Genomic DNA, 144179 nt, shown 5'->3' on the forward strand with positions numbered 1-144179 from the left:
ACAGTATCCAGCACTGGACAAACTTTGCTCACCCCTTAATTCTGGGCTATTTCTCTTTGTGCTTAGGCAGTAGAGAACACAGATAGAGTGCCATAAAACACCATACGAAAGATGGCAAATGAATTCATTTTGTATTAAAAAAAAGTCAAAATATTTTTACATAAAATTTGTAGCCGCATTATGCTTCCACATTAACGCCTTAAAGAACAAGACGTGCTGGGGTCTTCTAGAGAGTGCCCTTTGTGGAGACCGGAGGGGGGGGGTGCACAAGGAGACCTCCACATAGATCATAGTAACTAGGCTCCACAGGGAAGACTGCCTATGGAGAAACTGCAGCCACGGGTGGTTTGGTCTCAGTCAGGAGCATCAAACAGCTATCAGGTCGGACTCAGAAGACAGGAAGATGATTATTTTTTTCGCCATCTATGTACACAGAGAAAGACCCCCCTGAGAGCTCCTGCCGGTGACTCAGCTTCAGTGGTAGGCAGCTGTCAACCTCCCAGCTACAGACATCCGTTAAATACCCGGGTCTCTGTCCCCTGCAGGTTCTCTGTTCCCGCAGCTGAAACCATCAGAGGGCGTCTTCAAGGTCATCTTCTGGCTGGGCTACTTCAACAGCTGTGTGAATCCGCTCATCTACCCCTGCTCCAGTCGCGAGTTCAAGCGCGCCTTCCTCCGCCTCTTGCGCTGCCAATGTCGCCGCCGCCGCCGCCGCCTCTGGCGCGTCTACGGCCACCACTGGCGAGCCTCAACAGGCGATCAGCATCCCGACTATGTCCCCAGCCCGCGAGTCGCGCCCCCGGGAGCTCCCCTGGCCCTCACTGCACACCCAGGCCCAGGCTCCGCAGACACGTCCGAGGCGCAGGTTCCGGTCTCCGGGCGTCGAAAGCCAGCCTCCGCCCTCCGGGAGTGGAAGCTGCTCGGGCCACTGCAGAGACCCACGACTCAGCTGCGCGCGAAGGTGTCCAGCCTGTCCCACAAGATCCGCTCTGGAGGCGCACGGCGCGCGGAGGCTCCGTGCGCCCTGCGCTCGGAGGTAGAGGCAGTGTCTCTAAGCGTTCCCCAAGATGGGGTAGAGGCTGTCATCTGCCCTGCCTATGAGCCAGTCGACTATAGCAATCTCCGGGAAACTGACATTTAAGGACCGAGACCCAGGCTGGGGGGTGGGGGGAAGGGGATGTGCTGGAGACAGGGGTGAGGTGCTTTGAGGGATGCCTTTGGATCCAGAGCTCTGGCCAGGGACCGCATCACTTCGTAGGTGATGGGTTATGGCGCCCCCTACTGGACATAGGTGCCCAGAGCTCTTCTGGAAGTGAGACTGCTGGATTCACTCTTCTCAGCCAGTTGGAGAAACTGCTTAGTCAGCTGGTCTTGAAGTCTAGGTGTGGTCACTCGCCTTGGGGAAGAAGAGGTACAGATCCGTGCTCTGCTGCTTCCAGGAAGAAGATCAGTAGACAGTTTCTACTCCTCCTGCCACCCGGAGGAAGTCAGTGGACCCTACCGTAGGACCTGCCATACTGCGAGCTTTGGTGGCCTATTGGATGCCCGCCGTACAAATCTGTTGTTTTTCGTCCTAGGCCCACGGCCTCCTCCCCACGTTCCTAACCTGTATGCACCCTTCACCTGGCTGAGCCCTCACTATTTCCCCCAGGGGCCTTACTGTTTACACTCTGTACATAATTCATTGTGCCTGTCTGTGCCCATCACTTCTCACTGGGATTCCAGGCTGCCGACAGGGGAGAGCCAGCCTTATTTATCATTTTGAAACCTATTTATTGGTAAGAGTACTTCTATTTTGTTCAGACTGTGCAAACTGTCCATCTTTGGCCTGTGATTCATATAGAGCCTCCCTCTTCTGAAACCCTTAGACCCCCGCAAGATCGTCTATGCTCACCTTGCTGGTTTTATCATAGCTGCCTGTCTGACGGTTGCTGCCCTTTGGGGTTTGAGGGGAGGGTAGAGGTCAGAAACATATTTTGGGAGTTGGTTCTCTTCTTCATCCATGGGGGTCACTGTCCTTTGGATCTTTTAGGAGACTAAAGGACTTTGGAGCTTTGTTGGCTTTTAAAAGTCACATGAGCACAAACTTTCTTTTTGTCAGCCTCCCTAGATATATCCGTGATGCTCCAAGGGCCTCGGGAAACCTATCGGCTACCAGTGCAACTGGTAAGACAATGCATGAAAGGATGTACACCCAAGCAGACAGGTCTGTGGATGTGGAGAAAGCCCACACCTAGGAGTCATATTCCTTAGCTCTGAATAAGGCATACATCCCACGATCATAAGCAATTCAGTCTCTCAAAAGAAAATATCAACCACATTTATCCAACCTGTGTGGGTGTGATAACTGTGACCAATGGGCCCCATAGAGGACAGCTATCTAAACAAAGCCCCAAACTGGAAGAGCGGGTTACTGGTGCCAACAAGTACAGGAAGGCAGCTGTCCTCTGCTAAGGGGGCAGCCTGCCTGAAGCAGCACCATAGCACTAAGCCTTTCATGATACTCTGACAAGGTTAGAAAGGAAATGGTAGCAGGGCTTAGAAAGAAGTGGTTTACAAAGTGAGCTGGGATCTGGGTTTTCAGAACCGGCCTCCCCTAGGCACCCAGATACAGAGGAGCAGTTATAGCAGGTACTGGGAATATGCTACATACCCCCATAAAAGAAAGGCCCCCTTTGTACCTACTGACCTCCTTAAAGTTAGGGGACAGGCTTTGCTATCTTCTCACAGAGGTGGGATCCATGGGTCAAGTCAGAAATGATTAGGCAGCCCCCAGTCTCAAGTACTTGAGCATCGACCTCTTGGGTAGGGGTGAGCCAGGTTTGCTTCAAAAACTAGCTTAGGTTTGGGGGGACTCAATCGGTAGGAGTGGAGGTGATAGGATTGACAACCCACTCAGTGTTTGCACCAAGCGTGAAAATCAGCTAATGACCAGACCCTATGCCCTGGGCACATAGCTGCTCCCTACAGCAGGAATGGAGTGTGAGTGGCTGTGGAAGGTAGCAGAGCCCAGAGAGACATCTCTTCATCAGAGGCCTCCGGGGATCTTGTTCTCATAGCCAGTAAAGCACGGCCGCTGACCTCACTCCCGGGACATGACAGGATCATGACAGAGAGGCATGGATAGAATAGTAATGGGCTGGGGAAGGGATGGGGGCAGACAGCAAGTGATGTCAGGAAAACTTGGGAGAATGCACAATTCCTTGGGTCCTTGGATGCTTCTGTCCTTCAGCCCATCCTACACATCTGACTATAAACTGTCTCTGAAGTGCATGCAAGACTTGAGGCGAGGCCCTTGTCCTCCTATGACCTTAGAGGATAAGGTCTGAAGGCATCCAAGGTGGGGAGGGGATGATCCTATGAGAGGTAACAAAGACCAAAGCAAACTTTAAAGAACACTGCTGTTTGTCCAGGTCCTCACACCCTTAGCCTCCTTCCTGCTTCCTACCCCAGGGGCCTAGCTGCCATGTAACCATTCACCTCCCCTTACTTCCTACACCCATACCCATGCTCAGTCCCATGTTAACGGCATCTGCTCTGGTGCCACGTTTCCCTGATGTGCAATCTGCTGGAACTAACTCCTGTTCATTCCTGCTTCCCTTCTCCTTTCCTCCTACCAAGACTCCCCCTCCGCCCTTAAACAGTCCCCAGGGTTGTATTTCTCTTCTCAGCTCTCCACATAATCTCATCCACTCCACATCTCAATGACCACTTACATAGAAATGGCCCCCAGGGACTGTCTTGAGCTCCAGATGTGTGGTCAACCTCCCAAGCACCCCACAAGGCCATTTGCTTCCTGCAGATCCCATGAGCATGCCACGCTGCATCCACTCTCCAACTTCTCGGCTTTGCATCTTCCCAAGATCTCCCTCACAGATTCCCAGCTCTGAGCAAGCCCCAAGCCTCCTGCAGCCTCCCAGGTCACTCACACCCAGCCTGTGTCCAGTGCACTGAGAGTCCTTATGTCCCCAAGAGCAGATTGCCCTGCACATCTATGGTAACATACTCCACCTGCCTTCCAGCTGACCAACCCCTCCCCCTTCAGGACCCTATCATCAACCAGTCCCTGGGTTCCTCCTGTCCAGTTGCTGACAGGTCATGGGGAAGTGTCTGAGACCTTCATCAACCTTCCTTGTATCACAGTTTCAACTCCTCAGAGCCCTCTTGACCTTGATTCTATTCCCATCCTGTTATATCCTCAGGGGACTCACTACATGGTCACTGGCTGTCCACTCGGAAGGAATTTTTTGTAGTTTTCCCCCTCCCCCCACCTCGCTTCTTGTGGCTCCAGAGAAGCACAAATCCAGATGCTCAAAAAGGCTAAATCAGTTCTCGGCCTCTCTGCTTGGAATAGCTCACAGTGAGCCACATGGGCGCAGGTGGCACTGGGAGCGGGTAGGAGGCGCTGAGTGCTGTTCTCCAGTAGTCTGGGCTTCCTATCTCCCCTTTCCCCATCCAGACCTGCACCCCAAGAACAAAAAAACTAAGAGAATGCTGACCAGAGCAGAGACCTCCACTCTAAAAAGACTCTGACCTACAGGACCTACAGGAAAACTGCAGGGTGCATGTGAAACAGTGAAATGGCAGCAGTGCAGAATGCTTGCCTCTCGTGCACAAGGCCCTAGGTCCAATCCCCGATATCAGGGGTAGCATGTATCAATAGGGAGTCCAGGAAATGGAGCCAGGCAAACTGGGCTTTCAAAGAAAGGGGCCTGAAGTAAACACACCGGAAGCACCGCCAGCACTTGGGCTGCTGTTTGCACAGTTTTCTTTCACCACGAAATGGCTCCACCAGGGTGCTTATATTCACTCCCTTCTAGCCTGCCAGGATCCAGAGAAAGAGTCCTAGCTCCTTTTCTGTTCTTTTCATAACATACCTCTACCAAATGAATTTTTGGGGTTTGTGTGTGTGTGTGTGTGTGTGTGTGTGTGTGTGTTATGTGTAGTGTGGGGTGTGTGTGTGTGTGTGTGTGGTATGTGTAGTGTGGTGTGTGTGTGTGTGTGTGTTTGTGTGTGTGTGTGTGTGGTATGTGTAGTGTGGTGTGTTTGTGTGTGTGTGTGTGTGTGTGTGTGGTATGTGTAGTGTGGGGGGTGTGTGTGTGTGTGTGTCTGTTCAGAGGATAACTTTATGGAGTTAAAATCAGATCCCAAGGCTCGTGCACCACATTTTCCCCCAGAAACATTGTGTCATCCGTTAGTTCCTGCAAATGAATCAGATCTGTCCTTCTCATCTTTTGAGACAAGCTAAAGAGATCGTGGGTCACTGGCCAGCTCACAGATTGGCTAATATGGGGTCAAATCTAAAAACAGGTGAGGCAGACGGGAGAAGAATGGTCACAGAGAACAAATACCATTTGCGTCCCAGCGTGGGAGAAGGGAGGTGCTCAGAAAGTAGGAGGAGAGGGCGGATAATATTGGTAATATTGACTACTCTTACTACACTGGGTCACCTAAGGTGATGGTAAACATTTAAGACACTGGTCACTACCTGTGTAATACAAGGCATTATTTTTCTCACCTGACAAGTGTAGACGGATGTTTCCTGTCCTAATCGCCTAGTCCCAGAGAGACAACTCAGAGAGTGAATATGAATTATAAATGCTCGACCAATGGCTCAGACTTATTACTAGCTAACTCTTACACTTAACCCATATTTCTATTTATGCTTTGCCATGTGGCTCATGGATTGCTACCTCATTTTTTTGCACATCTTGCTTGATCAGTGGTTGGCTGGCATCTCCTCTGCCTCTACTCTTCTCCCCATCATTCTAGTTTGCTTGTCCCACCTATAATTTCTGCCTGGCTACTAGCCAATCACTGTTTCAGTAAACCAATTTGAGTGGCAAATCTTTACAGTGTGCAGCAGATAGAGGGTAAATGGGTTGCTAGAACCCCCAAGCTTGTACTATCTACTTCAAGGTCTTCGTTGAGGGCTTGTCCTCTTCGCTGCCCTGTGACTGGCATGCTGTTCAAGGTTGAGAACAAGATGCTCTGAACTGCAGCTGCAGCGAGCTCCTGCCTCCTGCCTTCCAGCATTAACTGGCCCAGAGCCACACCTCCCCTGCGATCTCACACACACCCTTAGTGACCAGACTCTTGCATGAAAGACTGCAAAAGTAGGTGGGATGAGTTTCGGAAAAGAGCCCAAAATTCTGCCAACCAAATTCAGCCTTCCACCTGATTTAGTACTGCCATCTTAGTTAGGGTTTCTATTGCTGAGAAATCATGATCACAGCAACTCTTAGAAAGGAACACATTTAAATGGGGCTGGCATACAGTTCAGAGGTTTAGTCCACTATCATGGCGAGAACCATGGTGGCACACAGGTAGACATGGTGCTGGAGAGGTAGCTGAGAGTTCTACATCTGGATCCGCAGCAGCAGGAAGAGAATGGGAGCCACTGAGTCTGGCTAGAGCTTCTGAAACCTCAAGGCCCATTCCTAGTGACACATTTCCACGCTCCAATAAGGCCACACCTCCTAATAGTGGTACTCCCTGTGAGCCTATGGGGGTCACTTTCACTGAAGCCACCACACACCCACAAACTAAAAAGGGGGGAAGTCAAAAGAATAATGTTTTATGGAAATGTGTGAATATTACCATCTAATATCTTTAACTTTGCCTCTTGGTTCTCAAAACCTAAATTTATTCCCTTGACCTTTACAGGAAAAGCCTACTGATTTAGCCTTAGGATAGCATAAGGGAATCATTGATTGCTTCCTGGTAGAATGACCTGGACCAGAACAGGGTCTGGCAAGCAGATCTGGTGGCCTGGGCTGTCACAGTTCACCACGCTCACTGGGAAGTGACATTTGTAAGCTCCAATCTTCGGAGACTTGCACACGTAAGACTATCTCACAGCTCAGTATCCTAACGACTGTCAATGAACTTGATAGGAAGCCTAAACATTGCCTGAAAACAATTTAGTAAACCTGAAGGCAGAGACGAAGGTTCTGGACCTGGACCAGGGAGCTACCTCCTAGTATATCCTGCCTGCTTCCATGTTACATTCCTCTCCACCTTCTTTGATGCATTCCTGTCTTCCATAATGCATCCTTCTCTATCCCTCTCCAGTCTGAAGATGATGTTAAGTTCTTTCTAAGACTGATTTGTGTATTCTTCCCAACTCTTTCCTCTTGTTCTGTGTCTTTAAGCTCAATGTGTTGATATCCATTTCAGAGTGGAATGTCCCAAAGACAAGATATTTCATTTCTAAGATCTCAGGGAACATCTCATGGTCTCCCTGGTAGACAAGTTTATGTTTTTTGTGAATTCCACCCACACAGGAGGGATCTAGGTGCCTCCTGACACCCTAACGGGTTAGCATTTTCTAACCAGCAGCAAACACCTAAGTGAGGTCACTGAATCATTCACACATTTGATATTTACTGAGCACCTACCACATAGGTGAGAATAAAACAGTTCACAAATGGTGGAGAGTGGCTCAGCTCAGCAGTTAAGAGCACTGGTTGCTCTTCCAGAGGTCTTGAGTTCAAGTCCCAGCAACCACATGGTGGCTCACAACCATCTACAATGGGATCTGCTGCCCTCTTCTGGCATGTAGATACAGCACCCATCCATAAAATAAATCAAGAAAAAATAAAGCAATTTGCAAGAAGAAAATAAAAGCAAAAACTTCAGCCTCCATGGAATTCTTGTTCTACAACATAGAGGGGACATGTAATAAACTAAACCAAACCTTTGGTGGGTTGCATAGAAATAATCAAAGAGAACGTAACAGGAAGCAGTAGGGATGGGGACTCACACCCTAGAACATGGGGAAGTTCTCAGCAGATGGCGATGTGCAAGAAAAGGCCTAGAGACATTAAGGAAGTGAACCAAGGGAGTCACTGAAAAGAGGCATGAGCAGGCAGAGGAGACAGCTGGTGGCAAAAGTCATGACTTGCTAGGATGTCTGGCATGTTCAGAGATCACCAAGGATGCCATATCCTGTGGCATTTGTAACAGTCAAGAAATGAGGGTGGCTCTGCATGACAGTTCAGGCACAAGGAGTGAAGGAATGGCTCTGAGGGTGTCCCAGAGATGAGGCCCACTTTCCAGGTGCCACACATGCCCACAGGTCCCTCCCCAGCTACCTCCCCAGCTCTGTCAGGAGCCGTTTATCCCTTGGGGAAGTTTTTTGTTTGGTTTTCATCAAAGACAACATTTCCATCTTAAAGTAGCATCCTGTGAAGTGCTTTCTAAGACCCTTCCCTTTAAAATACAAAGAATTCAAATGAGGATGAATATTTCAAAACAGATGTGAAAAACAGACTTTCAGTCAAGCATTTGTATGTTGTAGGAACCAACTGGAAGTCTTGTGGGTCCTTGCCAGAATTAGCCCTATACATCAAAGGCACCACTGGCCAGGGGCTTGATGCCTCTCCACTCCATAGGCCTACCACCCTTAACTCCAAGAGTCTGCTTGACCATCAAACCACCTTCCTGCCACCCACAAGTGACTTTCTGAATCACCAGGAAATGAACCAAGATCGATCACTCTCCTGATCCCCTCCAGGGACTTTCTATGTCCACAAGGACGTCATAGTTACTGGGTTAGCAAGTCAGTGTGCAGATTTGGGGTCAGAAGAGGCTTCAAGAACAGAGTAAACTTTTTTCCCACTACTTCATCTGACGGAGAGTGAGTGGATGGATGAAGTTTTAGGACGTTCTTCAAGGGGAGAGTAAAGTGAGGAGGCCAGATGACACCCAGAGGGTGACTATAACCCTGATAAAGAGTCATAGGATCCAGTTTCTGCTTCTCTGAACCTTCTCTTGAATCTATTGACTGTCCAGGGCCTGATTTCTTGGCAGTGGCTTTTGGGCATCCTCTTTATCTAGCCTTTCAACTCAGCCTCCAAGGAAATAACTAGAACCCTGCAACCTCAGCCCTCCTCCAACCCCAGACTCCCTCTCCCTCTTCTGAGGCTGGCCAGGCATGGCTGCCACCATGCCACTGCCTTCTGTTACCACAAAGATGCTTAGTCATAACCAAACACAAGATCTCAGTCCTTCAGAAATGACACTGACTGCTCGCCCTTCTGTAGTCAGTTGGTCGCATTGAGGTGGCTCTTCTGACCTTGGCTAGGTTTTTGTGTCTCGGGGCTGGCTGTTCAGTGACCTAGACCAAGCCTGGCCAGTCTCCAGTGGTACTAGATCGACCTGGCTCTGTTCCAAATGCCTCCCATCCTAACCCAAGCAAGTTGTCATAGTGACTGCGGAAGTGCAAACGTGTAAGTAGAACATGCAAGAACTGTTGGTGCATGTCCATGCCCACTTCATTCTCTTGTCTGAGGTTGCACAGCCAAACACGGGTTCATTTGTGAGGGCCTCCATAAATAAATAAATAAATAGACAGGCTGAGCCAGGTAAACAACAGAAATTGATCCACTTACAATTCACAGGCCAGAACACCAAGCTCAAGATGGGCCATTTTCTTCTAACGACCTCTCTTCTTGGTTTGCAAATAGGCGTTGCTCCTGTCTTCAGCCATCTTTTCTGTTTGTCTGCATCCTCATCTCTGTTGCTAAACTAGGGTCTGTTCTAATGACTTTTGTCTTCATTAGGATTTTTATTGCTGTGAAGGCACACCAGGATCACAGCAACTCTTACAAAGGGAACATTTAATTGTGGTGGCTCACTTACAGTTCAGAGATTTACTCCATCACGGCAGGGAGTAGAGCGGCATGCAGGTAGATGTGGGGCTGGAGAAACAGCTGAATGTCCTATATCGTGCAGGCAACAGGAAGTCGACTGATTGTCACACTGAGTGAAGCTTGAGAAAAGAGACCTCAAAGCCCACCCCTACAGTGACACACTTCCTCCCTCCAACAATGCCACACCTCCTAATAGTGCCACTCCCTTTGTGGGCCATTTTCTTTCAAACCACCACATTCTACTCCCTGTCCTCCAAAGGCTTATCATATACATATCATAATACAAAAATATGCATTCAATCCAACTTCAAAAGTCCCTATAGTCTATAACAGTCTCAAACTTATTTCCAAGTCCCAAGTCTCTTCTGAGGCACATGACAATCTCGTAGCTATAATCACCTGTAAAGATCAAAACCAAAAAGATCATATACATCAGCATATGATGTCACATGATACCTATCACCACTCCAAAACACGGGAGGAAGCATAGCAAAGAAATAGGCTGGACCAAAGCAAGACCAAAAACCAGCAGGGCATACTCCCAGCTTCTCTGATCTACAATAAGCCTTCTCTTCCACCATACCTGGGAGCAAATAGTCCTTCCTTTTTATGTCTTTTTTCATTCACCCACCTGTAGTAAGCTTTCTTGTCGAACTATCTTTGGATCACCAGCCCCCAAATAATAATATGGAGACTTCTTATTAATAATGGAATCTTGGCCTTTAGCATAGACTTGTCCCCAAATAGCTCTTATAACTCAAATTGACCTTCTTCTATTAATCTGCATTCTGTCACGTGGTTTTTACTTTTCCTCAGTATGACACATCTGACTGGCTCTGAGCCTACTGGTGAATTCCCCACACCTAGATTCCTCTGGAGTTTCTCTCTTTCTCTGGAAGTCCCACCGATTCTCTCCTGCCTAGCTATTGACCATTCAGCTCTTTATTAAACCAATCAGAAGGCACCTTAGGCAGAGACACTTCTTTACAGTATACAAAAAGATTATCCCCCAACACCTACCTGGCAGAATTATGTTTTTCCTGATAAGGATGCAGGGGACCTGATGATGGTTGTGACCCTACCTACCCCATGTCATTGGTATGGGGATCAGAACCTGATGAATGATCTGTCCTGGTGAGCCTGAGTAAACATCCCAAATTTCCCGATCTCTAACAGGCCTGGGGTGGTAGTTTGAGTGTAATAGGCCTCAATAGGCTCAGAGAGAGTGGCACTATTAGGAGGTGTGGCTTTATTGGAGTAGGTGTGACCTTGTTAGAGGAAGTGTGTCACTGTGGGGGGGGGGATTTTGAGGTCTCAGACATGCTCAAGCCACACCCATTGTCTCAGACCACTTCCTGTTGCCTGTGAGTCAAGATGTAAGAACCCTCAGCTCAGCCGGGCAGTGATGGTGCATGCCTTCAATCTCAGCACTTGGGAGGCAGAGGCAGGTGGATTTTGTTAGTTCAAGGCCAGCCTGGTCTACAAGAGCTAGTTCCAGGACAGCCTTCAAAGCTACAGAGAAACTCTCTCGAAAAACCAAAAAAAAAAAAAAAAAAAAAAAAAGAACCCTCAGCTCTGCATGCCACCATGCCCACTATAATGGACAATGGACTGAACCTATGAACTGTAGGCAAGTCATCCCAGCTAAATAATGTCTTCCTTTATAAGAGTTGTTGTAGTCATGATGTCTCTTCACAGCAATAAAAACCCTAACTAAGACAGAAATTGTTGCCAGGGATTGGGTATTGCTGATAGAACTCACTATGTGGGGTTTTTCGTTTGTTTGTTTTGTTTTGTGTTTTGGGGTTTTTTGGGTTTTTTGGGTTGTTTTGTTTTGTTTGAGGAATTTAGACTTTGGTACTTTGGGTTAGGAAAACAGTGAATGCTTTAAGCTCTGCTTAATGGGCCATACTAGTAGGAACATGGACAGTAGTGCTGAAGGTGATTGATGAACTGTGGGGGCCTGGTTCAGTAAGTTTCAGAGAAGAAAAAATGTTAGTATTGTCTTGAAGTCATTCTTGTGAGTTTTTGGTGAAGAATGTGGCTGGTTTTGCTCTTTTCTGAAGAGTCTACCTGAGCTTAAAGTGAAGAGTTTTAGATTAATTCCATTAGCAGAGGAAATCTTAAAACAGCATAGTATAGACTCAGTCCTGTGGTTATTAGTGGCCACTCTTACAAAGATTTATAATAAAAAGGAGCAAGCTGAACAATGAAAAATACAAAATGTACAATTTAGGAAAAAGGGGGGCACCAGAAAGTGGAATGGAGCTAAGTCCTGTGTTCAAGAAGATAAACAGATTGAGAAATGGAATAGAGGGAGTGGTGACCACAGGGCAAGATCCCACCCAGCTAAGCTTCCAACTTGTGAAAAGGAATTAAAGAAAAATTTAAAGCAGGGCATGATGATGCACACTTTTAATCCCAGCACTGGGAAGGCAGAGGCAGATGGATCTCTGAATTTGAGGTCAGCCTGGTCTATAGATTCAATTTCAGGACAGCCAAGCTTAGACAGTGAAGGAAACCATCAAAAATAGAAAGTTAGTGGAGGGAGTGAGAATATGAGCAAGGAATTCAAGACCATGAGGGGGTCATCCACTGAGGCAGTTTGCTTGAGCTAATAGTAGCTCACCAACTCCAACTGGACTGGGAGTGAATGAGCATGGGAACAACCAAGTCCCTCTGAAGGGGGTTGACAGCTGGGGCAGACTGAGGGGCCACTGATAGTGGCACTGGGATGTGTCTCTACCTGCATATACTGGCTTCATGGGATCCTATTCTCTTTGGATGTAAACCTTGCTCAACCTAGACGTAGTAGGGAGGGCCTTGAACTTTCCACAGGGTGAGGTGCATGGCACTCCCTTAGGGTTGGAGGGGTGAAGGTGAGGGTCTGTGGAGGGAGAGGGAGGGGACTGGGAGGAGGGAAGGGAGAGGAAATTTGCATTGGTATTTTTTTAAGTAATAAAAAAGGGAAAAAAGAATTAAAAAATAAAAAGTTGGTTAAGATGTAATTGAACAAGGGGGCCATATTCCAGTCCCAGTAAGCAGCAGAACTTGGCAGCTTTGGCTGTGTGGTTCTGGAGTTAAGGACAGAATAAGGGGCTATGGAATTTGCTTCCATGACTTAGGAAAGCTGCTAAGGCCAGGCATGTGTCTGGGGTGTCCCTGAATGGAAAACTAGAGGCCACTGTGAAGGAGAAGGCTGTATTGCTTTGGAGACCCCAAGATGTTGGAGATGCCAGAGCCATGGAATACCTGACAAGGAGAGCTGCTAACAGGGAATAGAACCAACCCAAGAGAAATAACTATGTTGCAGTCAACAAAGCTGAAAGGAGTTAGAGATCTGAAGAGCATTTTGCCATCAGACATGAAGGCGCAGAGTTTGGAGTTTGCCCAGCTGGTTTTCAGTCTTGCTTTGGTACAGTATTCACTATGCTCCCATCCATACATTTTGGAATAGTAATATATATCCTGTGACAGTAGATGTTGGAAGCGTGTAACATGGTTTTTTATTTTGATTTTTATAGGGGATTACAGTTAAGAGATTTCATGAATCTCAGAGGAGACTTTGAACTTATGACTTTAAAACACGGTTGAGACTGTAGTAGAGTATGGGGACTTTTGAAATTGGACTAGATGTATTTTGAATTATGACATCGTTACAAGCTTATCGGGGGGGGCAAAGAGTGGAATGTGGTAGTAGTGGAATGTGAATGCAATTGGCCCCCATAAGCTCAAAGTGAGAGTCACTATTAGGAGGTTTTGCTTTGTTGGAATAGGTATGACCGTGTTGGAGGAAGTGTGTCACTGTGGGGGTGGTCTCATATATGCTCAAGCCACACCCATTCTTTACAACACTCGCAAGCCAGAGCCTCATGTCCTGAAAACTGAGGAAAAGGGATGTTGTTGCTAAAAACCCCTTCCCTGGGAAGATGTAAATAACGTTCTCCATCTAAGGTCCCCAAGACAAACCAGTTCTACCATTCATTCTGGGGAACCACTGAGTTCATTAGGTTTCCAGCGCAATAGATGAAGGGTAATGTGGTCTGGTGTGTGGGTGACCTGAAATCAGCCACCATGACGGTCTGCATCCAGAGTGGAGGATGACTTCCTCATGGCTGCACAAAGTTCCCTCCTTCTCCATCTATTTCCATTTTTACTTACTGAGAGCTCCCCCCCTGACCCCAGCCACAAGGCTGTGTGTGATTAGGGCAGAATTTCCTATAATAGGTTGGGAGGAGCAACAGAATGCTTTTCTCAAAATAGTGACCAATTCAGTGATGGGTCTAATTTGAGGCCAATGCCAGGAGAGGGAGCCCGTTCTGAACATTGCCTGGATGACCAGGAATAAGACACTAGCTAGCACAGAGACCTGTGAAAGAAAAAAATCAATGAGATTATTAATAATGATATCCTTATTCACTCATAAATCAGTGCTTACCTGAATTGCCATCAAAGAGGCTACTGCTGGGGGCTGCTGTGAGCAGAGGAAGAGACCCATAGCCAAACCCTGGGTGGAGAGTAACATTTCCTTAAGTACAGTTGCTACATTTTTCTTTTGTTTTCTTTTTTCCTTCTTTTTTTTTTTGGTTTGTTTTTTGAGACAGGGTTTCTCTGTAGCTTTGGAACCTCCCCCTGGAACTAGCTCTTCTACACCAGACTGGCCTTGAACTCACAGAGACCCACCTGCCTCTGCCTCCCAAGTGCTGAGATTAAAGAGAAGCGCCAGCACCGCCAGGCTCAGTTCCTACATTTTCTTCCCCATTTTGTCATTTAGTCTCAGGATCTCAAACTGCAAATAAAAAAAAGTCCAATGTGAGTCATTCAAAGATGCTCAAGGATACTTTGTGAAAATTAGTGTCAATAATAAGGTTTATATAGCTTCTGAATACCATTCGAGCAAATATCTGTTTACTATTTTTATAATAAATATTAGACACAGCTAGAAGGCAAGTATTCAGGAAATTAAGAAATACTAAGTTTGTATTAAAATCACAGATAATAAAGTTTTTTGTTCCATGTGCCCTTCTTTGGCAATTAAAAATATTGTGTCAAAGGCTGACGAGGTGGCTCTAAATATATTAATTTCCTTTGATAGAAGATAATCAAATATGTTCACTATTTCACATCTATTATGGTCTCATGACCTCTGACTTTGTATTCTGGACATGGACATCCAGAGAAAATATACTTATAGACAGAAGAGAAGTGAGGGTGCATAGTTGAATAAGCAGTCCCACTTCAGTGTTTCGAAGCCTTTGTTACATTATTTATATAATTAAGAATATGAAATATTAATGCAAAAAATTTAATAAATATGCAAGTTGTGCTATATAGTATTTGATATCCAAGAAACATCCAATGATAGTAAATATTTGAAGATATTTAAACATTTGTAATTACTTGTATGCAGGCATGCCTGTTTTCTTGTGGGAAGTATATGTTCATGTTTGTGCAGGTACTTGAATAGGCCAAAAGCGAATGTCAGGTCTCCTGAAGAGAGAGTTACAAGGAGTTTTGAGTCACACAGCATTGTGCTGGGAAATGAACTTTGGTCCTCTTAAAGTGTAGAATATACTCTTAACTGTGGGTCTCTTCAACTTTTGTCATAATATATTTTCAAAGAGGGACACATGAAATAAGCAAGTTTATTATATGTGATATTTAATATAAATGTAGTATTTCTCAATTTCCTGTGAAGGAGAGCGAGTGTAATTACAAAGTAAAACCAATCATATGAATTTATGTTTAAATACCATTATACCAATACTAGGCAAATAGGAGTAAGAATTTCTCTGGAGACTATTAAAGTAGGTGAATGAAACCAGTCTCTGAAAGACAACAGTCACATTTGCTCTAATTTGAGGATCTAAGATTTAATGTAAGTACAAGTAATCATGTAGGTATGTATTACGTGGAATTAGAAGTGAACTTGATTGGAAACCAAAGGAAGTCACAGGAGGGGCCAGAAAGTTTGAAGTGAAGTGTGCATGGGTAATACGTGAGAGAATTTTTAGGTTCAAACATTTCAGATACCTACATTATGTCTTCTAGAACCAGTAACTAAACTTATTTACATATATATGTGCAATGTATATATACATGTATGATATAAAATATATACATATATAGGACTATATTAACTGCGGGTCTCTTCAACATGTATATATTATACATGTATATATGCATATAGTCCTAATATATATTAGGACTATAGTTTGAAACATCCGTTGTCAATTCCGTGGGAACCTTTTAATAAGAATTATATTCAGGAGTGGTTAGTTTCTTCTTTTTCACTTTTCCATATGCTATATTATTACTGTTATATTTGATCTTTACTTTATAATATGGATATACATTCAATAATGTAAAACTATTATGCCACAAATCCCTATTTAAAATTGATTTATGCATATGTTTGGTTGTATATACAAATAATTGAGTTTTGTAACATTTTGTGAATGGTAAAATCAAATATTAAATTATGATCATTTGGTTATCTGTGTAGCATGAAGAGTTATTTTATTGAGTCTGTGATATATTCTTAAACAGGAAACATTAAATGAGAAATTTACTTTTTTATTTACCAATGCCTGTCAGCACAACATATTTTCTCTTCCTCTGGTGACACCTAAAATTCAGTTCTTTTGATAAAAATCCATACATATAGTTAAGATAAACCATTTAACATGATAATTGTTAGAAAAATATACTATCTATAAGCATTGATAGGAAATATCTAAAATGTTGATACTAAAAGTTGTGTTTTAAAATCCTCAATAAAATTTTCACTTAAGCAAAAACACTAAGTTTAAGTCAATTTATAATTTTTAAAATACTTTTAATTATTTCAAATATACCTTAGGCAAAAATTAGAATGCATGAAGTTTATTGCATAAAAACATTTCAAAGATTTTTCTAAAACAAATAACACTCAGAAACAAAATTAGAATAAGCAATAAATGAATCCTTCCTAAACACTACTGCCTTTTTCATAACAAAATAGTAAATTAAATCAAGTCACTAAGCACATTCATTATTAAATTCTTGCTGCCTTGTATACTATAACCTGTGAATTCAGGTTCTTTCTATAACATTTTTCGTCAACTATCCTGACACTTTCCTTCTGAATGTGATGTTTCCATCAAGTACATATTCTTCCTTGTTTTGTGTTTTATTCCCTTAAACAATGTGTTTCCTTGAGGTGCTGTCATTTCTCCTTTAGACTCTTTCACTTCAGTGGTAGTCTGGAAGGGTTTTGAAATTAGATAGTACATGTATTGTAATCTAAATAGTCTATATTTTACTAGATATATACTTAAAATTTTGAGTAAAAAATGTAAAACCTTTGAATTTTAAGGGAGTACATTTTTCAGACCTTTTAAAAACAACTCTGAGATTCCAGCTTACACCTGTAAGAATGGCCAAGGTCAAAAACATTGATAACTTGTGCTGGAGAGGATGTGGGGTAAAGAGAACACTTCTACATTGCTGATGGGAGTGTTAGCTCCTACAGCCCCTTTAAATATGGCAATTTCTCAGAAAATTCGGAAAAAACCTTCCTTAAGATACAGCTTCCCAGTTTACCACGTTTGGGTTGTTGGACCCTAGCGTCCAATCACCGAGGAGGAGGAGTCGCCCCAAGAGACCATCTCTCATATCACAGCTGATGTAAAGGCATGAGGATTTTATTAATTCTGTCATGACAGGGTCTTCCAGCAGTCGGGAGGCTAGAAGACACTGCATGTCTGGTACAGGCTATTTTTAAAGAGAAAAACCACAGAAGGAAGGGGTGTCTGGGGGTTGTTCTTTAACTATTGTGATTGGCTTATTCAAAAAGGCTATTAGCAATAATTGGCTGGAGAGTGGTTGCCAGATCAGATGAGGTAAGGGGAAACTTCTGAGGGTCACTTTGCCCCTTCCCAGGGACTATGTCAAAACATCAGTAACTGAGTTAACACCTAAAGGTTATCTTGCCCCTATTCAGGGAGATGGAAAGTTCCCAACATCTCAGTATGTGCATACATAGCTGTTATATCCTTGGTTCCCAGGGGAGGGGGAGTACTGAGAATTGTCAGAAATGTCTTCAGAATTGTCTTAAAGTTCTACAGGGTATATATCCAAAGAATGCTCAATCATATCACAAGGACACGTTCTCAATTATGTTCATAGTAGCATTGTCACAATCAGAACCTGGAAGCAACCTAAATGCCCCTAGACTGAAGAATGGATAAGGAAAACATGGTACATTTACACAATGAAGTACTACACAATAGAAAAAAATAAAGACATCTTGAAATTTGTAGGCACATGGATGGAGCTAGAAAACATCATATTGAGTGTGGTAACCCAGATCCAGAAAGACAATTATCACATGTACTCACTCATAAGTGGTTTTTAAACGTAAAGCAAAGAAAACAAGCCCACAAATCACAATCTCAGAAAACCTAAACAACAAAGAGGACCCCAAGAGAGACATACATGGATCTAACCGACATGGAAAATAGTAAAAGACAAGATCTCCTGAGTAAATTGAGAGCATGGGGACCATGGGAGAGGGTTGAAGGGGAAGGGAGCAGGGAGGGGAGAAGAGAAAAATGTATAAGTCAATAAAATCAATTAAACAACACAAAGGAATAGAAGAAATTCAGTCTATTTCTTTTTTTATTTTATTACTTAAAAAATACCAATCCAAATTCCCTCCTCCTCCTTTCCTCCTCCTACTGCTTCCACACATCCTCCCACTTCAACCCCTTCAATCCTTACAGAGTGCAAGGCACCCTTCCTGTGGCAAGTCAAAGACCCTCCCTCCTACATCTAGGTTGAGCAAGGTATACATCCAAAGAGAATAGGATCCCCATAAGCCAGTACATGCAGCAGAGACAACTCCCAGTGCCACTGTCAGTGGCCTTCCAATCTGCTCCAGCTGTCAACCACATTCAGAGGGATTAGTCTGATCCCATGCCGTTCACTCCCAGTCCAGTTGGAGTTGGTGAGCTCCCATTAGCTCAGGCAAACTGTCTCAGTGGGTGAATCTCTCATGGTCTTGACCTCCTTGCCCATACTCTCATTCCTTTCACTCTTCAACTGAACCTTGGAGCTCAATCCAGTAGTCCAATGTGGGTCTCCACCTCTATTTCCATCTGTTGTTGGATGAAGGTTCTATGGTGATATTTAAGATAATCATCAGTCTGACTACATGGCAAGGCTATTTCGGGCACCCTCTCCTCTATTGCTTACAGAATTCCCAGGAATTCAGTCTATTTCTACAGTAACTGCAAATTCATGAAGTATTAGGATAGAACTGAATTGTTGCAATAACTTTTGAAATGATTATCTGAGATGTTAGGATTTTATATAGATCAGGAGATGACGAGTATAAAATTTCAACTCATTAGTAAAATGTGGGATTTATTTACTTACTTATTTACTTATTTTTACCAAAGACAGACTACTGATTTCAAGCAGCTTGAAGACACGATCATGGAATATTTAATAAAGCATTTTATTTATAACTGAGTGTGCTATATTGAACATATACAGTTTTGGAAAACATTCCTTAAAATTCTTTTCAATTTTCGGAATATTGGCATGCCTACAATTCTTGCTTTACTCATATACATTTTATTCGTTTATTTATATAAAAATTTCTATAAGCCACATCTAATATATGATAGATAATAATCTCTCAATACTGAAATATAAAGTATAATCAGTAGATAATCCATTTTCTTATCTGCTATAGAAATTCCTTCAATAGTTTCAAATTGTTCATTATTTGTCAATAGAAATACGGTTGGGTGTCAGTTCCTACAAAGATAAAAAACAAAATATTTGTTAGACTCATTCAAACACTTAAATTTAATATTCATTTACACCTAAGTTTCAATATCTTGAGTCCTTATTTTATATACTGTGTACACAGCTCCTTAAAAAATCCCAATTACAAGTCTCTTTCCAAAAAAACATCTTCACCCTACCCAATCTTGTTCTTTTAATCTCCCATTCTCTAATTAATTCACTTTTATCTTGTACCATTGGGTTCAGTTTCTAAATACGTTCTGATCATTTTCTCATTGCAATACATAGAAGAAATCATTCAATCTCTTATTGAAACACCCAAAGAAATCTGTCCTATATTAAGAAATGTTAGAATAAACCTTGTGTATGCCTATTATGTTCATAGAGGCCCACTGAATGTCTTGATTTTAACATTTTACATCAAAACAACCATTTTCCCCAGGATGTTAAATATAGGTTCATGGAGTGAATAGCATTTTGACTAGTCTTTAAGAATCTATAAAATCCTGAAATTCTTTGTGGTTTTGCTACTTTCACTTTAAAACACTAAATATTTGGTCAACAGAAGTAATATTTAGTAGGAAACAAATGGAAAGCAGGAAAGAGAATAATATTAGCAAAATTATTATAGAAAAAATAATAAATCCTAGAACAACCCACAAGGAACAGGCGAAGGGATATTATTTGAAGAAATATGAAATAGAAAACTCCATACATAGAGAAATTTATCAAAATACCCTCAAGCTTGAAGTAGCTTAAGTGTGTGAATAATTACACACTTAATTATAGAATTCAAGATGAAGAGGCATGTGGACATCTGGGTGTTCATGGCCACCCCATTATACCAGAGCAGTCAGGAGCATTCTCCTCAAAAAAGTCCTTTATATAGATATTAAGTATAATAAATGCAGGGTCTAAAACATATTATTCATTTTCAGCATACTAATTCTTTTCATGAAGTAGTCTTATCTTACATATGTAAAGATTCTGGTTCAAAGACAAATGCAAGTGAAGTTTCCTCTAACACATCTGATGATAAAAGCAAGGTAATGTCTAAGTCTTGGGTTATAGTTGGTATTCAAAGGAAAAATTGATACATGGGTTAAAAGCATACTAAATCTGACTTTCTGAATTGCCCTCATATGGCCTGCATTTTGATCCCAATGCTATGGTAAATATACGAAAGAGGAAGGAGAATGGAACATGGAGTCAGATGGGCTCATAGTCAACTCATGTATCTCTTCCTTTCTACTTTGCAGAGAGCAAAAATGTGAGCATATTTCCACCTTGCCTGAAGGTCAAAGAGTTTCAACTTGTTCAAAGTTGTTGACAACAAGTGTGACTACACACCCTGACCTAAGTGTATTCTTTTGACATTATGATGACCCACACAGGTAGATCAATGGTCAGGATATTCAAGCAGACTTCTGCTCCTTCTTTTGAAATAGGAGGTTTGACCTTGGGAGTGGCTGCTTTCAGGATACCTGGTCTTGGGTGGGTTCATTGCTGAACAACTAAACGTTAATGACTTGAAGTCTCTAAGCATTGAAGCAAGCAATTGCTTGAGTTGTTATTTGTATAATGTTAAAGCAGTCATTTGTCTTCTTCCCCCAGTTGTGTTGGGGTGAAAAAGTGTATGGAAAATTAAACATTGGGATTTTAGTATTCACTGGAATGCCCTCCTGGTACTATTAATTTTCCTCGCATATACATGCCCTTTGCTTCTCTTCTAATCTGCATGCCTCTACCCTGGTAAGTGGTAATTTTGTCCAAGCTGGTTTCCATCAATCATTTGTAATGATGGGCTGTTCAGAAAACAAAGGATCATCAAACTCCCCAAATTATTGATTAATGACAACCACTTTAAATAAAAATTCAAAGTGTATTCACATTCACAGTCCTATTCAGCATCAAACAAACAAGACCTTTTCATTCATTTCTTGCCTATTCATATTATGTTAGTGATACTGTTTTAGTCACAGTAAAATTAGCCTAGGTCCATTAAGAAATAGCCTATAGAATCAGTGTGTGTGTGTGTGTGTGTGTGTGTGTGTGTGTGTGTGTGTGTCACAAAAGTCTCATTTGTCAGATATTGGGATAGACAATGATGACTGGCTGCTTCCTGGTCCCATGTGATCAGGGCATTTTTCCATCCTTTTACTTTATCATTAAAGATAAGATGTATTTCATGCAAATAACAAATAGATGGACTTTGTTCCTTGATCCATTAAGTTAGTCCATGTCTTTTGATTAGAGAATTGAGGCTATTAATATTTAAAATTATGATTAGAATTTCTTTGTGTTACTTGCAGGCATTGTGTTGCTGATTTTCAGTGTTGTTTATATTTTATGTAGTACCTTGTATTTAGTGATTATGTCTTTGTGTCTCTTTCCAAAAATTTTGAAAAGTTGTAGAAGAATAATAATGCTGAAGTTGTGAATGTTTACACTAGTTAATATAACAAGATAAAGAGGTCAGTTACTATTTAAAATTTGTTTCATAAGTCTATTAACTTAAATTAAATACATGTATTTTGACAGCATACCTCTATTGCTTCTCCATTTATAATTAAATTGGGACTGTTGCTGCATCTGAAAAAAGTCAGATATTATTTAACCTCTATATTAATTAAAGATTTCTAGTTCATGGGCAGAAAATATTTTTGTAAATACAGACCACATCTTCAGTCCTCAACACCAAATCTGTTCTTTAAGTGATCACAAAATGAACCTAAAAGATCTATCTCCTCATCTCAGTTACATCACTTGTAATTGCAAAATAATAACTTCTAGGAGGGACAAAAGTATACAATGTCTCCTAGTACGTGGGACACAATGTGGAACCTAAAAATAAGATTGAGTAAAATATGTATACTGCCAAGCTTAAAGTTGCTTAAAAAGTAAGCCAAAGCATGTCAATGTAGACCTAGAGTTCTGTGTAGGAATAATCATTTTTATTTATGCACCCATGGTGTGAAAGTCCTTCTGTATATGTTTTGCTTTTATTGGTTAATGAATGAAACTGTTTCAGTCAGTGGTTTAGCAGAATAGAGTCAGGCGGGAAAAATAAACTGAATGCTGGGAGAAAGAAAGCAGAGTCAATGAGAAGTCATGTAGCCCTGCCAGAGACAGATTCAAGGAATGGGACTTTATCTGGTAAGTCACAGACATATGGCAATAGACGAATTAATGGAGGTGGATTAGTTTAGGATATAAGAGTTAGCCAAAAGTACGCTTAAGCTATTGGCCAAACAGTATTACAATTGGAATAGATTTGTGTGTGATTATTTCATGTCTGGGCAGTCAGAAACAAACAAGTAGTTTCTCCCTTCACACCAATCTATGTGTTTATCTGGTGTAGGTCTGTGTCAGGATGTACACATATACATGTCATGGAGCATTTGTCTATGTCAGCTGACAAATACTGAGACAACTTGTTCTCTCCTTTCACATGTGGGTTCTGGAAATTGAACTGAAGTTGTTAGGCTTCACAACAAAACCTTCTAAACACGGAGCCACCTTGTCTGTTCAGGAGTGATCATTTCCTAAAAGGCACTTTGCATTCAGATTTCAAATGAATTTCAAAAGAATAAGTTCATTTACATACTTGTAAAATTTGTAAATGATGTCTCATAAAACTAAGAACACCAGGAACTTTCCAAGTTTATAAAATTTCTGGTTTTGTTTACTCTCTCTTTGCCCATGTAGTGTGTGTGTGTGTGTGTGTGTGTGTGTGTGTGTGTGTGTGTGCGTGTGTTTGATGGGGGTGTACTAATAACGTGTTGGAGAACACACTTATGTTGGGAAAACTTACTTCCAGTATTTTTCTCTCTCTTTTCCACTTTGTGTTTTTGAAACAAGGGTCCACACTGAACCTAGAGCTCACACTTTATTCTTATTCTAGACCAGCCTGACTGAGAACTATGGGATTCCCCTCTTCTCACGCACTCCCCAGCACTACAGTGACAGTCACTATGCCAAGCTTTCAGGTGGATGCTGTGCTTCTGAACTCATGCCCGTGCAATGGCACAGTAGCACAGTTTCCCCGTGGAGGCCTCTCTCTAATCACTCTACTTTGTTTTTTTTTTATCATGTTTCACTCTGACCTTAACCTAGGAATTGTAGACTACAAAGCCTAGTAGTTAACAAAGTTGAAAACTAGAACTACACCAGAACTGTAAAACTGAAAGCATAACCGACCATGCCTAGGCAGGGTTCTAGGCCACTGGTTGATAGCTGAGAGTCTGAGGGCAATGCTGACATGTATTCTCTTGGAAGAAGACTTACTCTGGGTCCTGGGTTGCTATCAAAATAGCCAGCAGAAGAGCACCCGGTGAAAGGCCTTGAGTTTTGCATTTACTGCGGATCTGCTGGGCTGCATTTCCATGTTAAGTTTTGTTCTGCTCATCTCCAAATTCTTGTAACTCCTGCAAAGATTGGAAAGGGTAAAGTCTAAAGCGGTCACTTCCTCCTGAATGTCTAGTAAGTTACTTGCATTTTAACAATACTGCCATGAGAATAAATGAAATTTTCATGGAATGGCACATTAAAAGTGTCTGTGAGTTTTCCAGCTGTATGCGTTTGTGGGCACACAATTTCTCCAAAGGCAGTTCACGTCATTGTAGAGGTATTCCAAATGAAATTAGATTTTTAAAGGAGGAGGGCTAGGTACAGCTATTAGAGGTGTGCAGCTTGACCAATGAAACTACTTCAATTAAGAGTGGACATATTTATAATATTCTTCACGGTGTTATTGGACTATGCAGTAGGCTATATGAATAGTAAAATATGATACATATGATCCTGGATGTTCACTTTCTTGATTAGAGAGATTTATTACATGAAAATTCATTTTAGCATTAGATTGTGATGCTTGATAAGCTAAAATGAAGCATCTAGGAATATGTGGATTTCATTACTGTGGAATTTCTGTCCTCTTGACAAGATATGGCTTTTGTCCTCTAAACTTTTAGACATTGTAATTATCTGCAGAGAATTGTTAAGAACACTGGGCCTCTTATCTTTATATGGAATTGGGACCTCATGGGTCCGTACTTATCCATGAGACATATAGATAACTAATTGTTGCACAAAAGGAAAGAATCTTCTTTTGTGTTTCCTTTAGCTCCCCGTCAGTTCTCCCTGTTTCTAAGTGTTCACCCAAGTTCTTGTAACTTTCACTGATTCCACTCACTGCCATCCAAAGCCAGGATGAGCAGAGTGGTCTGTGTGTCAGCACTGCAAGTGACAATCTTCACGCTTTCCATGAATGAGGTCAGTCATTTGCAGACCAGTTAGTGGATTTTACAAATATCATCTTTTGAAAACATGGGAAAATATTTGCCTTCCCCTTATGTGCCCCTCATGTTAAGACATGAGTATTATAATTAAACATTTTGCATGGGGAATAATACATAACAAACTGTGGGAGAATGTGATAGTGGAACTGTTAATAATAATAATAATAATAATAATAATAATAATAATAATAAAAGACTCAAAGAAGCATAAGACATAGTTACATCACCAAGGCAACACAGGTGGAAATTGTCTATATATTCTCCAAAAACCTTCACATCTAACAATTTTAAACCATTGTTTATAATCTAGGCTTTTCTCCTCATATTAATCTTTTCCTGTAGCACACTATGCATTTATGGAGACCATAGAAACTCAAAAGAATATTTTGTCTTCTGGCTCCCTCTAGTGGTAAGGTCAAAGTTCATAGCAAAGAAAATTGTTTAGCGATTCCCAGACTATGCCTGGGGAAGCAGAGGTGGTGGTACTTTTACCCTTGGCTTTAAGATACACTATCCTAAAGATTCCATATCTATTTTTATGGTAATGCTAACAGAAAGTTTTATGTAAATATTTCTTTCTTAATTAGATTGTTTCAAAACTACATAGCTGAAAATATATTTGATTTGACTAAGTATATCAAATTACCATGTATAATAAAAAGCAGAAAGCATCATAATCTTTTACCACGTAAAATTAACTTTCTGTAATATTATTTCCCAAAATTATATCAGCAAATTCATATTAATCTTATAAGAATTTCACAAATAGTATTTTGCTAAAATTACGTTTTAGACAAATTGCTGAACTATCAGGCTTTCTACATATATGTATGTTTCTTACTCGTTTAGGTAACACTGAAGTGATTTTCTGAAGCTTAATTCTTCTTGATAGAGGTATTTATATCGCTCCAGTTTGAATAAATTTAGTGCTCTGCTAGCTTTCAGTTTAGGGAGCATAGATTTTAGGTATCTAACATTGGCTTCCATCGCATTTATTATTGAAGTTGTGCCGTTCTCTCTTAAGAATTCCGAATATGGTTTAGCTGTTGCTTGTGCCTGAAACATTAAATGCCGATATTAAAACCCTATTTTGTATGTCAAAAATCAATTGTACTCAGCTAATACAAGGTGCTTGATGACTATAGCTTTAAGCTAGTGAGTCAGAGAAAATTCAAACATACTGTAAGGAAGAGATGCTAGAATTCTAAGGACATAAAAATTTTTAAAAAGCTTTGCTTGGTCAGGAGATGGTTAAGACATTGGCTTTAATCTCTTTGCAGCTTCAAGAACTATTTGAAAACAGGAACCTCTGCAAAAGTATAAACCACAAAATGTTCCTAGAAGCTAGCCACCTGTCATCACCCAGCTTTGTGATCTAGACAAGAGCAGAAATAACTGGAGGGGTTGGCGGGGGAGGGGAGCATGCACAGAAACAGAAGTGGTCCATACCCTGTACTCAGCAAAACCAACCTGGCTTGCAGTTTTTGCCTTTATATATCAACCTCAAATGAGGAATGGGAGCTCTCCTTACAGCACTGCATCACATGGGGGAACTCCCAGCTAGCTGGCATAAGAATTAAACCTTGGTTTTGCATTCTGGACTTGACTGGATTCTGGTGGTCTCTCTGGGGGTCTCAACTTAAGAAAAACAGAATCTCAAGTCTTCATCCATATCAGCTGTATAAAATCAGCAAAGTTAGGCGGTGGTGGCGCATGCCATTAATCCCAGACTCAGAAGGCAGAGACAGACGAACTTCTGTGAGTTCGAGGCCAGCATGGTTTAAAGAACTAGTTCAAGGACAGCTAGGGCTGTAATATGGAGAAACCTTATCTCGAACCACCCCCCCCCGCCGAAATCATCACAAAGATGGACTTGTTCAGTTGTTTGTGAGGCACAGGACATCAAACCCAGATCTTGCCATATGCTAGGTACATGCTCTAAGACATGCGCCACATCGTCAGTATTAAAATGTGGTCTGTCCTGTATTTATAAAAGAGACATAAAGGGTACAAAGGCATTATTAGTGGAAACCCATGGACCACAAAGAAACTGAAAATTATAATGGTAATGAAACTTGGAGGAAGAGACTATTGCTACATATTAGGTCAATATTGGATTTACTTGATATATAAGCTAAAAAAAATCTATGAATATCTAGTTTATATACTATCCACATAGAAACTGTCAAAAATGGCAGTGTAAATGACCTCTATCTAATGAGATCAAACGTGGGTGTCACTGTAAATCTACACTCGACAAAGGACCATAGATCCAATTATTCAGAAAATGCTGACCAGTGTCATGGATTTTCTAATGGACCTCAGTGTCTTGACCTTAAAACATGGTCATCGTTGGACTGAATGGGAAGCCAAGATAGTGAGTTCAGCATAAAAGGATTTCTAAAAGTTTCTTTTAGAAAGACATGAATTCCAACACAATTCCGAGGAGATTTAAAGCTCTTAAGAGAAATGTGGCAGTTGCTTGCTCTCTTGGTTGAAGGGAGACCAATACAAGTTTGCATAAATACATACAAACATATAAACACATATTTGTGTATAACAATAGCAGTAAAAAAGATGTTGTCAACTTAAGGAGAAGATAGGAGGGGTTTGAGGTAGGGTTGCTAGGAAGGGAAGAAGGGATAAAAAAAGAGGTGAAGAGTAATGTAATTTATTTCATTTAAGATTATGTTCATTTGCTCAACTGTGTTCATACCAACATTATTCTTAATAGCCAGAACCTAGAAACAACATAGATGCCCATCAACTGAAGAGTGAATAAAGAAAATGCAGTACCTATACACAATGGAGTATTACTCAGCAGTAAAAAACAATGACATGTTGAAATTTGCATGCAAATGGATGGAACTAGAAAAAACCATCCTGAGTGAGGTAACTCAGACCCAGATAGAGAAACATTTTATGTACTCAGTCGTGTGTATTAGATGTATAGCATAACAAGTCTATAGTCCATGATCCCAAAGAAGCTAGGCAACAAGGAGAACCATAAAACAGACACATATGGACATTCCTAAGAAGGAGAAACAGACAGGACCTCCTGAGAAAATTAGGAGGGGGAGAAAAGAAAAGGTGGGCAGAGGGGGGGGAGAGAAGGGAAAGGGGAAGGAAAACATGAGGGAATGGGATGCCGAATAAGGGATAAAGACAGTGAGGGAGAGAAAGGAAAAAGATATCTTGATTGAGAGAGCCATTAAAGGGCTAGAGAGAAACCATAGTACTAAAGAAATTCTCAGGAATTCACAAGGATGACTCTAGCTAGGACTCTAGCAAAGTGGAGAGGACATCTAAATTGGCCTTCCCTTGTAATCAGACTGATGAATACCCTAATTGTCATCATAGAACCTTCAACTAGCAACTAATGGAAGCAGATACAGAAATCTACAGGGAAGCACCTCAGACCAGTCCACGAGAGGGTGGAGTGATAACATGAATAAAGGGGTTAAGACCATAATGGTGATACCCATATAAACTGCTGACCTTAGCTAGTGAGAGCTCACTGACTCTGGACTGATAGTGGGTGAACCTGCATAGGACCAAATTAGGCCCACTGATTATGGGGGACAGTTGTGACAGTTGGGCAGTCTGTGGGGTCACTATCAGTGGGAGCAGGATGTATCCCTAGTGCTTGAACTGGCATCTAGCATCACATTCTCTTTGGATGGATCCCTTGCTTAGCCTAGATACAGGGGTGAGGACCTTAGTCTTTCCTTGAAGTGAAATGTCAGACTTTATTGACCCCTACATGGGAAGCTTTACCCATTCTGAGGAGTGGATAGGAAGGTGGGGTGGGGAAATGTGAAGGAAGCAGCAGGAGGGAAGAGAGTGGGAACTGGGATAGTTATATAAAATAGGAAAAGATTGTATTATAAAATTCTTTATAAAAATTAAAAGAAAAGATTATGTTAAAACAGAGAAAGACAAAAACTGTATTATTCAAAGAGGCACAGAACTTAAGATGTATAGCTAGAAACAGAATGAGAAAATGATTCAATTGCTCAAACACGGCCTATTTCTTAAGGAAAAGGTAGAGGATCTAGGGTATAGCAAAGAGACACAAAGAATGATTTCAGTATTGAGCACTAATTTCTCAGCGTTGTCTTGCAAGTTGCACTGTTCCTTCTTGCTAGCCCCCTCTTACAGCCTCGCACTGTTCACTTTGGAATGGTGGGGAGAACAAGTGAATGAACAGTTGGGCAGGTGAATTGGAAATGGCATCACTTCATATGGAGTCTCTATGAAGGGAAATTATATATGAAGGTGTGAAACTCTAATAACCATGACCTAGGGATCACATATGGTAAGGTGGTTTAAAAATTTACTTTTGCGTTGCATAAGGCAGAGAAATGGTGTCCTTGGGGGCCAGTGAAGGTGTTGGATCTCCTGGAGTTAGAGGTGCAGGTACTGTTGAGTTATTTAAAGTATATTCTTGGAACTGAACTCATGTCTTCTGGAAGATGACTGAGCCAGCTCAGGTTTCTATAAGATCTTAGCATCAGGGCTAGAGAGATGATTCAGCAGTTAATGAGGCTTGTAGCTGTTATTGATTAAAATAATTTAATTTTCAACTGGGAAGACTATGAAACATGACTAGCGGTGTGGGTGGGTGGGTTTTTATTTATTTCTTTATTTATTGTGGTTTGTTGAGACAGGGTTTTTCTGTGTAACAGTTCAGGTTATTTTGGAACTTACTTTGTAGACTGGGCTGGCCTTAAACTCACTGAGGTCCAACTGATTCTGCTGGGTGTTAAAGACTTGTACCACCACTGTGCCTGGCTGTGGGTGTGTGTACTTTTAATTGTCTAATTTTCATTAGATAAGATGATATAATGTAGGCCAAACATCAAAAATGTGACAGTCAATATTAAGACAAAATTTCCATTTCATAGTACCAACTCCTTAAACTCACTGTGTTAGGCTTCCTGAGTCTTCTTATTCCCCCAGCCAATGTTGCTAGGCCTCCTTATTCCCAAGGGAAAGGTCAGTGCACTATTTGCCGATTCTAAAGGCCCACAATGTAGAACAATCAGAGGCGATAGGGAGTCAAGTCAAAGCAGGAACTCAGTTTATTACTGTGAGTGTCAGCGTATATAGGTTAAGTGACACTATGTGGTGTGGGGGTAACTGTATCCAGTGAGAGACAGCCAAACCATCCCTCTGACTGGAGTGGTGTCTCCCTCATTTTTGCTGTCTCAATATCACGCAGACTCGAGCCAGGCTTTTCTCTGTCCTACAGGCCTCAAAGCACAGGTCTTGAACATGAGCCAGGCCGTTTTCTATCCTAAAGGCCTCAAGGTACAGTCCCTGAGCCAAATCAGTGGCTATGTTGTAAGATAACAAGGCATAGAGCCTACACTTTCCAGTAGAGTTGTTTGGTCCCATTGGTTTGGAAGCAACATCTACATACAGGACAGAGCACTGTTCCATTACTCCAAACAATTGCACACCCCCACCCCAGTCTTAAACCTGCCCTACCTGACCAGGAGGGAATTGGAAACAATTTTTCATTTCTAGCCTCTTCTCAACTAAGATATTGAGAAAAGAAAAAATATGTTGTCTATGCAACTAAAGTTAAAACTAAAAAGACAAAGGTTGGAAAGATGGCTTAGGAGTTCAGAGTATTGGCTGCTTTTCCAAAAATCCTGATTTCATTCCTGGTGTCTGCATGGAGTCTCACAACCATCTCTAGTACTCAGACACATATGCAGACAAATCATCCATATACACAAATCAATCAATTTTTTTAAATAGTAAAAACAGACAGATTGGTTTTAATAGGAATTAACAAACACCAAGTCCCACTGTAGAAGGTATTCTCCTTTACAGAGAGTGCACTGTGTAGTAATATCAATTTAATGGTAGCACACGCTGTCTTTGAGAAACAGCAGAAAGCCAGGAGGAGAACACTGGAACTACTATGGAAAAAATTTATGCCCAGTTCCCTTCAGCTGCAATTCCTTATAATAAAGTAAGTTTGCCTCCAGAATAGTATTTATAATTAGTACATGGAAAAGAATGGAAAGCATGATTTGAAGTACTACAGGAGAAAGCAGACAAAAAAACCAAAATCCTGGAAATACTAGATAACAACCAAATTCAGATATCTAGTCTGCTTTTGGCAGTTAATTCAAAGAACGAACTAACTTTGAGTAAGGTTTGATAGATCTAATATTGTAATTTCAACTTCCATTTCTTCATGAGATTTTAAAAAAGACAATTCTGGAATCATTATTAGTCTGCAAAATGGTAAATAAATGTAGTGTGTTTTCATCCTAAATTCATTAAATGCCGATTTTTTTCACTTTGCAAGGTTTTGCTTTGACAGCAGGTGTGGGTTGAGAGGGCACCCAGGCCTGTGTTCCGTTTGACTATGTGAGGAGACCCATGACAGTGCTGGTGGTCCTGGATCCAGAAGAGCTCAGCCAGAACCACTGGCTTCGAGGCTTTGTGCTCATATCGCCTTTGGCCCCTGCTCGATAGGCTTCCCGATGTCCTTCCCCTGGAGCTTGAGGCCGATGGCCTTCAATTTTGCCCAAAGCCTAGTTATTCGCAATGGCCCGTCCACTTTCACAGTCTGAGATGACTTATGGCTTTTCATTGATTTTCATGGCCAGGTCCTTCTGCTTCAGGCCCTTGCTCTGCAGGCCCCACTGAATCACTTTGCCCACCTCCAAGGTCGCCCTGTCTTGATACAGCTCCTATGTCTCCCTGTCTTGCTTGGCTGTGTTCTTAAGTGGTAGAATGCTGCTTGTTCTGGCCTGCAACCCATTTCTTGGATGTCTCTACATCTTCTCCTCGTCTCCTGAGCTGCTAAAATGGCCTGCTTAGACTTGGTCTGTGCGACTGTGGAGCCCTTCTTGCACGGGACCAACACGATGGCCCCATTGATCTCAGCCATGCCCTTTTCTAATTAAAATGATTTTATGCTAGTTCTGGCCAGGCTATGGTGGCACATGCCTTTAAGCCCTAGGGAGCACTAGGGAGGCAGAGGCAGGCAGATCTCTGTAATTTCAAGGTCAGCCTGGTCTATAAGATCTAGTTCCACGACAGGTTCCAAAGCTACAGAGAAACCCTGTCTCAAAAAACAAAACAAAACAAAAAAACCAAAAAATGATATTATGCTAGTTCTTAATGTACATCATTAAACCATAACCCATATTAGCCTGAAATGCTTCACTTATTATGAAAATGTGCTTTGATTCTTTTATTTCAATTGCTGTTTTTTAATCATTTTCTTTCAGAAATTGCTTAAACACTGACAGACTTTTTAAATGGTATCTGGCTGAAATACTTTTTTGTTTGGAGTGATTGAAATATTTATTCTATAAATCCTGAAAAAATATATATATATATATACATGCAATTATATAGATGTTTTAAACTAAAGGGAAATGAAACAGCAGGGAAGTTTCATTTCCAAGGATATACATTTGGTGCGACATAAATGGATAGTTTCAGTGTTATATGCAGGAACAAGACCGAAATGTGAACTCCAAGATCAGTTGTACTTTAACAGGAGAAGCCAGCTTCCGCAGACTAATCTTCCCTTTCCTATCTTGTAAACTATGTACATTTTAATGAGCTAATTAACCACAGCGTACCAGCTTGCAGACTGAATCAGCAGATTCTGTAACAAAGACAAGATGGAAACTGAAGTTCTGGAAGAGGGAGCAAAGACATCAATGAAGAAAAGAGCAATAATAGTTCATCCTTGTAAGTTCAACAGTAAACCATACCTTGATGTCAGCAATGCACAAGCAGGACAGGCTGAGATGGTCACTCTCATCAGCCTGTACTAGACCCTACTGGGGAAACAGCCTGCACTTGCAGCTCCTCAAAAGTTTATGCAGCGTTATCACGACTCAACATTTTACCAGTGGATATTCATCCAAGAGAAAGGAACGCATGTGAATGTGTGCATTCATGTCTACACTGTAAGTGGAAATATCAACTAATGGATCAATAAATAGAATGCATGGTGTAGGAATACAAGACAACATCACCAGCTACAACAGGAATGAACTTTGGAAACCTCATGTTAGGTAAAAGAAGCCGATCTAGAAAGAAGCCATTCATCTGTGATGCCAGAACAGGCAAATCTGAAGAGAAAACAGAGCTTGATGTCTCCCTAAGACTGGGCAGGGGAGGATTATATGATGGATGACAAGTACAGAATTTATTTTGAAACTAAATATGATTATAAAATTATTGTATGATAGAAAGACATACATACATTGAAAACGTCTAATTTTACAATTGAAATGATTGCATTTCATAGATGATAATTGTGTATCAATAAATTAACAAAAAATACCTTTTCGGTCATAACCTAGGCTCACGTATTGCTTGCCTTCAAACTCTGGTGAAGTATCAAGTTACAGAAGAATCAAAGGATATAGTTTCAATAGAAAAAGAAAAATATTTCCTTTGCTATCAAGTCTCTCACACTAACAAATGTATTTATTTCACTGCTCAAAGTACTGAAAGAATTATATTTTTATTTTTTTAAATATTTTCTCCAATTAAATGAATTCTGCTCCCAAAACTTATTAAGCCTTACCGAGAGCTGCGGCAGTGAATCTGCAGTGCTCATGCCGGATACGCAGGCTTCATAATTTCTGCAAATCGCACACTCTTCAATTTTATGTGCCAGAGGTATCTTCTTAAAGGGCTTCCCAATAATGTGACTATGAAATAAATGAATGTGCATTAGCAATAACTGCTTAATAATTGTTAAGGGTAAATACTTATAACACTATGTTTAATCATAAATAAAAATCTATAAATTGTTCTCCTCCTTTTCATTTTTTTCCTCAGATAATTCTAATAAATGATAATCAAATGTACACAGCATGAAAAGAATTAGTGTATTTTGTGATCCATTTAAATAACAGGCATTACTATTTCCATCAGTATGTGTACATAAGACATTAAGTCATTATCATTTGTCATCAGAGGACAGTTAAAAATGTAAAAAGGAAAAGAAAAATTATACAGAAATATTTGTCAAGTAATATGCTCATATATGCAATTTTGACTATAGTAGGCATGTCACCATAGATAATAAAGTAATTAAAATTGATATAAACAGTGAAAAATGTAAGGAGCGTATCACACACTATTGTTTGAAATGAATTTAATCATGACCATGTTCTTTTGAAAATATTTACTTTTTAAAACATACAAATCAATGATCAAACAGATTGATCAAACAGATTTATACAGTTTGTGCACAGGGTAAACTATTCAGTTTACTTAGGAAAATAGAATGAAGAATACTAATACTCATATTTATAAATTATAATATAGGGATAAATATGCTTAAAGAAAAGGTATGAAATTCCCAAAGAATAAAACTTGTTTAAATGTAAAAAAGAAAATAGGATGAGTAGTACACACATACACACAAACAATAATAATAGAAATCAAAGCTATTAATTTGAGAAACCATGGTGAGTATTTCCATGAAAGAGATTTGGAGGGAGGAATGGAAAGGGAAACAACATAATTATATTTTAACTTTAAAAAGTCAGGGATGGTAATGCCTCCAGAAGTTCCTTTATTGTATAAGATTGTTTTGGCTATCCTGGGTTTTTTGTTTTGCCATATAAACTTGATTATTGTTCTCTCAAGGTCTGTGAAGAAGTTTGATGGGATTTTGATGGGAATTGCATTGAATCTATAGATTGCTTTTGGTAGAATTGCCATTTTTACTATGTTGATTCTCCCAATCCAAGAACAGGGGAGGTCTTTCCATTTTCTGGTATCCTCCTCAATTTCTTTCTTCAAGGACATAAAGTTCTTGTCAAATAGGTCTTTCACTTCCTTGGTTAGAGTTACCCCAAGATATTTTATGCTATTTGTGGCTATCATGAAAGGTGATGTTTCTCTGATTTCCCTCTCTGCTTCTTTATCCTTTGTGTATAGGAGGGCAATCGATTTTTTGGAGTTGATCTTGTATCCTGCCACATTACTAAAGGTGTTTATCAGCTGTAGGAGTTCTTTGGTAGAGTTTTTGGGGTCGCTTATGTACACTATCATATCGTCTGTAAATAACGAAAGTTTAACTTCATCCTTTCCCATTTGAATCCCCTTGATCCCCTTATGTTGTCTTATTGCTATTGCTAGTACTTCAAGCACTATATTGAAGAGGTATGGAGAGAGTGGACAGCCTTGTCGTGCTCCTGATTTTAGTGGAATGGCTTTGAGTTTCTCTCTGTTCAATTTGATGTTAGCTGTCGGCTTACTATATATTGCTTTTATTATATTTAGGTATGTTCCTCGTATACACAATCTCTCCAGCACCTTTATCATAAAGAGGTGTTGAATTTTGTCAAATGCTTTTTCAGCATCCAATGAAATGATCATATGGTTTTTTTCTTTCAATTTATTTATATGATGGATTACATTGATAGATTTGCGTATGTTGAACCAGCCCTGCATCTCTGGGATGAAGCCCACTTGATCATAATGGATAATTTTTCTAATGTATTCTTGTATTCGGTTTGCCAGTATTTTATTGAGTATTTTGGCGTCAATGTTCATGAGTGAAATTGGTCTGTAATTCTCTTTCATGGTTGTGTCTTTGTGTGGTTTTAACTTTAAAAATAAGTTTGAAAATAAGAAGAAAAAAATGAAAGTGATGAAATTTATGAACAATATCAAAATAGCTCAGGATTAAACAATAATCATGTGTGGTTACTAGGAAATACAGTTGTCTAAATCATTTCATATTTTTTAGGGACTTGTATAACTATGGAGTTTTGAGCGTTCAAGGGATTCAGGAACTAATTCTCACCATCAAAAATACAGAGCTACACAAACATCTGAATCATCCCATACTCAACAATGGCCATCGCTTTCTTCAAGCAAACTAATATTTTTCTTAAAATATCAATATACAAATATATCCAAATCTTTGCTAACATATGTGCTTTTGCATGTGGGTATTGCCAGCAGTAGGGTGTTCATATCCATCATATATTCCACATGCTTTAAAAGGAAAGTTGCAGAAAGTAAGTAAACTGAATTTAGATGATTGTGAGTGTTAGAAGATAAAGTCTATGTATAATTTTTTTTAATCCTCAAGACAATGAAATACAAAAAAGAAAGAGAAGTCATATAAAAAATAAATATTTGTGACAAAGTAGAATGCAGTTGATGCTTCATGCCAAAGGCAATGCTTCATTTGGTGTCAAAATTCTTGAAGAAAACATAGAATACATTTGTTATTTTGCTGTTCAGAAAAATTGCATTCCTTGTTTAAACACAACACACATACACACACACATGCGCAGACACACACACAGACACACGCACACTAACAACGTATATGGGTACATAGTCAGTGTTTGGCAGGTTGAGGATGAAAGCTCAGAATTTGAAGCCAAGATGGCCTAACAATGCAAAATACTGCCTCAAAAAAAGTTTCTGTATGAGTTTCTTTAGTAAATCTTACAATATTGTCATTCAAATCCTAACAACTAAGTGTAAATTGAATTTTTATTTAGGTATTACAAGAATTAGAGTCAAATCACTGAAATTATCGGAAGGATTAGGAACTTACCCAGGTAGTTCTCCTATATCACTCTTTTGTTTGTTCTGCATCCCCAAACTAAGTTGCATGGGTTTTTTTAAGTCACTGAGTTCCCCGCTTAGTTCTTGCATATCATTTCCAGATTATTAAAAGACAGAATATAATTTTAAAATCCTAGAGACTCAGTCATCTTTCCTGAAATCTTAGTACTCATGTGTTTATGAGGGATGTGGATAGATAGGACTTGGGCTAAATTAGAAACTTGATGGAAACAGTAAAGAACACAAAATCACTTTCTTCAAAGCACTCAAATTGATTTATATGTACATTGTCTATTTTGTTAAATTGCCAACATTAATTTTATAAAGCTGCAAGGTTTTAGTAATAAGCATTACTGAAAATATTAAAGCAAAGTTTACCATTAGGGCGAACACATATCTCATAAGGAAACTATAGGTACTTTTTAACTACTAAGTTTATTATAAGAAACAATTTCTCCAGTTACCTAGAACTTTCATTAAGTAGGCTTTTCTCTGACCCTAATAAATACTTATAATCTAAAGTACTCTAAATATCCTTAACTTGTGAGTTGCAAGTGTTTTGCCAAACATCTGTCTCCAAAAATCATATTTACATTATGATTCATAACAATAGCAAAATTACAGTTCTGACATAGCAACAAAATCATCTTATGGTTGGGGGTAACAAGAACATGAGGAACTTTCCTAAAGGATGTAAAGCACTAGAAAAGTAGAGAAGCATGATAAAACTCTAAGAAAGCTATAAGCCAATGTACATAGATTGAAATGGGTATTTTCTTAACAAGGATATGAGTATGCATTTAAGTTTTACTCAAAAGAAGACTTTGTATAATTTCCCCTGGGAGAAACTATGATAAAACTATAGATAAGTAGTTGATTGTTTCAGTCATCCTTAACTCTTACTTCCTTTCCCTCTGCAAATAATGATTGCTTCCTATGAAGGCTGTCACCGTTAAATGGAATGTTGTTCTTTAGTGTCCACTGTAAATAGGAAAATATGTGTCTTCATATACATCTCCAAGCAGGATTACCCAAACGATATCGCGTTAAGTGCTATTTGAAGCTATTTGTGTCATTTCTGCCTTCGCCATCACGGCACTCAAGGAAGGCACAATAGAGAGGTACATCAAAACATCCACGGAAGACGCAATAGAGAGGTACATCACGGCACTCAAGGAAGGCACAATAGAGAGGTACATCACGGCACCCAAGGAAGGCACAATAGAGAGGTACATCACGGCACTCAAGGAAGGCACAATAGAGAGGTACATCACAACATCCACAGAAGACACAATAGAGAGGTACATCACGGCACTCAAGGAAGGCACAATAGAGAGGTACATCACGGCACCCAAGGAAGGCACAATAGAGAGGTACAAGTGACTTTCATTTTCAAAATTAACATTTTAAAGTTAATGGAGCATTTTAAATATTGCCAGAAGTAGCTATATTTTTGTTTCTTTCACAAGCTTATTTAAATCATATTAAGAGTTCCTTTCAGATGTCATTAAAACTTACATATCCATAAGTGTTTAAATGCCAATCACTCTCTTATAATTTAGGGCAGCACATTTGGGACTCTGAGGAATCCTTTAAGTCCTGTCAGGTGCAGCAGAGACAGAATAACAGAAGTGTTGCCTCAGAGTGACCAAGTGCCACTGGGGCTATATTTACACAATAAGATGTGACATATATGAGGCTTTTGACAAAATGTAAAATGCAATTGTTTTGTATTTATTCATATTTATTCAATGAGGCTAATTTGTGTCTTTTGAAAAATCAGAACTTTAGGGATGCCTTAAAAAAGACAAAATTTCCATTCTAGATCTGCTCCCTTTCTTTCTCACATTAGAAAAGGATAGGCTTCTAAGAGATAAAAAAAAAACACCTTTAATGATATTTTATTTGCATTTGAATAAATAAAGCTAGCCTCAATATCAGAAGGGAAAAGTTGGCTATGAGAGGTCAGGCAGGGGTGGCACATACTTTTAATCCCAGCAGTTGGGAGACAGAGACAGATGGACCTCTGTGAGTTTAAGGCTACTGGGATCTAGGCTTGATCCCAGTACTAGAGAATCCTATTCCTTTAATTTCAGCACTAGAAGGAACATAAAATGAGAGAGGCTTAGTCTGCTTAGTGTGTGGATGCTCAGCCTTGGCAAAGATAAGACTTCTCTAGTAGCTTTGCTTTTCTGTTGAACTCCAATATCTGACTCTGGATTTTTATTATTTGTGCAGCACAAAATAAAATATAAGAATAGACATGAAAATCATCATATCAAAGTTGAACAAGACAGACCAACAGAAAATTAAGAGTCCCAAGAAAAGGCATATGAATAAGATACTCACTTATTTACACATAAAGGAGTCCCATAAAAGTGCTAAACTGAAAGCCATAGTATATATGCAGATACCTGGCACAGACTTGCGCATGAGAGAGGAACTGAGATGACTTGAGGGACAGGAAACTGTATGGGGATTAAATGGCCTTAGAAAAGAGTCTATGAATAATAGAAGGGAAAAATAAAATCCTCCCCAAATGCAAAATTTGCTTTCTCTTATCAAAAATGCATATTATTAGGATCTTACCTTGCATATGTAAATCAAATAGCTTAATTGTGTATTAAGTTAAAAACAAGAAATATATCACAGACAAAAAACTCAAAGTAAAATGATTCTCAAACACACCATGCACGGGGAGCACGCCATGTAGGCATGAGTAGATCCTGAGCTTGAGGACGGCTCCACCAAATTTCGCCCATCTTCCATTTCCATTTGGTGAGGTTTCTCCACACAAGAGCATTTATTAATCAGCCTTGTGTTCACTGAATTTGATACAGAATTGTTTTGTTTAAATGTGATGTGATATTCTGTAAGGAATTCTTCTAGCCAGTCAATAATCCTGTGGAACACAAAGAGATAAATATCGAGTAATTGTAATTTTCCCTGAAAAATTCTAAAATGATTTTCAATAAAAATTCTGCCACAATAATAAATTTTGTTTTGAGAGAATCTTAATATTGAAAAGTATGTCAAATCATACCTCTACTGAATACAATTATATGTTTAGAATTACTCTAAAAGAAGACACACAGTATATGTCTACGGAAATGACTCCACAGGTAAAGAGATTGTAACACCATCATGGCAGCATAAACCCGGGCTTCAAATCCCCTAAATTGTGAAAGTTCTACGTGGGTGTATGGCCCATCTGCAACCACAGTGCTTCAAAGGCAGATAGCAGACTAGCGAATTAGTGAGCTCTCAGTCTGAGTGAGAAACCATGCCCAATATGTAAGAAAAAAAAGAGATTAACTGAAGAAGACATCCAAAATAAGTCTTACCTTCACATGCATGCACACGCATATGTATATGCCTATATGAGCATACACAGGCAAACAGACACACACACACACACACACACAAATGAGGGAAACAGAATACACACACAAACACACATGCATGTTTGGGAGAAAATTCCATATAAAATGAAAAACAGTTATATACAAGACAGCAGCAAAGTACGACTACTTAACTGATAAGCTGGTGCTCAGAGGAATAACAAATATTGAGGTCAAATTAGAAATACTTGAATTCAAAATATAATTATGTGATATGATGAGTATATTAACCATTATGATTTACTACCATATTAACTATATTTAAATTTAGTAAAACATCACATTATACTCTCCAAATATATACAGTTAATAAAACAAAGCTATAAAAAACAATGAACATTGGTACTAGGAAAGAGAGTTAGGAAGTTAAAGGAAGCATCCAAAATGACATTCTCTCAAGCATTTGTTATAATGATTTGTATAGAAAATATCACACTCTTGGTGCCACAGGTCAAATCTGATAGGAGCAACTTTTCAAGTTAGATTTTCTTTTCCAAGGTGTGTGGCATGTTTAGGTTTGTGTCAAGTTGACAAAAGCTATGACACACACTAAGTACTAAGAGAAGCAAGGAACTGGCTGAGTTGATGATAAACAAACAGAAAAACAAATGGAACTTTGAGTCTCTTTGGCCATTTCAGAAGTACTCAGGCATGGGATATTGGACTGGCTTCTTGGCTTGTACACCTGCCCTCTTATTGACAGATGAATTATCTTTGACAATGTTGTGATTTGTATTAACCTCTTTTACTATTATGTTCATTTCTATTCTAGGTGCAAGGAATATAAACATTCTAGAGTGAAGATTTTGCACAAGACACAAGTTAACAGTGGGGAAACAGCTAATTTTCTGTATTTCAATAGAACTAACAGCAGTTTCCTTGGGAGTTTCAGTGGTACTCATTCCAAAACAGCCCAGCATTTTTTTTATAAAAGTTTATTAATTTATAAAAGTTTCCATTTCCGCCCCTCCTCCCAACACCCTCCCACTCCCTACACTCCCTCTCCTCTTCCCTTTCTATCCCTAAGAGCAGTCAGGGTTTCCTGCCCTGTGGGAAGTTCAAGTTCCTCCCCCCTCCCTCCTAGCATTTTTTTAAATTACATTTTTTTTTAAAGTTAAAAATTTAATGTACTTCCCGGCACATGTGGGAAGTAAAAGCAGGCTGACCGAGAACAACCTGGTCTGCATAGTGAGTTTCAAAGATAATCAGAGATATATAGTGATACCCTATTTTAAAACACAACCTCCAAATTAAGCTACAAATTTATTACATTGCTTCCTCTTTATCTGTTCTCCCTCCAACCTCTCCCATGTCCAGCACTCACTCTTTACTGTTACACATATATGTACATAAATATATAATGATAACCTTGTGGCAAGTGGAGGAAGGAAGGCCTGAGTGAGTGAAGTCCTGACTGTATGTGTACTGTTGACATGGGTACAGCCATGTCAAGGTTTCCAGTGTCTCAGTTTCATGTGACTGGTAAACCATTTCCTGGATGAAACTCAGAGGATTGGCAAGGCTTTCTGAATTGGAAACATGTGGAAACATTTGGTGCAAACACTGACAACTGACGCTTCCTCCTCTTCCTGGATGTTGCAGCTTAAGGTGGCTTATCTATAGAGGGTAGACAATGCACCCTTCAACTATGGTGTACATAGTTAATACTTTGAAGTACAGCATCATGAAATAGTAGGTGACGGTCCTTCAGAGTACATATACCCCATCTGATCCCATCTTTATGTCCATGTGTCCATGCGTTGTTCTATTTTATTCTCTAGCTGCCCTTGTCTGATTCCTAGATCCAGATCAGGCAAGAAGTACCACAACCTGCTGACACCATTCTGTGCATGTGTCTTCTTTGTATTTGTTGATGAGCAACTTTATACCTACATGGCTAACTCTAACTAGACACTTTAGAAATATGTGGCTGAAAATTCAGGTGCTTGGATTAACACTATGAGTATTTTAAAGAGCAGAAAACTTCGCATGACTAAAATAGGGAGAGTCATAAAATGTGCCTCAAACAACATTTTATCAGAGACCACCTTCTGATTTAACTTTCCAAGCACATATTGCCAGGTAACTGTCTCACTCCATCAGTCTCCATATCCAACTTTACTAAAATTTACTAGTTAGCAATGACTGAATTAGCTGATTGCATCTTCTGTGACATTTTCTTTCACTCACCTCTTTAGTTCATATAATAACTCGTTCTTATTTCTTCGTTCTTGCAGAAAGTATTGCTTGTAGTTTTCTAGTTCTCTTTGGCTTGACTCTTTGGAAAAATTAAGACTGGAGACTTCAGACTGCAAACTCTTTATTGTGTTTTCCATCTCAGGTATTACTGAAGCGTGTTTCTTACTAATGTTCTCATTTTCCCGAGCAGCTGTCGGTGCCTACCACAAATTGAAATTTATATTTAGAGAAAATATAACTCAAATAATGTTAGTATATCTGACTCTCTTCTTTTTGACATTTCAGTCTTTCAAGGTTGAGAAAATGATTCAGATGACAATTTTTAAATGTGTGAAAAATCTATTCCTGTTTAAAATATTCATTACCAATATAAGCAGTATTAAATCTGAATTGTTAAAACTACTCATTTATATGGTATTGGGAACTCATCTGACACATTGGCACCTTGCTAGGAAAGCACTCTGCCAGCAAGCTATGCTATTCATCCTGAACCGTTGCTTCCCATGGAGTTAGTTGATTCAAAGAGAAATTGATCAAAGATGGAATTGCCTTCTCCATGGAAATAAACCTCAGAGTCTAGCCATTCTCTAGTAGATGGTGTCATAGTCATGTACATACTGGCATCAGTGAGCTAAAACACCACATTAAAAACAATCCAAAATGGACACATAAAAAGTAATGAAAGTGTAAAAGTAATGAGAAAAGAATTAAAGTGAAGGTATTAGAAGGCAGATTAAAACATTCTCTATGCACAAAATTATTTAACATTAAAATATTTTTAGGGAGATATTTCATATGTTTCCTAAAGTATTTCTTTTCATTGTCAGAAAGGGATTAACATGAAACTGACATACCAAACTGGGACTGGGTTCCAGGCCTTGGTGTTTGTCTTGTAGATGTCTCTGCAGATGTTCTATTTCCTCCTTTTGGTTCTTCACTGTAGCCATTAATGAGGTATTTTCTAGTTCTACCCTAAAAGATATTCAACTATATTTTGGAATATTTTTTCACACACCAATTTTAAATGCCACGTTATTTTTACTTTTTAAGTTTTAGATGTCATACATGTCAAACAATATGTTTCATTGCAAGATTTTTACAGAAGTCTATTATTATACTTTATTCTTATTTGCCATTAAAAAACATCTCCTTCCACCCTTTCCCTAATCCTGTGTTAATTCCTTCTTATTTCCCATTATAACTCTCTATTCCTTCTTTCAGTCCCTTTTCTAATTGCTCACACACTCATTCTTACACACACAAACCAACACATAACATTTGTATTCTCATATGAAACAGTGACTTTATAAAAGAAATATATCAAATGTCCACGATGAAGAAATTGTACCACTTTTGAGCTTTTTATAAAAGAATAAACAAGATGTAGGTACATAAAAATTACATATTTTTATGGTTGGTACTATTCTGGAACTAATATTCCACATAGTATATCATGGATGCAGAGCCATGATATACTATTGAGTTACTTCCCAAACTCTGTGTTGTGAATTTTGAGAAACATTTAACAGTTTTACGGTGTTTTTATATTAACTGTAAGTTAATACAAGTTTCATATTATTTATTTTCTATATAAATATATGCCAATTTAAAGTTTACTTGTGTAGGTGATCTTCCATCCTCTGTACATATTCTTTTTCTTTTTGTAGCTGAATGAAAGATAAAAAATAATTTAATTAATACTTTGATACAAATTGAGCCATCAAATACTTTGATATAAACTGAGCTATCATCTATTTATGTGATGAGGCTTTTTATAAAAATAAGGGAAGACCCTTTTATACACATACTTTATGGATGTTTTGATGCTACCACTACAGGTTTAATTTAGTTGCTGCAACAGGATTCTCCCAACCCACAGAGCAGTTCATAAAACTGCTCTGTTTTTATGAACCTCACTGTTCATAAAAATGAACTAATGCTGCTAAAGGACTACAGTTCCTTACATTTCTATTTCAGCTTTAATCAAATATTGAGGCTGACAAAAATGAAAGGGGAAAAGCCCTTGTGGCCTTTGTGATTTTGATTTACAAGGATTACACAGTCATTTTAATTTAAAAAATTGTATATATATCCATATATATACAAATACATACATATGACCAAAGCTATACCAGCAATGGTAAATATTGACATAATATTGTGTAATGCATGGGTGTATTTAGGTGGCAAGATCACAGTTGTAAATGAAGACTATCTGAAGTGTTTTTTGGGAGCTTTGTCTTTTATTTTCTTTATATCAAGTATGGAACTGAAAAAGTAGGTGAGGCTGGTTGGTAAACTCTCAAGAGCAATCTGTTGCTGCCTCTCCAGAGCCGTGATCACAGCAGGCACCATCATGTCTGTTTTTAATGGGTACAGGGGACTGAACATAAGTCTTTCTGCCTGCTTGTAAACATTTTGTGCTGTCTTTCTAGTGCCTGACATGAGATTTCTTTGCAATAATTAGATATTTTATTGAAGGATGTGAGCGAGGTGTTTAAACACTGTTGCCTGAATGTGAATGTGTGATCCTTAATCCCATCTTCAATTACTACAAGATGTTCGTTCTGAAACAAGTTTAGGTCCTGTCTCAGGTTTTATTAATCAGTAAAATGCAAATGGTAACCATATCTACAGCTCTTCAGTATTGAGAAGTTTTACATGCAATACACACATTTTTATTTTTGCGTGATACAGTGATGGAATTCCTCTATCTAAGCAAACTGATTCATTCTTAATACCATTAGAATAGTGAGGAAGATATGTGTCCAGCTCTGCATGCAACTTTCACTAATTCCACTAGCCGATGGAAATTTCATTCCTTTATTTTCTAGTACATGTATCACAACATAGGGATCTAGGTATCAGCTATCCAAAATAAGTTTCCCTTAAAAAAAGCTGCATACTATGTCATTTATTAACTTGTGTGTAGATGGAATGACCTTCAGAGGTAGCTAAAACCACTGATAGGAAAGCATTGCAAGCACACTACAAAACAAGTTTCTCTTGACTCTTTACATGAGAAAAATATGTAACTATCTTAATAATTTACTAGTTTACTTTGCACTCTTATTCTGTCATATCAGTTTTATTTTATCATTTTGTATAATTTCTTTAATACAATATATTTCAATCATATTCTTTCCCCTTCCCCAAATAATCCCATATTACATCCTACTCTACCATTTACCCAACTTCATCTTTTCCTCATTCACTCAAAGCAAAGAACACAAGAAAAACTGCAGACAAAAGAAATGGAACTCAAAACAGATAAAGGAAAATAAAATCAATGTGATGAAAAATACCAAACTAAAACAGAAAGTGAACACACACACACACACACACACACACACACACACACACACACACAGATTCCATTTTGTGTTGGCAACTTTGAACTTTGGCTGGGCATGTAGATTGTTTGATATACTCAGTGACATTCTACAGGAGAGAAATTATTTTCTCTTCCCAACTATGTGTCAATCATTAAAATCTTTTTGACGATGGTGAGAATGTGTGCTTCCATCTCTTAAGTATCGGAATTTTTTTCTGGCTAGAACCTGAGCAGTCTTGTGCATGCAGTTACAGTCTCTGTGAGTTCATATGTGCATAACCTGTGTTCTGTCTGGAAAATATTGTAGTTTATCCACCACCTCATTCTGCCTCCTCTTCTGCATAGGTCCCCAGTGTTGGTGGAGGGGTTTGATGAAGACATCCCATTTATTGTAGCTAGAAGCATTTTCTGTCCCACTGGTTTCCCTGAACTATTATTTTTCTGCTTACCTGTTTCCAAAACCGCTTATGAAATAACCACTGTGAGGTTTATTATTGTTACAATTGTCTGGCCCATGTCTTAGGCTTCTTATTGGCTAGCTTTAACTATTAAATTATCCAGTTTTTGTTAAACTGTGAATTACCATGAAGCTATTGCTTACCTGTGTGGCATGTTACTCCCTCAGCGGCTATATGGAGTCTCTTTCAACCCTGCCTATTCTTTCTCTCTCTGTTCAGATTTCCTATCTGCTTTTCTTCTTCTATGCCATAGACCAAAATATCTTTATTCATTAACCAAATAAAACAACACATATACAGATTGACATCCCACATCAGTTTATGACTGAGTGCCCTAAAACCTCATTCCCTGTACATTTTCCAGTTGAGGCTCTCTGTTAATTACCATGCACTGTGAAAAGAAGCTTCTTTGATGCTCTCCTTATCTTTAGATGCTATACTTCTTATGCACATACCCCCTACACCAAGCCCAATATATATTATTTAGAGGTGTATTCTGTACATTAGAAAGTATTAATGTTTTCTTTGTAATTTGTTTATTTCATTTTACATAATAATAACCAGTTCCGTGCATTTTTCCTTGAAATGGTAGATCCTTGTATTTTACATCTGGATAAAGTTCCTGTGAACACAATACTGTTTTACTTGTCCATTCCTTTGTTGATGGATGTGTTATCTTTGTTCATATCTTGGCAATTGTGAGTAGTACTGAAACAAAGATGGGTGTTCAGGTATTGCTGGGGAGTACTAACTTAGATGTCTTTGGAAATATGTCAAAGCTGAGTCATATTTTTCCCTTGTGGTTCTGGTTTTGAGAACTGAGCTGGATTTTTTTTACTCACTTAGTATTAAAATTCCAAACTTCTTATATTTTCAATAAACTATCTCCCTCTTATATATTTAGTTCACATTTTTTCTAGCTCATTTGTTGTTCCTGTATTCTGCTCCTTTGTGCTAATCCTGTTGTCAATTCTCTCTAACATTTTTTGACCTATTGGAATTGGGGCATTCAAAGCCCAGAGGTTCATATTTGACATTGTGGTGATCGGTCTGTTTAATTGATTCATTTACAGGGAGAGGAAAATGAAGAGATTTTCATTTCCCTTCATGCAGATGTCCACTTTATGCAGACAGAACACTGTGTTTGAAAACATCTGCCATCTCAAAAGCATGGTTGTGGGATCTCTCAGTTAAAACAACAAAAAGTCTAAACAGGTTGTTATAGTAAACACAGGGTTCTGTCTACCAGTTCTCTGTAGACAGAGACAGTTCTTTGTTTCATAGTAAAATACACTAAAGTCATTGCCAAAGCAGTGTTGGAATTAATATAGTTTCTGTGTGACTTTTTTTCTGTCTGGGTGGCTGGAAAATGAATGAGTAATCTCCTTCTACAGTTCCGTGTCTCCTATTTGATTACACTTTTCTACATGCCTTTTTGTATGACAATCACATCATTTTGTTACTATGTCCTTTATTATAATCTAAAACCAGATATATTTTTTCAAGCACTGATATTAATGCTTTGAATAACTTTGGGTATTTTGTGTTTCCATAAGAATTAGGGGATAAACAAACCTAGTAAATGTACTAAACAAAAAAAAATCATTCTGGGTGAAATATCCCAGACCCAGAAGGACAAGTTATTGATGTCTTGCACAGACATCATCTGAGAAGCTTCCTAGTGTGAAAAATGGGAACAAATGCAGAGATCCACAGTCAGACATTATGCAGAGAGTGACAGACATTAGAACAGACAGTCCTGAATGTGGTGTCTCCATCAGTTCTCTCCACTCAAGGTTCAGGAAACCCCATGGAAGAGAAAGAAAAAAATGGTACAAGAGCCAAGAAGATGGAGGAAATAAAGAAAACAAGACCTTGTATATCAACTTGACCAAATCTCATATGAACTCACATAAACTGAGGCAGTATGGGCAAGGCCTGTCCACATCCTCTGGTTATTTAATATGTCTTTCAGTGTTTTTATGAGATTCTTGAGTGTGTGAACAAATTGGTCTCTTGTTGTACGGAGGCCACTTGTTTGTTTCCAAATTCCCAGACCTGAAATAACTACTCAGAATCTATGTTAATTAAATAACTGCTTGGCCAATCACTTAATCTTGTGGCTAACTAGCTCTTATATTTTTAGTTAACCCATTCATATTTTATATTTTATGACAAGGTTCATGGCCTACTGGCAAGGTTCAAACCAATGGCTCACGTCTTTTTCCTCTGGCAGTTACATGGCCTCTCCTTGACTCTGTCTATTCCCTTTATATATATTTCTCTTCCAGCCTGGATATATTCTGTTAAGCCATTGGCAGAAAGCCGCTTTTTTATTCATTAACTAATAAAACCAACACATATACAGAAGAACTTCCCACATCATTTCCCCTTTTCTGTTTAAATAAAATGGAAGGTTTTAACTTCAACAGATTGGCACACCAATGTTATCTGAAAAGTTTGGAGCTGATCCCAGGCACCCACTTTGGGTCTAGATGTGTATGAGCCCACTTGGCACCAGTAGGAAACAAGCTGAAACCATGTCCACAGCTCAGCACTCACCACCTGGGCAGGCAGCAGAATCAGGTTTGCTAGGCATACAAAGGCAAGAGAGTGTAGCAGATTCCCAATGCAATACACAGAGATATTTCCAGGCCATGCTATGTGTTGCGTGGCAGATTTAGCTTTTACTCAGATAAACATGGTTTATATGCTGCACAGTGCTTCCCAGATGTGAGGTGGTGAGAATGGCTCCCACCATACAGTATCAGAGGCATCAAACATGATTCTATTCCCACAGAAGATGAGAACCTGTGGATTCAATCCAAGCTAGTGTGGTTTGATTGACCAAGATCCCCCAAAATGTTTCTGTATACTCCCCCCAAAATTACTTTGCCCAACAAAAAGCAGGAAACAGTTTGAAAAGAACTATGCCCAAATCCCCAAATATTGCTTATAAATGTTTGTTTACATTTAAAGGAGAATGTGTTATACAGATAAATATTTTACATTGGTATGGATCTTGGTTTATTGATACAAATTTTAGGTCAATTTTTATATGTATATTTCTGTTCTTGATTAAGTTATTGATTTGTACAGGTCACTTAATAATGTAATGTATAATTAAGGAATATAGGTTAATAAACATCTATAATAGTCTAGCTTGTAGTCATGTCTAGATATATAGAGATATACTTCAGTTAGATATTCTTCAAACCTTTCAAAGACTACAGAATATTGTAAAATGTTTTAAAAACTCAGACCTTTCATGACAATGAGACACATCTGCTCCTGGCGGCAATCAGTCTACTTTAAGAGGATGATACACACGGAAGGGGCTCCTTATGGCATTGGTTAGCCATTTGGGCAAGAAACTGGTTTTGCCTGGACTGCTTGATATTATGCTGTATAAACTGAACATGCAGGACCAAGAGAAAAATGACTGCTGAACTTGCATAAATGTGAGATGATTCATCGGGGTTCCTGCTTCATGAAAGATTCTGCCAGACATTCTGAAGAACACTGAAGAAAGTGACTGACAAACTGCCAGTATAGGCAGAAGTATGTTTAAAATTTCCTGGTTCATGAAAAAGTCTGCCTGATACTATACGTCAGTACTCTGAAGATAGGGGCTAGCAATGATACAGAAGAACTTTAAGTGACTGTCCAGGTAGCAAGATGTCTCTGTCAATTCTAGAGTTTTGGAAGTTTCTTACAATATATTTTCTGTTAACTTAGGTAATATTCTATCCTTTTGGAATCTTTGATGGAGTTGAATAGATAATTATAGTTTTCCTTAGTTATGAAAAAAGATAAAGTATATGTAAATATTGTAGTTGTCATTCTTGCTTAATACTTGTTTTGTTATATGTAATTTTACTACATTAATGTTAAAACCATTTTTATTTAGACAGAAAAGCAAAGGTGGGATTCCCTTATGTATGTTGAGAATACCACTAGTTAATCAAGAATCTGACTTGTGCCTGAAAGGGCCGAATAGAAGTAGGCAGGGAAAACTAAATTGTATGCTGGGAAAAAGAAGGCAGACTTAGGAGAAGTCATGTAGTCCTGCCACAAACAAATGTCAGATGCAATATGGAACTTTATCCAGTAAGCCACAGCCATGTAGAGATACACAGATTAATGGAATGGGTTAAATTAAGATATAAGAGCTAGCCAGTAAGATTTAGAGCTAATAGACCAAACAGTGATTTTAATAATATAGTTTGTGTGTGGTTATTTTGGGTCTGGGAAGCCAGAAGCAAAGATACCAGCATGGTAGATTTCCCAAGGGTTTCTGTGTATATACTAATTGTTTGCTATAGACGGAGCAGAGGGCTGCATTCCCACCTGGATCCCAGATAGCTTACCCCTAAAATAATTACACAGAAACTGTATTATTTTAAACACTGCCTGGCCCATTACCTCCAGCCTCTAATTGGCTAACTCTCACAGATTAATTAACCCATTTCTAATAATCTGTATATCACCACAAGGTCTTGGTTTACTGGGAAGATCCTAACCCAATTCCGTCTTAGAGAGGAAAGCCATGGCATCTGCCTGACTCTACTTTCTTTCTCCCAGCATTCTGTTCTGTCTACTCTACCTACCTATGTTCTGACCTATCAGGCCAAGCAGTTTTCTTTATTAATTAACTAATGAAAACAACAGATAGATAGAAGACCATCCTACATCAGTTTACATAGTGATGAAACTGACAAAGAAAAATTTTTTTGTTTACATATCTGTTAAAAATTCAAATATTATTAAATCAAGGCATATTAACATATTAGTGGGCAAATGTTGCAATACTATTTTCCTTAAAGATTAATTACCTGCTTTAACACCACATCTCTTGTTTTCTGACATATTTCAAGTTCATGTGTCTCTGTAACTTGTCTGTTGCATTGCTCTCTTCTCTCAGTCATCTCTTCTTCCTCTCTCAGAGCCTCTTCAGACTCATTATAATCACAAATTATTTTGCTTATCAACTTTATTTGCTCTTTTATGAATGATCTGTGGTTAAATAAGCTAATCTTAGAATTACTCTAGTCAGAAAACAAAATGTTCATTTTATAAATTGGATGCTCATAAGTTGCTTATAACATTTCCAAAAGTTTATACACTGAGTTTTCATTTTACTCTATATTCTAAACTTTAAAGAAAAATACACAACCTAATATCTATGAGCATGCTTTTCATGTATCCGTTTTACACAATTTCTACTTACTTTGCTGTTATGTATTTTATGATCAATTTAATAATTCATTTGGGTAATTTTAATAGCAAGTAATGGTGATCATAATAATAAACATCAATATGCTTTTAAAAGAAAATGACTTAAATTACTCTTTTTTCTCTTTAATTGATAGAATTTAATTGGTTAATTTAACCATTACTTGAATACGCCTAAACAGAGAGATGCCTACTACATGTAAGGTACTAAGTTTGATACAAAGCATCACCCAAAATATGTATTAAATTTGTTAACAGATTAAAATAATTACTAGTAATGATGTGAACAAGAATGGGTCCCATAGGCTCATATACTTGAATGCAGTGGAATTGTTTGAGGATTCGAATGCTTAAGGGGTGGCCTTGTTCAAATTGGTTTGGCTTTATTGGAGGAAGTCTGTCACAGAGGGTAGGCTTTGAGGTTTCAAAAGCCCGTGCCAGACCCAGTTTTACTTTCTTTTTTCTGCCCCCATAACAGGAAGTACAGTTCTCAGATACAGCTTTAGCATCTGTTTGTATGACACCATGCTCCCTGCCACCATGTTCCAAGCCATGATGATAATGGACTAAGACTTTGAAATGGTAAGCAAGCTCCTTTGGTCATGGTGTCTCTCATAGCAATAGAAAACCCAGGACACCACTTAATAAGAATTCAGCTGGCGATGGATGGAGATAGAGACAGAGACCCACATTGGAACACTGGACTTAACTCCCTAGGTCCAAACGAGAAGCAGAAGGAAAGAGAACGTGAGCAAAGAAGGCAAGATCAGAGGGAACCTTCACCCGTTGATGGATAGAGATTGAGACAGAGACCCACATTGGAGCACTGGACTGAGCCCCCAAGGTCTAAATGAGGAGCAGAAGGAGGGAGAACATAAACAAGAAAGGCAGGACCGTGAGGAGTGCGTTCACCCACTGATACAAGGGGACTGATCTAATGAGAGTTCACCAAAGCCAGTTGGACTGGGATTGAACGAGCACGTGATCCAACCAGATTCTCTGAATGTGGCTGGCACGGGGTCTTTCTGAGAAGCCATTGACAATGACACTGGGACTTGTTTTCTCTGCATATACTGGATTTTTGGGATCCAGTTTCTTTGGAAGCTCACCTTCCTAGACCTGGAGGGAAGGGGGAGGAACTTGAACTTCCCACAGGGCAGGAAACCCTGACTGCTCTTAGGGATGGAGAGGGAGGAGCAGAGAGAGTGGGGGGAGTGGGAGGGTGTTGGGAAGAGGGGCGGAAATGGAAACTTTTATAAATTAATAAACTTTTATAAATTAAAAAAAAGAATGATCATAATTTTTCAGGAGAAAAATTCAAAAATATTAATCAAAATAATTTTGAGCTTCTAAGTATTTCAACAAATTTCTGCATGGGAAACATTAATTATAAAAAGTTCGAAATAGTGGAAATTATTCACCTCAATTTTGTTTCTTATAGAAAAATTTATGATACATAACAAAATGCCACATAAAATCCTACTTATCTAATACAAATGTGTAATTGTGGTAGGCTGGCTCCATATACATATTGCATTGGTATTTTAAAAGGCGTATATACTCAGTTATCAATGTATGAGACAAAGAAATTAAAAATATTAATGATTATTTAGTGGATTTATTATTTCTAAAAATTTCTTCTGCCCTTTAAAAATAGAAATTTTATGTTGCAAAATGCCAAAGGAAACTAAGAAATTGTCAAAATCCATTTACCATCTCTATTGCAAAATGCCAAAAGGAAACTAAGAAATTTCCAAAATCCTTTGCCAGTCTTCAGTATAAATAGAGTAAGTGTACTACAAAGGACTATAGTGTTATACCTCAAAATACAATTTCTTTCTTTCTCTGCTACAAGATTTTCCTCTAACCGTGAGTTTTCTTTTGCTTTAGATAATTTCTTTTTCAATTTAGCTTTTTTAAAGAGTAGTTGAACATAGGTTTCCTTAAGTTCTTCTAAATATTTATATAAATCAAATGCAGGTGTACTTTTTAAGGAGCTCCCAGGATCTGTATGAAAAAGCAAACATAAAAATAAAATAAATAAGCATATTCTATGATAAAACAGCACTCATTATACTAAGTTCTGGAGAAGAAACAAACTAGATCTCTAACATTACTCAAAGTCTAGCAATAGAGCAGATAAATATCCATTATGACTCCTGATAAGCATTGTAATAAAGCTGAGTTTTCATATCAACTAATAGAATTAATGTGCACTGAGCCCCATCACTAATTCCAGGGGGAAAGAGGGCTGAATATGGAAACAAAAACGAGGGCATAAAAAAAGACACACAGCAAGTAAGACACATCTATGCCAATATAGAGAACATACTGAAGTTTGAGCAATGTATTTCTGACTATGATAGAGAAAAATGGACCATTGCAGGTCAGGGAACAAAGAGAAAGAAATTATGCTCCCTGTCTATAGACTCAGCAATAGGAGGATAAGACTGAAACATTTTCAGTTTTCATTCTTCTGGAACTACATGGCATGGGCATGTCACAAATGAAAAAAAAAAAAACAAACTTCTGGGTTTGTGGTTAAAATTATTGCCAGGGCATTTTCCCAACTCTCCCACAGCCCTGGATACCATACCAAACATTTGCTCAGGCTCCCAGCTCTAAGACAATGAAGCTGATCATACCTTAAAACTAATGAAGTTTTTGCCAAGGGAATTAAACTAACAGAGAAAAGAACAATGCAGAGAAAGAATTCTGCATATTTGCAAAGGGTCCTCAAATATTTAGCACAGAAATGACCACAAGTGTTCCTGGGTCTGAGGTGAAAGCACCTGAAATGTTCACATAAAGCTACAGCCATGTTCACATAGTAGCAGGAAGAATCCTATTTGCTGAGCTAGATAAGTTCATAATTTACAGGATATTTGGCAGATTTTGTAAGTTAGACAAGGATACTGAGGACAGTGAAATTCAAATATAAATTTGAATTGACAGTTATAGCCTGAACTAGGTACAAGCCTCGGACAGACCATTACTGCAATCAGCTGTACTTTCTGATAAATTAGCTATGTTCTGCATGAACATTAATCCTGTAAACCACAGGGGAACCTGTGGTGATCATAATTCAAAAATTAGTTCCATTAAATTCTCGTTGAATGTTATGTTGTAATGTAATGTTTGTGAGACTGTATGGTGCAGCTTCTGATATAACTAGGAGAATCAGTATCACAGCAAACAGCGTAATTATTTGACTCTTAAACCATTTCTGTCCCCTCTTTCTCAATTTTTCTATAGGTGTACCTTTTTGGACTAAGGTCTATAACTCTATATTTTAATTGGATGTGTGCTGAGAGTCATTTCGTTATGAAAGCTGCTATATTAAACCAGCATGTATATTTTAAAAATATCTTGACCTCAAAATTTAAGTCAATAGTTATATTACTTTGGACAAAATGTTTTGCCTTTGTTCCCACAGGGAATGAGAGACTGTGGGTTCTTTCTGTGTTAAGAAAAATATGATTTGATTGAGAATGACTCCCTGAAAAATCTCTGATGGAAACGAATGACACTGATGATCCAATGTTTTAGAGCACCTCTGTTGCATTTTCCTCTGTGTTCTACATGCAGAACAGCTTCAAGACTGCTGGCTGATATGATCTAGATTCACAGAGTACTCCAGTCAGGGCTGGATTAAAATTCTAAATTTTCATGGGGTCCCAAAAAGATTACCAGTGACACCAATAAGCAGAAAATAGTCTCAAAAACTACATCCACATTGCCTAAAATAGGCTATAGATGTTTGTTATTCTTTAAGGGGTTGGTTACAGGTTGTTATTGGAAATTGAAAAAAGCTGAACGGGGTGGTATGGAAATTGTAGAATAAATGGGTAGATTACTGAATCTAATCCGAAACAGCTATTAATCTTAAATATTTTGCATTGATATGGATTTTTACTTATTGATAAAATTTAAAGATAATTTCATTATACTGTATGTATATCACACTCTTGTTTAAAGTTTATGTTTATACATCTCATTTAAAAATGAATATATAATTAAGAAATACAGGTTAATAGTAATCTATAATAGTCAAAATTGTAGTCATGTTAGGCATGTTTGCAAGATCATATAGATATGTTCAGATAGATGGTCTTAAAACATTTCAATGATATACATAATATGACATTTAATATGTTTAACAACTTAAGGATTTCATGACAGTGAGACACCTCTATGTCTGGTAGCACCAATGTACTTCAGAGATAATGAGCATCAAAGAAACTCCATGTGGAGTTTGTTTTCTTTATGGCAAAATATAGCCATATGATCAAAGAAACTGCCTTTACTCTAATTGATGACAGCTATTGTACAAACTGGACAAGCATAACAAAAAAAAGGAACTGCAAAACTTTACCAAGGTAGGATAGCCCTTTAGAATTTACTACTTCGCCCACTGCTGCGGGCCCTTTGTCTCCTGAGTCCTGGGAAGACCAGCTAGCCCTGTTGCCCTGCTGAGCAGTTCTTCCCAGAGAGGTGAGTGGGTGCTAGCCTGGGCAGCCTGCCTGCCTCTCCGGGAAGGGAGCACAGCCCTTCCCCCCTCAGCTTCTGCGGCAGGGTCTTCCGTGTTCCAAGGGACCCCTCCCCTCCCCCCACTACTGCAGGCCCTTTGTCTCCTGGGTCCTGGGAAGACCAGCTAGCCCTGTTGCCCTGCTGAGGAGTTCTTCCCAGAGAGGGCTGAGGAGCTCTATCCAGAGAGTGCTGTGAAGTCCTACCCAGAGAGTGCTGAGGAGTTCTATCCAGAAAGTGCTGAGGAGTTTCATCCAGAGTGGGGGAGATGGGCAGGCGCCAATGCAAGAATTCCTCCAACAACCTGAAAGGCAACATGACATCTCCAGAATCCAGGGAGCTCGAAACTAGAAGAATTGAATACCCTACTCAAGAAGAAATAGAAGAAATCGACTCTAAGCGCTTCTTTATGAAAATAATAGAGGAACTTAAACAGGAGGTGAAAATCTGCCGTAAAGAAATGGAAGATAAGTATAACAAAAAAATTGAGGAAATGAGTAAAGAATTGGAAGAGAAATATACCAAAAAGTTTGAAGAAATGAGTAAATCCGTAAATGAAATTCTGGGAAACCAAGAAAAAACAATCAAACAGGTAATAGAAACAGTCCAAGATTTGAAAACTGAAATGGAGTCAATGAAGAAATCACAAACCGAGGGCCGGCTGGCTATGGAAAATCTGGGTAAACGAACAGAGACTTCAGAAACAAGCTTAACCAATAGAATACAAGAGATAGAAGAGAGAATCTCAGACTCTGAGGACACCATAGAGAAATTAAACACTCTGTCCAAAGAAAACAGCAAATCCAACAAATTCTCATCACAAAACATTCAGGAACTGTGGGACACAATAAAAAAACCAAATCTAAGAATAATAGGAGTAGAAGAAGGAGAAGAATTGCATTTCAAAGGTCCAGAAAATATACTCAACAAAATTATAGAAGAAAACTTTCCCATCCTAAAGAACGATATTCCTATGAAGGTTCAAGAAGCATACAGAACACCGAATAGACTGGATCAGAAAAAAACATCCCCTCGTCATATAATAATCAAAACACAAAGCATTCAGACTAAAGAAAGGATATTGAGAGCTGCAAAGGAAAAAGGTCAAGTAACTTATAAAGGTAAACCTATCAGACTTACACCAGACTTCTCGATGGAAACCATGAAAGCCAGAAGGTCCTGGATAGAGGTACTGCAGAAACTAAGAGACAATGGATGCAAACCCAGACTACTTTACCCAGCCAAGCTATTGTTCACTATCAACGGAGAAAACAAAATATCCCAGGATAAAAACAAATTTAAACAATACGTAGCTACTAATCCAGTCTTACAGAGAATACTAGAAGGAAAATCACAACCCAAGGAATCCAACATTCCCAACACTGCCTACATTAACTCAGACATCTAGCGACCCTTCACAAGCACAACTCAAAGAAGGAAAACACATACACGCTACTACCCAAAAAAATGACCGGATTCATCGATCACTGGTCATTAATATCACTTAATATCAATGGTCTCAACTCACCTATAAAGAGGCACAGACTTAGAGATTGGATACGAAAACAGGATCCAACATTCTGCTGTCTACAAGAAACACACCTCAACCACAAAGACAGACACCTACTCAGAGTAAAGGGTTGGGAAAAGGTTTTCCAAGCAAATGGACCTAAGAAACAAGCGGGTGTGGCCATTCTAATATCTAACAAAATCGACTTCAAACTAAAATCAATCAGAAGAGATGGAGATGGACATTTCATACTCATAACAGGAACAATTCATCAGGAAGAAGTCTCAATCTTGAATATCTATGCCCCTAATATAAAGGCACCCACATATGTAAAAGAAACTCTTCTAGAACTCAAGACAGTCATCAAACCACACACACTAATAGTAGGAGACTTCAACACTCCTCTCTCACCAATGGACAGGTCAAACAGACAGAAACCTAACAGAGAAATAAGAGATTTACTGGAGGTACTGAATCAAATGGACTTAACAGACATCTATGGAACACTCCACCCAAATAGGAAAGAGTATACCTTCTTCTCTGCAGCTCATGGAACCTTCTCGAAAATTGACCACATACTTGGTAACAAAGCAAACTTCCACAGATACAAAAAAATATTAGTGACCACCTGTGTCTTGTCAGATCACCATGGATTAAAATTAGAATTCAACAACAATGGTACCCCCAGGAAGCCAACAAACTCATGGAAGTTGAACAGTCAACTACTAAATCACCCCTGGGTCAAGGAAGAAATAAAGAAAGAAATTAAAGTCTTCCTTGAATATAATGAAAACAAAGACACAACGTATTCAAACCTATGGGACACTATGAAAGCAGTGCTAAGAGGAAAGTTCATAGCACTAAGTGCCCACCTAAAGAAAACAGAGAAAGCACACATTGGAGACTTAACAACACACTTGAAAGCTCTAGAAAAAAAAGAAGCTGATTTACCCAGGAGGAGTAGAAGACTGGAAATAATCAAACTGAGGGCTGAAATCAACAAAATAGAAACACAGAAAACAATTCAAAGAATCAATGAAGCAAAAAGCTGGTTCTTGGAGAAAATTAACAAGATTGACAAACCCCTATCCAAACTAATCAAACGGCAGAGAGAGAACTTGCAAATTAATAGGATCAGAAATGAAAAGGGGGACATAACCACAGACACAGAGGAAATTCAGAGAATCATTAGATCTTACTACGAAAGTTTATATGCCACAAAATTGGAAAATGTAAAAGAAATGGACATTTTTTTAGATAAGTACCATATACCAAAGTTTAACCAAGAACAGGTGAACAATCTAAATAGACCTGTTAGTCGTGAAGAATTAGAAGCTGTTATCAAAAATCTTCCTACCAAAAAAAGCCCAGGACCAGATGGTTTCAATGCAGAATTCTACCAGAACTTTCAGGAAGAGCTAATACCTATACTCCTTAACGTATTCCACAATATAGAAACAGAAGAGTCACTGCCTAACTCCTTTTATGAAGCTACAGTTACCCTAATACCAAAACCACACAAAGACACAACCAAGAAAGAGAATTACAGGCCAATCTCACTCATGAACATCGACGCGAAAATTCTCAATAAAATACTGGCAAACCGAATCCAAGAGCACATTAGAAAAATTATCCATTATGATCAAGTCGGCTTCATTCCAGAGATGCAGGGCTGGTTCAACATACGCAAATCTATCAATGTAATCCATCATATAAATAAACTGAAAGAAAAAAACCATATGATCATCTCACTAGATGCTGAAAAAGCATTTGACAAAATTCAACACCCATTTATGATAAAGGTGTTGGAGAGACTGGGGATACAAGGATCATACCTAAATATAATAAAAGCAATATACAGCAAGCCGACAGCTAACATCAAACTGAATGGAGAGAAACTCAAAGCCTTTCCACTAAAATCAGGAACACGACAAGGCTGTCCACTCTCTCCATACCTCTTCAATATAGTGCTTGAAGTTCTAGCAATAGCAATAAGACAACATAAGGGGATCAAGGGGATTCGAATTGGAAAGGATGAAGTTAAACTTTCGTTATTTGCTGACGATATGATAGTGTACATAAGCGACCCCAAAAACTCTACCAAAGAACTCCTACAGCTGATAAACACCTTTAGTAACGTGGCAGGATACAAGATCAACTCCAAAAAATCAGTGGCCCTCCTATACAAAAAGGATAAAGAAGCAGAGAGGGAAATCAGAGAAGCATCACCCTTCATGATAGCCACAAATAGCATAAAATATCTTGGGGTTACTCTAACCAAGGAAGTGAAAGACCTATTTGACAAAAACTTTATGTCTTTGAAGAAAGAAATTGAGGAGGATACCAGAAAATGGAAAGACCTCCCCTGCTCTTGGATTGGGAGAATCAACATAGTAAAAATGGCAATTCTAACAAAAGCAATCTATAGATTCAATGCAATCCCCATCAAAATCCCATCAAACTTCTTCACAGACCTTGAGAGAACAATAATCAAGTTTATATGGCAAAACAAAAAACCCAGGATAGCCAAAACAATCTTATACAATAAAAGAACTTCTGGAGGCATTACCATCCCTGACTTCAAACTCTATTATAGAGCTACAGTATTGAAAACAGCTTGGTATTGGCATAAGAACAGAGAAGTCGACTTATGGAATCAAATAGAAGACCCAGATATTAACCCACAAACTTATGAACACCTAATTTTCGACAAGGGAGCTAAAGGTATACAATGGAAGAAGGAAAGCATCTTTAACAAATGGTGCTGGCATAACTGGATGTCAACCTGTAAAAAAATGAAAGTAGATCCATATCTATCACCATGCACAAAAATCAAGTCCAAATGGATTAAAGACATCAACATTAATCCGTCCACTTTGAACCTGATAGAAGAGAAAGTGGGAAGTAGTCTACAAGATATAGGCACAGGAGGCCTCTTCCTAAGTAGGACCCCAGCAGCACAGACAATAAGAGAAACAATGAATAAATGGGATCTACTGAAACTGGGAAGCTTCTGTAAAGCAAAGGACACTGTCAGTAGGACAAAAAGGCTGCCTTCTGACTGGGAGAAGATCTTCACCAACCCCTCATCAGACAAAGGTCTGATCTCCAAAATATACAAAGAACTCAAGAAACTAGGCACTAAAACTCTAATTAACCCAATTAAAAAATGGGGTACTCAACTTAACAGAGAATTCACAACAGATGAACTTCGAATGGCCAGAAGACACTTAAGGTCATGCTCAACCTCCCTAGCGATCAGGGAAATGCAAATCAAAACCACTTTGAGATACCATCTTACACCTGTCAGAATAGCTAAAGTCAAAAACACCAACGATAGCCTATGCTGGAGAGGATGTGGGGTGAGGGGAACACTCATCCATTGTTGGTGGGAATGCAAACTCGTGCAGCCACTGTGGAAATCAGTGTGGCGGTTTCTCAGGAAACTGGGAGTCAACCTCCCTCAGGACCCAGCAATACCACTCTTGGGAATATACCCTAAAGATTCCCTAACATACTACAAAAGCATTTGTTCAACTATGTTCATAGCTGCACTATTTGTAATAGCCAGATCATGGAAACAACCTAGGTGCCCCTCAATAGAAGAATGGTTAAAAAAGGTGTGGAACATATATACATTAGAGTTTTACTCGGCGGTAAAAAACAATGACATCTTGAATTTTGCATGCAAATGGATGGAAATAGAAAACGCTTTACTGAGTGAGGTAAGCCAGACCCAAAAAGAGGAATACGGTATGTATTCACTCATAAGTGGATTCTAACCATAATTAAAGGTCTTTGAGCCTATTATTCGTGATCCTAGAGAAGCTAAATAAGAAGATGAACCTGATGAAGATTATTTAGCTATCCGCCAGGAGGTAGGAAATAGACAAGAGTCCCAGGTAACCTCGGGTGCATGGGGGGGTGGGAGGGTCGATGGAGGGGGAGAGGGCTAGAGAGAAGGGAGTAGGGGAGGAACGGGGAAAGCTTGGTGGCCGGGGATGGGGGGGGGGAGGTAGGATGAATATGGGATCAGGGAACAATATATTTCAACTAAGGGAGCCATTTTAGGGTTTACAGGAGACTTGATTATATATGGGATCCCAGGTCCAAGGAGAAATCCCCCAGATTGCTCTCTGGACAGAGGAGAGGGTGCCTGAATCGGCCGTGGCCCATGACCATACTGATGTATATTTTGCTTATCACCATAGATCCTTCGTCTGGCGAAGGACGGCTATGCAGTCGGAGGCCCACATTGGAGCAACGGATTGAGCCCCCCGAGGTCAGGAGGGGGAGCGGAAGGAGGAGGAACATGAAAGACGAAATCAGTACTGCGAGAGATGCTATCACCCACTGATACAAGGGAACGGATCTGATGAGAATTTACCAGGGCCAGTTGGACTGGGACTGAACGAGGACGTGATCTAGCCAGATTCTCGGAATTTGGCCGGATTCTCTGACTGTGGCTGGCCCGGGGTCTTTCTGAAAAGCCATTGACTATGACACTGGGACCTGTTTCCTCTGCATATGCTGGATTTTGGGGATCCAGTCTGTTTGGACGCTCGCCTTCCTGGACCTGGAGGGAGGGGGAGGGAGCTGGAGCTTCCCACAGGGCAGGAAACCCTGACTGCCCTGGGGGACGGAGGGGAAGGAGGGGGGGAGTGGGGGGAGTGGGAGGGTGTTGGGAGGGGGGGCGGAAATGGAAACTTTTATAATTTAATAAAATTTACTAAAAAAAAAAAAAAAGAAAAGAAAAAAATAGAATTTACTACTTCACAGGAAAGTCTGTCAGATATACTAGGCCTGTAGGCCAAAGATACATGACTGAACATTACTGAAGAACTTTGGGTGCTTGTTCAGGTCATGAGATGTCCCTGTTGTTAGGTAAATTTTCACCCTTCTGGGGTCTTTGATGGAGTTGAAGACTAAATAGTTATAATAGTTTTCCCTATTTATAATATAAAGTAACTTAAATTCAAAACTTTAGACTCACTAAGACAATACAGATAATAGAATATTTTCTCTAATTTGCAAAATACAAATATACTGGATACTCTAACTGTAATTCTTACTTGATAACTGTTTTTGTTATATAAAATTTTACTTTGTTAAAGGTAAAAAGTTTAATTAGACAGAAAGGGGCAAGTGCTGTGAAATGATCCTCTTGTACATTATAAAGATTTATCACTCAAATTGGCTTTTAAAAACTCTTGATTTGCCAGTAGGCAGGCAGGAAGTAACCAAACTAAAGATATTGGGGTTAGGGAAGTTGGAGTCAGTAGTCACCAGCCTGGGATGAAGATAGAAGAGTGAAATGTTTCCTAATCTAGCACTTAGAAGTGACAGTTGATTTTTAAATGAGAGACAAGAAAAATCAAATTTCATTCTTTTAAATAAATATATAGTAGTACATAGACATGTGACAGAGATTTCAGAAGATTTGGTAGCAAGAAAGATGGTTCTAGATTTACTGCTGGTCTATGTGGAGATAACAAGATCTCAAAAGTGTGAAGACACAGGGAATAATCAGAGTCAGTAAAGAGGAGGCATTGGTCATGCCCATAGCATCTGACAAAGAGTATACAGTGCTTTCATTTTATGTTAGCTCAAGGATAATTCTTGTATGAAGAGCATGACGACTCAGCAGGGCTCCACAGGCAGTTCCAAGCAGTGTGTGTACATGTATTGCAATACATAAACAACTTTATATTCATGCAATGTTATTGGAAACTCACATTCTGCTGAACAGGATCCATTTATTTGAGTCGAGTCAATAAGATCATGTAAGTCTTTTGCCGACTTTGGGACCTATAAGATAAACAATACTGTCTACAAAGGGGATAATTCATTTTTTTATAATCAGAGAAAAACGTACCTCTTGAAATTACCAATTTGCAAGGCATTTTACAATAGCTACCTTCTTAAACATTCAAATATACTATATTTAAACAACAAAAAAGTTCTACAGATTTTACCCTTCTTTTTCAGACTCTTCTTTTTCTGTCTTTTAGCCTTGCCTGGAACCTATAAATGAGTTCAGGTTAGTCAGGATCTAATGGCAATCCTCCAGCTTTAGTCTCATGACTGCTGAGACTCCAGGTAAGCGCTATTACAATCAGCATTACCTAATTTTTCAATTAAATATTGTTATAATTTTGTAATACATTCCTGTGTTTCATAAATATATTGAACAAATTAATACCTGTTTAAACAGCACCTTAAATTTTTTCTTAGATTTGCTCTTTTTGTCCCTACAATAGAAAACATATTTTTAGATAAAATTAACACATAAAAAACTAATATCTAAAATGATTAGGTATTCATAGAATATGCCTTATAACTGTTTATGCCAATTTGTAACATTTATATATATACATATACACTATCACATAATATCTTCTATAAGTACAATTTAGTAATAAATAGAATAGAAAATGGAAAATAATTTCAGTGTTAATAAAATTTAAAAAAAATAATTTTGATAAATTTTCTGACAGTCAAAACAAAGAAATCATAGTAGTATGTATACTATGGAATATGAATTACCACACCAAGTTTATTTTTATTTTATTTTTAATGATCTTATTTTTGAGTTTACATCTGTACATCATTTAACCCTTCAATATCCTTTCAAATCCTCCCCTATGGCTCTTTTTGTATTGTTACAAATTCATTGCATCTTTTTTGTTATTGTTCATGCATATATAGGCATTTATTTTTAATATATAATTTTTGAAAGATTGCAGGGTATCATGGGAACTACTTATCAATGAGTTCCAGCTCAGAAGCCTCTGTGTCCTGCACCTTGTAGTGCATGGTACCTTCAGCACTAGAAACTTACCTCTGGGCAGCAGCCAAATGCAATAGCACTAGTCATGTTAATATTTAAAAGACTAAGATTCCTTGGACAATTCTGATCAACACCTTAAAAGGGGCTTCTCATGCGTGATCTTGGGGGTTTTGTTAGGAATTCTTTGGCTCATGGAAGGTAATTATCATCTCAGAAGAAAAAAGTTCATTTTAACTCTTTATATATTTATACACAAACTTATGTGTAATATAGTTTTTCAGATATATAGTTAATTCCTTATTATTTTTTTAGAATCCTTACTGTTATTTTACTGCCGCTTTTCTTCTGCTGTATTTCTCTTTCCCTTCCTTAATTAGAGGTCCCCTCTTTCTCATTGTCCTGATCTGATATCTTATATTCCATTATTCTCTTCATTACTACTCCCCAATCCTCCTACACAGCTGACAGTCCTAATTTACTCTCAGGTTTCTGAAGTTACTGTAGGATACATACTCACACCTGAACCCCAGATGGGCGGGAACATACATGGGCCCTTAATCTGGAGACATCTCACCCTTAGGACAAGTATTCAGAAAAAATTTCCTTGTTTCTTGTGCATGCCTCTACACACACATTCAAAGCCTGTATATTAAACATTCTTCAATTATGTTTAATATGTATCACATTTATGTGCATCTTGTCTAATTTACCTATGATATATTATCAGAGTGTTTATGGTTATGCTTAAAAACATTTTTTTCTATTCCAAAAGAGCCCATCCTCAAAGTGAAATTGTTAGATCAAAGTTGTGATATTTTTAAATGAATCATTGTTACCATATTATGGCTTAAAACTGATATATATACTGGTTTCCAAATTTCTTTTGCCTCACATTTGACACCCAGGTTATAATATTTTAAACAAAATTCATCAATGTTAATGGTATACAATATTACCTAATGTTATTTGTCCTGGTTTGCTTGTTGGCTGTCCAAGATTATCCCTAGACAAACCTCAAGTTGGACATGAACATTATCAAGTAGAATTAATGTACAGGGCAGGAACAATACCTCGGTTCAGTTCTTCCTAGCCTTACCCATCATGTTTCTCTGTCTCCTCAACAGCAGGATGAGGTTTTCTATCTTCTACACACTTTACAAACAGAATAAATCTGTTTGTAACAGGAGTACTGGGTACAGGAGAAGGAGCATCGGGAAGATCTGCTACTGCAAGAGATCTAGCTGCAGTAGTTACAGCAGGAGTGCCTGGAAAAACAAAAGCAGCAGTTAGCAGTAGCTGCGGCGGCAGCCGCAGCAGCAACAAGAGACACAGCAGCATGAGTAGCAACCGCAGCAGCAGTAGCTGCAGCAACAGTAGAAGGGGCTGCAGCTTGTGTGATAAAAGGAGGAACAACACAAGGAGCTACAGTAGCAGCAACAGAAACAACGAAGGCAGCTGCTGCAGCAGGACCAGTAGCAACAGCAACAGCAGCAACAGCAGAAGCAACAGGAGCAACAGTGGGAGCATCAGAACCAGCTGCTGCAGTAACAGCAGCAGCAACCACTGCTGCAACAGAAGCAGAATCAATACTAATAGAAGTAGAAGTCACAGAAGTAACAGTGGCAGTGGCAGTGGCAGCGGCAGCAGCAGAGGCAGCAGCAACAGCAGCAGCAACAGCAGCAGCTCCGGTGTCTGGAGCAGCCGGGGCCGACGCAGCAGCAGCAGGAACAGCAGCTACAGTCGCAGTAGCCACAGGAACAGAAGAACTGTCAGGTGCAGCACCAGGAGCAACAGCAGCAAGAGCATTAACATTTGCAGCGGCAGAGGCAGCAGCTGCAACAGCAGGAGCAAGAGCAGCCACAATGGCAGCTACCGCAGCAGAGGCACCAGTGTCTGTGCAGTGGAAGTAGCGGCAGCAACAACTGCGGCAGAAACAGTCGAAGCCACAATAGTAGCACCAGAAACATAGGAGTCGCAAATGCTACTGTACCTTCAGAGGCGTGGACTGCATCTTCTCTTTCACCTCTTGTATGCACCTTCCTGTTGGCTGTAACCTTCAATTGAGAGTTGAATATCAAAGTTAACTATTTTTAATAATACAAAGCTGTTTTCCCCAATGGTCTTTATGAGTTGACTCTTGCATATTAAGAATTTACTTCATAAAATTTTTATGTGCTCAGGTTGTCTTAAGAGGTCATGGAAAGTTTGGAGAATTCTGTTTCATTTATTTCTACATGAAAAGATATTTTTTCTTTTATTTTTTAAATTTTTAAACGGGACACTCTTCATTTTGAGCTTTTTCTTTTATATATGCTTTTCTAACTCATATTTCTAATTTCTATATAGCTGTTATAAAAGAAACACTCTGCTAGTGACATATAGTATTGAAAGTCACTTTTAGAATTATGACTTTTGGTTCTTTTACAACATGGCGAGGGGAGGGGGGCTCCTTATCCGCACTAAGATAATTCTCACACAGCCTTTTGTGATCCTTCCTTTTTCTTGGGCAACTTAAATGTGAAGGTGCTCACAAAAATGAAACCAGGTTTGCCCAAAGAAAGGAACACAGTGGAACTTCAGAGCTCTGAGTAAGGTAACTTGGAATAATTGGAAAATGTAAGACGATTTCCAAATTTCACATTCATCCACCATAAAATTTGGCATCTATAAGAAATGTTATCACACGTCTTCAGATTCACTTATGAAATTCAGCAACGTATCCACTTTATTGAAACAGTGGGGTTGACAAAGTGGATGTCTTTGAGGAAAGCCGTGAACCTAACAAAACTTTACTTTTAGGAGTGTCTCTGAAATCCATAGGCAAAGACCAACTGGAGCTCATGGAATCCCAGAGAAGAGGAGGAGAAAGGACAGTCGGAGCCAGAGGGGTCAAGGACACCACAAGAACAGCCACAGAAGCAACTAACCTGGGATCCCAGGGGTTCAAAGATGGGATCGACCTAGGCACACTGCATATGTTAGGTTGTGTACTTGACCCTCATGTGCAATCTCTAATAGTGGGATTAAGGGCTCTCTCTGACTCTTTTACTGGCTTTTGGGACTCTATTCCTCTGCCCAGCCTAAACACGTGGTGAGGGGGAGGGTGGTGCTTAGTCTTACTGCAACTTGATATGCCATGTTTGTGGATATCAATGGGAGACCTGCCTTTTCCTGAACAGAAACAGGGTAGGAGTGGATTAGGAGATACAGGCAAAAGGAGAGGTAGGGAAGGGAATGGGAGGAGAGAAAGGAGAGAAAACTGTAGCCAAATTGCAAAATTAATTAATTAATTATAAAAAAGAATGCCTCTATATTTTTCACTGGCCTTAATTCAATATGCCTCACAACTCAGTTTTGGACTTATTAATTTATAAACATGATACACAGTAAAAAAAGGTGAATTAAATCTATTTGATAACAATTACATGTTACCTAACTTAAGGTTTGTTGCTTCAAACCTAACATTAATTATAGATCTTCTAGAAGAAAACATTTGTCATTTAAGGGTATTTGTAGTAGAGTATGGGATTATTACCTATTTATTCAATAAAGAAGTTTAAAAATATAATGCTATTAGCTCTATGTACATTTTTTTGCAAATCTTTTTATTATATATACAAAATTCTGACTACATGTATGCTTGGATCCAATGAGAGACCAGATTTCATTACAGATGGTTGTGAGCCACCATGTTGTTGCTGTGAATTGAACTCAGGACCTCTGAAAGAGCAGTCAGTGCTCTTAACCTCTAAGCCATCTCTCCCGCCAGCTAAATTGTTTTTTTAAAAAAATTTGTAATAATAGTATTTACATACCAACGGCTGCTTAGTTTTGTTGTCATCACACTTCTCTTGATGATCTTCCAATACCACTGTTCATCACAAATAAATGTACTTAGTTATACCACAAACATTAAAGAAAAACACAGATTGTATGTATAATGGCCAAAAAATCTACAATAAATACTATTTTTTTCAAATTCCCATTTGAGAATTTTTAATTCAGCTTATTTATCTTTAGCTGGAAACTTTAAGAGGTACTTAAACTTCAATGTAATCCTTTGACAGATAGCAAATATTTTTTAGTTTTTAGGCAAAAGACTTAGAAGGTTTAGTCACAATTGCATTCTGATCCTTAAGACACATACCAGGGCTCAGGTAGCTGATCTGACGCTGGGTATCTTAAAGGCACTCCGAGCCACAGAAACCATGGATGTCAGTCCCCATCCTGGCTGCTCTAGGGCCACGGACCCAGCATTCTGGGCACAAATGAAACCCACATCCCATAGGAGAGCACATGACACCCATATTTCTATGGCTCCTGCTGTGGCATGACTCTCACACTCCAACATAGCCGCAGGCTCCAGTCAAGATCCTGTCCCTCTGTAGAGGCCTTAGTGGCAACCTGGGTCACCAATATCAACACTGACCTCAGCTGAATATAGGTCACACCCTCAGGTAGAAAATCTGCTTGGTCAATATCCTAGATTCAAGTGGTAGTACTGTCCACTCAGATCAGGATGGCCGGCACATTTTGCTGTTGTTGTCTCTGTGTCTTTATGTATTCCTTGTGCTTTGATTCTTCCTTGTTTTGTCCTGTTCATGTTGTTTGTTTTGCTTTTATATTATTTTAATACTATTTAGTTTTCTATATTTTCTAGATGCTTTTTAAATATAGAAAACTGAATAGTAATAAAAAAATACTGGTTTTTCTAACCCTCACCCTAAACTTGGTGCACACCTTTAATCCCAGCTCTCAGGTGGAAAAGGCAGGTGGGTCTCTCTCAGTTCGAGCTCAGTTTGGCCTACAAGCTAGTTTCCAGGACAGGCTCCAGAGCTACAGAGAAACCCTGTCTCAGAAAAAGGGAGAGAGAGAGAGAGAGAGAGAGAGAGAGAGAGAGAGAGAGAGAGAGAATAAGAAAGGATGATAATTTAGCTTTATGGGGAAGTCTGGGAATAGTTGGGGTAAGGATAATCCTAATCAGAATAAATTATTGATAAATCTATTTCAATAAAAAATAAAGAACATGAAGGGATCTTGCTATGCACTTCAGGTTGTCTTCAAACACCTGTAGAGGTCTGTCCTCAGTATAATAAGTGCACAGAAGTAAAAATGTGTGAGATGGTGACCATCTTTTCTATTATCATTTTGAAAGTATGGGAAATACTACGTTTTTTATAATTAACCCCACTATACCTCTGAACAAATGTGAAATTTTTTATGGGAATGTTAGGGTGCAGAAACATAGATGCAGAAATACCTAAAGAACCATTCATTTATTCAACATTTGCACAATATTCTAAATGTTTCTTTAAATTTTGGTAAAACTGTGATATTTTCATTAATTAGGATGAAGCCTTCTGTCACACTGGGTTGAAATGAAGTAAAACCAATAACATCACATCCATTTCAGGCATTTTGAAATGCTTTTTTCTAGAATAATTTGTGAAGTTACCTGACTTGTATATTTGGATTTCTTTACTTTCAAATTTTGTATTTCCTTCATTGTCCGTAATTTCAGTGGCATCCTGGAAGGAATTTGAAACAAAACACTCAGTAATTGATTCATATTTCACAAAATATGATAAAAGTTTTATGGGGGAAATGAAATTACCTACCTCTTTTAGACAATATATCTTGTTAGATCCTAAAACAAATCAAGAAAAAAAAATATAGTAATTTACATGTAAAGACGACTATCCTATATTTATACAAAGAAATTATGTAGGTCATTCATTGTAATTCATTTGTAAATGGTTACTTTAAATTTTGATTTGGGAGGATAATGTTTCTTGTTTGCTTTAGAGAAAATGGTTTTAATGAATAGGCAATATTGATAAATGTAACTGAAATAGAATAGAAACATATACTATCTTGAACTATTGCTTAATAGAGAGAAACATGCTTTGTATAGGATCAAATCATAATCCTGAGACGTGGCTTGACTGTCAATGAATAAACAAACAAACAAAAGGTAAATGTGTATTTCTTTAATGGAACCCTTCACAGAAAATTATCCCATGAAATTATAAAATTGAATCAATCACTTTTGTTCATTTGTAATTTAGGAATTGAAAAGTGATGCCAATATGCTAAAAGAAAAACAATTAGTTATACACAAAGTTTTGTGGATAAATAAACCTCTGCGTACAATTGTAAAAGTTAAGTTTATAAAACATTCACACTTGTGTATGATATTTATGACTACATGTTCCCACATATTCTCATGTATTCTTTTTGATTAACTTGAATGAGAAGGAATATAAACTATAAACTAGGTGTAACATTATCCTCTAGTATTCTTGCAGAGTTATTTAAAGCAAACACAAATTGCATTTCTAATTAAATATTGCCTATTAACTTTCTACAGATTAAGCAGTTCTGCTAGTATTCAAAGAAGATCTTCTATAATAATTTTTAAAATTATTATACATTAGCTTGGAGTAACATTTTTATACTCAAAATCACTTATGATAAGTCTTTTTCCGCACGTAATTTAGTATATCTTCAGTTGTCATTCATGTGCTGATTATGTTTAGGTAGCCACGTTGGTGAGACTCCCACCAATTTTAAAGACCACAAGAGAGAGGTGGTAATGGTACTTAAGTCAGACTGAGCAGGTTTTTATTCTTGCCTCTTTGTGGATGGCTTCCCTTCCTGCGGTGACACCTGCAGGAACCCACTCATCCACCAGTTTACAGAGCTTATGAGTCCCAAGGATGAGATTGGCATGAACATAGTTATCATGGTTCACACAGGCTGTTTGCTGACATTTCAAATTTGTTTAACAATGACTGAATTCACGATGTGAGACCTGCAGGGTGCTGAAGGTGTTTCTGGAGAACGGGATACACAATGTGGCTATCCATAAGGAGCATTCCAAGTACAAGACCTTCACCAGCATGTGCTTGGTTTACAAGCTCAAGTACCAGGGCCACAGTGGGTCTACATTGCCAGTAAGAATTTGTAACAGCCTCAGCTCCTCTCCTTATTCAGCTGTACTTACTATACTTCTTGGAATATAACCTCGTGCTCACCCTTACCATACATTGCAAGCTGAAGTATAAAAACTCCCTGGTGTCTCAATATTTCTGAGTCTCTCCATAACTACACCATGAAATTATTTCCAACTCTGTTATTTTGATGTATATGATGCTATCTTTTGAAATAGCAGACTTTTAAATAACATTTCTATGTGCATGGCCGACTCAATATGCTACCATATGCCTATGGTACAGCACAGCCATGCAAGACCATAATCTCAGTGCTTAGCAAGGCTCCAAAAGAACAATATAAAGAAGAGAGGAAAATTCAGAACAATTTTTTTTAAATCTGCGCTTTAAAACATGATGTATATACTTTGTACATTTATTGCTACCATCATTTTTTCAAGAAAAAGAAGCACTGTTTATTTTCAGCTTTCCATTGTTTATATTTGTCAAACTACCTTTCATGGTCTCCCAGTACCCTCTGTTTTCTTATTCTCCATTTTTCTTTCTTTTTTCTAACTACTTCATTCATTAAATCTTGCAGATAAATACTACTTTGTTACAGAGTTACATTTCAGATCTTATTTCAATCTTATACATTTGGAATGTCGTTGAAACTGTATAACGTACTTAACTTGTTATATTACACACACTATTTTTTTACCATGCATTTGATAGCCATCTCTTGGCTCATAAATATATAGTTCACCCTGATTTTAAAACAAAACAAAAAAAGGAATAAAAGCAAACAAACCATAAAAATTCATTTTTGAAATACTGACAACATGCAACTCTTACTTTTCCCGTGTTTCCTTATAGTATTTCCACGTTTTGGAACTAGTCCCTTCAAAAACTGATATATTCGCCTCGGTGGAAGATGCTTCACACTATCCTAGAAAAAAAAAATACCAAAATGAGTTACACAAGATTTTCTCATTACTTTATAGGAAAAAGTAAACTACTATTTTAAAAACAAGTATTTCAATATTTCTTAGTTAAATGTAAGTATATTATTTCAAAATATATTCAAAAATAATATATGCTATCTACATCAAGTACATGATTAAACTGGTATGTTAAGGGAAATGTAAACATCACATTGATGACAAACATCACATTGATGACAATGCTTGGTCCAAAGATTATTCAGCATCAAAAGAATTACAATTTTTCAGGGAGAACTAAGGCATGGAGCAGCCTATCAGTATAATAGTGTACAGTTACCTGCAAAGTGCAAACTCAAAGTAACTGTATTAGTAAAGATCCAATATATTCCAATGACTTTACAGTATCAGTGGCCACTATTCCCATTATATTTCCTGGCCTTCGAAAGTAAAACAAAAGTTTAAGTTGTCGTTTCTTTACAAAATAACAGAAATATTTCTGTATCACTCTTCATAGTTCAGACATTTTTAATAACATGTTTTCATAGTTTACCTTATATTTTTACAATTGATGAATAAAATAAGGAAGTAAGTGAAAAAATCAGGGAAATAAAGTGAAACTAATACGGGTTTCTGTGCATTCTAAGAGGGTTCAAAATTTCTAACTAAATGTATTTAAAATTGAACTGTAAGTTATGAAATCGTCACCCCAGATATCTACGGATAAAGAGACTGCATGTAGCATATACATGCTTGTTTACTCTAGAAAATAATATTTATTAAATTTAGGAACTAAACTTTTACATACCGATGATTGATTCCTATCGTTGTCGACAATAAGTTTCTTCTTTTTCTTTGATTCCATTTCCAAGTCTACTTCTGTTGAAAGAATTTAGTATTTATTTAATTCCAATAAATTATAAATAAAATCTCTAGGTCCTCAGTAGAGGGGCAAAATCCCAGGCTTCTCCACCACCAGCCAGCCAGGAGCAAGCTTGCTGCAGGTAAGCTGAACCAGCAATCCACCCTGGATTGTACCCTGTAAGCTGCAAGGACCGCACCCGCCCCCAAAGCCTTCTATCCTCTATGACCTCAGTGGATGATCAGCCAGCAGGCAGGACACCCCACTCTCTAGGTCTTCATTATTGAGGAGAAACTCAATAATGTTTGGAAACTCATTGGAATATATTGGCTCTTTACTAAAACAGACACTTTGAGTTTGCACTTTGCAGGTAACTGTACACTATTATACTGATAGGCTGCTTCATGCCTTAGTTCTCCCTGAAAAATTGTAATTCTTTTGATGCTGAATAATCTTTGGACCAAGCATTGTCATCAATGTGATGTTTACATTTCCCTTAACATACCAGTTTAATCATGTACTTGATGTAGATAGCATATATTATTTTTGAATATATTTTGAAATAATATACTTACATTTAACTAAGAAATATTGAAATACTTGTTTTTAAAATAGTAGTTTACTTTTTCCTATAAAGTAATGAGAAAATCTTGTGTAACTTCATATTGAGGAGAGGCCACTCTCCAAACTGCTGCAACTTCACTAGCCAGCCAGCGTGTAAGCTTTCTGTAGGTAGGCTGCTCTAACGCCCTTATTCCCTTCAACTACTCTGTAAGCCTCACGACCTCAGAGGAACTCTGAAGCACAGAGCAGAAAAAGAGAGGGGGACAAGAAAGATCTCAGTGGCTCCCTGAGACACAGACAGCAACTGCAGAGAGCAGACTAAAAGAAACTCTCTGAGACACAGAGAGCAACTGTAAGGATTTGACCAAGAGGCAAAGAAACTTCTGACACAAATTGGAGAAAGAGATGTTAGGTGACAAGGGAAAAATTCATTCAACAACCAAAAAAGAAATATGGTAACACCAGAAGCCAGTAGACATACAACAGAAAGACCTGATGATCCTAACTAAGAAAGAGCATTAAAAAAAATGACCTTAAATATAACTTTATGAAGATGAGAGAGATCATTATAGATGAAATAAGGAAACTCCAACAACGGGAAACACACAAACACTTCCATCAAAATTAACAGGAATTAACAATCACTGGTCATTGATATCTCATGATATCAACAGATTCAATTCACCTATAAAAATACACAGACTAACATTATCAACATGAAAGCAGGATCCATCCTTCTGCTGTATACAAAAAATACACCTCACCCACAAAGGCAGGCATTGCCTCAGAATAAAGGGATGTGAAAAGATTTTCCAATCAAATGGACCCAAGAAACAAGATATTAGCTATCCTAATATCTAACAAAATAGACTTAAAACTAAAATCTATGAGAAGAATTGGAGAAGGATGTTTTATACTTATCACAGAAAAAAAATCTACCAAGATGATGTCTCAATCCTGAATATCTATGCCCCAAGTACGAGAGCACCCACATATGTAAAAGAAACTGCAAAAGTTTAAATCTTAGATCAAGCCCTACACATTAATAGTAGGAGATTTTAACAACCCACTTTTTCCAATGAACAGTTCAATCAGACAGAAAATTAACAGAGAAATGAGAATTAACAGATGTTTGACTCAAATGGACTTAACAGACATCTATAAAACATTTAGCCTCCCCCACCAAAAAGAATATATCTTCTTCTCAGCACCTCATGAAACCTTCTGTAAAACTGACCACATTCTTGGTAACAAAGCAAACCTCAAGAGATTAAAAAAAAATGACATACCTCCCTGTATCTCATATAATCACAATGGTTTAAAGTTAGAATTCAACAACAACATTAATTGCAGAAAGCCTACAAACTTATGCAAGTTGAATAATGCTCAATTAAATCACCCCTGGGTCATGGAAGAAATAAAGACTTCCTAGAATTCAACAAAAATGAAGGAACAATGTACCCAAACCTAGGGGACACTATGAAAGCAATGCTAAGAGGAAAGTTCAGAGTACTAAGTGCCTACATAAAAAGAGTGGAGAATTCTCATCCTACCAACTTAATAGCACACATGAAAGCTATAGAACCAAAAGATACAGACTCACCCCAGAGAAGTAGATGACAGGAAATAATCAAATTAAGGGCTGAAATCAATAAAATAGCAACAAAGAAAGCAATATAAAGAATCAGTGAAACAATGAGCTGTCTTTTTGAGAAAATTAACAAGAAGAACACATCCATATCTATACTAATCAAAAGGCAGAGAGAGAACATTCAAATAAACAAAATCATAAACAAAAAGGGACATAGCAACAGGCACTGAGGAAATCCAGAGAATCATTAGGTCATAGTACAAAATCCTGTCCTCCACAAATTGGAAAATATAAAAGAAATGAGCAATTTTCTGGATAGGTAACACATAACAAAATTAAATCAAGACCAGATGAGCAAATTAAATAAGCCTATAACCTGCAAGGAAATAGAAGCTGTCATCAAAAGACTCCCAACCAAAATGCCTCAGGGCATAATGATTTCAGCACAGAAGTCGACCAGAACTTTATAGAAGAGCTAATACCTATACTCTTCAAATTGTTCCACATGATAGAAACAGAAAGAACATTGCCAAACTCACACAAAGACTCAACCAAGACAAGGAATTACAGACCAATCTTCCTCATGAACACTGTTTTAAAAATAATCAAACACTGGTAAATCATACCAAGAAAACATAGAAAACTCATTCACTGGTGTGGGAGGTCCTTTTGTCTGTGTGTTGTATTTTTGGTTAATGAATAAAGAAACTGCCTTGGCCAGTTGATAGGGCAGAATTACGTAGATGGAGAAGACTCAACTGAATACTGGGAGGAAGAAGGCAGATTGAGAGAGATGTCATGGAGCCAACAGGGTCAGACATGCTGAATCCTTGCCAGTAAACCAGTGCTACGTGACAATATACAGATTAATAGAAATGGGTGAAATTAATATAAGAGTTAGTCAATAAGAAGCAATAGCTAATGTCCGAGCAGTGATTTAATCAATAAATTTTCTGTGTGATTATTTCGGTTCTGGGTAGCTGGGATATACATGCAACTCTCCCTCCCTCCAACAGATTGGCCCCGATGTGGCTAACCAAATCCACATAAAACCTGAGAAGGCTTGAAAAGGAATTCTTGATAAGAAAAATATACAGAGGTTGACATAGCTTCTAGCTGTTTGCTGGCAGCGTGCAGCAGCTCCTTTGAGAAAGGTTTTTCTGACTCAGCAGCAGCCAAAAAAAAATAAATCAGTACTCTTTTGTGATGCACTCTTTGAAGAAAGAAATTGAAGACTATAACAGAAAATAGAAATATCTCCCATGCTCTGGGATACATAGGATCAACACAATAAAAATGACAATCTACAGATTCAATGCAATCTCTGTCAAAATCCCAACACAATTTTTCTGACACCTTGCAAGAACAATACTCAATTTGTTAGGGAAAAACAACAACAACAAGAAAGATGATAGTCAAAACAATCCTGTAAAATAAGGCAAGTTTCAGAGGCATCACCATTCCTGACATCAACAGACCTGCAATAGTAAAGAAAAAACAACAAAACAAAACAAACCTTGGTATTTGCATGAAAACAGACTGGTCGACCAACATAATTGAATGAAAGACCCAGATATTAATCCACACAGCTATGAACACCTGATTTTTGACAAAGGAGCTAATATTATATAATGGAAAGAAAGGAAGCATCTTCAACAAGTGGTACTGGCATAAATAGATGTCACCATGTAGAAGAAGGAAAATAGATACAAACTTATCCCCATGCACAAAACTCAAGTTCAAATGGATTAAAGACCTCAATATACATTCGACCACACTGAACCTGATAGGACAGAAATTGGGAAGTAGCCTTCAATGCATGGGCAAAGGAAACCACTTCCTAAACACATGCCAGTAGTACAGACACTGAGAGCAGCAATAAATAAATGGGACATTCTGAAACTGAGACACGTCTGTAAAGCAAAGAATGCAGAGAATAAGACAAATAGTCAGTCTACTGAATGGGAAAAGACTTGCACCAACCCCACACCAAACATAGGACTGATCTCCAAAATATATAAAGAACTCAATAATTAGATACCAAAATACCAAATAATCCAATTTTAAAAATGGGGTACAGAACTAAATGAGAATTCTCAACAGAAGACACTTAAGGAAATGTTCAACATCCTTAGCTATCAGAAAAATTCAAGTCAAACTAACTCTAAGGTATCAACTTACAACAGTCAGAATGGCTAAGATATAAAACACCAATGATACCTACACTGGAGAAGATGCAGATAAGGGGAATATTCCTCCATTGCTGGCGAGAATAGAAACTTATAAACCACTCTGGAGATCATTTTGGCAGTTTCTCAGAATATTGGGAAGCAACCAGCCACAAAACCCAGCAATGCCACAAAACTTACGTTCAAACAAAGTGTGCTCAACCATATTAGAAGGACATTTGTTCAACTATGTTCATAGCAGCATTATTTGGATAAGCCAGAACCTGCAAACAACCTAGATGCCCCTTAACCAAAGAATGAATAAAGAAAATGTAGTTATATTTATATAATGGAATACTACTCAGCAGTAAAAACAAACAAACAAACAAAATCCATTACTTCTTGAAAGTTGCATGCAACTAGATGGTAATAGAAAAGGCCATCCTGAGTGTGATTACCCAGACCCAGAAAGATGAACATGGTATGGACCACTCATAGGTGACTACTAGCTGTAAAGCAAAGGATAAAGAGCCTTAAATCCATGACCTTAGAGAAGCTAAATAACAGGAGAACTCTAAGAGAATAAAAGATCCCCCTGGGAAGGGAAAATAGATAAGATCTTCTGAAAAATTGGAATTATGTGGCTTGGGGGAGAAGACAAGGCCAAGAGGGAAAAGGAAGGGAGAATGCAGGATGTAATAATCTGTCTCTTTAAGAGACAAGCCATACTCACTCCCTCCCTCATCCACTGAGGAAGACAGGTCTTCCTTCCTGCTTGCAGCCTTAGACTCTCTCTCTTTTCCAGCTTTCTCTTGGAGAGGCAGCTTCAGTCTCTCCTCTCTTTCTCTCCCTTCTCTCTTCTCTCCTCTCTCTCTCTCTCTCTCTCTCTCTCTCTCTCTCTCTCTCTCTCTCTCTCTCTCCTCTTCTCCCCCTTTTCCTTCCCCTCCATAACCCACCTAATAAATATCCAACCTCAGGCTGCATGGCCCGCCATGTGTCTCAATGCCAGGGTCTAGCCACCACTTGGAGACCGGCAGTCATCTCTGCCTGGGACTGGCTCCTCTCAGGGCCCACTGCCTGCCACCATGTGGCCTGCTACCACCAGTAGCGGACCTACAGCATTTCTACTGCCTGCTGCCATCAGGGATCTCACAGCATTTTTAATTTTTCCATTACACTGGTGCAGAGACTCGAGAGGCTCTCCAGTCCTAGTCCCTCACTGGGGGTCAGGATTCTGAGCAAGATATTTGTTTCCACAACAATGTGTTCTATATGCCTGAGCATGATTTCTACAGTGTGATTTCTACTCACACCACTGGCTTCAATTGGTGAGTTTCCTCCATTCTGCTTCTCTTAGCTAAAATTGTGTTTGGATTGACCTGGGATCAGTCCACCCATGATAGTACTGCATACTCTGTGTGGTACATTTCTACTGGGGGCCCAGGATCCCTCAGATTCTTCTTTCTCTCTTTTTTTCTGTTTCTTTTCTTTTCTTCTTTTTCCCCTAACAGTAAAAGGTTGCTTGGAGTGGCCACTGGCCTCTCTGGCTTCTGAGTCATCCCGACCAAATCCAACCAGGCCATAGCACCCCACCTGGGATCAGGGAACACTCGGCCACTGGTCCTGCAGTGTTTGCACTGATTTGTACCTCGCCTATAGGGGGCAATGTCCCATGATAGGCCTTGTAGTGTTTTTTACAATTTCAGCTATGGATAGCAAGCCATCCATGTCTGTCACCACCTGGGATGGAAGCCTTTTAGAGTCCCCAAAACCACAAGCCTTAATAACCTACTTCTTCAGCTCCTACCCTCACTCTGCCAGTGTCCTGTGTCCTGCCAGCTCCACTTTTATGGGAGCTTTCTGACTACTGTCAGCAGGAGCTTTCTAACTACTGTCACTTCACAGGCAAATGGACCCTGCCATGGTTACCGCCACCAAGATTGGTTGAATCCACACTGTGGCCTTTTTCAATTCAAGCCTTTTGCTCCCCTTCATGGCTTGTGGCATGGCGTGGCTTTTTCAGTTCCAGCCTTTTGCTCCCCTCTATGGCTTGTAGTGTGGCATGGCAGCAAGAGGTCAGATCATAACTTTGATCTCTCTTATTATTAACCTGCAGCTCAAAAATTTTGACTTTTCCATACAACAATGACTGCTGCCAGTTTGACTAAGGTCATGTGACCTTACCACCATCTTAGCTGAAGTGACTTCACTACCATCTTAACTGAGTGGCTTTTTTCATGTAGCAAGTGATTGCTGCCATTTCGACTGAGGTCATGTGACCTCACCACACTCTTAACTAATGTCAAGTGACTTCACTGCCATCTTAACTGAGTGACTTCTCCATATAACATGTTACTGTTGCTATTTTGACTGGGGTCAGGTAACTTAGCCGCCATCTTGATTGAGAGCCAGGTCAGGTGACCGAGTTCTGCCATCTTTACTGAGGTATTCCCTGCCTGGTTCCCCAGTGTTAACTTGTTGCATGGGTTACCTTACCGCCATCTTAACAGAGAGCCAGGTCAGGTGACCAAGTTCTCCCATCTTTACTGAAGTATGCCTTGCCTTGTTCCCTGATTTACTTATTTTTTTCACTAAATTCCTCTTGTTGACACTGTTACATGTGTGTTTTGTGCAGTGGCATGCCTTTCGTAGGGCCTTCCAAGAGCATCCACTTTCCTCAATTCCTGTTTCCTCTGTGTGTCTCTGTGTGTGTCTGTTCATACATGTAACTTAAATGCACCTATGCTTAATCTTATAATTGTTCATTGCATCTCATTTCAGACTACAAAAACAATAAAACAGTAAGTCTCTTGTTTTGAACTGGTATGTACTTTTAAGTCTCTTACAAAAATACTTTATATTTAATCCAACCCTCATTTAAAACATATTGAGCTGTTCTCTACTATTGTCAGTTCTGTGTTAACCTCCTATTGCAAGCAGTTTTTTCTTCTTTCTTTTTATCAGTCTAAATATTACCTGGTAAGAGCCAGTACAGTCAAGCTCAGACCCAGCTCCCCAGGCAGATTCTATACTGTAGTTTTACCTGATAGACAGCCCTCAATTGCTCAGAGATCTAGGAATATGGCATTTAAACATTTAATTATTCAAAAATCTTTTTATATAAAAAAAGACAGATTGGCTCCTAGCAGCAGCACTCCATTTCCTCCAAAGAAGACAGAAGACAAATGGGCACAGAACAACATCCACATGCAAATCACTTCAACTGTCAAGTGCTGACCTCACTCTGCATGGTATGCCTGTCCATGTCTCTGTCTCTTGCCTGCCCATACGTGTCCCCTGCCAGGGACCAGCCACTGCTCGGGGACAGGCAGCCATGTCTGCCTGGACTGGGTGCTCTCAGGGCCCCACTGCCTGTCACCACATGGCCTACTACCACCACTTAGGGACCTACAGCATTTCTGCTGCTTGCTGCAACCAGGGATCTCTCAGTATTTTTAATTTTTCCATTATACAGGGGAGGGGAGAATTTGAAAGGATGTGATGGTTGAGCTGAAGGAAGTACAGAGACTGAGAACAATTAAAGAGTTATCTTGATTGAGGGAGCCATTGTTGGGCTAGCAAGAAACCTGGAACTAAAAAATTCTCAGGAAACAAGGATGACACCAGCTAAGACCCTAAGCAATAGTAGAAAGTGTGCCTGAACTGACCTTGCTCTGTAGTCAGATTGATGAGTATCTTTAATGTCATCATAGAACCTACATGCAACAACTGATATAAGCAGCTTTAGAGATACACAACAGAGCACTGGGATGAGTGCCCAAAGTCCATATGAAGAATAGCAGGAGTGAGACTATGAGCAAAGAGGCCAAGACCATGACGTGGATACTCACGGAAACAGCTTACCTGACCTAATTGGAAACTAAGAAGTCTGGCCTGATAGTGAGGGAACCAGCATAGGACCTAACTAGGCCCTCTGAATGTGGGTGATGGTTATCTTGCTGTGAAGACTCTGTGACCACTGGCAATGAGACCAGTATTTATCTGCACTGCTTGATCTGGATTTTGGAAACCATTCTCCTTGGAGGATTACATTGCTCTGTCTAGATATAGTGGGAAGGGCCTTGTTCCTACCTCAAAGCAAAGTGCTAGACTTTGTTGACTCCCACAGGAAGACTTACCTTCTCTGAGGAGTAGATGAGGGGTGCAGTGGGGCGAGAGGTAGAGGGAGCAGCAGGGGAGGAGAGAGTGGGGAACTAGATTAGTCATGTAAACTGAGAAAAGGTAGTTTTTCAAAAAATAAATAAAAATACTGTTTAAAATATTATAGTGAAAATTATTTTTTGTTCACATTTACAGTTTAATTAAATTTATCTTCAACTGCATATAGACTGATGTAGAAAATATACATAGTCAGCAATAATTTTGTACATGATATAAATCACAAAAGGTTCCATGCTCAGACATAAACATATGTTAAATATGCAGCCATATATTCATGCACCTAATGCAAATACACAGATATTTAGAAATAGGAAAACAGGATTCAAATTCTGTCTTATATGTCATAATTGTAAATTAATAAGGATGAAAATCCAAACCCTTTCTTAATTTAATTGTTATCAGCAGCTTACACTTCATCGCTTGGAAATACTATTATATTACTTAAATATAATGTGACTAAATTTATTATCACAAAGATTTCTTCTTTGATAAAGCACAGCATTTGGAACCTTCTTTGATTATCCCTCTTTTTAAAATGTCAATTTTGCTAATTTTTCAGTCTTTTTCCACTTTAAGGGTGAGATTTCCCATTATATACATCATATGCTCATTAGTGGAATTAAGAAAAAAGTTTTTTCATCTTTGTACAAACTGTTGTCTATTCCAGAAAAATAAAGCAACAAAAATCAACCAAAACCAAAAACAACCAAACACCCTGACTAAATTTGTACTGGTTCTAGTAACTGATTTACAATTATGTTGTAGTATTTTTTAATCTCTTAAAGAAATAATTTAGAAATATAGAAGATAGTAAAGATAGAAGTTAAAAATGAATGAGCAAAATAGCAAGGTTAAATAGGAAATATATTAGCTCTAAAACATAGGGGAAAAGAGAGAGCAGGAGGAGATTACTGAATTCAAGTAAAATGGAAAACCAGAAACTAACAATTGAGAATAGTATGATGTCTAGCTCAACATACCACAGAGATATTCTCACATCAAATATTATTCCCATTGCAGTCATTTTGAAATTCCAGAAATAAGAACAGGTAAAGAAATGCGTAATAGAACCACTGTAAAAATTTAGTCTCAATAAAAATAAATCTTTCTTATTTTATATATGGAAAATATAGCAAAATAAATGAAAGTAGAGATTACTCTCCTGATCCAATTAAGCCAGAATTAGACTAAAATTTTTTTAAATCATCTTTTTTTGCTCTTATGTTCATATGTAGATCAAGAGTGTATTTGCCTAGGGAATCCATAAATGTGTATCAAGATATGTATTTGTGTTTGTAATTGGGGGTGGCTTGTATCTGTGTTTTTGTAAGATATGAGTGTAGAAAGGTGATGGCTTTAAGAGAAAAAGACAGGTATGAGAAGAAAAGGAGATGGACGATAATAGAAAATATTATAGGTGTGACAATGCAATCATAAAGAGTAGTTATTTGTCAAGAAGACATGACTAAAACGAGCAGAGGGAAAATCACGGGATGGTGAGTAGGGCAATAAAATAATATAGAGGATGACTTATGTATGGAACTTCCTTAATAACAGAACTACTTTGCATAATACCTAAAATATTATTTAATAGTGTGAACCAATAAGTTAAAATTGTAAAACCTAGCAAGTCATGAATATAATAAAGATTTGTGTGTAACTTTCAAAGCATATACAATACATTGAAATTATTCTTTTTGGAAATAAAAGCTATCTAAATATGAGAGAAGAATGAGTAGTAATGGTATTAATAAAATAGACGTGCTTCCAAAATAGATGTGTGTAACAATGAAGGAAACTGGAATTCATGGAATTTTCAAATGATATATTGAACAAAATTATCAATGAACAGTACAAAAAAATCTATTCAAGGATTAGTATAACTCAATGACTGCATACTATCATTTTAATCTTCACTTCCCATATTATATCCAAATTCTTACTCCTCAAAATTACTCAGACAAAAATAATTTACCATGTAGTTCTTTTTTTTATTTTTATTTTTTGTAAATTTTATTAAATTATAAAAGTTTCCATTTCCGCCCCCCCTCCCAACACCCTCCCACTCCCCCCACTCCCCCCCTCCTTCCCCTCCGTCCCCCAGGGCAGTCAGGGTTTCCTGCCCTGTGGGAAGCTCCAGCTCCCTCCCCCTCCCTCCAGGTCCAGGAAGGCGAGCGTCCAAACAGACTGGATCCCCAAAATCCAGCATATGCAGAGAAAACAGGTCCCAGTGTCATAGTCAATGGCTTTTCAGAAAGACCCCGGGCCAGCCACAGTCAGAGAATCCGGCCAAATTCCGAGAATCTGGCTAGATCACGTCCTCGTTCAGTCCCAGTCCAACTGGCCCTGGTAAATTCTCATCAGATCCGTTCCCTTGTATCAGTGGGTGATAGCATCCCTCGCAGTACTGATTTCGTCTTTCATGTTCCTCCTCCTTCCGCTCCCCCTCCTGACCTCGGGGGGCTCAATCCGTTGCTCCAATGTGGGCCTCCGACTGCATAGCCGTCCTTCGCCAGACGAAGGATCTATGGTGATAAGCAAAATATACATCAGTATGGTCATGGGCCACGGCCGATTCAGGCACCCTCTCCTCTGTCCAGAGAGCAATCTGGGGGATTTCTCCTTGGACCTGGGATCCCATATATAATCAAGTCTCCTGTAAACCCTAAAATGGCTCCCTTAGTTGAAATATATTGTTCCCTGATCCCATATTCATCCTACCTCCCCCCCCCCCATCCCCGGCCACCAAGCTTTCCCCGTTCCTCCCCTACTCCCTTCTCTCTAGCCCTCTCCCCCTCCATCGACCCTCCCACCCCCCCATGCACCCGAGGTTACCTGGGACTCTTGTCTATTTCCTACCTCCTGGCGGATAGCTAAATAATCTTCATCAGGTTCATCTTCTTATTTAGCTTCTCTAGGATCACAAATAATAGGCTCAAAGACCTTTAATTATGGTTAGAATCCACTTATGAGTGAATACATACCGTGTTCCTCTTTTTGGGTCTGGCTTACCTCACTCAGTAAAGCGTTTTCTATTTCCATCCATTTGCATGCAAAATTCAAGATGTCATTGTTTTTAACCGCCGAGTAAAACTCTAATGTATATATGTTCCACACCTTTTTTAACCATTCTTCTATTGAGGGGCACCTAGGTTGTTTCCATGTTCTGGCTATTACAAATAGTGCAGCTATGAACATAGTTGAACAAATGCTTTTGTAGTATGTTAGGGAATCTTTAGGGTATATTCCCAAGAGTGGTATTGCTGGGTCCTGAGGGAGGTTGACTCCCAGTTTCCTGAGAAACCGCCACACTGATTTCCACAGTGGCTGCACAAGTTTGCATTCCCACCAACAATGGATGAGTGTTCCCCTCACCCCACATCCTCTCCAGCATAGGCTATCGTTGGTGTTTTTGACTTTAGCTATTCTGACAGGTGTAAGATGGTATCTCAAAGTGGTTTTGATTTGCATTTCCCTGATCGCTAAGGAGGTTGAGCATGACCTTAAGTGTCTTCTGGCCATTCGAAGTTCATCTGTTGTGAATTCTCTGTTAAGTTGAGTACCCCATTTTTTAATTGGGTTAATTAGAGTTTTAGTGCCTAGTTTCTTGAGTTCTTTGTATATTTTGGAGATCAGACCTTTGTCTGATGAGGGGTTGGTGAAGATCTTCTCCCAGTCAGAAGGCAGCCTTTTTGTCCTACTGACAGTGTCCTTTGCTTTACAGAAGCTTCCCAGTTTCAGTAGATCCCATTTATTCATTGTTTCTCTTATTGTCTGTGCTGCTGGGGTCCTACTTAGGAAGAGGCCTCCTGTGCCTAAATCTTGTAGACTACTTCCCACTTTCTCTTCTATCAGGTTCAAAGTGGACGGATTAATGTTGATGTCTTTAATCCATTTGGACTTGATTTTTGTGCATGGTGATAGATATGGATCTACTTTCATTTTTTTACAGGTTGACATCCAGTTATGCCAGCACCATTTGTTAAAGATGCTTTCCTTCTTCCATTGTATACCTTTAGCTCCCTTGTCGAAAATTAGGTGTTCATAAGTTTGTGGGTTAATATCTGGGTCTTCTATTCGATTCCATAGGTCGACTTCTCTGTTCTTATGCCAATACCAAGCTGTTTTCAATACTGTAGCTCTATAATAGAGTTTGAAGTCAGGGATGGTAATGCCTCCAGAAGTTCTTTTATTGTATAAGATTGTTTTGGCTATCCTGGGTTTTTTGTTTTGCCATATAAACTTGATTATTGTTCTCTCAAGGTCTGTGAAGAAGTTTGATGGGATTTTGATGGGGATTGCATTGAATCTATAGATTGCTTTTGGTAGAATTGCCATTTTTACTATGTTGATTCTCCCAATCCAAGAGCAGGGGAGGTCTTTCCATTTTCTGGTATCCTCCTCAATTTCTTTCTTCAAAGACTTAAAGTTTTTGTCAAATAGGTCTTTCACTTCCTTGGTTAGAGTAACCCCAAGATATTTTATGCTATTTGTGGCTATCATGAAAGGTGATGCTTCTCTGATTTCCCTCTCTGCTTCTTTATCCTTTGTGTATAGGAGGGCCACTGATTTTTTGGAGTTGATCTTGTATCCTGCCACGTTACTAAAGGTGTTTATCAGCTGTAGGAGTTCTTTGGTAGAGTTTTTGGGGTCGCTTATGTACACTATCATATCGTCAGCAAATAACGAAAGTTTAACTTCATCCTTTCCAATTCGAATCCCCGTGATCCCCTTATGTTGTCTTATTGCTATTGCTAGAACTTCAAGCACTATATTGAAGAGGTATGGAGAGAGTGGACAGCCTTGTCGCGTTCCTGATTTTAGTGGAAAGGCTTTGAGTTTCTCTCCATTCAGTTTGATGTTAGCTGTCGGCTTGGTGTATATTGCTTTTATTATATTTAGGTATGATCCTTGTATCCCCAGTCTCTCCAACACCTTTATCATAAATGGGTGTTGAATTTTGTCAAATGCTTTTTCAGCATCTAGTGAGATGATCATATGGTTTTTTTCTTTCAGTTTATTTATATGATGGATTACATTGATAGATTTGTGTATGTTGAACCAGCCCTGCATCTCTGGAATGAAGTCGACTTGATCATAATGGATAATTTTTCTAATGTGCTCTTGGATTCGGTTTGCCAGTATTTTATTGAGAATTTTCGCGTCGATGTTCATGAGTGAGATTGGCCTGTAATTCTCTTTCTTGGTTGTGTCTTTGTGTGGTTTTGGTATTAGGGTAACTGTAGCTTCATAAAAGGAGTTAGGCAGTGACTCTTCTGTTTCTATATTGTGGAATACGTTAAGGAGTATAGGTATTAGCTCTTCCTGGAAGTTCTGGTAGAATTCTGCATTGAAACCATCTGGTCCTGGGCCTTTTTTGGTAGGGAGATTTTTGATAACAGCTTCTAACTCTTCGCGACTAACAGGTCTATTTAGATTGTTCACCTGTTCTTGGTTCAACTTTGGTATATGGTATTTATCTAAAAAAATGTCCATTTCTTTTACATTTTCCAACTTTGTGGCATATAAACTTTCATAGTAAGATCTAATGATTCTCTGAATTTCCTCTGTGTCTGTGGTTATGTCCCCCTTTTCATTTCTGATCTTATTAATTTGCATGTTCTCTCTCTGCCGTTTGATTAACTTGGATAGGGGTTTGTCAATCTTGTTGATTTTCTCCAAGAACCAGCTTTTTGATTCATTGATTCTTTGGATTGTTTTCTCTGTTTCTATTTTGTTGATTTCAGCCCTCAGTTTGATTATTTCCAGTCTTCTAGACCTCCTGGGTGAATCAGCTTCTTTTTTTTCTAGATCTTTCAAGTGTGCTGTTAAGTCTCCAATGTGTGCTTTCTCCGCTTTCTTTAATTGGGCACTTAGTGCTATGAACTTTCCTCTTAGCACTGCTTTCATAGTGTCCCATAGGTTTGAGTATGTTGTGTCTTTGTTTTCATTAAATTCAAGGAAGAGATTAATTTCTTTCTTTATTTCTTCCTTGACCCAGGGGTGATTTAGTAGTTGACTGTTCAGTTTCCATGAGTTTGTTGGCTTCCTGGGGGGAGCATTGTTGTTGAATTCTAATTTTAGTCCATGGTGATCTGACAAGACACAGGTAGTTACTAATATTTTTCTGTATCTGTGGAAGTTTGCTTTGTTACCAAGTATGTGGTCAATTTTCGAGAAGGTTCCATGAGCTGCAGAGAAAAAGGTATATTCTTTCCTATTTGGGTGGAGTGTTCTATAGATGTCTGTTAAGTCCATTTGATTCAATACCTCCAATAGGTCTCTCAATTCTCTGTTTGGTTTCTGTCTGATTGACCTGTCCATTGGTGAGAGAGGAGTGTTGAAGTCTCCTACTATTACTGTGTGTGGTTTGATGACTGCCTTGAGTTCTAGAAGAGTTTCTTTTACATATGTGGGTGCCTTTATATTAGGAGCATAGATATTCAGGATTGAGACTTCCTCCTGATGAATTGTTCCAGTTATGAGTATGAAATGTCCATCTCCATTTCTTCTGATTGATTTTAGTTTGAAGTCGATTTTGTTAGATATTAGAATGGCCACGCCCGCTTGTTTCTTAGGTCCATTTGCTTGGAAAACCTTTTCCCAACCCTTTACTCTGAGTAAGTGTCTGTCTTTGTGGTTGAGGTGTGTTTCTTGTAAACAGCAGAATGTTGGATCCTGTTTTCGTATCCAATCTCTAAGTCTGTGCCTCTTTATAGGTGAATTGAGACCATTGATATTAAGTGATATTAATGACCAGTGGTTGTTGACTCCGGTCATTTTTTTTTTAAGTAGTAGAGTGTATGTGTTTTTCTTCTTTGATTTGTGCTTGTGAATGGTTGCTAGATGTTCGAGTTATTGTAGATCGTGTTGGGAATGTTGGATTCCTTCGGTAGTGATTTTCCTTCTAATATTCTCTGTAAGGCTGGATTAGTAGCTACGTATTGTTTAAATTTGTTTTTATCCTGGAATATTTTGTTTTCTCCGTTGATAGTGAACAATAGCTTGGCTGGGTATAGTAGTCTGGGTTTGCATCCATGGTCTCTTAGTTTCTGCAGTACCTCTATCCAGGATCTTCTGGCTTTCATGGTTTCCATAGAGAAATCCGGTGTAAGCCTGATAGGTTTACCTTTATAAGTTACTTGACCTTTTTCCTTTGCAGCTCTTAAAATTTTTTCTTTAATATTTATGTTTTGTGTTTTGATTATTATATGGCGCGGGGATGTTTTTTTCTGATCCAATCTATTCGGTGTTCTGTATGCTTCTTGAACCTTCATAGGAATATCGTTCTTTAGGTTGGGAAAGTTTTCTTCTATAATTTTGTTGAATATATTTTCTGGGCCTTTGATCTGCAGTTCTTCTCCTTCTTCAATCCCTATTATTCTTAGATTTGGTTTTTTTATTGTGTCCCAGATTTCCTGAATGTTTTGTGAAGAGAATTTGTTGGATTTGCCATTTTCTCTGACCAGAGCATTTATTTTCTCTATGGTATCTTCAGAATCTGAGATTCGTTCTTCTATCTCTTGTATTCTATTGGTTATGCTTGATTCTGCAGTCTCCGCTCGTTTACCTAGGTTTTCCATATCCAGCCGGTTCTCGTTTTGTGTTTTCTTCATTGCCTCCATTTCAGTTTTCAATTCTTGGACTGTTTCCTTTACTTGTTTGATTGTTTTTTCTTGGTTTCTCAGGGTATCACTCACGGATTTACTTATTTCTTCAAACTTTTTGTTATATTTCTCATCCATTTCTATACTCATTTCTTCAAACTTTTTGTTATACTTCTCGACCAGTTCCTTAAGGGAGTTATTCATATCCTGTTTAAGGGACTCTATTGCTTTCATAATGGCACTTTTTTCCACTTCATCTGGGTTAGAGTGTTCAAATCCTTCTGTTGTAGGGTCATTGGGATCTGATATTTTCATGTTGTTTTTCAGATTGTTGGAGGAGGTCTTGCCTTGGCGTCTGCCCATCTCTTCGATCAAATGCTCTCTATTGGAACTTCTGGTATCGGGTCAGGTTCCCTTGTTGGGCAGGGAGTTCACTGATAGAATGCCTACCTTTCCCCAAGCAGGGTATTGAACCACAGGCACTGCCTCTTTCCGGGATGCCCCTATAGAGCAGGCCCAGTGTGCAAGGCAGCTGAGCTGGGGAAATTTTATGGGCTCAGTGGGAGGGGAGAAATATAGAAATTTGTACCTGGATGGAAGCTGGGATGGCAGGTGGGAGAGCCTAGCAGGGTGGAAACAGCACTGCAGGCTGACCTGGGAGTCTATGGGGTCGGGGAGAGTCCTAGCTCCCCCTCGCCGGGCCCCTGTCATGGGCCCGAATCAACTCACCACTCCGAAGGCCCTCTGGATGGAAGCTGGGATGGCTGGCGGGGAAGCTAGCAGGGTGGAGCCAGCAGAGCAGGCTGACCTGGGAGTCTATGGGGTCGGGGAGAGTCCTAGCTCCCCCTCGCTGGGCCCGCGGGGACCCGAATCAACTCACCACTCCGAAGGCCCTCTGGATAGAAGCTGGGATGGCTGGCGGGGAAGCTAGCAGGGTGGAGCCAGCAGAGCAGGCTGACCTGGGAGTCTATGGGGTCGGGGAGAGTCCTAGCTCCCCCTCGCCGGGCCCCTGTCGTGGGCCCGAATCAACTCACCACTCCGAAGGCCCTCTGGATGGAAGCTGGGATGGCTGGCGGGGAAGCTAGCAGGGTGGAGCCAGCAGAGCAGGCTGACCTGGGAGTCTATGGGGTCGGGGAGAGTCCTAGCTCCCCCTCGCTGGGCCCGCGGGGGCCCGAATCAACTCACCACTCCGAAGGCCCTCTGGATGGAAGCTGGGATCAGTTCTTTTTTTTTTAAAGTAATTTTATTAAATTACAAAAGTTTCCATTTCCGTCCCAGTTCTTATGCAGCTCTCATCTTGAAAATCACAACCTAAATGTTACTGAAATTTCATTAGCTATATAGTGCAATACCACTGAATAAATCTTAACCAATGCTACCCAAGATGCAACTGCTGGGGTAGCAAAACATATTGCTCTCCCTGATTTTAATGAACCTTTATTTGAATGACTTACTGATTAAATATAATTCTTACCTTCTTCTCCTTCATTAAGAAGATTTGTGAAACCTGGACTTAATCCCATTGATGAATTTGGAATAGGCCTGGACTGATGATCCATAATATTATCCTGGGAAATTCAATATAAATAGTGAAGTCCATGAATAATCTCCAAGGATTTATCATACCACAAAAAGATTTCCTATTCTTTAAACCAAAAGAAATATGTTTTTCAACCTTAGGTAAATATAGGTATACAAAATGTTACAAAATAAAAATTAGAATAACTGTATGATAAGAACATCATTGTTCATATGTTCATGTCCTCAGTTAAAAATTTCCCAAGAAAGGAAATACATAGGCTAAAGCTTAAATACAAATCTGAGAGGTTCTTAGTTAGGAACTGTCATTCTAGAAAGTTCTAAATTTCTAACAATCTAATATTTTTAAAATAAATTTCAAAATGGACTAGTCAATATAAAGGTATATACTTAAGAAAATTTCAACTTAACTATAGTAAATTGTTTTACAAAAAATACCTAAGAAGTAACTCAAATTTAACATTGACTTACAGATAGTTGATTATTTTATTCCTCTCAAGATAATTTTGATTTTTCACTGATTTCCTTTGTAATTCAGCCCTTGTTGAGAATTTATGAATTTGAAAAAAAACCCAGAAAACAAAATTGGGAATGATATTGGAAAGGAATCATTATATCCAAAGAATAATGTTTAAAATTTGTTATTATGGAAAAAAATGTTGGTCTTTTTTCTTGAGTGCTCTATTGAGCTTAAGTTTCTACTCATATTTGAAGATATCATATTTGCAAGGATATCAATGATTTATATCACTAAAGGTTCTATACTGAAGACGCAAATATATATGTCAGATGTTCATTCTATAGTACCTGCCATTTAGAGTATTGCATACAAAAACCTAAAAATATAACACTCAACTATATGTTTATATCCCTAAATAAGACAGAATTCCATAGACCTAAAATGGTAAATTAATGTAGGATATCTATGAGGGAAAGGTTACTGGAATTTGAAAATATGATCAATTAACATATTGGTTGTGCTTTAGCCAGGCTGTATCATAAATATGCATAATAATCATGTAAAAATAAAACTAAGTCAATGAGTAATTGAATCCAAGGTTATGATTCTACTGAGCATAATTAAGTTCAATAAGAAAGTGTAAAATTCTTAGACATGATGGAAAACTAAGGCACAAGATAGTACACATAGAAGGCATGATGATGGCAGTCCTAAGAGGACATGCAAATATTTGAGGGATCTCAACTTAATGAATTAATGATGTATCCTGAAGCCTATCTTAAACTTCAAGCAAGCAACACTCAAAAAGTTAAATGAGAAGACAAAAAATAAGGGTTGAAATTAACAAAATAGAATCTAAAAATACAAAGAAATAACCTAGTTATTTGAAAAGAAAAACAAGCCCACCCTTTCGTCTGTGAGTTCCTTGGACAGCAAGAGGCCCTGCTCCTGTACAAGGAGATCCATCAGGAGGGGTAAGTGTGTGCCCGACTGGTTGACTGGATGCTCTGGAAACAGAGTACAGGTACCCTTCAATTCCCTAAACTTTCTGGCCATTCTGTGGGGCTTCTCCCTGGCTATTGTTTTTCTCCATTTATCCCATCCCAGCTTGCCCCGAAGCACCCCTTTCCATCTGTGGGGTCCTAGGATCCCCCAACTCAGCCTGTTTCAGGGCTGGGGGTCTGGGAACCCAGTGGTAAATGCTACTGGTGCAGGGGTTTCTTTGTTCCATACAACCCTGCACCTACCAACTTCACCCTTTTGTCTGAGAGGTCTTTGGCCAGCAAGAGGCCTGCTCTTGTACCAGGAGATCCATCCAGAGGGGTAAGTGTGTACCTGCCTTCCTGGCCGAATGCCCTGGGAATGGATTGCAGGTCTCATCCATTTCTTTAAATATTCCGGGCTATTCAGCAGGGTGTCTCCACTGCTATTGGCTTTTGCTATTTACCCCATCCCATCTAGCCACCAAGAACTCATATTCATCTATGGGATCCTTAGATCCATCACCACAACCTACTTCAGTGGAAGGGATCTGAGAGCCAACTCCAGTGCTGAGGGTACCTAAGAGAGGGCAGACCAAGAAAAACCCCAAGTACACAGTTAGCCACAGCAAAGATCAGACCAAACTGCCAAGACTATCCTAACAGCATTTGAAGGAAGAGATGGGCAGGTGCCAGTGCAAGAATTTCTCCAACAACCTGAAAAGCAACATAACACCAGAATCCAGTGAACATACAAATGGAAGACCTGAACACCCTAGTCCAAAAGAAGGAGAAGAGATCGACTTTAAACGTAACATTATGAAAGTGATAGAGCCCCTCAAACAGGATGTGAAAAAAAACTCCCTTAAAGAAATGGATGAGAAGACTAACAAAAAGTTAGAAGAAATGAATAAATCCCTCAAAGACACCCCAGAAAACCAAGAAAAAGCAATCAAACAGGTAATGGAAACAATTCAAGACTTGAAAACTGAAATGGAGGTAATGAAGTAAACACAAACTGAGGGACAGATGGATATGGAAAATCTGGGTAAATGAATAGGAACTACAGAGACAAGTATAACCTACAGAATACAAAAAATAGAAGAAAGAATCTCAGATGCTGAATATACTATAGAGGAAATAAACTCATTGGTCAAAAAAAAGCAAATCCAACAAGTTCTTAACACAAAACATCCAGGAAACCTGGGACACCATGAAAAGACCAAACCTAAGAATATTAGGAGTAGAAGAAGGAGAAGAATTACAACTCAAAGGTCCAGAAATTATAATCAACAAAATTATAGAAGGAAACTTTATTCTTCATAGGATACTCCTATGAACGTAAAAGAAGCATACAGAACACTGAATAGACTGAATAAAAAAAAAACTTCCCTGACCATAAAATAATCAAAACACAAAACATACAGAATAAAGAAAGAATATCAAGAGATGCAAAGGAAAAAGGTCAAGTAACATATAAAGCTAAACCTATCAGAATTACACCTGACTTCTCTATGGAAACCATGAAAGCCAGAAGGTCTTAGATAGATGTGCTGTGGACACTAAGAGATCATGGATGCAAGCCCAGACTACTAAACCCAGCAAAGCCTTCTTTCACCATTGATGGAGAAAACAAGATATTTCATAACAAAAACAAATTTAAACAATACGTAGCCACAAACCCAGCCTTACAGAGAGTACTAGAAGGAAAACCACAAACCAAGGAAGCCAACAACACCCATAATAATATGAACATTTAACAGCCCTTCACCAGTACAACTCAAGGAAGGGAAATACACAAACACTGCCAACAAAAAAAAATAACTGGAGTTAACAACCACTGGTCATTAATATCACTTAATATCAATGAACTCAATTCACCTATAAAAAAAGCACAGGTTAAGAGAAAGGATACGAAAACAGAATCCAACATTTGGCTCCTTACAAGAAACACACCTCAACCACAAAGACAGACAGCACCTTAGATTTAAGATTTGGGAAAAGGTTTTTCAATCAAACGGATGTAAGAAACAAGCGGGTGTGGCTATAGCAATATCTAACAAAATTGACTTCAAACTAAAATCAATCAGAAGAGATGGAGTTGGACACTTTATACTCATAACAGGAACAATTCATCAGGATGAAGTCTCAATCCTTAATATCTATGCCCCTAATATAAAATCACCCAAAAATGTAAAAGAAACAATACTGAAAAAAAATAAACATTACTGGAACTCAAAGCACACATCAAACCTCACACCCTAATAGTAGGAAAATTCAACACCCATCTCCCACCAATGGACAGGTCAACAAGACAGTAACTTAACAGAGAAATAAGAGAACTAACAGATTTAATGAATCAAATGGACTTAACTGACATCTATGGAACATTCCACCCCAATAGGAAAGAATATACCTTCTTCTCAGCATCTCATGGAAACTTCTAGAAAATTGATCACACACTCAGTAACAAAGTAAACTTCCACATATACAAAAAAAATTTTAGTTAACACTTATTGGATCACCATGGAATAGAGTTAGAATTTAACAACAATTCTACCCACAGAAAGCCTACAAACTCATGGAAACTGAACAGTCAGCTACTGAACCATTCCTGGGTCAAGAAAGAAAGAAAGAAATTAAAGTCTTCCTTGAATTCAACGAAAATAAAGACACAACATACCCAAACCTATGGGACATATGAAAGCAGTGTTAAGAGGAAAGTTCATAGCACTAAGTGCCCACATTAAAAAAAATGGAGAAAGCTCACATTAAAGACTAAACAGTTCAGTTGAAAGCGCTAGATAAAAAAAAAAAAAGAAACAGACTCACCCAGGAGGAGTAGAGGTCTGGAAATAATCAAGCTGAGGGCTGAAATCAACAAAATAGAAACACAGAAAACAATCCAAAGAATCAGTGATACAAAGAGCTGGTTCTTTGAGAAAATCAACAAGATTGACAAGCCCCTATCCAAATTAATCAAAGGTAGAGAGAGAACATGCAAATCAACAAGATCAGAAATGAAAAAGGGGACATAACAATAGACACCGAAGCAACTCAGAGAATCATTAGGTAATACTACAAAAGCCTGTATGCCACAAAGTTAGAAAATGTAAAAGAAATGGACATTTTTTTTATATAAGTACCTAATACCAAAATTAAATCAAGACCAGGTGAACAATTTAAATAGACCTATAAGTCATGTGGAAAAAGAAGCTGTCATAAAAAACACTCCCAACCAAAAGAAAAAAAAAGCCCAGGACAAAGAGCTGATATATATACTCCTTAATGTGTTTCACATAATAAAAACAGAATAGTCATTTCCAAACTCTCTTTATGAAGCTACAGTTACCCTGATGCCAAAACCACACAAAGACCCAACCAATAAAGAGAATTACAGATCAATCTCACTCATGAACATCGATGCAAAAATTCTCAATAAAATACTGGCAAAACGAATCCAAGAACACATCAAAAAAATTATCCATTACGATCAAGTAAGCTTCATCCCAGAGATGCAGGGTAGTTCAACATATGAAAATTTATCAATGTAATCCATCATATAAATAAACTGAAAGAAAAAATATATGATCATTTCATTAGATGCTGAAAAAGCATTTGACAAAATTCAACACCCCTTTATGATAAAGGTGTTGGAGAGATTAGGGATACAAGGATCATACTTAAATATAGTACAAGCAATATACAGCAAGTCAACAGCTAACATCAAATTAAATGGAGAGAAACTCAAAGCCATTCCACTAAAATCAGGAACAGGACAAGGCTGTTCCCTCTCTCCATATCCCTTCAACATAGTGCTTAAGGTTCTAGCAACAGCAATAAGACAGCATAAGGAGATCAAGGAAACTCAAATTGGAAAAGAAGAAGTCAAAGTTTTGTTATTTGCAGATAACAAGGTAGTGTACATAAGTGACCCCCAAAACTCTACCAAAGAACTCCTTCAGCTGATAAATCACTTCAGTGATTAGGCAGGATACAAGATCAACTCAAAAAAAATCAGTTGCCCTCCTATACTCAAAGGATAAAGAAGCAGAGAGAAAAATCAGAGAAACTTCACCTTTCACAATAGCCACAAATAGCATAAAGTATCTTGGGGTAACTCTAACCAAGGAAGTGAAAGATTTATTTTATAAGAACTTTAAGACATTGAAGAAAGAAATTAAAGAGGATACCAGAAAATGGAAGAATCTCTCATGCTCTTGGATTGGTAGGATCAACATAGTAAAAATGGCAATTCTACAAAAGGTAATCTATAATTTCAATGCAATCCCCATCAAAATCTCAACAAAATTCTTCACAGACCTTGAAAGAACAATATTCAACTTTATATAGAAAAACAGAGAAACCCAGGATAGCCGAAACAATCATAAACAATAAAGGTACTTCCAGAGACTTACCATCCCTGACTTCAAACCCTATTATAGAGCTACAGTAGTGAACGCAGCTTGATATTGGCATAAAAACAGAGACATTGACCAAGGGAATCGAATTGAAGACCCAGATATTAACCCACAAACCTATGAACACCTGACAAAGTTGTCCTTTTGGACAAAGGAGCTAAAAGTATACAATGGAAAAAAGGAAGCATCTTAAACAAATGGTGCTGCCATAACTGGATGTCATCCTGTAGAAGAATGAAAATAGATCCATATCTATCACCATGCATAAAACTCAAGTCCAAATTGATTAAAAACTTCAATATAAATCTGACCACACTGATCCTTATAGAAGAGAAATTGAGAAGAAGTCTGCAACACATGGGCACAGGAGATCACTTACTCTGTACAAACCCAGTAGCACAGACAATAAGATCAACAATGAATAAATGGGACTTCCTAAAACTGAGAAGCTTCTGTAAAGCAAAGGACACTGTCATTAAGACAAAAAGGCAACCTACTGACTGGGAGAAGATCACCAACCCTGTATCAGACAAAGGTCTGATCTCTAAAATATATAAAGAACTCAAGAAAATAGACATTAAAAGTCTAAATAACCGAATTAAAAAAATAAATTCTCATAGCAGTTGAGAAAATTAATCTTTATTTCTACACTGATTCACAAAACATCCAGGAGAGCTAAAATGATCCTAAACAATAAATAAATATCAGAAGGCATCGCCATTCTAGATTGCAAGTTATGCTACTGAGTTATAGTAATCAAAACATCATGGCATGTTGGTCAAAAAAACAGAATTGAGGAACAAGGTCTAAGCCCATGCTCCTACATTCATCTGTTTTTGATAAAGATCCCAATAATGCACACTGGAAAAAAAGCAGCATCTTTGACAAGGAGTGCTGGTTAAATTTTATAGCTATATTTAGAAGAATGAAATGACATTCTTTTGTCTCAATCTGCCCAAACTCAACTGAAAATGGATCACAGACCCCAGCTTAAAACCTGATACCCTGAATATGACAAGAGGAGAAAGTATGGAATATACTCAGACTCATTGACACACTTTCTGAATAGCACTGCTATAGCACAGGCTCTACCCCTAACAATTAACAAATGGAACTTCAATAAACTAAAATGCTGATGACATTGCATAACATTCCTTGCTCCTACCTGATGTTTTCATATTGGTTTATATGTCAGTATCCTGGAAGAAGCAACAGTATATGTGATATTGAATTGTGAGTGTGTTTGGCTGATAAAGATATGTATGATAACCTATTATAAATAAAAGAAGCTATGCCAGTATAAGACCCAGCCCTCCAATCATTCATGTCTTTCTATTAGTGATGAAGACAAGAGAATAACACTCTTTTCCTACCTCTCAGACAAGGTTCCATACCTCTAGATTATTCTTTGGAATTCCTGGATAATAAGCCCTCCACCAGGTAATCACATTTGAGCTTTCATCTTGAGAGTCTCAACTTAAAATTGAATGCAAACTTCACAAGATCAATACAGCATTATACAGCATTAATAAGTTGCATTATTAATAGTTACACAACAATTGATTGCTGTATTATTGTTCATTCTATAATAAGATGGATTCCTTACTAAATATTTCATGTGAAACTTTTTGGTCTAGTAGAAATATTACTCCCCCAATTTTAATAAAATTTCTTTGAACTGACTTGCTTGTCACATACTCTTTACCTAGAGAATCAGAGTCCTGAGTTCTGTTTCCATTCTATTAATTAACAGCAAAGTTCACCCACAGGTCAAAACTCTATTTCCAAAAAAAAAAAAAAGTCATTTTCACATATTGTACTTTAAATACTGGCTCCATATCTTTTCCTTTCTATTATTTTAATCTTCATTTCCCATCTCCTTTCCAAATACGTGTATCTTGAAATTCTCAGTTAAAAAATACTGTCTACTTAGTTGTTTCATTGGGCCATGCTCTACTCGTGTACTTTATCTCTCTAATTCATACAATCTTGCCTCTTAACCCCTACCCGTGCCTCTTCTACCAGGTTCCCTGGATTTCAAAGGAGAAGTACAAGATAGAGAGACTTTATTTAGCCTCTCTGTTTGCATAATGCCTGACTGTGGGTCCTTGTACCTACTGCCATCTGCTGCTGGAGGAACCTACTTTGATGACAACTGAACAAGGTACTGATGTATCAGGTCTGTATGGGTCTACATGGGCTTGCATAGGTTTGCACCATATGATATGGTATTTAACAAACTACTTCAGAGAGATTGATGGACATCAAATAAACACATTATGAAATTTGCCTTCAATGTGACAAGCCTAGTCATTTGGACAAGTAACTGCTCTTGCCTGGATTACTTGATGGTATGCTGAATAAACTGGACATGTAGAACTCATAGGAAAATGTCTTCTGAACTTGTCTAAAGAAGGTGAGACAAGCTTTCAGAGACAGGCTTCATGAAAGAGACTGCCAGACATTTTGCAGGATAAAGAAGAAGGTAACTGACAAACTCAGCCAGTACAAGGCAAAACAGATCTTAATATTTCATGCTTCATGGAAAAGTCTGCCAGATACTATAGGCTGAAGATGGATGCTCCAATGTTACAGAAGATCTTTGGGTGACTGTCCAGGCAGCGAGATGTCTATGGCATTTCTAGAACTTTGGAAGTCGCTTACAATGCGCTTTCTGTTTACTTAAGTAATATGATATCCTTCTGGGGTCTTTTATGGAGTTGAATATAGATGGTTATAGCTATAGTTTTCCTTAGTTATGATAAACTGTAGAATCACAAAAATTATTTTATCTGTAATTCTTGCTTGATACCTATTCTGTTATATATTATATAATTTTACTGTACTAAAGATAAAAATCTTCCTTTGTATTTAGACAGAATAAGAAGATTATGTGGGATTTCCCACTGTATGCTGTGAATGTTTCATTACCATTGGTTAACAAAGAAGCTACTTGGTTTATGGCAGGGCAGAATAGACCTTGTTCTGGAAAATTAAACTGAATGTAGGGTGATTCAGGGAGAGGTCACATAGCTACCAAAGGAGAAGATGCTGAGAGGCAAGATTGTAGGAATAGAATATTTCAGTTCATCCTAGAAGGTGAGACAAAACATAGGAGCTACAAATAGCAGAGCTTCCTAAATATTTAAGTAAGAATTGACTCTGTGTAACTCTCCTTTGTTTTCTTTTAAAAGTAGGATTTAAAAGAATACCCATTGTTTTAAAATTTTAAGTTCAATTGGTAAAACGTATCATTTAATGTTAAGATGAAACTGAACTGAAATTGTTTAAGAAACAAAAGTCACAAAATACACGGTGTAGAGAATTTAAACTGTGTAATATTGAGAATGAACAGAAAAAAAAGATCATGATTATAGGAAAAATGTTTTTAAACAAAAAAAGTCAAGGCAGGAAGGATAATTCAGTGACTGAAAACACTTCCTGCCCTTCAGACAACTCCAGGTCAATTCCCAGCACATAAATCAGGTGGCATATAATCAATTTTAAGTGTAGCTTCAGGGTTCTAATATACATACATCCATACACACACACACACACACACGTATATTAAATTGTTTACTAATAAAGAGTTATTTAAATAAATGAAGGGATTAAAATTATTATTTTGTTTGAATAAATAGGATGAAAATATGTTATAATGCCAAAGTGACTTAAGAAGTGTATAACAATGCTTAGTAGAAGAGAAGCTACATTTTTATTGACTATCTAAACTACACCAGGCATTTATAAGCACATTTTCTTGCCCATACATATGTGAATAAATAGTGCCACTGTGATGCTATCTTCTCCTTAGTTGCTGGTCATCTGAGAAGTCAAAGAATCAAATGAGGAACATATATGACAAACTTTTGTTTTTGTTCAATTTGTTTCCAAGCTATTGCTTTGGGGTAATACCCCCCAATTGCTCCATCGTCATAACTAACCTATCTGGATTTAGAATTCAAAATCCTCTTTGAATGCCATCATGATTTTATCAACCTCAGTATCACTTACATTAAGATCATCTTTCGTTTCCTATTTATTATTCACGTAGACTTGTGTTTGCTACTGAGTTCTCTGTCCTAGTATTTCCACAGTTACCTTATCTGGTATATTCAATGCCTGTTAAACACAGTGTTTATCCTAATGACAAATATTCCATTGTTAAAATACTTAAAGAGTGTTTTCACAACTCACAAATACCAACTAGAATTTTATTCTGAATTAGTTCTACAAATAGAAGTATATTTACTGTTGTGCATCTATATCACCTGTCTCCACTACAACACTAAATCCAGTATTAACATAGAATATAGTCTAACATAAATTGAAGAGACTATATTTCTGCTTTGCCTCACCCCAATGAAGATAAGTTGAATTGTTATTGTTTGAATCACTTTTCTTTATTGAAAGCAGGTGTTCAACTTGCTTTCTCCCTTTTCTTTCTTCATTCTGTACTAGAAACCCCTGAGATGATACTCATGATGTTCATTCTGGTTCTATACTACACAGTCAGTCTTCTCTGAAAGCATCCCCACAGATAATTCCAACCAAATACCGCCAAGGGGATCTCAATTTCATTAGAACTGACAATAACAACAACTACAGCTATTTGGGGCACTCAAATACCAAAAAGACAATCATGGAAAAAAAGACTGGTCCTGAGAGACACTCACTTTCATAATATGATAATATGTAAGCATATATTTAAAATGGCTGATAAGTACTATTCTTTAATCTGAATGAGAATAGCAAGATGTTCTGGAAGGTTCAACAGTAGCACAAATAACCTGGGAGTAGCCAGTAGCAAATAGCCTCCTACTTGGACTTAAAGCCCGCTCAACAGGCAGGGATCCATGTCTGGTACAATAAACTTATTTAACAAGCTGTGGCTGGTGAGGCTATAGAACCCAAAGGAGAATCACTGCCAATTTCCTAAACCAGTACAATCTCTAATTGCATTCTAGTGCTTATCCTTATAGCCAGAGACAAGTGTGGCTCTCACTAACATCAAAGCAACTTTTTTTTTTTTTCGGCACCCAGTGACCATTAAAGAAAAGTACAGAGGAAGTGGCGGTGCGAGGGCTGCTGCACAGCTAACAGAGCCGCGTTCCGGACAGCAGCGCGTGCCCCGAGCTCTCTGACCACCCCCAACCCTCCCTCCCCCCGCCCGCCAGCCTGAGCAGAGCAGCCCCAGCAGCAGCGCCATGGCCGGGTGGAACGCCTACACCGACAGCCTCATGGCGGACGGGACCTGTCAGGATGCGGCCATCGTAGGCTACAAGGACTCGCCCTCCGTCTGGGCCGCGTTCCCGGGAAGACCTTCGTTAGCATTACGCCAGCTGAGGTTGGTGTCCTGGTAGGCAAAGACCGGTCAAGTTTTTTCGTGAATGGGTTGACACTTGGGGACCAGAAATGTTCTGTGATCCGGGACTCACTGCTGCAGGATGGGGAATTTACAATGGATCTTCGTACCAAGAGCACCGGAGGAGCCCCCACCTTCAATGTCACTGTCACCATGACTGCCAAGACGCTAGTCCTGCTGATGGGCAAAGAAGGTGTCCACGGTGTTTGGATCAACAAGAAATGTTATGAAATGGCCTCCCACCTGCGGCGTTCCCAGTACTGACCTCATCTGTCACCTCCCCCACCGCTCCCTTCAGCTTTTGCACCCTTTCTTTCCATACACACACATACCATTACTTTTTGGGCCATTACCCCATTTCCCTTATTGCTGCCAAAACCACATGGGCCGGGGGCTGGGGCTGGACAGACAGATACCTCCCCTTACCCATACCCCCTCCTGTGTGTGTTTGGAAAAAAATGGTTTTTGGTTTTTTTTTTTTTTTCTGAATAAAAAAGATTCTACTAACAAAAAAAAAAAAAAAAAGTACAACTGGTTCTCTCCCCAATTACTACATTTGGCACAAAACCTCTAGATCAATGCTTAGGGAACATTGTGGAAGAAGAAGCAGAAAGGACTGTGAGAGATAGAGGACCAGAATATTTGCTGTGAGAAATGCTCTCTTCTAAAAGTAAAAAAAAAAAAGAATGAAAAATAAAAGAGGGCAGGAAGTGAAAGGAGTTGGAGCGGAGGTGTTGCTTTGGGAGAATTCGAGCAATAGTGAGGGTCAATATGGAAAAAAATTATTGTGTGAACTTTTCAAAAATTAAGAAAATGTTAAATTAGTAAAGATAATAATTAAATAAAATAAAATATATTAAGTTAGGATAGGATAATCTAAAATATGATTTCTTACTTGTGCCATGCAATTAAATAAGAATAAGCAGTATTGAACTAAACAACTGAAATATCTTCATACCAGTGACTGTTTGTCTTCACTTTCACCTGAGAGAGTTTTCTTCAAAGATTGAATTTCCAAATCTGATTCTGTGGCAAATATATTTATTAAGTTAAATTGTGAAAAATATATACAAAGACAATATTTTTATTATACTATATGTACGTAAATCCATTGATAAGAAATAATATATTTTTCAATCAATTTTAAATGGGGTCAGGTTAAAAAAATATATTGAAAGACCTACAGCAATTCTTTATTTTATTTTTGGTGGACAGCATCTTGCTCTCTTAATTGGCTAGTCAATTACTCCTGAGACAAATTCATCTCTAGCTGGGAAAATGAGCATTAATATTGGAAAGAAAGCAAACATCTTGAGTACTTTATTTAATATATACTTATATATATTACATATAATATATATTTAATATAACCTCTAATAAAAGATTTACCTATTATGAAACAATAAATGTGAGTCAACCATTTTTCTTGCTGTATTGACAACAGGCATTTTCTTCTCAATGGAAGACTGGGTTGACTTAAAAACAAGATATTTAAATTTTGTATGCTTCAGGCAATTGATAATTGAAAATAAAAGGCAAAATTATAGGAGTAATTACCTTCAAGTTAGAAAACATCTAAACTTGACCTACGAAACAAAAAGGAATAGTATCAGAATATAAAAACAGAATGTCAATCATATATTTACAGTAAGTTTGTGTGGCAAGATTATAAATGTCCATCAATTTATAATGATGGACAATGAAAATTATCATCAAAAATGTAAACTGAAAATTCAGCAAAAAATATAACAGGAACTCTGTACATATGAAACCAATCATCGCATGTTTTAATTCATGATTTGATATTCCCAGCATGAACTCTAATGTCTTTATTACAATGGTTCATTGCTTTGATATATCATGCTGGTCTTCCAAAGATAGTATTTCCTAGATAATCACATTATCTAAATTGTACAATCTCTAGTTAAATCTAAAGATATTTTATTCAAATTATTTCCATCCATCTGCCTAAGATCTATAAAACTTATTTGTATCACTTTGATGCTTGAAAGTATCCAAAGAATTGATTGACTGCAGTTTGTCAAATCTCTGAGTTCCTCCTGCTTGCTAAAGTCTATGAAGAAAAAGTCTTTGTTTTTAGTGCACACTTAGGAGTCACACAAGGAAAATTCTCTGAAGTCCTCTGATCATACATACCCCTCAAGTTTCCTAGGGAACATCTCTTTTCTAATTGTACGAAGAATATTCTCTTCATAAAATTCTACCGATAAACAGCCTTGTTTATTTCTGTTTTCAGAAATATTTTAGGAAATATTATGAATAATTCACTCTTCCTTATTTGGCATCAGTATTTAATGATCATAAAGTTAAAACCATGGGACCATGCACACACACACACACGCACATGCACACACACACACGCACACACACACCACATATACACATGCTTTCATTTACCTCATAACACATGATTTTATTTGTCTGTGGTTTATAAATAAAACTTTGCCTAATGGTATAGTTAATGCCTTCCCAAAGTGATCAAGAATAGGAATTTTATAGTATTTCTTAGAAAAGTTAAGGTACTAAATACACATCTTATATTTATCCAATATTATATCACCATGCCATGTTTAATTTAAAAGCACTTTAAAGTTTTTGCTACCTTTTATACACATCTTCATTTCCATGTATTTAATCTCTATTAAACTGTTTTGCTTATTCTTCATCTCACCTTTATTAATTTCTTTATGCATTATCACTTGTTGGTTCTAAAATATTTTGTAATATGACAAAGCAATCCATTTTTGACACCTACTAATCTGATATATTAAACAAGGTATTCAAATATTATTGAAGATATTTCTTATTGCATATTTAATGAATAATATTTGTTGCTTAGTAATGCTCCTTAGTCACTTGTTTTAATTCATTGTACCAATTTGTGAGTTTGTTTTTTTATATAACATTCCATTCCTACCTGTAATTTGTCTAATTGGATCTTTTTGACCCTGTTTATCTCAAGTCCCAGAAAAATTCCCATCGTCAATCTGTGGAAGAAAGTCAGAGATAACGCTGTTAGCATTAGCATCAATTGTAAGTTTCACAAATGTCTTTTGATTGTTACAAGATATTTAAAATTCCAATTTTAAAAGTACTTAGGATAGAAAATTAAGAAGAAATTTGTTTAAAGGAAAACATTTTGAGGCAATTTGTTATTACTCTCTGGATGAATACATGTTTTCAGGCCATAAGGCCAATGACTCTTGAACCTGGTCTCAAAAAAAAATAAAAGAACTCAATGCTCACTCCTAGCCTTATCATGATCTCAAACTCCTTCAGTATTATCTACATAAAAATACTCTGCTTTTCATATGAACCCCATGAACTGATTTGTGTTTGCTACTTGGTCTTACATTCCTTCTCTGTTACATGTCCTCTCCTCTGGCATTTTCCATGTTTAATTGTAAAGAACATTATAAATGCTGATGGAAAACTAAACAAGGTCAAAATATTGGAGAATAAACCTTGAAATTCAACTACAAATTACAATATTTACTTACAATATGTCAATTAGAAGTCTTTAATAAACAGAACTCTACAGACTGTTATACATCTATGTGAATGGTCTATACCAAGTTCTGGCACAATGCAATCTAATATATACTGAAAAGAGTAAACAATATTCTCAGAATTTCTGTTTTTCCTCAATCAGACGAAGATAGGTTGGGCTGCTTTTGTTTCAATCCCCCTTGTCATTTGAAAGCTGATACCCAACATGCCTTCTCCCTTTCATTTTTTTCAGTCTACTGTGACATTCTCTGGGCAAGTGCTTCTGACATTCACTTGGTTCTACACTACTCATTCAATTCCTTCCCAAAACACCTTCTCAGACAATTCAAACATAAGTCTTCAAAAGGGAATTCCAAATCCCATAGAGTTGATAGCTGCTGAGGCCACTCAAACCTTGAAAGCTTTATTGTAGGAAGAAGAATTACCCCAAGAGATAATGAGATTGGTCCTATAACCTCATTCTCTCTCTCAATAGGGAGAATCAATAAGCTATAGATGACAAGCAATAATTGTAACTTAATATTGATGTGCATGTTACCACATATTTGAAATGGCTGAGAATCAATCTTCTAGCATAAACTAAATGCCGTTGCCTTATTTACAATTGCAGCTATTTAGTTAGCAACATGAAATTTGATCATGCATTTTCATTTACAAGAATGATATATAGGAAAAAACACAGGCTGTCTTTGTAACAATCTAATTTCATAACAATCTAAAGATAATATTTTACTATATACTAGTGTATATTTTATGAATATTCTGTTTTATAACTAGTTAAATATTTAACCAATAAAGGTTATGATGGATATCCTGAAATTCCATTTTAATCCCATGTTATAAAACTTAATAAAAGCAATCAGTAGTAAACAAAAATAAATAAAATATCTTCATACCAAAGACTGATTATCTTCACTGTCATCTGAAATTGTTTCTTTTAGTTATTCAATTTCTAAGTCTTATTCTACAGATAAATATGATAATTTAAATTAACTTGTGAAGAACTATTATATTTCAAAAACACTTTTTTATAACAACATAAGTGTATACAGTTATTAATAATGTTTTAAATTAAGAATTTAAGCTAAGTATAATATTGATCTGGATGTTTATAATTCATCCTATCTAACTAAATGAACAAACATACAGAAAAACATATTCCATAACAGCATTAAATTAAGCATTTCATACTCTATAGTAACTTTTAATTCAAATTATTACATTTTAAGCAGCCTATTAATAAATTTCTGTCCAAGTATCTGATAATTTAACCTATCTTCTCCTCACATTTGAAAGATTTACATTTACTGTCATGAAAGTTTTACCCTTTAAGACTCACTTTGATGTTGAAAGACTTTCTTGATCTCGTCCTCTCTCAGTAAACAAGTAATTATTTTCTATAATATGCCTAACTTTATTTATTTTTAATCCTTTCTAGAATTATATAATTTTTATATATTTCTTCCTCTTATTCCTGCACTAATGGTGTTTTAAATCATCTCCTTGCAAGCTGTTTCTCCTGTTTTTGCTAAATAGTTATTTATAACTGAATTGAAATGTTTTGACAGTAAATAAAATGTATTGGGTGGCTTGTAATAGTTAATATCTGATTTGGCAATTTAGTGTTGAGGTTAGACAGATGAAAGGCAGAAAAGCTGAGCATAGGAAATATCAGAGGCAGGAAATGCAATGTGGTTTTATCTGGAACTGCTGTGCGGACAGCATAGACAGGTTTAGAGACAGTACCTTTCGTTGTTAACTAACAGTCATTTATTTCTGACAAATATCAATACCTAGCTAGAAACCCCCAGGTATGTGAGATTGTAGCAGTTATCACAGTCCCCAGGTAACCCAAAGAAGTTATAAGTAGTGGAATTAGCCTTATAATTCTTAAATACACAAAGTATACATGTAGATGTTTCAGGTACTGAAGAACTAAGTAGAAACATTAGCAAAGAACCTCACATTTTAAAATTTGTATCAAATTCTTATAATGCCCCTCTTTAGAAGTTACATTTCAACATTGATCTTATCACAATTTATATCAAGTGATAACATCAACACCACAGGGGGAAAACACCTTTAAATTCAGAAAGAATGCAAAAATTTCAAGATTTTTAACTGGCCTTTATTAAAAATTATTTGTATCACATTATTTACCTATTATGAAGTTATGTGATTCTGCTGTCTTTTCTACGTCATTCATAATGAACACTTGCCCTTCACTGGATGACTGAGTTAATTTGAAAAGAGGTCATTAGGATTTTGTATTCGTCAGACAACATATAAAAAAAAATTACAGAAACAAACAAAAGTGAAGTAGTTACCTTCAAGGCAGGATATATCCAAACTTGTGCTTAACAGTAAAAATGAATATAATCAATGTGTTATAAACAAACCATCACTCATATATCTGTATTAAATTTAGAAGAAAATAAACTCTCATTTGCAAATTTCAGTTTCAAACATTTGGAGGTTGCTTTCCTATTCTGAACAACCATATGACAGAAATATAGCAATGGAAAATATACACCTGAAATCAAAGTAATATTTTATAAAAATCATAGTTTGTGCATGAAACAAATTATATCTTTAATGTTAGTTGTTAACTAAATGAGACTGATTTGGTATACTGTTTTACTCTGAAGAATTTCATAATATGAATAGCAAGTTCTAAATGTTAAGAAAAACAAAACAAATTCATAGGAGCATATTCTATGGGTATCAAGTTTTATAAAAGATATGAAAGCAGAGATAAGAATACAATAGGTTGATAGGTAGCAACTTGTGGGAAGAGTAAGACAGGAGGGAGAATTCAATAGGGCTCAGTATGAACAAAGTACAGGATTTATGCATGAAAGTATCTTGCTAAAATCATTATTTGCTAAAGAAATCGATAAAAACTTTACATTTTGATTAGTGTATTATATCTACCCTGAATTTCCAGTTATTTAGCAAAATTATCATGAAATAATTGCAGTCCCAGCCTCTCTGTGTTTTCTCCATGATGCTGGAAGCATGGCCAAAATAAAAGTAAACTCTTTCGTTCTCCCTTATTGTGCGATGTCTTACTGACTGCCTGAACGATCTTCTGTAGGGTAAAAAGGACAACTTGAGCAGGAAACAAACCAATCACTGCATACCGTGACTCTGAACCCAGAGCCAGTGAAAGACACACACTGAATTTGAGACCTAAACCAGGGAAAGAAAGATCTTTATCTCTGAGCCCAGGACCAAAGAAACAAGCCACGATTCTGAAACTATTGTCAAAGAAACACACTTTACTCTTAGAATCAGAGCCAGTGAAAGAAGTAGGCCATGAGCTTAAGATTTTAGTCAGAAAAGCTAAAAAAGGCAACTGAAAGAAACATAATTTGGCCACCAAGTCAGAGCCATTTCTGCCCTGACCAACTAAACTGACCAATCCCTGAGCAGGGAAAAATAACCAATCCCTCTTCTCTCGGGGGGAAAACTCCACCCATATGAAACCCTATAAAGGCCCCTCTGCCTGGTCGGTTAAGGGCTGCCTTTATCTCTTCCTGGCAGAGGCAGTCACTCTGCTGGACTACTCCTTCCAAAATATATCTCTTTCTCAAAAGAGTCTTGGGTGACGATCTTCATTAGCAGACACAGAGTGCTGGGACGTCTTCTAGTGGACTGAGCTAAAAATCATAGTTGAGAAATTCCTTAGGGGAGCCTGAGAAAGGTGAAGCAGAACAGAAGAACCTTGTTAGAACACTCCTTAAGGGGGGCTGAGCAAGGCTGAGTAGAAAAAGAAACAACTTTTCCCCATAGCCCGAGGAGATTGCTACATTTCTGCCAAGGCTTCCCTTTTAGCAGAGTATTATCCAAAGGAGAAATATCTTGGGCCAGAGAAGAAGAAGATAGCGCTGCTAGGAGCCTCCCTTAAAGTTAACAGCGCAGAGCTCAGCTGTAGCAGCTTCCAGGAGAAGAGCATGCTTGCTATAATCTGTGGGGAGACCATTCCCCAATGCACCTCAGCTTCAGGTAGCCTGGCTTCTGGATAGGAAGGACACCTTTCATCCAGGCCTCAGCTGTCCTATTGCAGCTCCATTCTCCAGGACTGAGCTGTCCTATTGAGGTTCTAGCCTCTAGAGCTGTCCCTATTACAGCTCTGTCCTCCAAAGCTGAGTTGTTCTATTGCGGCTCCAGCTTCCAAAACTGTCCTGTTGCAGCTCTGTCCTCCAGGGCTGAACTGTTCTATTGCAGTTCTAGCTTCCAAAGCTGTCCTACTGCGACTCTAACCTCCAGAGCTGTCCTACTGTGGCTCTACCCTCTACAGAGCTGTCCTATTGCGGCTCTATCCCTCCATAACTGTCTTATTGTAGCTCACCCCCGCCCCAGAGCTGTCCTACTGTGGCTCTACTCCTCCAGAGCTGACCTACTGTGGCTCTACCCCTCCAGAGCTGTCCTACTGTGGCTCTACCCCTCCAGAGCTGTCCTACTGTGGCTCTACCCCTCCAGAGCTGTCCTACTGTGGCTCTACCCCTCCAGAGCTGTCCTATTGCTGCTTTAAGTATAGCCTGTCTTCCTGATAAGTCAGGATATTTCTGTAAGTCTATAACTGTAACGCATTTCCCTACATCTTCTCTGTGTTTCTATGTTCTGGTCCTGTAATTCAAAAAATACTATAATTGTGTCAGTGGTGGCCTTCCAGAAGGAATGGCTGTTATGTTTCTTAGACAGTCACATTATGGAGATGAATTGGGAAAAAAATCATATTCATATAAAGTCTGGTGCAATAAAGGCCAAAAGCATAAAACATAGTAGGCGTATAGAGGTATTTGAGGAGGACATCTGCTTCTAGGACCAAAAGAAATTTCAGATAAAGGTAATGGAGGGTGGATATACAGAAAATTGCACAAGCAACTTTACCTCCATAATCCATGACCAGCTGGGTATGGCAGTGTATCTGCAATCACAAGACATCTATGGTGAGACAGCAAGGAAAAACAAAAGACTACCTGGAAGTTCATGGCCAATGAGCCCGGCATGTGCAGTAGTGAACGAGAGAATTTGCTTCAAGTACAGTAGAAGTAAATAAATACAACATCGCTTTTCTTGTGACGTACATACTCATGATGGTGTCAGGGACCAGTCACAACAAAAATGCCTGTCACCATGGTAAAGGCATAGAGATTAGAAATGTAGTAAAGAATATGAAGACACAAATAGAAATAATAAAACAGAAACATATAGGATAAAATCAAGAGGAAATTCCAGTGAGTACTGAAAATTTGCCCTCTTTTAATTTCCAACTGCTTAAAATACCCTGACCCCAAAAGGTAGGAGTAAGACAAAAGACTGCATTAACATGATACAAAAACAAACAAACAAACAAAAAAACGAACATATCAATACCAATTGTAAGTCATGGGCTACAATCATAGTTAATCATTCTGTTGCTAGGATAAAACAAGTCACCAAGTCATGCTCACACCCTAGACCAAAGCTTTCTGTAGGCAAAACCAATTCTTGGATGGAATCCCAAGTTATTTGCATATAGGGAACTGGAACTTATTTGGATTCTTAGACTTTTGCTTGAGGTGGGAACAGATCTACTTCTCTATTCCTGAAGTACAAGGTCTGGTTATTAATCACACCTGTTGACCTTGAGAGAGCAGAGCTCTCTGACCAACAACTAGGTGGGACCTTTGTTTGAGGTAGAAGCACAATCATCTTTAAGGAACTAGATATAAATTCCAACTCTCTAACATTTGGTCAAAGTGGAAATAGGCTCATAATTTCAGGTCTCCACATCATGGAACTACCATTTCCATAAATAATATGCATACAAAAAATTGGAATGTTTGAATATTATTTTTTCAAATAAAAAGGAGGGCTTTAATTTTAACATACTAAAATTACATAACAAAACAGGTATCAAACAGTTATAACATTTATAGCTACTTTAGCTTTTATCATAACTAAGGAAAACTATAACTATCACTATAAATTCTTCAACTCCATCAAAGACTCCAGAAGAATATAGTATTACCTAAGTAAACAGGAAGTACATTGTAAGCAACTTCCAAAACTCTAGAGATGACAGAAACATCTTACTGCCTGGACAGTCACCCAAAGTTCTTCTGTACCATTGGGGCATCCATCTTCAGGCTTGAAGCCTATAGTATCTGACAAACTTTTCCATGAAGAAGGAAATTTCAGTCACTTTCTTCTGCGTCCTGCAGAATGTCTCATAGACTCTTTCATGAAGCAGGAATTCCAAAGGATCATCTCACCTTTAGGCAAGTTCAGCAGTCATTTCTCTGTGGGTCCTGCATGACCAGTTCATCAAGCAGTTCAGGCAAGACTTGCCCAAATGACTAACCAATGCCATAAGGAGCCTCTTTGATGCCCATCATCTTCTTGAAGTAATTGGTGCTGCCAGGAGCAGATGTGTCTCAATGCAATAAAAGACATTCTCATTTGAAACTAAGATAGATCGCACTGTCAATAGGCATGGCATGAATGTGAATAGTACAAGAACATATAATGAGAAATTATTTAAAATATAAAATATGTGACATAGTTCAGAAGGCAGTGAATGTTGCTGTGATACTACATGTATTCAAATTTGAATTATTCCAATATAAAAAATATATAAAGCACTCATAATTACTTAAGCATGTAAGCATTTTATATATAGAGAACTTATATATGTGATACTGAGAGATATTTGAAATGGATCGCATTAAATCATTCTGCTCTCTCTTTGTGCTTGTGTTTGTGTGTGTGTATGTGCATGTGTATGCTCACGTGTAGGGTGGTGCATATGTGCCAGGTGGACTAAGTCCTGAAATTACTAGCATAATCCAAGACATACTGTTTTATAGGATCTAGTGGTCAAACACATATCCTCAAGTTTCCACAACAAACACTTCACAGACTTAAGTTCTGACCCCAGCACAGTTGCTTGTCACATGCTGAACCTTTTTCCCTCCCATAGCATTCTATGTTGAAATGACTCATTTTGAATATTCAATGATTCTCTGCTTCTAGTATATACCAGGCTCATCAGTTTTTAATTTCTTGCCAGGAAGTATAAAGAACATATATGAGGTCCTAAGTTAGATCACACATCAAATTTATGCAAATAAACACATGCATACATACCAGAATTACATGTAAAAAGAAGAGAATAAGACATGTAAGCATATTAATTTATATTTATAGCCTGGAATATATATCTTTGAAACTATTATAGTTTTTTATAGGAATGAGAGCTTGACAGATTAAGAAAAATAATGAAAACATAGTTTTTCTATTTCATATTCTTATGATTTTTCTACTACAGACCTAGTATTAACATTGATTGAGAGTTTTAACTAAAATATAAATTAAAATATAAATAATCTGTAGATAATCATCAGTGTCATACAATTCATGGGTTTTGTTGGATTCTACAAAAATGTTTTACTACCATTGGTTAGTAAAGAAGCTGTTTTAGCCTTTGGCAGGGCAGAATATATAGGTAGGTGGAAAAACTAAACTGAATGCAGGGATAAAGAAGAGTCAGGCAGACACCATGTAACTGCCAAAGAAGAAAGATGCTAGAACCTTACCTTTAAACTACAAGACTTGTGGTAAGCTGCAAAATGGGTTAATTCAAAATATAAGCTGCAAAATGGGTTAATTCAAAAATATAAGAGCTAGTTAGGAATATGCCTTAGTCATTAGACAAACACTGTTGTAATTAATAGAGTTTCTTGTGATTGTTAAGGTCTAGGTGATGGAGGAAAGAAAGTATAGTCTCTATTTACACATGGGTATATTTTGTATCTTTACTACACAGAAAACAGTCACATAAATGAGATCAAACCACAACTCCATTCTCAAAGAAACTTTTTGTTTCAGCATCTCACAGAGTCAAGGGTATACATTTTGTCATTCCAATTCAAAACAGAAAATCCTAACAAATGTGGGTATATGCAACAAGAACTTTGAGGGTCTAGGCATAAAATAACCTAGAAGTGAGTTTAAAATCAGAAGTTTTAGAAACTTGCTTGTAGCTGGAGACTGTTCTTTCATTCCCTCTCACCCAGACCCAAATAATCACATAGAAACTATATTAATTACAAAACTACATGGCCAATATCTTAGGCATATTCCTGGCTAATTCTTATATCTTAAATCAATTCATTTCTATCTGTGTCTTAAGCTGTGGTCTATCAGTAAGGTTATAGTGTTCTGGTATCTTTATCCTTCAGCAGCTACATGGCATCTCCCTGACTCTACCTTCTTTCTCTATGCATTCAGTTTGGTTTCCTGTCTAGTTATATTCTGTCCTGCCATTGGCTAAAGGATCTTATTTATTAACCAATGATAATAAAACATTCACAGCATAGAAGAAGGAATTAAACATCATCTTTTCTTTTCTGTCTAAATAAAAGAAGGTTTTAACTCTAACATTGTGAAGTTACATATACAAAACAAGTATCTAGCACCAATTAAAATTCCAATATTTTGTGAGCCTAAAGTTTTATATTTAATCTATCTTTTATCATAACTAAGAAAACTATAATTATCTGTCTTCAACCCCGCCAAAGACCCTAGAAGCATACAATATAACCTAAGTAAATGGGAAGTACATTGTAAACAACTTCCAATGATCTAGAATTGACAGAGACATTTTGTTGTCTGACAGTCACCAAAAGTTCCTCTGTATCTTTGGGGCATCCACCTTTAGCCTACAGACCCAGAGTGTCTGGCAGACTTTTCCAAGAACCAGGAAATTTGAAGATCTGTTCTGCCTTATAATTACAAAATTCATCAGTTGCTTTCTTCTGTGTGCTGCAGAATGTATGGTAGTTTCTACTGTGAAGCGGGAGCCCTGATGGACCATCTTGTCTTTTGGAAAGTTCAGCAGCTGGTTTTCTGTGGGTTCTGCATGTACAGTTCACACAGCATACATTTAAGCAGTCCAGGGAAGAAAGTTTCTTGTCCAAATGAGTAGCCTTGTCACAGTGAAGGCAAATTCCATAACAAGTTTCTTCAATGCCCACCAACCTCTCTGAAGTAATTGGTTCTGCCAGAAGCAGACATGTCTCACTATTGAGAAAAGTATAAGTTCTTAAAATATTTTAAATGCCATCTTCTGTAGGTCTTTGAAAGGTTTGAAGAGAGTCTGTCTAACTAAAATATATCTCTACATATCTAGAAAACCTAAGTAACATGACTATAATTTTGACTATTATAAATGATTATATATTAATCTTTTATTTTAAATTATATATTACATTTTCTGACAAGGAGAGCCTTTTTTCTTTCTAAAGGCAGAGAGCCATTTTTAGGACCAACTCCAGGGTCCTGTCTGTTGGCTCTACCCCATCCAACATAGCAAAGCCATGTTCACCAACTTTGTGAGCCATGCTTACTGTCCCAGCTCCAAGGATACAACAGGTCTATGCTGCCATCAAGCAGTTTGTAGCACTCTGCTCACGAACCCCATTTAAATGCAAGACCTCCCAACAGAATCAGAGTTGTCTGTCCATCTGTGCTGACAGCATAAACCAGGAAGCTGGCTCTTCTTTATTGATTTTTATTGAGCTCTACATTTTTCTTTGCTCCCCTCCCTGCTCCTAAAGAAGTCAAGGAATTTTGGCTGCCAATGCTCAGTCAAGAAGTCTTCTTTTAAAAGAGCTGCATCTCTGCTCGCTGTCAGCAAACAGAGCCTATCTATTAAAAAGATGCAGCTCCAAGAAGCTCTGTTTGACTCCTGTATTTGTGTGTCTAAAAGCCCTCTCTCTCTCTCTCTCTCTCTCTCTCTCTCTCTCTCTCTCTCTCTCTCTCTTTAGTTCTTATGTAGATCCATACCCCACATTGGGTGCCACTTTGTAACTGGAGACTGTTTTTTCATTCCTGGTTACCTAGACCCAAATAATCACACAGAAACTATATTAATTACAACACCACCTGGTCTGTTGCTTAGGCATATTCCTGGCTAATCTTATTACTTAAATCAACCAATTGCTATTAAACCATGTATGACCATGAGGCTGTGGCATACTAGTAACTTTCCAGCATTCTGGCACATCTCTCTCCTTTGGTGGCTGAATGGCACCTTCCTGACCCTGTTATAAAAATTTTGGTGAGATGGAAAGGAGGTATAGGAGAAATCTCACCTTAGCCAAGTAACAAAAACATATATTCAACTCCACTTAGAACCCTATTTATAAGGATCTATGTCATATCCTTTGTAAACTGATATATATATATATATATATATGTCATAAATACAATTAGAGATAGGTGGGGAGAGACAGACATACAGACACATGCACACATACACATGTACATGAGAGAACTTGTTAAACAGTAAATAATCCATATTCTTATCTGGTATAGAAACTCCTCCAATTGTTTCAAATTGTTTATTATTTGCCCATAGAAATACGGTTGGTTGTCAGTTCCTACAAAGATAAAAAACAAAATATTTGTTAGAATCATTCAAACACTCAAATTTAATATTCATTTACAGGTAAGTTTCAGTATCTTGAGTCCTTATTTTATTTACTATGTATACAACTCCTCAAAAGTTCCAATTACAAGTCTCCTTCAAAAAAACTTTTTTTACCCTACCCAGTCTTTTAAATTTCCAATTCTTTCATTAATTCACTTTTTTTTGGTTCAGTTTCTAAACACATTCTGATCCTTTTGTCATTGCAATACATGGAATAAATTGATCAATCTCTTATTAAAACACATAAAGAAATCTGTCCTATATTAAAGAATGTTAGAATAAAACTTGAGCATGCCTTTTATGTTCACAGAGGCCTATTGAATGTCTTCAGTCAAATATTTTACATCAAAACAATCATTTTCCCAAAGATATTAAATGTAAGTTCATGGAGTGAATAGCATTTTGACTAGTCTTTATGAATCTATAAAATCCTGAAATCCTTTGTGGTTTTGCTACTTTCACATCAAAACGCTAAATATTTAGTCATCAGAAATAATGTTTAGTAAGAAACAAATGAAAAACAAGAAAGAGGGTGAACATTAGCAAAATTATTGTAGAATAATAATAAGTACTAGAACAGTTCACAAGAAACAAGACAAGGGAGATTGTTTGAAAGGAATATAAAATAAAAACTCCATACATAGAGAAATATATCAAAATACCCTCAATCTTGTAGTGATGTTATATACTTATTTATAGCATTCAAGATGATGAGGCACATGGACATCTGGGTGTTCTTGGACACCCAGTTAAACCAGAAAAGTCAGGGACATTCTCCTCAAAAAGGTTTTTTTTAAATAAATGTTAAGTATAATAATGTAGGGTCTAAAACATATTTTTTATTTCCAGTATACTAATTCTTTTCATGGAGTAGTCATATCTTACATATGTAAAGATTGTGGTTCAAAGACAATTGCAAGTGAAGTTTCTTCTAACACATCTGATGATAAAAGCAAGGCAAAGTCTAAGTCTTGGGATATAGTTGGTATTCTAAGGAGAAGTTGATACATGGGTTAATGAAGTACTAAATCTGACTTTCTGAATTTCCCTCATATGGCCTGCATCTTCATCTCAGTGCTATGGTAAATATATAAAAGAGGAAGGAGAATGAAACATGAAGCCAGATCAGATGTGCTTTCTAGTCCCGGTGGTGCAAACCTTTAATCCAATTACTCAGACATAAGGGGACCCATGAAATTGAGGCTAGCCTGGTCTACAGAATGAGTTACAGAACATTCAGAGATATAGAGAAAAACCTCTCTCATAAAACAAAAAAAAAATTAAAAGCAAAGCCAAGAAATAGAGAGAAGAGATAGATAGATAGATAGATAGATAGATAGATAGATAGATAGATAGATAGATAGATAGATAGATAGATAGATAGGCAGGCAGGCAGACAGACAGACCAATGGATGGACAGATGAATGGATGGATGGATGGACAAACAGACAGCAGACAAGACACAGAAGACTGGTGCTCAACTTACTTTCTCCTCCTTTCCTCAATCTGTGGTGGTAACAGGTAACACCTGGGCTGATGCTCATATTTGCTCTTGTTCTACATTACACAATCAATCTTTCCAGAGAACATATTCTCATACAAGTCAAACATAAATATCTTAATGGGTTTCCAAATTTTGTAGAGCTGACAATAAAGATTAATAAGCAAAACTGTTGGGAGGCAGCCCTCTGTCACCAGAAGCCTGATAGTAGAAGGAGGGACATTCCTAAAATGCACTGGGATTGATTATGCAACTCTATTTTTCCCTCAATTAAAGAGACTGAATACACTATAGATGGCCAATATGTAATCACATACTTGAAATGATGAGAAACCTATTCCTTTACTGTGAACCAAATACAGTTATTTTCAAAATTGTAGCTGTTTGGTCATTAAGCTGAAATTAGATCTTATATATTCATTCTACTGAAATGATATACTTTAAATGGCAGAGATTGTACTTGAACAAATTTTATTACAGTCTAAAGTTAGATTTTAACTTTAAATCAGTTTAGATTTTAATAATATTCTAAGTTATTTTAATTGGTTAAATTGCTTCAAACATTGACAGGTAACTAAAGACCTAATACTAATTCCTTATTGCCCAGGCTATGCAATTAAACAAAAGCAAGCATTATTGAAAAAAAGAACTGAAATACCTTTATACCAACAGCTGAATATTTTCACTGTCATCTGAGATATTGTCTCCCAGTGATTCAGGGGTAAATATATCTGATCCTGTTAGAAAATATATGTATTATTTAATTAAGTCATGAAGAAATTATTTATATATATAATTATTTTTATAAAATTTTGTAAAAAACATTGAAAATAATGAGTTTTCAAATGATTGCTCCATTTAAATATAACATGGAGCTGGATAATTTGTTCCCTAAGTTATTTCTAATCATCTAAATATTCAGTAGTTCACTTACACAGGCAGTAGATGGCACTGTGTTCAAGATACAGACATACACACACATCTCAAAGATTCATTCATAAATACAGCCATCCAACCTAAGTGAACAAACCTTAAGAAATAAAAGTTTCAATCATGATAACAAGGGATGTCTTCACATTGAACACTAATATACAACTAAAATTAACCTAAGTGTTAAACATTTGCTTTACAAAAATAACTAGTAATTTATTTATATATGGGATACTCTTTCTCATATGTGGAAAACAATCATCCACTATCAGAACTGTCCTCATTCAATATTGATTATAATATGTGAAGTCTTCCTATATTAATCTTCTCTTTACCTAAAGAAAAGATCTGGATTCTTTTTAACCTGATTGCTTCCTTAATCAAAACATCTCCTAGAAGTAAATACCTTTTCAATGTCTCTCCTTCTTACTCTCAAACTAGCAGTAATGTTTGAAATCACACATGAAGAGGCTGGCCATTCTCTTTATTTGATAACAGAATTATTAGTACTTAGATGTATTGCCATGAGATAAGGAATTGTGTAGATATCTTATGATTGTTTGTACTGAATACATATCTGCTTTGGCAATTAAATGGTAAGTTTAGTCAGACACAGGACACAAACTATGAGAATATGACATATCTGCGGTAAGAAAATGAGATGATTCTTTTAATATTAGGATTTGTCTAGAAATACGCTAAAATATCAGGAAAACCACTATTAGTTTAGTTCTTCCAGAGGGCAGGTGACAAACAAGAACTGTACATACAACTAGCCAAAATCTTTGCACTAATAGAAAATTCACCAATGATACTTGGGGAAGGAGCAAAAGAAATGAGAACTGGTGTGGAACAATGGTCTGTATTCTGTCAGTTGTATTTTAAATAAATGCTGGTTGGCCAGTAGCCAGGCAGGAAGTAGAGGTGGGTCAATAAGAACAGGAGAATTCTGGGAAGAAGGAAACACATTCCTTGGCAGTCCTGACCCAATCACAGAAAAACCATGATGTGACTGCCTCACTGAATAAGCCTGACTGAGCCACATGACTAACATAGACAAGAATAATGGGCTAATGTAAGTTATAAGAGTTACTAAGAAGCCTGAGCTAGTGGGCCAATCAGTTTATAACTAATGTAGACCTCTGTGTAATTTCTTTGGGACTTAATGACTGCAGGGACATGGCTGAACAGGAAACTTCAGTCAACAGAGAACATTGTAAATGTTTCAAGTACGCTGAAATAAATTTCCATAGACACCAATACTGCAAGATTTACCTGCATGCATTGACTCCTCCTGATTTGCCAGTGATTCTTCATATGCAAGAACAACTGTCTTTCCAATCACAGACTGTGTGGCATTGAAAACGATAATTAATAATTTCTGTATTTCATACAGTATAAAATTAATGATGTAAAATATTTCACTTATTACCTTTGAGGCACGATGCTTTTTAAAGGAGTCTAAAACATGAAAGAGACAGAGAAACAGTAATATTTTATCACAACATTGACCACATAAGCAGAATCTGTGTGCGACTAAATGCTCATGGGTAGTTTTAGAAATGGTAATTTAAATTTTGAGAATGTTAGATTTTGTTTTTGCTTATTTTGTTTTGGTCCAATTAGATAAATATGTTTGGGATCGAGTTGAAAAAGTAAAATCATGAAGTTAAAATAAAACATTTCCAAAATAAGACATACTCTAAAAGTTTAGTAAGCATTTTTATGAGGTATGTGAACTTAAAAATGAAATTACTGCAAATGAACTTCTGAAATATGATTGTCAGTGCTTTAAAATGACTATTCATGGAAAAATTACAAAATCTTTACAAGCTACATATGAACATTAAAGACATTTACTTTAAGACACAATTTTGACACATTGTGATATATCATAAATGAGTTAAACATATCTTTCTCTCCAAAGATATTGTATTTTGTGATCAACAAAGCATTTTCACACAAGCAATAATGTCATTGGGAAATTTGCTGTCATTACAGAGGACATGAGATTGAATCCAAATTCAAATTACTATATATTCCATCTACTGGTTTATTCCTGCCATGAATTGTCATTATTGTCTTATAAAATTTAGTTCCTATTCTTCCTTTCTTTGCTTCTTCCTTGATTTTTATTTTTATGCTCAAGAAAAGAGGATGTATTCTCTCTCTTGATGTGATCCCACCACCACTAACAATCAAAAGCCCTCTCTATGTTTACCTAAAAATAAGAACAATATGGATACACAGAAGAGACACGATTGCCTGAGAAAATATTGTAAAAAATGCATAGCTTTTAGCAACCTGAGCATATTGTTTTTATGATTGATCCCGAATTTCTATAACTTTGAGAAAGAATAGTTTTTATGTTGTCTGCTTCAATATTTCTTTGCCTCGTGCCATGTATGGAATCTGTCCTGTACTTCTTCAGATCATGTCTGGTGATGACTTCCTGAACTTCTATAAGTAAAACTATTAATTATCTTTGTTCAAACCTTATATTTTACCTGATAACACATAACCCTGTACCATTAGTTCACTTGTATAACTGACCCTGTAGTGTTTATGGTTATCTAAAGTAAAGTAAGTCTACCATTGTATGATACAGCTCATCATACATGAACGATGTTTTGCAACAGTGAGATGGTGATAAAAAGTGGGAAATGTTTTTCTTACTTCTCAAGCCAGTTTTGTTACACGCAAACAATGTTTTTCTTTTTGATCCATATTCTAAACCCTTTACATCCTAGCTTCCATACTCTGTGCATTAAGATCTTTATCCTTTTTTCTTTATTTCCTCACTTTTTCTGCATTTAATATTACTCATTCTCTGTACTCATTTTTTCCTTATTTCCCCTTTCATGTAAGAATGGCATGAACTGGTATTTGCAATAAAACTCCTTTAGTGAGAGTCTCAGCTTTACATGTTGTTAAACACTGGTAAGAGTTACAATTGTTGCCATTTATCTTACACTTTTTATGGTTATCCACTGAAAGAAAAGCTCTTTGGCTACGAGATTTCATCAGTTTTCATGCCATAAACCAACATTCTGTCAAATAACATTTTTAAAGAACAAAAATGTTACCTTTCATTGTTTCTTTTGCTTCATTTTTGTCTCTCTGACCTCCAGGCCCATGTATGTTACTGATATATTTAGCAGGAGCACACTTCAAAGAACTCAGCTAAAATTCATAGAAAATAAAGCAATTAATATTTTCTTACTCATTTTAAGATACATGATTTTCCCAATTTAAAAGAAACTACACATAAAACAAAAAGAATATGTCTAAAAACACAATTATTTTGATACAAAACCTTATACATGCTTTCTAGGTTAAATCTATCTCTCACCATTTTGTAAAACAAAAATAGAAGAGACATAATCATAGATAAACTGCTTACTTGTAGATATTTTATAAAAGAAGTTAACCTTATGCTATCTAACTCTTACATTCCATATTTAAAATGAGTATCCCTTTTTTAAATGACTTCTCTTTAAACCTCCAGAAAAAATAAAACTTGTTGCATGATTAATGACAACATTAACTGGGGTTTAACATGAATTTTAGAAAAACAAAGCAGTCAGCTGCTGGCTCTTACCTTTACCTCAGACTGAATTGGAGATCCTGCCTCCAGGAATCTCAGAATCAAACTGAGACTGAGAGCTTTCTCCTCCTGTTTTATATTCTTCTCTAGCACTAGGATTAAGGGGGTGTATCACTACCACCAGGTTTGCCACACTAGGTAAGATAGTGTGGCTATTGGGATTAAAGATGTGTGTCACCACTGCCTGGTCTTTAAGGTTGACCAGTAAGGCTGTTTTACTCTCTGAACTTTAGGCAAGGATTTTTTTTTAATTAAAACACAAATAAAATGTTACTACAAAAACTATTTCTAACCCCAGACTTTTCTATTTCCCCTTATGGCACTCAAAACATAACTATGCTTTCACGAGAAATATGTGTTTCCCCCTCTCTGGAATATTTCCCAAATATTTATTTTTTTATTAAAACCCTCAATTTCAAAACAGTAATTCTAGATGTAACAAGCATATGGTTTTTAAACATAGAAGAAAAAAATATAAAGGAAGTCCAGGGATGAACTCTAGAGTGAGGCAGAAATTATGATTCAGGTTTCTAGAAGGTGGAAGATGGGACAAAGAGATTTTAATTATCGGATAAGGAGAATAATAACACATAGAGAGGACAGAGTGCTAAATAAGACTATGGATCCTTGAAAATCATCAGGAAAAACGGTATTTTATATTTACATAAAAGCATATGTGATATATGTGTGCACATATATAAATAAATTAAAAGAAGTTATACCACTGTAGGAGATGCTACTTCCCTAAAAGCCATAGGCTGGCTAAGGAAATCTTCAGCTCCAGGCAAGGAACACTTGTCTTTATTTTGTTGAACAGTGAATTCCAAGAGACCCCCCACCCCCGCCAAAGAAATACAGGTTCTTCAGGTTGCTCTTGGTCTCTTTCATGAATTTGGAGACAAGACTGTTACTAGAGACACCATACACATTAGATATGGAACTTGAAAAAATTCTGGCAGGGACTGCTTGGAATGCTTTTCCATGAGAACTGTTTCATTGCAATTAAACACACTATGCAAGATCCTAGAAGAGAAAAGCAACCAAAAGCTTTTCCTAGTTGCAGAGCATTAGAACCATAACAGTTGCTGGTGGAGCAAGAGATCAGGGGGATGCAATAGCAGTACTTTCTTCTTAGTGGTAATCAATAGCCGTCTAGATTAACTTAAAGCCTACTCTGTGTGAAAAAGACTAAATGTACTCAATAGATAATGTATATTATATATACAGTGTATGTATCTGCAAATTTACATATGTAAAAATAATAAAACAATAAAAGGTCATGAATTTGAGAGCAGAGAGGGACATATACATAAGTTGCTGGAATGGAGAGAAGACAGGCTGAAAGTAATGGAAGCAGAATACTCATACATGAAATTTTTAAAAATTAAACTAAAAATATTTAAATTTGCCAGAGGGTGGTGGTGCACACCTTTAACCGCAGCACTCAGGAGGTCGAGGCAGGCAGAGCTCATTGATTTCAAGGCCATAGTGGTATACAGAGCAAGTTCTTGGATAGCCAACACTACACAGAGAAATCCTCTCTTGAAAAAAATAATAAATTGTGAGCTTGATTTGGAGCATGCCAAATAAAGCATACTACCTCACCCTGGGTGACGTTTGCTACGTAGAAATTTTTCATCATCAAATAAAAGTTTTCAATTCTAGAAGAGAAACTTCATGTGACTCTATATTTAGGTCTTTATAACTACTAATATTATGTAAGAAAAAAGGTACATTCTCATATAAAAGCTAAAACAAATTTTCTATCAATCTATAAACACATAATAATAATTCTTTTTCCTAATATGTCATATAAAATGGTACTTCATGGTTGAAGAAAAAATCCATTATGCAAAAGCTTTCATTGCTCGTCCAGATGATTTTGAACTAGTCCTTTTCAAATACTATTCAAATGTTTGTAATTTTGTATTCAGTATTCACATCAGGAAGGAGAAATATGACTAAAATCTTGATTAGTGCTTTTTTTTAAACCAGTTTCAAACAGCTAACAGATGATTGGGAATTAGAGCATACTATAAAACAGCTCTGAATGCTGAAGTTGGGCCGGCAACTGTGCAATAGAACACTTTTGATATGTACTTTACAACCTGGGCTCAAGATATAAACCCACAAGAGGCACTAAATAATAAAAAATAAAAATAAAGCCTACAGCTGCTATGAAAGACTATCAATGCTAAGGTGAATAGTTTTGCTAAAATGACATGAGATATCCTAGCTGGAGATATTTCTAAAGGCAGTTATCAATCTTCCATAAAGATTCTGTGTCCCCTGGTGGGAATCTGTTCTTCATTGTAATTCTGAAGCATTATCTTATTAGTATGGTTCATAAGTCATAGTAAGTGACATTTAATCAAATATTATTTGCCATAATTAAAATCTCCTCTTCTATGGAAATTGTATTCCTAATACAAATCTCTTAAATTGTACATTTTACACCTTTCCCTTTTACTTCAGAATAGTTCCTTGATCTTTGTTGTTTATCAAACTAAAAAAAACTATCCAATTAGTCACGGGTCACAATCTTAGGGAAAAGTCTTTTTCTCACCAATTGACTATTGTCTGTTGTTGTCAACAGAATGGCAAGAGGTAGACCACTTCAGAATTTCAAGAGAAAATACCATGGAAACACATTTCTGTACAAACATATTAAGTTCAAGAAGGAAAATTTTACCTTGTCATTAAAATCATCATCATCCTCATTTGATTTGGGCAAGGTGAACACAGAAGTAGGATCACTGGGGTTCCTACAGAGCAAATGCATAATAAAAATAGATAAATGCACGTTAAATAAAAAAGGTTGGAAATTTGTTACTTTAATCCAAAAGAAAGCCTGCTTAAAAACTTAAGTTGTTTAAATAAAACATGGAAGTCATGATGTTCTATTATGAGGACAACTATGAAAAAAATAATTAATTTCTGTTTATCTAAAAATGGTAAAAGAATTTCCCTCAAACATCTTAAATGTCTTAAATCTAATTTTAAGAATTAAATAGATATGTGAATAAATAGATGGATGATAGATAGATAGATAAATACATAGATACATAGATGACAGAGAGATAGAAGCCCAAATGTCTATATAGTCAATGTGACTGTCTTTCCCAAAGAGAACAGAACAAAAAACAATGTAAAATACTTTTATTTCAACACAAAATTTGACTTTTTAAACTAATCTGACCTAGGTTTTAGGGCTACATGGGCTTCTGTCAACTTATGCTAATGAGTAAGGGGACGCATGGGAATCCAAGGCAGACTGATATTCAAGTAATTGAAGAACTATTCTGAATAACTGTGCAATTAGAAAAACCAGTGTTATAATTGGAAAAACGTTGAACATTTATTATGTTAGTTCCAAGGAATAACTAGCATTAACAATAAAATATTCGGGTTACTACAGAGTAAGAATACTGAACAATGATTTATTCACCAACACATTCCAAATTTAGAAAACATGGTTTTTATCGTAATAGGAATCTTACTTGGCCAATGAATTTTCTTCAGAATTCTTGTATTCTATTTAAGAAAAAGAAATGCATTTTAAGTAGAACCAAAAAAATCTAAAAATACCAAAAACATATGACTCTAAAGGTTTATTAGAAAATATTCCTTTCATACCATGTCTAAAACATAGCCTATGGTGGATGCTAATTCTATTGCCAATTGAGTAATTAATATATAAAAAAAGCTGCTTCCTGTTTTTTATTTACTAGGCCCAAAGGAGGAACACTAAATTTTTCAATAATTTGCCATAAGATGCAATATCCAATGGCATGTATGGTAACTCACTTCTAGGAGACTGACTTAAATGGAATCTTGAGCTTTCAGTGCTGAACAGACAGTAGAATATATGTGCAGTGCGACATTAGCAACATTCTAAGTGAGTTTCTTTATTATGTTACTACAGAAAGAATTATATCAAATATTTGATGCAAATTTCTGTTTATGATAAGAAATATTATCTTAAGGAAGGTCAACCTATTAACATTGTACTTCAAAGCATGATAAACATGGAGCTAGACCAAGACCAAGCAAAGACATTTCAGGTACAAAGCAAGCTCTATACAAGTCAATATCTTCCAGGAATGATGTTAAAAAATTATTTCAATGACAGCTATTTCTGTTTCCGTGTTCTTATATCTGGTGCAACATAGCCTTAGATTTGTCTGATATCAGTCTTGAGCTGGGCTGAATAAAGAGACTTTTAAGCGTAAAAGAACTTACAACTAGCAGGAATCTTCTAGGGAAATCTTTTTGACATGTCCTTTATATATGTATTCAGATCCCAAGCCATCCAAAGCCATCCTTCCCTTTTCCACCCTCCCATCAACCTCTCACTACCCAACCTCCCAACACCAGCCTTTATATTACCCAGGAGATCTCTTTTATTTCCCCATTTCCTAGGGAAATCCATGTATCCCTCTATGTGCCCTCTTTAGCTGTGAAACAAAGGATAGCCTGGCTACAATCCACAGCTCCAGAGAACCTACGTAACAAATAGGACATGCACTTTTAAAATAAACAACCTCCTGAGATTGTTAGACATGATATCAAACATGAAGAAAATGGGCTAAACAGTAATGTTAGTACAGAGGGTAATTTCTTTCAACCTTATTCTTTAAGTGGAAAATTGCTAGAAAAATAAAGTTTTTTCCAAAATATTTTATGCTTTTGATCAGGAACAAGAGGCAGAAAGGAGCTAAGAGAGAAAGTGATGGCTGCAGAGTTTGCTTTAAAGGTATGAGTTTCTAGGTTCAATCCATAGCCTCAAAAATTATTGATTTTAATAAAGAAAGCTGCATACCCCAAACCTCAACAACTGAGAAATTATGGCAACTTAGATCAAGAGTTCAAAGCCAATCTCAACTACACAGTAAGATGGATGCCATATAAGATAGTTGAAATAATGCCTCAATATAGACAAAAAAAATATTCATTGAAATTACTATAAGAGACAACTTTAATTTGAAATAACTAAAAATTAGGGCAACAGAATATGAGTATTATTGCCTAAATTAAAATATTGAAAATATGGGAAGCAGTTTCAATTGTACATGCTTATAAAACAAATTTTAAAAGTGCTAGTATATTTTGGCACTGATCTAATCGTGATTTTAATATTCACTTAACATTTTCATAAGCCTTACCTAGACTGCCATCTTTATTTTTAATATGTAACTTTTCCTCGTAGTCCATAAGAATTTTCCGACTACTGTCATATGAAAAGAGAAAAATGCAAAATTACTATTTTAAAATTGATATGAAAAACATTTTATATTATGTTGCATTTTCTAGAATTTGTAGACAATATCAAAGGAATTATCGTATTCAAGTAAAACCCAATGAATTCTTTCCTTTTACAGTTTTGCATTCAGTTATTGTATCTATCCAGAAAATATGAAATCTTTTTCTAATTTCAGTTCTGTTGCTGTGGTAAAATCATCTTGCAAAAGGGAATTAGGGAAAGAAGGACTTACTTTTGCCCACCATGATATATCATTATTGCAGGAAGGTCGAGACAGCAGGAACCTGAAGCAGGCAGTTGCATCATGCTCACCATCAAGAACATAAAGAAATGAATGCCCTGCATGCTCCTCACATACTCTTTCCTTATCTGAGTCAGGACACCTGCCTAGGGGATGCTGCTACTCAGAGTAGGCTGGATCTTCCCACATTTATCAAGAATCAAGACAGTTACCTTCTGACCATTTTACAGGTCAGTCTGAAGGATCACTCACTGACACTCCTCTTCCAGGTGACTCTAAACTGTATCACTTGATGATTAGAATTAACCACCACCAGCCCTAAATTTCAATGCTAGCCACTCTAATTTTATGGCTTATAATTTAAGAAACAAATGAGCTATTTAACAACTTGAAAATAAAACTTTTTAATGTGTATTTATTTTCATTAAATAAAATGATGATTGTGCACTACCAAACTCTTAATGACTCAAACCTGAAAACTGAGTTTCTAAAACCTCACTTAGTTACTATTAGTCCTCCTCTGTACAATTAAGCTCTGAACCTGAAGATCCCTGTTAGAATGATGAATTGTCCTGTTTGATACATGGATTCCAATGAAGCATAATGTGAATGAGTTCTTTTAAACACAGACTAAGACTGACACCTACTCAGAGAAGGATGCTGTCGGCACACATCTTATAGCACTTAGAAAAGGATGCTGCACAGAATGCAAAGGGATCTGTTGGCCAAATTCTGGCAGTAATGAATAAAGACTTGTGATGTTCCCTGCAACGTGACTTGAACTATCATGACAGCTTACCATGATCCCATGTCATATTGTCTACCAGATAAATTCTTCACAGTTATCAAACCATGAAGGTCTATGATTAAAATAAAAGGTGGGCTCCATATAAGGTTCTGAATAAATGAGAATGGTCTAATCACCAACAAAGAGTGTAGCACAAACTAAAAGTCCAGAAGGCAAAGAAAACCAATGTAACTTTGGGACTAACCATTCAATTAAAATATTGTAACTTTTCAACTTAAGTGTGCACTGTGAACTGCCTTCAGTCATCAGAGAACTGATTCAACAAAGGCAGCCTGGATAGCAAGGTCAACCCCTACTGGTCTCTGGGACAATGTGAATACAACACTGCAGCAACAGAATCAGTAGAAATAAAAGAGGGACTAGAATGCCCTCTTTTTGCTCCACTTCTTTCCTGGCACGTAGGAAACCCTGAAACTTCATCTTCTTCAAGATTCAAAGAGTAATATATAGAAAAAAAGCCCACCAGAGAAATAGACTCTGTTCAGGAGAACCACGCTAATTAGAAAATCAAGTATCTGACACTATATACATATACATATATAAATACATGTATAAATATAACTTATAGAGTTGTAGTTGGATGAAATGGGAAAGTGTTATAGTCCACAATTTTTAAGGTCCAGTTCTACACAGAAATGTAGTTCAGTGACAGAATTGCCCAGCATAAATGGGCTACTTGGTTCAATCTACAGCATTACCAAACCAAGTCATGGGACAAAGAAAGCCTTCTAATGCATTTTGCATATTGGCTAGGCACTGCTATTCCAAGACAACATAGAGTAAGAAATGACATATTATGTAATGGAATATAAAGACTTTGTGATTTTACTACAAACTGTGTAGTAATTTGTACTACAAGTTAGTATTTACTAGCATTCTAATGCAAACACCTACCCTTTACTTGTGCCTTCAATAGCATAACGTAATGCAGTCCATCCGAATATATCTTTAAAGGAAAAGTCAATTCCTTCTTTCAGAAGGAGACTGACCATATCTTTTGCATCCCATCTTATGGCATATAAGAGTGTGTTTCTGAAATACCACAGAAATAGCTTTATTATTAGGAACTTCAATTAAAACTGTTAATACTTTGTTATATTTTACAAATTTGGTATCTTGTTTGCTTTTGTAATTTTCCTTTTTACACACATACATTTTATGGTTACAGGGATTCATCTCTGTACACTGTGTCCAAAGACAAAAGAAGAAAATGGATGAGAAGCCTCTGGTACTGTTTCACATATTCTCAGTAGAATTCTTAGACTCATCACTTTTGATAGAATGTAACACTATAAAAGTTATTCTTCTTAAGTAGATAAGGATGTAAATTAAGCAGGTTCCATTTTCTCTAGTTTAGTGTAACATAACCAACAAGATAATTGAAAACTCTTTTCGTTATTTAAGCAACTATAGCATTATAAAATATTCTGTTCATAATAAAACTCATTGTAGCTACAGTTGGTAATGATAATATCATGTGCTGTGCACTGCCTGAAGTGCTCCATAAATGATCTCATGAACACTTCTCCATGGAATTATCCTCCTTTTCATATTTGGTGATATCTAACACTAGCAGATTACATACCTAGCGAGTAGATATCTGACTTGTAATGAAGTCAGGTATGAATCTGCATCTCCTTCACAGCACCAATACACAATCTACACCAATGACTTAGCTTCATGTCATTTTCCTAATAAAATGAATTTGCTTTCCTTTTCTGGTACTATGGAAATATAAACATATCAATACCAGTTGTACAGGGAAAAAGAGGGTGGAGTTGAGCGGCATCCTGCAATAATAACTCTTAATCATCAAAAGGTAATCTGACCTCATTATTCTTCAAAATCATACATTAGAGTCATACATTAGACTGTGATTGTCAACTTTTTTGATTATTAATATGGTATTTTACAGGGCAACCATACAAGAACAAGGAAAAATACTGCAAAATGATTGAATTCTGGTGTGAATAAAAGTTAATAAAGAAAGTTCAAAATTCTTAAAAATATTAGTAAAACCAAACTAAAACCCCATTTATCTACCATAATATCAGCTGTTCAGCCAAAAACTCACATAACAATCATTAATCAATATAATAAAGGTATATGAAACTTTTGAGAAATGATTTGTGTTACATTCTTCAACTCGTTGCTGTTCTTACCTAATTAGACTGATGACTTCACATAAATTTGGTATTTCTTTGTGTGATTGTTATTTCAGTATGCCACTCAATTTTTTAAAAAAAATTTAGACAACAGTACCTTTTCATCTCATCAAATACATGTATATTTGCTCCCTTCTTTACTAAAAATTTCGCCATCTCTATTTTGTTTTCCTTGAGAGCCAGTAAAAGTGGTGTAAAGCCATCCTGTAAAACAATTAAAAATCATTGCAATAGTTAACTTAATTGAGTCTTAATGAATCCCTGCGAATATAAATGCTTGCTAGAGTGAATAAGCTAAGCAGCTTTCTCCCTTCCTGTCCACTGCACGTTCTTCCTCCTTGAAATGTCCTTCATCTATCTACCTATGTGTGACACATGAACTCCACTCATCCCCTTCCAAAGATGATTTTAAAACTGTGTTCTACAAGCATTTCTTTCTACTATGGCATTTAATATATGAAAACGTGTATTTGATTTCCACGCCTCTAAAACTTTCTTAAGGGCAGATGCCGTACCTGGGCATCAGTAGCTACACCCTCTAGCACATAGTAACAAAAGATTTGGGTGTGAATTAGCTGTACTTTTATATCCAGATCAATATTTTAAAATGAGGTAGACTTGTACCTCACCTGTACAGACACTGAGCACCAAAACATGCTCAAAGCCAACTGAAAACTTTTAAATTACATTTATTAACTTATTGTATAGGTTAGCATACATTCATAGGTGAGCATACATTCATAGGAAAACCAAACACACCTTTGGAGATCAGAGCTCTTGTAATTTGAAGTTACAAGTATTACAACCTTAAAGCACACACACATATATGCACAGAGAAATAAGACAAGCATACTATGGAAACAAACACACATACACACATAGACATGAAAGCATAGTGTGGTTACATTATTTTAACAGACAAAGTTTTTTTAGGAACCCATGTCAGCTGACCAACTTAAAAATCCTGGTGTAGGCTGGTGGTAGAAACCAGGGAAGAACACTAGTGTTCCCATTAAGGACCAGATTAGTAGACACTACAAGAAGGAACAGAAATATAAGGACGCAACACCTATACAGTTTTTGAGTGAAAGGAAAAAGGGAAAATGTATCCTTTGTAGAGAGTCCCAGTGTGAGACAAATAGCAAACAGCTAATGAAGCAGGAAGGGGGAGCGGGGGAAGGGATACAGGAATGGGAATGGGAGCACAGCACCCAGAAACCATGGGCATCGGGTGCTTGTTTAAGGTATGTATGATGTAAGACAGCCCCAATTTAAAAGGATTTTTATAAAAGACAACCTAAGGGCATTTGGAGATCAGGCCTCATATTGTAAGTTTCCATTTTTACAAGTCTATTCTGAGTCTCTGGACTCAAAAATCTACCACAGTGAGTCCACTGTGATAAGACTCTCTTGAGTTACAAAACAGAGGGGTGTGAGAACTCCATGGTAGGACACCTTGTCTCGTGGAACATGGTGAGGACTGCCTCGCCTGGCTCGCTGCTAGTCACGTCAGTGGTCTGGCGCAGGAGGCATCTTCAATGGCTGACTGACAAAGGAATGGGCACCATGAACGGTACTTAGTACTTGATAAAAGGGGAACTCACCCAGATGAAACCAATTTTGGCCTGGTAGAAACCAAGGACAAGAAGGGTGTCTTTCAAAATCTTTCAACACGTAGCCCTGGGCCAGTGGGAAAAAACAGTCCCCCTCCCCCCAGGACCTCCAGATGTAATTTTTTTTTGGCCCGGGTATGTCTCTCCACCAACGAGGTAATCCAAATTTCACCAAATCAAATCGAATTTTAAAAAAAGCCCAGTTTTAATGGATGACAGAGCTCTTGGGAGGCCCTCGGGGAAAACACGGGGGAAGGGGAAGGACAACCTGAGAGACCACATGTTCCTTCTCTGGGGGGCAGTTTAAATAGCCTGTGGGGGTGGTCTTGACCCTCTCTGGGGAGCAGTCACCATTTGTCAGGCTTTCTTGGAGGTGGAGTTTAGACTGTGGCAACTCCCAGGGGAGGGGGCTTGAAATGGAACTTTCCACTCAAGCTTTTAGAAATGAATGTCAGGAGCTGGGCTGACACTTTCAACCAAACATTCCAGACATTTTTGATAAGGATGTTAGGGGTTGAGGTAACACTCCCAACCAAACATTCCAGACTGTTTTAGATAAGGATGATAGAAGCTGAGGTGATGCTTCCTACTAAACAATTTGCATTCTGTTTTCTCCTAACGTTAATGAAATGAATCATTAGTTGCTTAAGAGTATCAAAGTAAAATCATTCAGTTCATTTTCAACACTGTCCTTAACTTACAGTTTTGCAGTGATTACAAATGTTAGAATATGATACCCAGGCTTTATAAACTGACTAAGTCACATTGATATTGTGTAACAGCTCAATTGTCAAGGTTGTGATTTGCTACTCTTTGTTGTAGGGACAAAAACCTTGTAATTACTAGTTTGGAATCTGTTGACCTGAATATTAATAATACATAGAATTCTTAGAAGTCTAGCTTCTTATTATTTTCAAGATCTTTTAGAAGTAACAAATGATTTTTTTCTTAAAGCAAAAGGGGTTATTGTATAAGAAAATCACTGTGATTGTTATTCTACTTCCTTCCAAAACATAAAAATAGCAAAAGAGGAAAGTGGGGCTAAGATAATTGGGATACAACTGCACTCTTCTGGAGTTCCTTTGGATTTGAGCATCCACACATTCTAGGAACTGTTTCAGAATTTCAAGGACACAATTTTGCAAATATTTTGTCCACAACTAATTAGATTTAAAGATTTAAACTCTGTATAGAAACCTCTACATGTAATATAAATGTCCAGACTTCTCCTGAGGTCATAGGTACATGCAATAAATAGGAACTTTCCTCATTTCTAATCCATATGGCTAATTACCTTCACCATTTGTTCATATCACTGAGAAGATAAAGGTCTCAGTCACTGAAAACTTCTTTGTTCCCCTAGATGGGGACATTCAAGGAACAAGCAGCCGGAATCACATTTCACTTCAATATGCAAAAATGCAAATTTCATTTCCGCCTTCTCCCAATCTAGGTGCACCACAGTAGATTTGAGAACAGAGGTTAGGTGTTGACCTAAGTGTTAGTCATTTCTTTCAAAAAAAAAAAAAAAGGAAAATGCACCAGTAAACTCTTTGATCATTTCTCTGCTTTTCCACATAACTACCAGGTACTCACTACCTGTCTGAGGTCCTCAAAGTGCTCCTCAGATTGAACAACAGGCATGTTTGTAACTCACTAACTTCAGCAAACTAAGACTGACTACTCCTCAAACAGGAGGCACAATAACAATGCACATACTTGTAGAGGGCCGCAACCACATTCTCCATTACAAGATGGTGCTGTCATCTGGCCTCATCACCTGGTGAACAAGATAATGCGCATGTGCTTGGTAACTTTCCACTGCTGCGTCCCTGCCTATTCCCGAGGCGTCATCTGGGTTGATGGGCAGCGGACCAATCCAAGAGTGACACGTCCGAAGCGAGGATTGTTTCCTATATAAGGGATTGGTTCCCCTCATTCTGGGTCTCCGCTTTGTAAGCTTATGCTCTCTCTCTCAAGACGCATTAAAGCTTTTCTGCAGAAGGATCCTAAGTGTGCCGCATCATTCTTGCTGGCAAGACGGTAGCGCGGGACACATACTAAAATAATTCTGTTAGTTTTGATTTTGTTTTTTGAGTTTTTTTGGTGGTGGTTTTGCTTTTTGTGAAGGGCATCACGAAGTTGAATAAATAGGAAGGTGGTTGGGTGGGGATATATGAGGAGTTTCAGGAGGAGAAAGAATGTGATCAAAATAAATGAAAAATGTTCATTAAAACCATAAGTTGAAAATAGTAATAATTTTTCATATATTTCTTCAGTTGCCTAACTTCCAGGTGGGTCTTCTTATTTCTGATAAGGTTCTGGTTCTATATTCTTCAATTCAGGCTTAACATAGAAAAATACATCATTTGATAGTGTTTGTAAACAGCAAGAAAATTTAAAATTTGTTAAAAAGTCTCCTGTTTAACTTGAGTTTTAAAATAGTTTCATTAGCAAGGGAAATTTTGTTCTCCAATTATGTTACCTCACACAAGTTAGAGACAAATTTTAGTGAAAAGAAAGCATTAAAAGACAAGCTTTACCTTGAACAAATATAGCAAGCATAGTATTTTCACAAATACTAGCCCTGGATATTCTATATTTTGACACTTCTTTCAAAGCATCCCTATTTGATGCCATACTTTTAAACAGTGAAGCTATGTCAAAGTATTTCCATTCAAGTAACCCTTGAATTCTTAACTTACAGAGTTAATCCTACTTTTATTACCATTAACACACATTATTTCAGATTATTTGGAGAATACAATTCCATGAACTATACCTTGTTCTTTTGCTCCAGGTCTGCACTATACTCAAGTAAGTTTTTAGCCAGCATCTGATTGCCTTCAGACACAGCATAGTGGAGAGAAGTATTGCCATTTTTGTCCATATGGTTTGGGTTAGCACCATGCTTCAGCAATGTATACACACATCCATATGTCCAGTTTTGTACAGCCTAGGGATTATATCAAGAAACAGATGGCTAGTTCAAAGAATTCAATATAAACATCATATAAATTTCACCGCATATTGACATGTTCATGGAGAATGTTTGTTTATAATCATTTAACCCAAGTCTATTTTATGCTTGATTTGGATAGCTATACATACCTTCATCAGAGGTGTGATGGAGTTTATGTCAACGGCATCAATGTCACAATTATTTCTCAGTAGAACCCTTACGACTTCTACCTTGCCATAGGCACAAGCAAAATGCAGCGCAGTCCTATGGGAATGAGGAATTTTAAATAAAATTCTAGAACACTATCTTAAAAATAACAATTACTCATGTAATCATAAAATACTCAATGGCTCATAATTCTTAAACATTGAGTGGTATATGATTCTTCCACCTTCTGAATAGTTAAGTCCTTCTGAAGAATAAAATGGAAATATTGTTGTTGGTATCTTTTGTGTGGTTTTGGAAACTGAGCACATGGCCTCTTTTCATGTTTAGAAATTAATCTACTATTGAGTATTATCCCCTACCAGAAAAAAGTTGAATAGTAAAAGCATGGCCTTAGATTAAATCACTATAGGTTTTTTATTATAACTTAAACCTTGCTACAAACTACTTAGGATTACTATGAATCAAATCTCTCACCAGTAAAGCAAAGATCAAAAGTAGTACTTATCTCACAGAACACCATGATGCATCAATGGGAATTATAAAATAATGAAAAATACCTAGAATAGCTCCCTGCACTTGACAACTCAATCTAAGGTTATCACTATTAACTCTATTCAACAAACAAGATTTCAAGTACATAAAACTATATGATAATATTTTTTGATATGTTTAAATACTAATAATTACAAGGATTCTAAATTGCACTTAAAGTCTCTAAATTTGCTAAGAGGGGCAAAGCGACAAGGTTATAAGAATAGTACAATATGACCAGACAGTGGTAATGCACACCTTTAATCCAAGCACTTGGGAGGCATAGGCAGGCAGATCTCTGTGAGTTCGAGGTTAGCGTTGTCTATAAGAGCTTGTCCCAGGTCAGCCTGGTCTACACAAAGAAAACCCCGTCTCGGAAAACAAAATAAAACAAAACAAAATGAAAAAAAAAAAAAGAACACTGCAATATGAATGCTACATAATAGCTATCAGTGATGAAAAATTACTTGATAAGTTTGTGATTTATCAAGTTAAATTTGTAGGTGGGATTGGACAACTGGACTAGTGACCTCCAGCTGGTGTGCAAGTCATGAGGCAGTGCTGAAGATCCAGAGACAGAACAAGAGAGGCCATCTGCTCCTCCTGGCTCCCTTACGCTGATCTTTGAACATAACAGAAACCATATCACATCCTCTACGCAAGCCCCTCCCTTTTGCTCATAGGTACTATTACCTTTGCTTGAAGTCTCTGTCATGTACACTGTGTTTCCCAAGACGTATCATTTTCTGCAGTCTCTTGACATCGCCCTCACTTGCAGCCTGGTGGATCTTTTTGAGAGGTTTGTATCTGGGTTTACTTGGGAGAGAAATACTTTTCATGTCACATAAAAAGTCCAACAGGTTTTTTCGTGGGACATCGCAGAATCCCAAAGGTGTCTTTTCCTTAATTCCCTGAACCATGTTCCCCATGACTAAAGCTACTGGTCTCAGTCGCCTGTGCCTGCCTGACCCTTCGGATTTTCCCAAGGACTTGTCTTTACACCCACTAATTCCCAAACTCAGTATCAGCTTATGGAAAATCAAGAGAGTCCCAGAAGGTCTCGCACCAAGGTTGTAGAGTGGGGGAAATGGCTTCTAACACCCCCAGAAACCGTTGATCTACTCCAGGTTGCCAAGCAACACTGGCAGACATTCCTGTGCGCATGAGCAAGAGAGAGCCTCCTGCTCTGCTAACATTCCTGGAGTTTAAGGGCATTCATTGTGCACGTACAGGTCGCTTCTGGCCATCTCTCCAGGAAAACAAATCTGTGTTCCTGTAAATATCCGTGTCAGTCTCAATGGAGACAGTGCTCCTTTTCAGCTTCCTTCTGCGACCCTTGCTGCAACCCTTACTCCCCTCCCCCACCTTTCTCCCCTCTTCTTTCCTCCTCCTTCTCCTTCCCTCTTCTCTCCCTTGTTTACTCATATAAACTTAAGCTCTTGTGTCTTCCTCTTCCATTCTCACTAGCCCCCCCCATTTGAACACCATCATTCTCTTCCTGAAGCTGCTAGATTTTGAAGCAGAGGATCCCCACCAGCAAACAAACAAACAAACAAAAACATGCAGCCCCCATCTCCTACATAAAATCTCTTCAATGCACCCCTGGTAAGTATATCCTAGCTCAGGGGATTTCTACCTTATTTCTTTCTCTCTGAGCCCCCTTTCACTCCCTGTTTCCCACAAGAGTCCAGATTACATCTGTCTCTTCTTCCTGCGGACCTTCACCCACGCCATACAATCTTGTCTTTCACTCCACAAAATGCGAGAAAGCAGAATGTGATCAAGCACATGTTAATCACAGTGCTCAGGAGGCTGAAGCAGGAGGATTTTGAGTTTTGAGGTCAGCTTGAGTAAATTAAGGTTCAAATAAAAAAAATAGTACAAGAAACATTGGAAAGGAAATGATGAATTTTTTGGTGTTAAAACAGTAGATAATTTATTACTTTCATTTCATTTCCTCTAGTGCTTTTTAAAGAGTCTAAAATATGTATTTCATAATAACAAGTAAATTTATGGTAAATAAATAACAAAAATGTAGTATATAAATGATAATAATACATATGTAATATTATATAACTAGTAACCAATAAATATGAGATCATTTCATTGTCAAATTGAAATAAATTATTTAAGTTTTTCAAGCTGTTGCAGTAGGAAAAATAAATTTCATCAAAGTAGAAGAGGTCATTTAATGTTTGTGTTTATAATAGAGTATTCAGGTTGCATATTCTTCTGAGAAATTTAGCAGGCACTTTTCCTACTCAGGAGCTGCTTACTCAGTCTCCTCATTGCCACCTTCATGTCTATGTTCCTCAGTGTGTAAATGGCAGGGTTCAGGATGGGTGTAATCATGAAGTCTAAAATGGCAAGAAACTTATCCACTGGTATTGTAGGAAATGGCCATACGTACACAAAAATACATGGTCCAAAGAATAAAACAACAACAGAGATGTGAGCAGAAAGCGTAGAGAGGGCTTTAGACAAACTGCCCAAGGATTGTTTCCATACAGTGAATAGTATGAAGATGTAGGAGAGAATCAGTAAGAAGAAAGTAGTGACTAAAATTAATCCACTCTCAGCAGTAACCAAGAACTCCATCCTGTAGGTGTCTATGCAGGCCAGTTTGATGAACCTAGGAAGGTCACAGTAAAAGCTGTCTATCTCGTTAGAACTGCAAAAAGGCAAGTGGATGACAAAAGCTAATTGAGTCACTGAATGAATGAGACCAATAATCCAGGCACCAATCAGAAGCAAAATGCACTTCCGTGGGCTCATGATGGTCAGGTAGTGGAGGGGCTTGCATATGGCCACATATCTGTCCCAGGCCATGACCACCAGCAACACCATCTCACATCCCCCCAGGACATGAAGAACAAACATCTGAAAGATGCAGTCCTGGAATGAAATGATATTATGACTGGAATACAGATCAGAAATCAATTTAGGGACAGTTGAGGTTGAAAAACAAAAGTCAACAAATGATTAGAATCCACTTATGAGTGAATACATACCGTGTTCCTCTTTTTGGGTCTGGCTTACCTCACTCAGTAAAGTGTTTTCTATTTCCATCCATTTGCATGCAAAATTCAAGATGTCATTGTTTTTTACCGCTGAGTAAAACTCTAGTTTCCTCTGCATATACTGGATTTTGGGGATCCAGTCTGTTTGGATTCTCACCTTCCTGGACCTGGAGGGAGGGGGAAGAGCTTGAACTTCCCACAGGGCAGGAAACCCTGACTGCCCTTAGGGACGAAGAGGGAGGAGGAGAGGGAGTGGGGGGAGTGGGAGGGTGTTGGGAGGTGGGGCGGAAATGGAAACTTTTATAATTTAATAAAATTACTTTCAAAAAAAAGTCAACAAATGAAAGATTAGCTAAAAGGAAGTACATGGGTGAATGTAAATGGGGGTCAAGGATAACTGTCAGCACAACTGAGAAATTTCCTAGAAAAATAAATGCATATGATATTGTAGAAAATGCAAAGAGGAAGTATTGTGTTGGCCTGTAGATTGATAATCCCAGGAATATAAACTCAGACACTTCAGAGTAATTTGCTTCATTCATTGGATCTTTCTTGAGTTATCTATAGTACCCAAAACAAAACAGGCAAAGCAGTTACCAGAATTAGTAGAATTGTCCCCTAGCAGTAGAATGTTTTATCTGTGATCTAATTACAATAAAATGTTGTACATTAAGCAGTATACTTTAAAACAAATAACGATTGAAAGAAACATGCTTAAATGGCTTCAAAATATGTATTAATATAAATAATTCTTCAGAATCATCCGTATTTTGAAGAATTAATGTCTCTGTTCTACTTATATCCATTATGAGTATATACTGTATTCAAAATACTATGTTATGTCCTTTGGTAAGTCAATGGTCTTTTTTATTTCTGGCAGAATTACAAGCAAGTTGAATACCTGAAAAATAAAAAATCTTTAAATATAAATAAAACCCTGATGACTAAGATGAAGAAAAAAACATAACTTAAGGATTGGTTTATATTGGTGGACTCTGCCTACAATCTGCCAAAGAATAGCCATTACCACTTAAGAGGATTTACTAGAGTGTCCAAGATGTATATTCTCTGCAATAACCTTGAGACAAGGGAAGTGCATCAGTAGTAAAGTAAGCACTTGCAATAAGAAGCGTGCTGTTTTTATCATAATAGCAATCTCAAACTTATCATGTAAATGGTAAAGCTACTTTTGCACTATCTGAGGAAGCATAAACAGAAGGGCAAAGGTAACTGATTTCCATTGTGTCATCAAATTCTTTATAATCTGATGAAATTCTATTAATAATACCACAAAGGGAAAAAGAGTTTCATACATTGACAATTCTGATGTAATTCGATATAATTTCTTTAACAGATACCTTCAAAACAACATCAAAACTCCAACTACAGGGAAATGAAAACCTGTATTGTATAAAGAGGCAAATAATGTATTTTTAATAAAAATTGCTATGAGACAAATTACATAATAAGCTTGTATTTAAGAGCTACATTTTTTTTCTGAAAAACAAAGGATGATTCTTTTGTGTTTACCTGTTAGTTGCTTTTCTCTGTGATACTGCAAATGCAGTTAGTAGTTTATGAAAATAAAACTGATGTCCTGGCAATGCTGAAGCATGCATGGAGAGCCTGTATGTGGGGGTTCTGCTGAACTTGTCCATATTTGGTTCACAGTCTAGTTGATGAGGACGACTGAAAGCTTAAACCATACAAAATTGACAATTCTACAGTTCCAAAAAGAAGGGCTAATATAAATTTTTATAACCTAATTTATCAATTTACTTTCTCTGTCTTAACTTGTTAACTATTTAATTTTTAAACAACAAAATTAAAAAATGACGTTTAGCTCACACCTAACTGACTACCATGATTTTCCCACTTTTAATTCCATTGCCAAGCTTCCCTCTAGACTTGGCACTGACAATGATTTATTATCTTATCATTTCCTATACTATATATCATTTCTCACCAAGACTGGATCCACTTGAAAAAAATCCTTAACTGCATAGAAATAAAGAAAAATATATTTGTGCAAACACCACAGACTCATTGGGCCCATAAAACAAGTTCTATGCAAGAAAACCAGACATGAAGAGGCATTATGATGTTTATAATGTAGGAGTAGGTATCAAAGAAAACCAAAACACTGAAGAATTAGGGAAAAAAGGCAATGATTGTACAGATAGTGACTGGGGAATATTAGAACAGAATTCAGTGATAAGTTCATTATTGAACCAGAAGATAAAAATAGCATTTTTTCACAATGTTATCACACATATTTAAAAGGATATATATCTTGATCCTGAATTAAACAATGTACTATATATATGTTTGTCAAAACTTTCATGGCAAGTACATTTTTATGTATAAGTTAAATATTTATAATTTATATTCAAGAAAAAACTAAGCAAGGGATGAAGATACAATAATCGATGTAAATGGCAAAATGCTTTTTTTCTCATCAAAGGAACTTTAATTATACCTAAAGCATGTACATCCAAAAGGACAAAGTTGCACAATTGGTATTTTGAAAGAAAAATCAAAGAAAAGCCTCAAGATCAAAAGTAGGACTGAGGAGATGGTTCAGGTGGTAAAGTGCTTGCTGAACAAGAATGAGATCTTGAATTTCACCCCAGGAATCCAGGTTAAAAACCCAAGCATGGCTTTGTGAGTTTGTAGTTCCAGTATGCAGACAGGCAGATCCTTAAATTTCACTGTCTGAAACAGTCTATCAAAAACTGTGTGCCTCAGGCCAGTGAGAGACCCTGTCTCCCTCATACACACTCAAATACAACGAAGGTAGTTGACATTTGAGGAACAGTCAGGATCATTGTTATCTTGTATCCACACATACATCTGCCCACACATGAACAAGCATACCCACTATATTCACAAACACAAATAGAAAATAATACTATTTGTTTTATTTCTGTTTCTAAATGACTGGGTAATTGTCCAGTTTACACTGACTTTCTTTTTTATGTCAAATGGTTTCATGTTGCCTTTCCATCACGGCTTGGAGAACTATCACTGTTTATATTGATGTTATAATGGTTGATAGAAGTATCAAAATATTTGTGCTGCAAGGAGTAGATCTCATTTTAAGGACAAGGTAGGTATGTACAGTAACTCACAAAACAGAAACACATTGGGCAATAGCCTTATTAAAATCAAAGTTATCAGTCATTAGTATTTTGCTAGCCTTTAGCTTAACAATCAACATAATCAAGAAAGAGCATCACAAAGGATGATGAAACATAGGTGAGAGAAAGAATTCTCAGTATTTTCAATGCTCCAGAACCAAAAGAATTTTCACTCTTGACCTATAAGTTAAGAACATTTATTAAGATGAGATACCAAGTTGATTTCTAGAAAACTAACATCAATGAAAGTTTTATACATAAGTAATATTTATTAATTACCCACTTCATATATTTTAATAATATTAAATAGTATAAATCCATTAGCTACATAACTGTGCTTATATACAGTGGAGTAGTTTGAAATTAGTAGATTAAATCATTTTATATACATAAATTGGAAATATTTCCAATTTGAAGACTGGAGAGTAAAAAGTAAAATTAGTAATAGAAATGTTTTTGTTTAAAATAGAATTAATGTTCAAGAATGCACATTAAGTACCAATTTGGAGAATCTGGAAATGTAAACTCCCATGTGGCTTTTCCCTCCTCAGTTTACATTTACGTGTTGTTTAGATGGCTTAAACAACCTTATACGTTGTCAAGTTAAGAGTTAACAAAAGAAAATGATCAACATGAACCCCTACAAATTCAACAGTTTCATGTCAAAATCACTCAAACACACCTTAAAAATTATAACAAAGAATACCAATATGTAAACAGTGTTTTTCTTGTGAAATATCACAATTTACTTAATAAAAGGCTTTCTCAGCAAGAGTTTTATCACTAACATGAAACTCATTTGTGAACAATCTATTGTTAGTTTTCTCTAAAACATTCCTCTCCCTTAGTCAGCTGATACTAATAAGGAAGTAGATGAAAAACAAAAGAATAAAGAGATGGGACATGAATATGGAGCAGAAAGAAGCAGGAAAAGATTGAAACAAGCAAGAATGAATACCATAAACACTAAAGGGGAAGCAGATGAAAAGCACACCGGTGAACTATTTCTTGATACTTTCTGCTCAACTAGATGCTTAAAATTTCGTGAATTCTGCATGCAAACTCTTTTTCTATAGCAGAAAAGTTCTTGTAACCCTTCTTCTGTCTATCTCTGCAGCTCTATTCTGTCCATCTCAAGCACGCTTTGTTCTTTTACGACTGTACATGTTTCTTTATTTTAGCTAAAAGTTCACTTAATGCTTTTATTTAGCTGGCTACTTCTTGTTTTAAAACTCCAATGTCTATTCATCAAGAATTCCTTTCTATTTAATTCTATTTAATTAGATAGCCTTCCTCTAAACCCTAACATACTTGTAAATATGTTGCATTCCTATTCCATAAATAATTTACAATGGCTATTCTCTTGGAGCTATACTAAGTCCATGAAGTTCTGAAAATCAGGCAGTGTATCTTATTAAGAAATTCTGATCCATGTTAAGTTACCTGAGTTTGATATAGACAGTTATATAAATATAAAGGTAATTGATAAAACTATTTTATTGATAGAAGTGTTGCCTTCTATCTTAAAGCCACTGAAAGCTGATGCCAGGATAATTATCAATTGCTACTTTAGAATATATATGTATATATGATTTGAAGAAAGTTACTTTAAAACAAGTTTTCCGTAACTTAGCTAGGCTCCATGAAAATACAACCGAGACAGAAAAGAAAAGCAAGACAAAACTTAAAAGAGTAAGGAGTGGAATTTTTGACTTCTTTCTGGAAAACCGGTAAACATGAAGGTTCAGTAAATGCTTTTAAATAAAAAAAATTCTACAAAGAATAAAAAGTTTTGTTGTTGTGACCTGAGACACGCATTACATAAACAAAATAAGCATTGTTAATTTTAGTAGGCTATTGACTTTAATTGCAGCATCTCAACTTACCTGATTAATGAGAAAAAAGACAACACAAATCCCTATTTCCAGTCCTATTGAGTCTCTTAAGAAGAGTCCTTTCTTTGGTACTGTGTGGAGTCTTTGGCCACTTGAAGGCTGGTGGACTGAGTCTCCGGGACTTTTATCATGGGAATTCCACTATTATAACCCAGTGGGCTCAAAAGGTAAATGTTAAAAGTTTTGTTAAACCGGCTATCCCTGTTGCAGTACTGAGAAGTTCTATTAAGAGAGGTGAGCGGGTGCTCGCCTGGATGGTCTGTCCCTGAAGAGAGCACAGTCCCTCTCCTCTCAGCTTCTACAACAGGGTCTTCGGTGTTCCACGGGACCCCTCCCTGCCCCCACTGCTGCCGCCCTTTTGTCTCCTGGGTCCTGGAAACACCAGCTATCCCTGCTACAGTGCTGAGAAGTTCTATCCAGAGAGGTGAGTGGGTGCTCGCCTGGGCTCTCTGTCCCAGAAGAGAGCACAACCCCTCCCCCCTCAGCTTCTGCAGCAGGGTCTTCAGTGTTCCACGGGACCCCTCCCTGCCCCCACTACTGCCACCCTTTTGTCTCCTGGGTCCTGGAAATACCAGCTATCCCTGCTGCAGTGCTGAGGAGCTCTATCCAGAGAGTGCTGTGGAGTTCTATCCAGAGAGTGCTGAGGAGTTTCATCCAGAGAGGAGGAGATGGGCAGGTGCCAATGCAAGAATTCCTCCAACAACCTGAAAGACAACATGACATCTCCAGAATCCAGGGATCATGAAACTAGAAGAATTGAACACCCTACTCCAGAAGAAATAGAAGAAATTGACTCTAAGCAGATCTTTATGAAAATAATAGAGGAACTTAAACAGGAGGTGAAAATCTGCCGTAAAGAAATGGAAGATAAGTATAACAAAAAGATTGAGGAAATGAGTAAAGAAA

The 144179-nt window shown here is 37.5% G+C and overlaps 4 protein-coding genes and 2 pseudogenes across 6 annotated transcripts in view; 2 read left to right on the forward strand and 4 right to left on the reverse strand.

Annotated features, from left to right (window-relative positions):
• Nucleotides 1-1813, forward strand: part of Adra1d (adrenoceptor alpha 1D) — an 18011-nt gene extending 16198 nt beyond the window's left edge. Inside the window, exon 2 of the mRNA XM_048455362.3 lies at nt 546-1813. Coding sequence (XP_048311319.2) covers nt 546-1141 — 596 coding nt within the window. The 3' untranslated portion in view covers nt 1142-1813. The remainder of the gene's footprint in view (nt 1-545) is intronic.
• A 17324-nt stretch (nt 1814-19137) lies between these two features.
• Nucleotides 19138-72669, reverse strand: LOC125406027 (uncharacterized). Of its 2 annotated transcripts, none has more exons than XM_087911183.1 (20): nt 72485-72669; nt 71591-71684; nt 69422-69450; nt 69259-69331; nt 67619-67674; nt 65794-65857; nt 64900-65068; nt 63216-63264; nt 62749-62821; nt 52797-52983; nt 50577-50757; nt 43567-43616; nt 42804-42921; nt 41941-42149; nt 39038-39251; nt 33333-33459; nt 25596-25810; nt 23742-23881; nt 22001-22046; nt 19138-19463 (listed from the first exon to the last, which is right to left on the reverse strand). In XM_087911183.1, exons 1-16 carry the CDS (start codon nt 72539-72541, stop codon nt 33436-33438), a joined length of 1647 nt encoding a protein of 548 aa, XP_087767309.1. In that variant the 5' UTR covers nt 72542-72669; the 3' UTR covers nt 19138-19463; nt 22001-22046; nt 23742-23881; nt 25596-25810; nt 33333-33435. The 2 variants fall into 2 exon arrangements, with proteins under 2 accessions (XP_087767309.1, XP_087767308.1); XM_087911182.1 differs by having other exon boundaries at nt 23655-23881.
• Nucleotides 31224-31670, reverse strand: LOC148120623 (endothelial differentiation-related factor 1 pseudogene; annotated as a pseudogene).
• A 28569-nt stretch (nt 72670-101238) lies between the features above and the next one.
• LOC148120624 (profilin-1 pseudogene) lies at nt 101239-101934 on the forward strand (annotated as a pseudogene).
• Nucleotides 101935-115326: 13392 nt separating this feature from the next.
• LOC148120625 (uncharacterized) lies at nt 115327-136328 on the reverse strand. 2 transcript variants are annotated; one of them, XM_087911184.1, is made up of 13 exons: nt 135912-136328; nt 134669-134783; nt 134340-134513; nt 130042-130148; nt 128674-128811; nt 126633-126697; nt 124968-125001; nt 124160-124232; nt 120947-121043; nt 119293-119321; nt 119136-119208; nt 117589-117667; nt 115327-115379 (listed from the first exon to the last, which is right to left on the reverse strand). In XM_087911184.1, the coding sequence occupies exons 1-12, from the start codon at nt 136145-136147 to the stop codon at nt 117591-117593; spliced, it is 1218 nt and encodes a 405-aa protein (XP_087767310.1). In that variant the 5' UTR covers nt 136148-136328; the 3' UTR covers nt 115327-115379; nt 117589-117590. The 2 variants fall into 2 exon arrangements, with proteins under 2 accessions (XP_087767310.1, XP_087767311.1); XM_087911185.1 differs by lacking the exon at nt 134340-134513.
• A 1131-nt stretch (nt 136329-137459) lies between these two features.
• Nucleotides 137460-138780, reverse strand: LOC125408557 (olfactory receptor 4F6-like). The gene is made up of 2 exons (XM_087911429.1): nt 138584-138780; nt 137460-138201 (listed from the first exon to the last, which is right to left on the reverse strand). Exons 1-2 carry the CDS (start codon nt 138778-138780, stop codon nt 137460-137462), a joined length of 939 nt encoding a protein of 312 aa, XP_087767555.1.
• Nucleotides 138781-144179: the final 5399 nt, after the last annotated feature.

Source organism: Myodes glareolus, chromosome 10 (assembly GCF_982192425.1).
Source record: "Myodes glareolus chromosome 10, mMyoGla1.1, whole genome shotgun sequence".
NCBI classification, from domain to species: domain Eukaryota; kingdom Metazoa; phylum Chordata; class Mammalia; order Rodentia; family Cricetidae; genus Myodes; species Myodes glareolus.

Bases quoted from the DNA above. Each gene is read 5' to 3' on its own strand.
- LOC125406027 (XM_087911183.1), bottom strand. From the start codon at position 72,541: ATGGAATCAAAGAAAAAGAAGAAACTTATTGTCGACAACGATAGGAAT. The intron at 71,685-72,484 runs GTATGTAAAAGT...TTTTTTTTCTAG, and splicing joins ACGATAGGAATCAATCATCG to GATAGTGTGAAGCATCTTCC. The intron at 42,150-42,803 runs GTATGTCAGTTT...AATTTGTGGTAG, and splicing joins TGGAACCCAGTCCCAGTTTG to GCACCGACAGCTGCTCGGGA.
- LOC148120625 (XM_087911184.1), bottom strand. From the start codon at position 136,147: ATGGGGAACATGGTTCAGGGAATTAAGGAAAAGACACCTTTGGGATTC. The intron at 130,149-134,339 runs GTATAGTTCATG...ATTGTTTTACAG, and splicing joins ACCTGGAGCAAAAGAACAAG to GATGGCTTTACACCACTTTT. The intron at 124,233-124,967 runs GTAAGATTCCTA...TTTGCTCTGTAG, and splicing joins GAAGAAAATTCATTGGCCAA to GAACCCCAGTGATCCTACTT.
- LOC125408557 (XM_087911429.1), bottom strand. From the start codon at position 138,780: ATGAATGAAGCAAATTACTCTGAAGTGTCTGAGTTTATATTCCTGGGA. The intron at 138,202-138,583 runs TTCATTTGTTGA...AAGTGGATTCTA, and splicing joins TACTTCCTTTTAGCTAATCT to ATCATTTGTTGACTTTTGTT.